Source organism: Drosophila grimshawi, unplaced genomic scaffold, assembly GCF_018153295.1.
Source record: "Drosophila grimshawi isolate 15287-2541.00 unplaced genomic scaffold, ASM1815329v1 contig_848, whole genome shotgun sequence".
NCBI classification, from domain to species: domain Eukaryota; kingdom Metazoa; phylum Arthropoda; class Insecta; order Diptera; family Drosophilidae; genus Drosophila; species Drosophila grimshawi.
This window is the reverse complement of record NW_025063692.1, coordinates 13108456-13252215: the sequence shown is the minus strand read 5'-3', so window position 1 is coordinate 13252215 and position 143760 is coordinate 13108456. Positions and strand designations below refer to the sequence as shown.

General features: G+C 39.3%; 13 protein-coding genes and 1 non-coding gene across 19 annotated transcripts; 6 read left to right on the top strand and 8 right to left on the bottom strand.

The window, feature by feature from the left end:
* Nucleotides 1-31358: 31358 nt before the first annotated feature.
* On the bottom strand, nt 31359-42530 carry LOC6565586 (homeobox protein B-H2). The gene is made up of 4 exons (XM_001992665.2): nt 41780-42530; nt 40448-40868; nt 33975-34212; nt 31359-32180 (listed from the first exon to the last, which is right to left on the bottom strand). Exons 1-4 carry the CDS (start codon nt 42398-42400, stop codon nt 31514-31516), a joined length of 1947 nt encoding a protein of 648 aa, XP_001992701.1. The 5' UTR covers nt 42401-42530; the 3' UTR covers nt 31359-31513.
* Nucleotides 42531-55475: 12945 nt separating this feature from the next.
* LOC6565585 lies at nt 55476-57505 on the bottom strand. Of its 2 annotated transcripts, none has more exons than XM_001992664.3 (4): nt 57261-57505; nt 56493-57131; nt 56110-56405; nt 55476-55994 (listed from the first exon to the last, which is right to left on the bottom strand). In XM_001992664.3, the coding sequence occupies exons 2-4, from the start codon at nt 57068-57070 to the stop codon at nt 55855-55857; spliced, it is 1014 nt and encodes a 337-aa protein (XP_001992700.1). In that variant the 5' UTR covers nt 57071-57131; nt 57261-57505; the 3' UTR covers nt 55476-55854. The 2 variants fall into 2 exon arrangements, with proteins under 2 accessions (XP_001992700.1, XP_032594505.1); XM_032738614.2 differs by having other exon boundaries at nt 55489-55994; nt 57369-57446.
* A 682-nt stretch (nt 57506-58187) lies between these two features.
* LOC6565584 (transmembrane protein 68) lies at nt 58188-63383 on the top strand. The gene is made up of 4 exons (XM_001992663.2): nt 58188-58948; nt 59068-59206; nt 62131-62797; nt 62865-63383. Exons 1-4 carry the CDS (start codon nt 58903-58905, stop codon nt 63006-63008), a joined length of 996 nt encoding a protein of 331 aa, XP_001992699.1. The 5' UTR covers nt 58188-58902; the 3' UTR covers nt 63009-63383.
* Nucleotides 63384-64307: 924 nt separating this feature from the next.
* Nucleotides 64308-67578, bottom strand: LOC6565583 (mannosyl-oligosaccharide glucosidase GCS1). Its single transcript, XM_001992662.2, has 2 exons — nt 65747-67578; nt 64308-65674 (listed from the first exon to the last, which is right to left on the bottom strand). Exons 1-2 carry the CDS (start codon nt 67413-67415, stop codon nt 64755-64757), a joined length of 2589 nt encoding a protein of 862 aa, XP_001992698.1. The 5' UTR covers nt 67416-67578; the 3' UTR covers nt 64308-64754.
* A 224-nt stretch (nt 67579-67802) lies between these two features.
* LOC6565582 (INO80 complex subunit C) lies at nt 67803-68432 on the top strand. Its single transcript, XM_001992661.2, has 2 exons — nt 67803-68026; nt 68140-68432. Exons 1-2 carry the CDS (start codon nt 67882-67884, stop codon nt 68337-68339), a joined length of 345 nt encoding a protein of 114 aa, XP_001992697.1. The 5' UTR covers nt 67803-67881; the 3' UTR covers nt 68340-68432.
* Nucleotides 68433-68879: 447 nt separating this feature from the next.
* Nucleotides 68880-72743, bottom strand: LOC6565581 (kelch domain-containing protein 3). The gene is made up of 2 exons (XM_032738925.1): nt 72517-72743; nt 68880-71181 (listed from the first exon to the last, which is right to left on the bottom strand). The coding sequence occupies exon 2, from the start codon at nt 71148-71150 to the stop codon at nt 69822-69824; it is 1329 nt and encodes a 442-aa protein (XP_032594816.1). The 5' UTR covers nt 71151-71181; nt 72517-72743; the 3' UTR covers nt 68880-69821.
* Nucleotides 72744-78290: 5547 nt separating this feature from the next.
* Nucleotides 78291-80469, top strand: LOC6565580 (protein yippee-like). The gene is made up of 2 exons (XM_032738924.2): nt 78291-78685; nt 79270-80469. The coding sequence occupies exon 2, from the start codon at nt 79543-79545 to the stop codon at nt 79885-79887; it is 345 nt and encodes a 114-aa protein (XP_032594815.1). The 5' UTR covers nt 78291-78685; nt 79270-79542; the 3' UTR covers nt 79888-80469.
* A 2584-nt stretch (nt 80470-83053) lies between these two features.
* Nucleotides 83054-84075, bottom strand: LOC6565817. Its single transcript, XM_001992658.2, has 2 exons — nt 83934-84075; nt 83054-83876 (listed from the first exon to the last, which is right to left on the bottom strand). The coding sequence occupies exon 2, from the start codon at nt 83841-83843 to the stop codon at nt 83292-83294; it is 552 nt and encodes a 183-aa protein (XP_001992694.1). The 5' UTR covers nt 83844-83876; nt 83934-84075; the 3' UTR covers nt 83054-83291.
* Nucleotides 84076-85593: 1518 nt separating this feature from the next.
* On the bottom strand, nt 85594-86722 carry LOC6565816 (nucleoside diphosphate-linked moiety X motif 8). 2 transcript variants are annotated; one of them, XM_001992657.2, is made up of 2 exons: nt 86360-86722; nt 85594-86300 (listed from the first exon to the last, which is right to left on the bottom strand). In XM_001992657.2, exons 1-2 carry the CDS (start codon nt 86653-86655, stop codon nt 85754-85756), a joined length of 843 nt encoding a protein of 280 aa, XP_001992693.2. In that variant the 5' UTR covers nt 86656-86722; the 3' UTR covers nt 85594-85753. The 2 variants fall into 2 exon arrangements, with proteins under 2 accessions (XP_001992693.2, XP_032594616.1); XM_032738725.1 differs by having other exon boundaries at nt 85594-86308; nt 86360-86720.
* A 5509-nt stretch (nt 86723-92231) lies between these two features.
* On the bottom strand, nt 92232-115301 carry LOC6565815 (midnolin homolog). The gene is made up of 4 exons (XM_032738745.1): nt 114981-115301; nt 104992-105079; nt 93691-95802; nt 92232-93059 (listed from the first exon to the last, which is right to left on the bottom strand). Exons 1-4 carry the CDS (start codon nt 115160-115162, stop codon nt 92268-92270), a joined length of 3174 nt encoding a protein of 1057 aa, XP_032594636.1. The 5' UTR covers nt 115163-115301; the 3' UTR covers nt 92232-92267.
* Nucleotides 115302-116636: 1335 nt separating this feature from the next.
* Nucleotides 116637-117760, top strand: LOC6565814 (60S acidic ribosomal protein P2). 2 transcript variants are annotated; one of them, XR_004365288.2, is made up of 3 exons: nt 116637-116719; nt 116895-117331; nt 117561-117760. XR_004365288.2 is itself a non-coding variant. In XM_001992655.3 (2 exons), the coding sequence occupies exon 2, from the start codon at nt 116896-116898 to the stop codon at nt 117238-117240; it is 345 nt and encodes a 114-aa protein (XP_001992691.1). In that variant the 5' UTR covers nt 116637-116719; nt 116895; the 3' UTR covers nt 117241-117332. The 2 variants fall into 2 exon arrangements, 1 of the variants encoding a protein (XP_001992691.1); XM_001992655.3 differs by lacking the exon at nt 117561-117760 and having other exon boundaries at nt 116895-117332.
* LOC116805668 lies at nt 117389-117469 on the top strand. The gene has a single exon (XR_004365329.1). It is a non-coding gene; the product is annotated as a small nucleolar RNA Me28S-Am982 (small nucleolar RNA).
* Nucleotides 117761-118708: 948 nt separating the features above from the next.
* On the bottom strand, nt 118709-120469 carry LOC6565813 (putative ribosome-binding factor A, mitochondrial). The gene has a single exon (XM_001992654.3). It carries the CDS (start codon nt 120417-120419, stop codon nt 119187-119189), a length of 1233 nt encoding a protein of 410 aa, XP_001992690.1. The 5' UTR covers nt 120420-120469; the 3' UTR covers nt 118709-119186.
* A 5809-nt stretch (nt 120470-126278) lies between these two features.
* LOC6565812 (inositol hexakisphosphate and diphosphoinositol-pentakisphosphate kinase) lies at nt 126279-142944 on the top strand. Of its 3 annotated transcripts, none has more exons than XM_043216186.1 (14): nt 126279-126772; nt 127409-127841; nt 127911-128153; nt 128697-129195; nt 130128-130399; nt 130460-130628; nt 130712-130909; nt 131375-132395; nt 132515-132893; nt 138227-138469; nt 139702-140133; nt 140873-140951; nt 141025-141262; nt 141894-142944. In XM_043216186.1, the coding sequence occupies exons 1-14, from the start codon at nt 126392-126394 to the stop codon at nt 142818-142820; spliced, it is 5514 nt and encodes a 1837-aa protein (XP_043072121.1). In that variant the 5' UTR covers nt 126279-126391; the 3' UTR covers nt 142821-142944. The 3 variants fall into 3 exon arrangements, with proteins under 3 accessions (XP_043072121.1, XP_043072120.1, XP_043072119.1); XM_043216185.1 differs by having other exon boundaries at nt 136760-138469; XM_043216184.1 differs by having other exon boundaries at nt 130445-130628; nt 136760-138469.
* Nucleotides 142945-143760: the final 816 nt, after the last annotated feature.

Genomic DNA, 143760 nt, shown 5'->3' with positions numbered 1-143760 from the left:
TTACATTTAGAAAATTTGTGCTAACTTCAACAATCTTGATCAAATTAATACAAAATATTAAAGTGTTTTAAAGATTGTTGATAGAAGCTCATAAGCTACATTTTAAGATAATAACAGTATTGAGTTTTATTTTAAAGTTATTTGATTTTAGCTAATATAGTTGAACTTTAAGCCGATAAGTAGTATTAACAAAGTACACAGTATAAAAACAGCTTTATATTAACTAAGTTGCTGATTCTACCTTAATCCTATTTAACTTATCCGAAAACAGTCTTTCGCTTTGAGACTTTGGGATTCATGGAAGAAACTCTTTCTCAGGCCAGGGAGTTTCGACCTTGACCGTACTCTGACATTAAATGAAACGATATTCTTTATTGGTGTCGAACACTTTTGAGACTTTTGAGTAATCGAAACAGAAGGGAAAAAACATTGATAGGTACACATGTGTGTGTGTGTGTGTGTGTGTGTATCTCTAGTTGGTTATTCATTCAGTCATGTGTTCATTCAATTTCATTCGATTCATTCATTCATTGATTCAGACAAACGAATTAAACACAAAGTGCGCTCTCATTGTTTTTGTTGACCCACAGTTTTGTCACACACAGCTGACCTACGAATGGATCTGGCCGATGGGTGCCCAAGGCAATGGGGCCCACTTGGCTACTGTTCCAACTACTCTACTACCACCAAACCCCCCCCTCCGCGCCCACGTACATGCCATAATCCAAACACCTTCCGGCAGTTCTGTCGAACGCTTCGCACAAATTACAAATTATAATCACAGCCATAGACAAAGGGCAAAGGAGAAAGAGACATGCCATAAAAATCAAAAGAGACAGAAACTCACCACAGTCACTCTCAATGTTTCTATGTGTGCGTGTGTGTGTGTTGGGGAGGCGTGAGGAGGGGAGGAGGGTGAACTGCCGAAACAAACCAGTTGGCAGGCAAATCGAAAGACAACAACAACAACAACAACACAACAACTCTCTGCGCACGCATGTCACTTAACCCGAACTCTGCAGTTGTTCTTGTTGTTGTTCTTCTTGCTTTCGGATTGACATGTTGACGGAAGGGGCGGGGGGAGGGGTGCCAGGGTGGTGCTGTGTGCCGCTGTGAGCGCAGCTCGCTGTGGTTGTCGCTGACGCGACGTCTTCTTTGTCTGCTAAGCTGGCTCGTTTAAACTCCGCCTTTTATTTTCTAATTGATTTAAAGTGTGTTGACTTCCGCTGTCGATAATTTTGGTCCAGCCAGCGTGAGAGCAGCGGCGGCGCTGCTGCCTTCGATATCTCGCTTGCACTCACTCACGCTGACGCTTGGCCATCGTTGCCGCATGACAGACGCGTCGTCTCGCTCTGGCGCACGCATCAATCGCTAGCTGAACTTTCGCACCAATAAGCAGCCGCGACGGCAGCAATGTTGACGACTGCCAAAAAGCAAAAAAAAAACTCGCTTGGCTGCCTTTTTACAGCAAATTGTTAATTAATCTTTAAGGTGGCCACGGTACCCGCCACCCGCTTCACGCTCCCACTCGCCCATCGCCTTCGTCTCGCTCTCTCTCTCTCTTTCTCTCTCTCTCTCTCTCTCTCTCTGGCTCTATGTCTGTATCTTGCTCTCTGAATAACTTTATTTCTCTCTCTCTCTCTCTCTGTTTCGCTCTGCGTGGGTGGATGGTGTGCAAAGGAATTCGTTCGCCTGCTCTCCTTAGTGGGTGGTTGGGCTGCTTGCTGCCTTGCCATTACAATTTTGACACCTCACGCGTCTGGCGCTGACGTTGACGTTGGCGTTGGCGTTGACGTAGGCGTTGGCGTTGGCGTTGCTGTGCCTCAGCTTCTGCTTCTGCCTCAGCCCCTGCCTCTGTCTCAGCCTGTACAATTGCCTGCTAAAGCTAGCAGGATGTTAAGTAAAAAGCATTTTAAAAGTTATTTTATGGCATTTAATGCAGTTTTGGATACAGAAAAACTGTGCGTTTAGATACTTTGACTTGAAGTTTGTACAAACAGGAGAGACGGAGACAGAGACAGAGTGAGAGAGAAAGAGAGAGAGAGAGAGAGAGAGGGAGAGGAAGAGGAGATGGAGATGGAGATGGATACGTGTAGTCTGTCTCCTTCTGGCGAGGACTTAGCAGTTTCTCTCTGCTCTCTATGTGAGTTGGCGTACGTGTGTGTTTGTGTGTGTGTGTGTTTTTGTGTGTGAATGTGTGTGTGTGTGTGTATGTGTGTGAAAATGGCGTACGTAACGGAAACGCTTTTATACAATTAGATGAGAGTACGTGGCAAGGATTAAGCATCAGTTGCAGGCAGCCTGAAATTGTGACCGAAGCCTGACTAGCTCTTCTGGCCGATTAAGCGATTTAAAAGATATAGATGTTTATATATATGCATACTATATATATATATAGTACACTTCTCATCCGGTTGAATTGGCAAGCTTTGCGGCTCAAGCATGGCATTAAATACGCATTACCAAAGAGAATCTAATAGCTATAGCCGAGTGTCATATAAGGGAAAATATAATAATATCTTTGATGAAAGGGGAAAGTAAAATGATTGATTGATGCTCATCATATTCCTAAGAATTTATCAATCATAATTAGCAAAGACTAATTAGAAAATAATACGAACCATAAAGGTAGAATATCAAAAACATAACTGGAGAGACGTCATTTCATTTCACATCAAAGACTGTTTTCTGTCACATCAAAATGAAAATATTTAACAACAGTATTTTAAATGGCAGCAGAAATATCTTAAATTTAAATATACTTCTTTTAATACATGGTACATGGACTAGTTATAATTTCTTTTATATACATTGGTCTACCCATATCGAGGATATTACAATTTTGTAGCGAAGTTTGAAGTCAACGTCGCCGACCCCACAATATATATGCTTGATCAGCGTCACTAACACTTCTTCTGTCACCGAGAGGAAGACTTAAATTCCTAGGATCTTACCTCCTAACAGACATATCGGAACTCTCCGATACCCAACCTAGGAAGCTAGACATATTCATATAACATAACCTAACCATATGAGCTAAATTCCCTCACTTTTAGAATTTGTCATATATCTATGTTTTCTTGGACCATGATTTTTTCTCGTATGAAAAGATAACCAGACTAAATTCACAAAGTATGGGCTAAAAAGAAAATCCGTCATCGCACCCCTATACCATATTTCTGCCATGGGAACAAACGTTATAAAAGTTGCGGCATCGAGATCTCGATAGGCATTCATTCTGATGCACTGTAATTAGACAAATGTGGCATGTCCAGTTCGCAGTCAATCGTAAAACAGAAAACTTATAAGCCAAATTTGTTTAAAATTTCGAATATTTTGAACATATTGGCAAATTGAATACGGTTTACAAGAATATGTAATCCTCGGCAGGCTGAAGATTTTCTTGTTTATAAAATGTAACTAAATAAATTGGACTATTTTCAATCGAGCTCATAATTAAAATTATTCGGTAATTGGTCAAACTGGGTTGTTGGCAAACAAATGTTTCGTGCGGACGTTGTGAATAATAAAAAATCGATAACTAAAACACATTCTGGGGCCATAAAATTGCTTACAATATCAACAAACAAGCGATATCCATGCAATGGCCATGCAAAATGACCCATTACCATTAATTAGTTGCGTTTAAAACAGCAATGACAACACGAACAACAACAGCAACAACAACAACATCAACTAATGAAATGGCCACAACCGATAAAGCGATAAACAAACAACAACCACAACGACAACACTAAAGTTGTTGCGGCAGTGACAATTTAAGTGCAATTAATTTTTTTATATTTTTTTTTTATTTATTTTTTACAATTTTGTTCTTATTTGTTTTGTTTGCAACCAGGCAGCAACATGCAACAATCTGGTTCGGCCCGACTGTGGGCGTTGCAGCCTTGACAATTGTTGATGTTGTTGTTCTTGCTTTTTGGTGTGTGTGTTGCCAAATTGTTTGTTGACTTTTCGCCCCAGTTGCAACTGCAGCAGCTCAACGAGCTAAATAGCAGGGGTAACTTTCAACCTAAGTCCCCTCCTCCTCGCCCCACCCAACAAGCTCTTCGTCGAATAAATATAATGGCACTATTATTAAATATAATTTGCTGTCACGCCATGCCGCACACGTAATGTTGATTATATTTTAATTAATTTCTATACTTTAATGCCTTAATAATTTCATTTTCATTTGCAAAAAAAAAAAACAATAAAAAACAATAAAAAAAAACGTTGAACTGGCTCAGATAAACAGTTTCCTTAGCAAATACTTATTCGAATATTTGTGTTAATATCTTTGTATCTTTGTGGCAAAGAAACTAATGAAACTTCAATCAAATGAACACTTTTAACATAACACTGAGAAAAAGAAGTGCCATGAAATTAAGAAAATTGCCTAAACATGAAAATCACTCTGAAAATTCTTACAATTAGAACATTTGAAATAAAACACATTCTTTTAGAACAAGTACTTATTAAAGTGCCGAAAGCAGCAATGAAATTAGGCCGCTTAGCACGGAGAGAAGTCACTCAAGTTGCCTACAAATTGTAAGCTCTTTTAAATCAAACTTTTAGAATTTTATAAACTTTCTAAAATGTTTATAAATTATGGACTTACAAAAAATTACTTCCTGAATAATAAGGTGAGTTACCCTTGAAGCCAAAAGTATGGCGATTTTCTAAAATGCCGATTGTAGCCATTCACATTTTGTAGAATTATATGGTAGGTGGTGGAGGATTATGGACTTGGTACGGTTTCATGCCAATCAGTTGCAGCACATAACAGTTAGTTAAATACTGGAGTCCATAATTGGAAACGGAAATATGTTGATCAACACTTCACTTGGCCGCTTAAAGTGGCCTAGAAAAAAACCAAATTGAGTGCCGAAAATCGAAAAAAAATAAATAAAAAGAAAAACAATACCAAAAACGAAATGAAACCAAATACCCAAAAAAGCAAACAAAGTGCTGAGGGTCGATGGACGGACGGACGGGCGGACGGACGGAGGGACGTAATAACGTGTAACTGTAATTAAACGAGTCAGCGATACATGATTTTAACGCTTGTCGCGTAGCCTCAAAAGGACGATAGGAAAACGACAGGACTACGAGTGGACTACGAAACACCTGAGCCAAAAATAACAACAAAAACAAAATAAAATAAAATGAAAAGCAGGCAAGGTTCGCGTCGCTGACCGTTAACAGGTTTACATTACCCTGGAGCGCTCATTGCGCTAAGCGGCTTTTAAGGACTCGGCCTTAGACGCCAACATGGACAGGGACACGGACAGGGACAAGGCAAGGGACACGGACACGTTTGTGTTTACCTAGTCAGACTGCGGGCAAGGACAATGACGCCACAGAAAACACTTCGTGCACCACATGTGTGCAGCTCTATGACTGCTGCTGTTGCTGCTGCTGCTGCTGCTGCTGCTGCTGCTGCTGTGTCCTGTTGTGTCATGTCCTGACCAGTTTTGTTTTCATTGTGGCAAACATAAGTGACCAATTTTATGTGTCATTAAAATTGGACGCAGCCAGGACAAACACTCTGCTGCTGCTGTGGCTGCTGCTGCTGCACATAATTAAATTACACCTGTCCCTGTCCTATTCGCTGGCACCTTGCCCCTTGCACCCGCAAACCCCTTGCTTCGTGGCAAGCGCAACACAGTAGCAACGCTTAAAAGTTCATTAATGCTGCTGCGGCTGCGCAACTCAACAAACTCGGAGCGAGAGACAGAGAGCTGAGAGAGAGAGAGAGAGAGAGAGAGAGAGAGAGAGAGAGAGAGACAGAGCTGAGAGCGCTTACCGGAAATGATATCCCTAGTCACTGGTCTGGTCTCGGAAAGCCCTCTCACTCGATGTGGATATACACACACATGCAGACATGCATACATATGTAACTGCATATCTGATAATAATTAGCCCATGCTGCAACAACAAACATTTACAGTATACAGTAGCCGCGTTGCATGCCCCGAAGGCATACGCCGCACAGCGTCAGCAATTGCCATTGATAAAACATGAAAGCCGGGATCGAGATCGAGAAGTAGAAGTAGATGTAGAAGTAGAAGTAGATCGAACGGGTTAATGAGAAACACACACACACACAACATACACAAGCACACACACTTACACACATGCACTAACTACACCTACTCTGTCAAAGAGTTAAGCAACTTGTATTTAAAAAGGCTAGGCCAAAAATGATTTGATTCATTTCTGAAATGTGTAAATGCAGTTTGTTAATTGACTAGCAGCAGCTGATTGACTTATTTGTATCTGAATTCGAATTGGATATATAATAAATAAATAAATGAAGAAAATAAAACAGATTTACAAATTCAAAAGTATTTCATTTCCATTTTGCTTTCATCATTAAAATATAATAAATTATAATACAAAAAATCAAATTAATTAAATGTTAACAAATAAAACTGATTTTCTTTCTATTCCATTCTATTAGCTGCTTGTGACATTGGTATCAAATTACTAAAATTAGCTACAAACTTATGTTTTACAATTTTGATTGTGGAATCAGGCAATAAGAGAAAAATAACAAGTGTCTGCAATCAGTATGTGCTTATGCGAATGATCATTGCTTCAGATTTCCAGAAGAGTAATTCCCAAAAAAAAAAATGATAACGTTTAAAATAATGCCAATTCTTCTTTAAATAATAATAATTTTCTATTAATTTTCCAATTTTATTTAGGTAGTCCGTTTCGACTTAAAAAGAACTTGCATAAGATTTAATTCAATAAACTATTTTTATATATTCTTTTTTGCCCACCTTTTGCTTGGCTATGATACAAAAACCAAAAAAAAAGAAAGAGTTTTGTGGAGCGAACGGGAAATGTGTTCCGCTTAAAATTGATATGACTTGATTCGATTCGATTCGATTTGATTTGATTTCGTTTTATGGTCGGACTCTGGCTGTGGCTCAGGCTTTCAATTTAAAACCAATCTTGAGGCCCAGACCTAAACGCCGATCATTAAAGGATCATTAGTGCTCATAATCTGATTATAATGCGCTCAGTTTGGCTCTGTTTTAGCTCGTTTTTTTTCTTCATCATTCTGTTTATATTGACTCGTGTGTGTATGTGTGCTTTTTTTTATATTGTTCGTTTTATTTTGTTTTCATTTAGTTTAGTTTTCGTTTTATTAACAACTTTTACCTGACTTTGGTTTTCGGATGCTGGAAACAAAAGTCAAAGATACATATTTTTTATGACTTGGACGCCAATTAATGAAGCACATCCCGTTGGCTCTCGGATCGCGTGTCAGCGACAAATCTTCAAGCTATATCCGAAGGGGGGACAGGGGACAGGGGACAGGGGACAGGGGACAGGGGAGAGGGTTAGAGGGGATAGGGCGGGTGCTTGCAGTCACAGGCTGACCCCTGCGAATGGGCATGGGAATGCGTGGTTTCATTTTTGACTGTGGCTTTGGCGTTGGCTTTGGTCGGCGGGGTTGAGTTAATGTGCCGGAAATAGAATTATGAATACGTTGGCGTGCGTAATTTATGCCGTTCAAAATGGCTCGGTTCGACTTGAGACTTGAATCGAGTCGAGTCGCGTCGAGTCGACTCTTGGCTCGGCTAATTGGTGGCGGTGATTGTCGGATCGCCAAGGCTTTTAGATTTATCTATGGCCTAGCACTAAATAAACTGCGACTCTCCACGGATCCTGCATCCATATGTATGTGTGTGTGTGAGTGTGTGTGTGTGTGTGTGTGTGTGTGTGTGCTGCATACAGACACGGGGCGTTATAATTTACACTTGAGCTAAAATATTGATACTCGAAAAGCAATTTAGATAAGCCCGATCCGAAGGCTCCGGCGACGCACACTGGAAATTCCGCTTCACACCTACCAGCCAACCAACCGCAAGGTGTGAAAAGTTGTCCTTATGTGTATGTGTGTGTGTGTGTGTCCGAACTGTGCGTAATAGCCTCTAACTGTGTGTATGTGCGCGGCTAAGTGAGTGCACTCAGCAAAAAAGTGTATCATGTAGACAAGAAAACATTTTTGAAATTTGTGAAATAAACTTTTATAGATAGATAATCATTAATTAATAAAAAGTCATGTTAAAATCAGAAAAGTAGGTAAAGAAAATGTATACAGATATTTCCGAAATTTTATTTCCCCTTAAAGTTAGAACAATCTTAAATATCATGTATATATATAAATATATATATTTTTTTTTTATTAAGTCATTTTATATCTATACAGATAGTTCAGAAATATTTTACGCCTTAAGCGGATAAGCGATTTATTAATGAGAATTTTTCGAATTCTATGTCATATTTTTCTCTGAGTGTGTCAGGACGCACAGAGCCTCTGACTCAGGCTGGTTGGATGGCTGGCAGGCAGGCAGGCAAGCGGGCAGCTGTCACCTAGCCGAGTCTGCGCAAATAATAATGAAAAATAAAATAACAACAACAATGCCAACAACAACAAGCCGTGTTTCGTCTTGGCCTTGTTAGAGGAATTCAAGTGCTACCAGCTGTCAACAAATGGTAAGCTGGCGTCGCTGCCACGCCTCCACGCCTCGTTGCTGCACTCGTTGTGGCATTAATGAGTGCGATAACATCAAAAGGCTAGACATGATTTGTCAGACATATACGCGGCTAAGAGTTCAGCAACAGCAGCGGCAGCGGCAGCGGCAGCAGCAGTGGCAGTGGCAGCAACTCATCAAGTGCAACAGCTCTCACACCCGAAAGGAAGTCGCTGCTGCCAAATTGTGAAGCGTATAATTAACGTTCATTTATTTTCAAATTAACATTCGATCAACGTGCAACACATTCTGAATCGGGAGCAACAAAAACAGCAGCAGGAGCAGGAGAGGGAGAGGCAGTTGTAGCAGGAACCGTAGGCGGAGGCGGAGGCGGAGGCGGAGACGGTAATCATTAGCAAGTGTTGCCTAGCTTCTAATTTTGCAGCCGTCTATTTTACGCCGTTTTCAGCTGATATTTTCTTTAACAAACGTTCAATTTCCCATTGCAGACTGTACTTGCTGATGTTGATGCCGATGATGATTACAGAAATCAAACAAGTGACAATTTATGAAAGTAGCCAAGAAATGGCTATGTATAATATACCCCGACAAATTACTGATCAAATTTCATTAAGATCGGATAAGAATCACTGATTTTGTTAACCAAAACATATTTTCATTTTCATTTTATTGAACTAACTTATAGCAGCAGACCTACTATGTATTTGAAAGATTTTAAATTCAGGGTATCTCTTAGTCGAGCTACGCCGACTATAGCATTCTATCTTGTCATTTGTAGAAACCGAGTAACTTATTTACTGTCTATATGTAAGGCTAGCTAAGACTATATACATATAAAGAAGGAGACACTTCTAAGTCAAAAGTGAACGAATAATTATTAGTCTAACTCTGGGTGTTAATTTTTCTTATTGAAAATAACCAATACATTTTTACTTTGTAACATTTACAGCATGCTGCTACCGCTCCTTATTTAACCTAAAGTTGAACCTAATATTTCACTTATTGGAAATCGACTGATTTCATTCCATGAAAAGCAGAAGTTTTTACAATCAGTTGAATATGTAATATTTCGAAAATCATTGAAGTCATTGAGTGACTTTTCCACACAAATAAATGCAGAATATCCCAACATCAGTAGAATATATCTGTTCATGAATCATACGCAATCATAGTGTTTTTGCCCGAATTCTGCGCACATTTTCCAGCATTGTGGGAATTGCTTCTTGTAATTTAAATGTTTGTGGATATCAAGACTTCTGCTCAATACTCAACTCACCCACTTTTACGTCCAACTAAAGTCAGAAGTAGCTTGGATACATCGATCAGACTTATATTTAAGTTCCAAAATGAGCTTCTCAGAAGCAGCATAGTCGACTTTAGCCGCAGCTTAACTAATGGTTAACTAGTTGATGGCAAATTGAGTGCCACTTCAGTTAACTTTTAAGAGGCACTCGCCCTACGCACTCCTGCTCAACCCCCGCGGTTGTTTAAACTGACAGCTGACTAATGACAAAGTTGTTGTGTGTCCTGTGAACAAAGCATGAAAAAAATTCAGTCGAGCACCCCGAAAACTTGACCGTGCTTAAAAACAAAGTTGCGACGGTTTCAGCCTCAGTTCTATACCCCTTACCCAAGCCAATGTAAGCGAGGCAATTACACTAGAACAGGGGGCATGTAACACACTTCAAAAAACTGTATCATAGTCAAGAATATTCATAGCGATCAGGCTTAAAAATGGAGCGCTTGACATATTATAAATATATTTTATGTGAATCATCTCTATTCTTTGCTGAGCATATGAGAACGAATGCCGATCCCTTGGCATACAGAGTATCTGTTAATCTGGCACTACCGACTGAACATTTTGTTGCTGTTGTTGTTTTTCGCTGTTGCCCAAGTGCATTTCACGGACGGCAAAAAAAAAGTGGCGCTAAAGAAGGAAGGACAAAAAAAATGCAAAATGTTTTTAATGCGAACACTTTTAACACTAATGGTGCCGGAATATTTAATTTGGAAAAGCCAAACGCAAGTGCCGGAGTTTGCGGGTGCCGGTGCGGGTGCGGGTGCGGGTGTTGGCCAAAAAGTACCGTTGAAAAGCAACGGCCCGAAAGCACATTAAGAGCAACAGCAACAGCAACAGAAACTGACTGGCAGGTGGATGGGACAAGAGCAACAACAACAAACCGGGCAAAAGTACACCGCAAAACATGTCAAATGTGAACACAGCCAACGCACCCCCAAATCCCCATGCCTTCTTCTAACACATTCTCTCTCTCTCTCTCTCACACACACTCTCTCTCGCTCACTCACTCACTCTCATATCTTGTGGCACTTATCCGACACGCAGTTTGCCTGTTGGCAGCACTTTTGAGCCGGAGATGTTGGCGTAAATTTGTTAATTTGGCACCGATGACAACCAAAGCAAAAGCAGGAGAGCAACCAACCAACCAACCAACCAACCAACCACCCACCCACTCAGTAAGCACCACCCAACCACGTTCCAGCAACAGGCAATAGTCGCACTTACATGCCTCCCCCACAGGCATAGCAAGGAGTGAAGCGTGGTGTTGGTTTAAGGGGGAATTAGAGGGCTGCAGGTTTGGGTTTATTTTTTTATTTATTTTTTTTTGTAGCTTGGTGTTGTTGTTGTTGTTGCTGTAGTTGTTGTTGTGCGCGTTGGTGTTGCGAGTTAAAATTGTTTTAATGCTGAGGCAAATTTATGCAAATTGCGCTCTTTTTGCATATTTAAAAAGCGAATACACGAGCACTTTGCCAAAGTAATTTGTTACATAATGGTGCTCCAGCTCCAGTTGCAGCATTGAGATGCTGTTGGCGAGCGGGAGACGGAGGTCAGAGGACAGGAGACAGCAGAGAGACAGGAAGCGAGCCGAGCGCCATGTTGGAAAAGTTTAATTTGCCATAAGTGCGAGCCATTTTGCAGCGTTTTCTGAACTTTTTAATGGAACCTACAAAAGCTGTCATCGCCAGCAAAACCGAAAGAAAGAAAACCCCCCAAAATGGCCAGCGTTGTATGTATGTATGTGTGTATGTGTGTGGTGCAGGCATGTCACAAAATTATGCAAATGCCGTTTGCCTGTTAAAATATGTTAATGCTCTTCGCTATCTCTTTCTCTCTGTCCCCCACTCTCTCTCTCTCTCTCACTCACTCTCTCTCTCTCTCCCGCTATGCTCACTTTTTATACAGTACTCAGTCAGTTTTCAGAATTTTGCTGCCTTTGATGCTTTCAGCATTTTAACAAATTAGAGCAGAGACACTGAACGAGCCACATGTGATTGAAACAAGGATTTAAGGCAGGAGTGCAGCACAAACAGCAATCAATTAATCAATTAATGTATGCCCACTTTACTCTTTACTCCTTAGCAAAAAGTACAAATGTTTCCAAAAATAACAAGTAGAAGATATTAACTTAGTAGATACTCAATGATGATTAAACGATTGACTTTCCAAAAACTGCAGCCATTCATTTAATTTGTAGTTGTAAAAATAGTGTAAATCTTGTGGAATGAATAAGTATTACTATTAAAAATTTGTCTTAAGTCTTAACAAAACAATGACAATGAAACATTTGTGATGAAACTTTACAATTATTCACTGAAGTTCGCCAAACTATAAGTTTGCAGGCATTATTTAGTCGGCCGCTGCTTATATTTCTCTATTTTTTGGCTTATATCAATTTATGAATAAAATATATTAGTTTCAGAAATAATACAATTCTATTAACAAGTTTGCTAAAACAAACATTACTATTTAAGTTTGATGCTGGCTTAAGAATGAATTGGCCTAAGCTACTTTGGTTCCAATTACTAACTAACCCAAAGGAAGCTTAAACATACAATTTTGCAGTTTTCTTGAATTCTACAGCTTTCAGGAGATACCATTGACAATAATAATTTCAAACAGATTTCTAAAGTCCATGAAAAATTACTTGAGGATACTGCTTATGCATAATCACATAAAGAGATTTTCATTTTGATTAAATCACTACTCAAAAAAATTTTAAAAAAACTCAAATTAAGATAAATATAATATTATTTAACAAGACTTATTCGCTGGCCAGTCAAAATGCAACTTTTTAAAACACCTACAGCGAGAAGGTGCAGAGATTTAGTAGATAGATAGATGGATGAATGGATGGATGGATAGATGAATGGTTGGATGGTTGGACGGGGTGTTGGCTATGGGGACACAGCAATAAATTGCCACGCCCCAGAGACAAAAGCATAAACAAAGGCATCATGAAAAATAATAATGTGAGCAAGATAGAGAGGCAGACAGAGAGACAGAGAGGGAGCCAGGCTTAAGAGAGGGGAAGGGGAATAAAAAGGGGGCCTAGACAAGCTCAATGCCAGCATTAAAAGCAACGGGCAACAAAACTTGTCAACCTCTAACGATAATTGAGTCATAAACTTTATCTAATGACAATTTATGCCATTGAAAACAAAACAGAGAAACGAACTGAAAATGCACTCGACACCGGAAAGATCGAGATTTATGTATATATATTCATATATATATATATATATATATGTATATATTCGTATGTACGAATACAAATAGGTATTTGTACATACATAAATTTTATTCTTGCGGTTTTAAATCATAATTTCAAAATGGATAACAATAAGAGTCATAAAAATGGTGTCTCATTAGCAATGCTGCCATTACTTACAACGAACCGAAACTGTTGCCGTTAGACTCGTAAGTCTCCCGACCTGGGGCTGGGCCTTTACGAGTGTTACGGCCTCCAGTCGTTATAATTTGTATGTGTCAATTAGAGAAACCGCAGCTTCAGACTTCAAACTCAACTCGGACTCGGATTGCTTTGTGCCTCTCTCCAAGCGTAAATTTCTTTGGTCAACAGAGTGAGTGAGAGAGAGAGAGAGAGAGAGTGAGAGACAGAGACAGAAACAGCAACAGAGAGAGAGAGAGAGAGGGCAACCCACACTAATTAACTTAAATTTCAATTAAAATGTCTTTTGTTATGTGATTTTTATGTGGCCGGGTTGCCCATTAGTTCATAGCCGTGGCGAACCGGAAACTTTTGTCACCCAAAAAATGCTAATGAATGCGCACGTCCGCTGTGCCCCTCTCTGCCTCTGTGCCGCTATGCCCCTGGGACCCTCTATACCGAAATGTCACCTACCTGGAAATCTATCTATCCACGCATACACAAACAATCAAATGGATAGTGGAGTGCTCGTTATATTCATTTGAATCCATTTCATTTGGGTGTCTCGTGTTTATTTGTTAATTTTTGGCCTTTTCTATTTTGTTTATTTTTTCTGTTTCTTTTTTTATTTTATGAAAATTTCTTCATTAGCACATAAATTAAGTTTAATTACATTTTAGTTGGCTTTATTAAAAATCATCTGGCTCAACGACAACTACAAACAAAAATGTTACAATGAAAATATAACAGTCGCAATTGAGTGCAAAATGGCGTCAGCAGCGGAAATGCGCCATGAAAAGTGGCGTTTTTCAAGTTATGGAAATTGTTCTGGAAATGGAAGGGGGTGCTATATATTTACTTTGTTCTTCAACTATGCACCGATATAGTTATGTAAATATACAGTTATAAATAGTTTATACTAACGCGAGTTGCTCGAGCTTATAAGCAAATTTATCTTCAACTATAACAAAATATTTTGTTTACTTACATAAAATGTAAATAATGCATAAGTTTGAATTTTCCAGATCATAAGTTGATCTTTCTTAAATACGTCTTTAATATTATTGGTAAGCAAAATTTAATATTTTAATTGAAGCTTGAAAGTCAATCGAATGAAAAATGTTGTACACTTTGTAGATCACTTTCCCCAGTTTGTTGAAAGATTGACTGAAATTGGGTACTAATAACATTTCTACCAATTCCTTATTATGCTTAATAAATGAATGTAGACTTCAAAATAATATATTAACTCCAGTCTATCAACATTTTTATAATTTCTAATCTCCAATCATTAACATTTTTTTGCCCGATTGAGTTTTTTTTTTTTTTTTGGCTTTTGCCAATCCTTGTAATACATTTTGCAGCACTTTACATTTTAGTTACTCGGATATTTTATATTCCACATTTTGTTTTATGTGCTACATTTCTGATTTTAACTTAGGTTTTCTTCTTAATTCTAAGGCAATTATTTTTAACTTTATTTTGAGTTTTCTGAATATATTTTTAAAATTTGTGGTCAATATTAAATAAGTACAAAAAATTGGATGATAAAGTCCATTTGGATAAACTGTTTTATATAAAAAGTTTTCTGAGCAAGCGCCATTGTTCCAATTACGAGTCGGTTAAAATATGGCTTATTGTTCAGATATGACCAAAAGCTGCTGAAAAAAAAGTTAAACAGGTGATTTTTTTTTAGGCGAGTACCTGTGAGAAAGACTCATAATAAAGATTGCCTTTGGATTAGTATAGCGAACAAAGTTAGGTACGTATTTATATACAAATATGTATAATGTAATGCTGGAGGCATTAAAAATGCATCTAGCTGCAATTACGCAGTAAGCACGTAAACACATTGACCATAACTCATTGTGCGCCTGGCAAGTGGCTATAAAATATGATAGCATTCCATTGTTATTGTTATAGTTGAGCGGCAATCTCTTAGAGTCGGTTGTAAAGCTGTTAATGGAGCATAATTACGTTGTGGTCCCTTGATGTTCTCACATATTATTTTATTATTTGCTCTGAACGAACAACATTAACCGCTCACTTAAAGTTTGGTTTGCGCTGTAACAAGTCGCGAATTACATGTCATTATGCGCTATACCCCAGTGATACTCTATCCACGTATGTGACACTCATTGCGTAATGGGGAACGCACCTGTGAACCCCTTTCTAATTATGCCCCATGACCGTTCTATCACTTCATTAATCACATACCATTAGCCTGGGTCGGGCCAATCGATTGTCAAATGCTCAGGCAAAAACCAAAAACAAAAAAAATAAAAAAAATCCACGAGTAAGAAAAACAATTATATTTATTTATTTTTATCGTTGCGTATTTATCTTAATTACTTTTTCTCTATTGAGTGGCTGTCCTTACAACTGTCACAGCTCTTGCCCCTGCCCCTGCCCCTACCACCATCTCCTACCCCTTCTCCTGTGTTGTACAATTCAATTTGGTTCGTCGGACAGCTGGAAAACGACAACAAATACACTAAAACAAAAACAAAGCCAGAGACGACAACGACAAAACAATTCAATCAACTGTGGCTTACTTGAAACGCTTGTTGTTGTTGCTGTTGATGTTGCTGTTGCTGTTGCGGCTGTGTTATCACCTATTGATATCCTTTTTAATGATACGAGCTGACCAAACCTTTTTCAAGCAGCTCAACAATTAGAGAAGCCTTCGATCCAACCGATTCAACCGATTGACTGACGGTTAGCCTCATTGTCGCGTCATCGTCATCGTCGTCGTCGTCGTCGTCGTCGTCGACTCGTATCAATTTACTCTGGGGCGGTGGCGGTAATAGAGACGGTAACAAGTCGGGGGCGTTGGCGCGGGTGGTGGTGCCGGGTAGGGCAGCACAAATATGTCATCAAAATGTGAACGAGATAAAGATAGAGAGATTGAGCGAAACAGAGAAAGAGAGAGAAAAAGAATGGTGTAGTTTTGATTCACCGCAAAACAAAATAATTCATCAATCATGCACACTTGACCGGACCGGACTGTGTCCGTTCGACTAACCAAATGCACACTGTACAGTGGGTTACATCGGTATGCCACCAGACTGGGATGAATGTGATGATGAATACTGCAATATATATATATATATATATATATATATATATATAAATAGGTCTATCATTCATTCTAAAATCAGTCCAAAGTTTTATCCATATCGCATTTATTTAAAAGAAGAGATTTTCAACAATTTCTATCGAAAGATATTTATATTTAATTTAATCAATCAGTATATCAATCGACATAACAAACAATATATCCTGTATCATTAATAAATATATAGATATTGCATTGACAATCCCTAATTTAACTTGCTTACTGGCATTTAGTTCCACAGTGCCACAATTGATTGTTCATCGATACTTAAGTTTAGTTAGGTATAGGTATCTATACCGTCCTATATATACACATATATATATATACATATATATATTTAGACTGTAGCTACTTCTCGTCTGGCATTCAGGCTGTGATGGGGGTAACATTAGAGAGCAGTCGTCGCATCCTTTGACCAATTTGATGGCTGGGCCGTGTGACAAATGATCATCAATCACATTGAGCGCAATGCGTGGGTCGAGTTTTAAGGTTTGTGTTTTGAGTTTTCAGGTATTGGTTGTTTGTTGTTGAGTGTTGATTGTTGAGTGTCCTCGAAAGTGCCACGCCCCACACTTAAATATGAGCTTGAATGGCTTTCGCACGCTTAACGACTGAGTAGTTTTAATCAATTTGAGACAGTGCCAAGTGCCAAGTGGCAAGTGACCAACTAGCCAAGTGGCCAAGTGGCCAAGTGAATGGCATGTTATGGAGTTTGGCTACACAGTGAGAAGCCGAGTGCTCTGCGTATTAATGCCAAATTGGCGAACGTTCAAAATGTAATCAATGCGGGAGATGCGTACAATGTAATTGAAACCGATCAACACTGTGCTCTGTGTGTGTGTGTGTGGTATGTGTGTGTGTGTGTCTGAGGAGAGGGGTTAACTGTGTGGAGTATGTGGAGCAGCAAAGGCACTGACAAGGCTTTTTGACCAAGTTAAGTGCTCATTAATGCGTAACACGGAGATTGGCTTCAAAAGCCATGCACCGAATGCCTTTAATTGTTATTAAATTACCACACCAGGCCCAAAGCCACTAAACTCAAAGCCCAAAGCCCGAGAGCCAAGTGCGTTCACATGAAGCAAATGTGAATGTGAATGCGAATGAATGTGAGTTGCAAAAAAAAGTATGAATAAAAAAAAAAACACCAAGAAAACCAAAATCAAAAAGTGCTTCAGAAGATTTAACACCCTTGCTCATATATATATATGTATAATAATATGATAATTTGAGCTCAGGCAGACGCTTGTCAACGACATCCAGTTAAAGACACTTCATAATCAATAAGTTTTTTCTAAGAGCTTAATATTTAAATATAATTACGGCCAATCTATCTTACTCTAGATGCTGACAGATTTGTCTATATCTTCATTTTTTCCTTATTAATCTTATTACTAACGTTCAACAATTTTTTATTTTAGTTTTTCTGGGTTTCCATAATTCTTGCAATAAATGTTACATTTGCTTCATATAAAACTCGATATTAGAACATTGAATATATTTACTATAATTACAATAAGCAGTGGTCAGATTCAACCGGATCAAATTAATATACACATTTGTAGCAATTCTGTCTACCGATGAAGAATCCGTAAGCATTTAACATTTCGTATATTAAATATTGCATATAAATTCTATAAATTATTTTTGTTAATTTTTTTGTATCAAATTACATATTTAGATTTCAGGCTTTACAGTTTCTGCATATATTAAATATGTCTAAGACGCATTTTACAACAAAATGCCAATAACTATCTTTGGTAGGGTATAAAAGAATATCGATCGAATTGAGGACTGGCTCGGACTGAGGCCTTTTGGACCACATGGGTGGCCTGAGAGCATTTTAATATATTTTGATATAAATATTATTTAGCGCTCTATTGTTGTTTGGCTTTCGCTTTAAAATGCGATGATGATTTTGCATATTTGCCAAGAGCACAGAGCCATTCAAAGAGTTTGCATAGCGAGAGGGCAGCCGTGAAGTTCATTCAACTGTTCAACTGTTCAACAGCTCAACTGTGGTCTGCCCCGGGGACAAGACGGGGTCGGTGTTGCTGCAGCACAGTAGCACAAATGGAACAACGACGGATAGAAAATCGAAATCCAAATTATTGACACTTGAGGTGAGACAAACGAAGGGCCAGATTCATAGTCAGAGCCAGAGGGCAGGGCAGAGTATAGGGCAGAGAGGATAGCAATGCCTGAACACTCAGCTGCTTGTATTCAACTCATTTTCGTGCCCAAGCTACCGAAAATTGTTCATTAATGAAACATAATTGATTTCATTCATTAATCATTAAGCGTCGCCCGATAGACGAGCATCGCGTTGAGAGTTGAGAGTTGGCTAACCGAACGCAGACTGCAAACTTCAAGAGCTGCAGACCCGGAGACCCGGAGACCCTGAGAGTGCGTGTTAGATACTTCCGCTCTCAGCTCGCAAAAGGGTTAAGCGATGACGCAGCTTACATACTACAAATGTATATATATATATATAAATTAATGTGTGGATTATTATACATACATATACTTGTATAGATTTGCCGTGCTATGAACTATGACTTTCACTTGACAAACACACACAGAGATACACGAGAAGCATCTGGTATGCTCAAATTACAGCCAGGCAGATCCAAGCATTCACATATATCATCTTCCTAAACAGTGCACATTATTTATGCCATAAGCTAACAAATATTTTATGTGAAAATATCTGTTGTCGTTGCTGAAATACTCTTTCAACTGTTAGTCCAACATAACGAAATAAATATCATTAAAAAAAATGAGAAAAGTATAATTTGTAAATTATGGCAAAAGAAGAAAGAGAAAAATTCTTTCATTCAGTAAGATGATGTAACAAAAGAATAATAAAACTATTTGAAATGTTGCGCAAAATTTAAGTTTAAATTAATACCATTTTTAATGCATGCCAAATTTTATTGAATCAAAGAAAATCATATTCGAATTTATTATTTTCGTATATTTAATTGTGCTTGTGTCACAAGGTTGATCAAGTAACTGGAATGCCCAACGCATGGCACATGCCCAAAAGGAGGGAACTTATTAATTTTGATTTAAAATGTGCGCAGGCGCAGCTCAAAGCACGCCGCAGTTCAAAATGACTCCACATGGTATATGGGCAATGTGACAAATTTATGAGACGGCGATCCCCAAGAAATCACTTGGCCTGTGTTGTGACAATGAAAACTTTTTCGGGGCTACAAAGGTATGGGTCTATTGAATTACCCGCACGAACACTGCCAGCAGTGCAACGGAGACCGAGAGAGAATGGGAGAGAGGGAGAGGGAGGCAGAAAGGGAGCAGCAGATGGTGAAGGAGACGCGGAGATGCGATAGCTTCAAGTTGAACTTCAGTTTCGGCTTTGGGGCCCTTTGTTGAAGTGTGTTTTGTGTTTTGGGTGTTAAATTTATGTTTGGCTTTTAGCTAAATTCAAATTCTATCGCTCAATTATGTTGAGATAAAAGGAAATTGCTGCGACATTAACACTTTCTTAATCTGATGTTCTGAATTTATATGCGGCCGAGGAATTTAAGGCGGCGTCTCCAACGCAACAACGCATCCCAAAGTCAAAGTCGTATTAATGCCACGCGCAGCTAGCGGGGCCGACAGATCTTAAAGGGTTCCAGAGCAGAACATAACCAACTTGAACTGAAACTGGCCTGAAATGAGCCCGAAAACCGAGCGCTGTTTATTTTAAAATTTATTACCAAAATTATCGACTAAACGATGCAAGCAAAAACAATCGATAAAAGTGAATTCTTTTAGCCGGCTCGAAGCAACGCTCGGAGGATGCGCTGAACTGGGACTGGCCCGTTGCCAGTTTAAAAGCCATTGCATTAAACGTCAAGAAAAACCTTTTAATTTGCTTGTAACAAAAATTTGTTATCTCCTAAACTGTGCCATAAAAAACGAGAACGCAAACGAGCCAGCGGCGAAGCTGAGCTCGAGCCCGAACCCGAACCCGGATCCATTTTAATATATCACAGGGAATGGGCATGAGAGACACACACACACACTGTGTGTGTGTTTATATATATATATATATATATATATATATTTATATATGTATATATTGGAAATAGGAATGGGAATTGGAATGAGTATGGAGTATCGAGGAGCAACAGTCGACATTCAGTCTGGGCACGTCTCAGGTCTCTTGATTCTCGACTCTCGAAACTCGACTCTCGGCTGGCTCTTAAAAGGTGTTGATGTTTAAGTTTAACATTGTTTCTCCTTATCGTTATAGTTTAGTGGCAGCAACAACAAAAGCGGTCCAAGCCCAAACGTTAAACCCAAAAAAAAAAAACAACAAAAAAATAAATAAAAATAAAAACAAACAAGAAACCAAAAAAAAAAATAAAAATTAACGAAAAGATCAACTTTAGCTTTGAGCCCGGCTAATTGATGCAACTTTTATGGCAGAGCCTAAAGAGCCGAGAGAAATTGTAGAGCTGGAGTGAGTATTTTTAGCTCACGTTTACAACTCGACGATAAGCATCGCAGCACTTGAGATAACACCACCAGCAACAACAACAACACAACAACAACCACAACAAGAACAACAACTAGCTGAAGTGGCTTGTTGGCATCTTGTGGAGTATTTGGAGCACTCGCGTACAACTTTTACATTATGCACTTTGAATACATCTTGTGCGATAAGCTCGACTCTTGTTCCTGTTAGTCCAAACCTTTGGTCTCCATTGCCCGCCTTCCCCCCTCCCCGCGCCACTCCGTTGACGGTTGTTGCTGGTTGTTGTCTCCGCTAAAATATATTCATCACAGCGCACAACTGATAGTCGCTGGCCGAGACGAGCAGCGCTTTAATGAATGACCAGTTCCAGTTCCAGTTCCAGTTAAAGTCTCTGTCCCAGTCTTGGTCCGAGTCCCGATCATCGGCTGAAGGTAGGTGTGCTAATTGATGTGCCATCTCATGGCCAGGGCCTGACGCACGTTGCACGTTGCACATCGTCGTACATCGGACGTCGGACGTCGGACGTCGGACATCGGACATCAGACGCCGAACGACCGGACGACCGGACATTGGACGTTGGCGCGTGGGCTTATCGCGCCCAAAGTTGGGGCGTCATAAAGTTGCACGTTGTCAACGCGCCAGCCTCCAGCCCATGGTTCCAGCTAAAGCTCCAGCCTCAACCGTCCACACATACGCACAGACAGACAGACACTCGTACGGACACTCAACGCACACACAACACACACACACAGACAATTTCTGGGCTGGCTAATGCATCAATTTGTGCGGCAACTATTTGATTTATGTGCTGTAAAAAGCGCCTGTGGAATCAAATACGGAATGCGGACATTCAAAGCAGGAAACAGAGCCTTTTAAAGCCATACCATTGGCAAACATTGTTTACACATGTTTGTATTTCACAATTTGCTTGTATTTGAACTATTATTTAAATATTATTTTGAAATCGGTTTATTTAATTTTAATTGAAAATCAAATTGAAAAATATTAATCTATGTTTTTTGCTAGCTACAATAAATCAATATATCTATATATATATATATATATATATATATATATAACTGAATTCTGATTACATACACAAATAAAATTTGTAAGTCTTAAAACTTTAATTGTAATCTCTGGGCTTTTTGTGGATTTTCTTAATGCATCCACGAAATGTTGCTCCAATTCTGCATTAAAATACCATCAGAAATCTTCAAAATGTTTCCTATTTTTGTTAATTTAGCTTTAAATATAACCTTTTATTTTTTAATTAAATTTGTTTCTTTTTGTATTTGTCTGTGTCGACTGATGTTGGGCAACATTAAACAAATAAATAAAGTGTATTCGCTTTTTTATGCGAATCATTTATACTTCAGCATAAAAATTAATTATACAATAATTAACTAAAACTTTGGTCTGTTACGGTTTGGGCTTTAAGTTAGAGAACAGTTGAACTGGCCATGAACCTGTTTTTAACCGGAGAATCACACAGAAATATATTCAAATTGCATAGCAATTTTAAAAAACCTGTACTAAGATCAACTTATGTAAGCAGTAGATGCATAAATATCTGATTAGATTATGCGAAATAATTAGTACTGATCACAAAAATACAATATAAGGTAATTATTCACTATCACCCTAACCACTTTGTAATCTACAAGATGTTAATTCGCCCCGAAATTGTCATTAGTTAGAGACTTTTAGGAGTCAAGATTACCATTAGTTCTAAGCTTACTTTGTTCTAGAATGTCAAAAAAAATATATAAATAAATAACTTAAGCTAATATTAATGCTTACTATTAAATGTAGGCAAAGCTTAAATGTGTGCACACAATGACTAAAAGACCTAATATGCTGTCATTATCAATGCCATTCATATCCTACACAATATTATTTCTATTTCCGTCTGTCTGTTCATTCAACTATTTATCTAAAAAGTATTTTTCTACATGTCAGTCTCGATTCGGTTGCCATACAAAAGACCACTTAAAATCGATGCCAATACGAATTTATATTAAAGGCACACTTATAAAATTATAGACAGAGATGGCGATGGCGATGGCGATCGAGAGAGAGCAGAGAGCAGAGAGGGGGTCTCAAATGGAAAACTAGATAAATGTTGTACAAATTGTTAACTGCTTTTTTATGTTAATCGTCGCATATGTTTATACATACTATAACAAGAGAAGAAAAAAAGTGACAAAATCAAAGCGCACGACAAACGCTGTTCAAAACGTTTGAAATTTGTTATGTCCCAAACGTGGTCAAACAAACTAAAAATAAATAATAAAAATAAATTATATAAAACAAAAAAAAACACAGATCGTCAGGTGAATTTGGATTTCAATTTTAATTTATTAAAATATAAAGCCATTTATCCAACTTTGGTTTAGTTCGATTCTATTTCGCATTGCTGAATTAGTCGAACAAAAAGCCTGAATTCGCACTCATCTGCCTCTCTGCCGCTGGCTCCCTTCCTCAGCCGCTGCCACTGCCGCTGCCACTGCCACTGCCACTGCCACTGCCACCGCCACTGCCACTGCCGCTGCCGCTGCCTGTGCGTTTGTGTTGGTATATCTGTGTTCAGGTCTGGCAAATGGCTTGCTAAGTGGTTTTAACACTTTTATAGCGTTAAGTTTTTAATTTTATTCGCTAATAAATAATTTAAGTCAATTTTCAACATATAAAAGATTGTGCGTTCATTAAATGTGGTGCCCTCCACGTTTTGTTTTCGACTCGAATTCTTTTTAATTCGATTTGATTTCATTTCACACAGATACACCGATACACAGATACAGACACACAAACGAACACACTCCACACAAACCATAGATATGAACAAGCATAGATCTGCTCATTCTTAGCAGGCTAAGTTGTTGTTGCTGTTGTTTCACAATTCATTCACTAAAAAAAACCACTCACGAGTGGTAATGTGAATTGGCGTTAATGGCTCGCATTCGAATACAAGTTATGGGGATCCAACAAATTTGACGACAGTCTTTGTTGTTTTGTTTAAAATGACATTTAAGTAATTATCTAATTAAGTTAACATTTTGCTTAAAGATAAGTGCTAAATTATTTATTTTCCAATTTCAATATATTTCTCCTCTCGTATATTTGTTTTTCCCGATACCTCTCCATCCACGTAAACTCTTTTTTATGGCATTTCATTCACCATTCTCTAACTCTGAGTATTACAAGCAGTCTTATGAAACTTGGCACAGGTGCTGGTTTTCAGCTTTTAGATCATGGTTGAAAACGAGTTTTTGCAGATCGAGTATATTAGTCTTGACCCTTTAGGTGGATTGCAATGAACCTCAAAATAGTGTGGCCAAGAGTATTTAATCTTCGGCATGCCGAGATTCATTTTATATTCGTTTTCGGTTTTTTTTTTAATGCATTTTTATGGAATTTGCTAAAACGCCACCTAAGATAAATATTGTTGCCGATTATCTTTTGTGCTGCTTTTATTTAAATTATGCTGTGATCCATAAGCTGTGTTGCCATAACTTTTGTTTCTGTGCTCGCTGGAAGTCGCATATTGATTTGCTAGGTGCTTTTGGTTAGCTCCAGTTTGACCGATCAGACAGAGCAAAACGAGTGCTCGACTGGCAGATATCCTGTATTCAGGTGTCAAGTGGCGACACTAAAGCGCATAAAGCCATTATAATAATCTTATATTATCTGAAAAAGCCACTTAAGCCATTTCATTTGTATTGGTTGGTCGTACAGGTTGTCATCATTTTTTTGGCTCTACTCCTTCTCTTTTACTCTTTCACTCTCTTAATATTGCTTAATCTCTCTTTCGTTGCACCGGGCAAAAAAAGTATTTTAAAAAATGAATTTTATCAAGGCCATGTAATCAAATCTCTATATGGATTCAAGTGTATGCAACAATTGCCTTAATTCGTTAGTAATTCGAGATGCTTACAAAGTTTCAGTTTGCTGAATGGCAGAGGAAGGATGCGGCGGGGTATCCGGCCCGCATTGCCGTGACACCCGCTCGACATTGCCAATGAAATGTACATCAAAATAATAATCAAAAGTAATTTGCAACAGCAGGAACAAACGAAAACGACAACGACAACGACAACGAGAACGACGGCACTTGAACCAAAATAGGCATTAGAGTCACATCCCCATCCCCATCCTCATCAACATCATCATCATCATCATAGGCCTCATTCCCATTCTAAAAGCCACATTCATATCCTGACAAGTGCTGACGGCGGGCGGGTTGCTCTGGTCACATAGCGTATGCTATACGCCGACGGGGTGCTCCTGGGGTGCTCCTGAGCGGCTGCTGCTGCCCCCCGACTGCTGCTCCTTCCACTTGGTTTACCGCGCACATCAACACCCTCGGCTAATTGATGACAAATCATTATGAGCCAGCCAAGCACTCGCACCCAAAGCCAATTTTGATGAATGGAAATGGAAATGAAAATGGATGTGGAAATGGAAATAGAAATTGGAATGGGAATGGGAATAGAAGTGAACATGTGGATGTTGCTCTGGCTATGGCGCTGTGAATGTGGATTGGCCAACTGACGTCGAAAATTTGTCTGACAACTGTCAAATTAGCAACCGAGCAAACGAGCAGCCAAACACAAAAGGAATTAAGGCCAAAAATTACATTCAAAATACAAAAGTGCCTGTTAAAATCGAGAGGACAAAACAGCAGCACGAGCCAAGGACGTCCTGGACGGTGCTTACAATATTCAAATTATTAACATGTTCAACTCGGATGCCCACGAGGGTTGCTTCATCTTTTCCCTGACTAAACTGACCTGAAAGATTTGTTGAATACTACGTAATAACCAATTTATACTTTAAAATACTTCACGAGTAATTCAGAATCATAATTTAGAAAATATATCAGGTGAGAAGCTAAATAAATTAAATATCTGCAATGCTGCATTAATAAATAAATTTAATGATTTAAAGAAAAAAAATTGAATCTTTACGTAAAAAATTATTGGAAATATGTTAAAAGGAGCTTGAATGTCATCATTTATAAATTATTTGAGCCATAAAACTGGCATTAAGTAATAAGAATGTTAATTACAAAACGACTGTGAGCAGTGCCCAAAGGTGTATTAAAAAGTATTTAAAAAACCGCTTTTGCTCTTGCATACTGAAAATTTGTACAAAAGGGCTGTAAAAGTGATTTAACATTTTATCTTATATGATATCAAAAATACGATCAGTGCAAATAATTACTTTAAAATATTTTTATTTATAATCATACAAAATAAAACTATTAATATAAGTATAAAAAGTCATAAAATGTATGATACTGAAACTCTACTAATTCAAATGTGTATTTAAACCAATGAAAGTATTGTGTGAACAGCTTCGAACAACCCTCGCTATTCATCCCCCGATGCTGATGCGGACGGGGAAGGGAACGGGGAAGGATTTCGTGTCAAAGAGACTGTGTGCCAGGCAGAATCGATGCTTTCATTGCCAACGCATCGCATCGCATCGGATCGCATCGCCTGCTGTTGCCATTTGGGCTGTGGCACAATTGAAAATTGGTTCAGCTCGAGAGTCGACCGAACCGAAGTCGGAGGCGACTTGAAGCTCGAGTAATTGGATCCCATGTGCAACTGTTTGTTTTATTTTTGTCCTGGGCCTTTTGTTTGGCCATTAACGAGTGCACAAATGCCTTGCCTTGCTGGATTTTGGGCACAAGCTATAGTTGCACTCGTCGGAGTAGTGAATGTGCCGCTGGCACCTCGCACAGCTTGCGGTCCATTTGCACACGCGGACAACACGGCGTTGAGGGGAACCTGGTCTGATGGAACCCTTGACAGCCCTCGATTGGTAAGTCATGTAGCCGTAGGCGCAGTTTAGTCACACTTCAGTTGCCGAGTCGCCAGTTGCCCGTCGACAGTTGCCAGTTGTCGCATTTGCCATCATAGTCACAGTCACAGTCACAGTCCGTTACAAAAGTCTTGCCACGTGCCGCAACAAACAAAAGGCTTGACTTTTGGCGCTCTCAACACAACGGCACACTCACTACCCAAGGGGGTAGACCACACACACTCTCACACACACATACACATACACACACACACACACACACACACATATACACGCACGAAGAGACACTTGACTAACGGCACTTGGCCCTGGCGCCCCTGAAAACCAAAGAGTATCGGCTTACCCAGCCTCGATGAGAACCTTTGGCATTGGCGTGTGCCTGGGCCAACGACTCCACCAAATGCCATATGGCATACACTATATGCCATACACTATATATGCCGTATGGCAGATGAACTCAAGCATTGGGGCTCTGATTGCGCTGCACAGTTAGAATTGATTGAAAATTGGTAAACCGCAAATGCAATTGCGAGGCGAATTGCAAATCGATGATGATGATGATGCCGAAACTGAATTTCTTTCGCTCTGCATCCCAAGCTGCACAGCAACAAAAATATTTATTTAATTAAATATATTATACAACAATATACATAAGAGTATACATTTATTTTATCTCATTTATGTTATACAATTCGATAAAATTTAAATATCATTTACATTACATTGAACAGACATTTATGAAATCGTTAAAAGCTAAAAAAAAAAATTACTAAAATAAAACAATTGGGATTTTTCTTTTACATATTTACTTATTTGTTTTTTTATTGTCTTTTTATTCAAGAATTATAATAAAATTGTAATAAAAACATTGCACTCACAATTTCATATCTCTTTGTTATTTGCCGCAAGCAATTCCTTAATGTGCTCATGGACCTGAATGTTAATTGCTCTTACGCTATCTGTCTCTGTTTCTCTCTCTCTCTCTCTCTCTCTCGCTCACTTCAAGTTATTTGGGCTTTTTTAAGAAGAAGTTTAGTCCTTTCAGTAACTCAATGTCTCACCTAGCAAGCGAACGATCTTAGATACACTTTGCAATTTTTCAAAATTGATAAGAGAGAGATGCTTTCGGTTGGTAAATCACGAATAATTATAGTCTCATGTTTTCACTTTTGTTCTCAATTTTTAATTTTTATTTTGCGCTTTGTATCGTTTTATGTACACACCAAAAGCTGTTACAAATTAATCCAAGCTTTTTTCTTTTTTTGCCGTGTAAACAAACGCATGCAAATTGGGCCGCAGGTTCAAAACCAGTAGCCGCCAAAAGCCGCTGTTGCTGTTATTGTTGCTGTTGCTGTTACTGTTGTTGTTGTTGTTGTCGTCGTTGTTGCTGTTGCTGCTGTGAGCCGCAGACGCAGTCAGTCTGAGTAATTTGCAGCGTTTAACTGGCGACGAGGGCCACCGGCAAATCGATTTCTGTAGCTGCTGGCGCCACAAAGCCATTTACAATAATTTAAAGGCAGCTATGTTTTTCTGTATGTATGCGAAGTAGGCGGCACAGCTACAACTGTGACTCAATATTGATTCAAAGTTAACCTTGTCGCAGCGCCCCGCAGCCCCCGTCGCAGCAAATGAACCCTTGACCTTCAGCTACATCAATTTCGCATGGCTTCCGCTTGCAGTTAGTGTTGAAATGTGGGGTTCGAGATGGGAGCAGAGAGAGTTGCTGCCTTCCGGCCATTGATGGCTTGAGGGATGCCTTTGGCCAGTTGTGTCATCTAATTTGATAAACACGCATTTAAGCGAGCACAAATTTATTGATAACGGAAACGGGAACAGGAACGGGAACGGGAACGGGAGCGGGAGCGTCCACAACTTGCGCCATTGTGCGCAACAAATTGTGTGTGTAATGAAAAGAAGCAGCAGGAACAGGAGCAGGAGCAGCAACGCTCCCAATTCACCTCCCTTCCCCCATTTCTTTTTTAGTGCTTAGTATGCAGTTGTTAGACGGCTCGTGTCCTGTGACAAATTAGCTTGACAAAGAAACGGCAGCAGCAGCAGCATCAGCATCAGCAACATAAAAAACGCACAGGAACTGAGAAGCATAACAAAAGTTGTCAATTAGCCAGGAAAAGATGCGACGACGCTGAACGCATTGCAGCAGCTTCCGGTGTGAAAGCATTTTGTCAGCTCGAACGCACACAAAGAATAAGTTCACAGCATTCACCGTCGTCTCTGGACACAAGATGGCCCACAATGGCTCACAAATTTTATGCGAAGATATACTACATAGTCAGTGCAGAGAGGAACCCAAGCAAATGAAATTATTTAGCTATCACAACTCGACTCGACTCTGCCGTTTGCCCATTCATTATGCTAATGCCAACTAAATATTCAATGAACTGTGATATGACAACTAAATTATGCACAAAGTTTCCAACTTGATGGCAATTACTGTGTCTCCAGCACAAAAAACGATGCCTAGCTATGATCATTTTTAGTTTCAATTGCTGGTGCGTGGTGTATTATTGTTCGAAATAATTCAAACGGGACAGATTTATGTATATTGATGGTAAAGTCCAATATAGGCTAGACTATAACATACTCTGCACCACTGTCCAAAATTATTGACAACCGACAATTTATTGAGAGATAAAATGTACAAAAAATTCACAAAATTATTGTTTGTTTTTTTTTTTAATGTGCATTTTCATTGTCTACTTAAACACACAAAGCCTTATTGAAATACTTTTTAGAATATTCTACGAAGAAGATTATGCGAAAGACAATTCAATGTGAGGAACATTTGTAAACCATTTATCTAAATAGGCACCGTTAAATGGATCTTATTTTTTATACAACTTTTCATCTGGCAAGAGCAAAGGAATAATTCTGTTGGAAAGGAATAATTCTGTCAAAAGTTAAATACGACATTTTATTTTTACTTCTTGCATTTTTCTGTGTTGGCTGATATTAGTCGATATTTAAAGAAATGAATAAAATGAATGAATAAAACTTGTTTACATTGACATTCTAATACATTTGAAGTGAGCTGTATTAATGTATTTATCTGACTGGTAACATTTACCCATCTTGCATGTGAGCACAATGGAAAAGATTGACAGTGATAGATAGTAATAGAATTAATATGTTTATTGACAATTAACGAAGTGGCATTTCAGATTCATTTGCAGGCTATTTAGCCATTTGAAATGTACGTAAATACATCCATAATAAATCAAGCCTTTAAACTAACACATTAACTGTCTTAATTAGTGGCAGAGCCTGCTGCATGCATGTACATATTACGCATGTATTCTCAATGATCTGGTGCTAAGCTGCGCTGCAGCTTGTGATCCGAGCTGATGGCTAACGAATTGTAATGTCTGTGAAAAGTTTCGCACGGTCGTGCGGCACTCATAAATTTATGAGTGCCACTCATAAAAATTCAAATCGCTGGCAAGAAAATAAAAACCGCAACAAATAATCAATTTGTTACAGAGGCGTTATGCATCGAACGACTGAACGACTCCCAGGACCAAGGATCACAGACCTAGTTCGTAAGTTCTACGCACAAAAAATCGAACCCTCTCTCACACAACACACTTGACAACAGCTTTGGAGGACGTCGCAAAGTTGCCAAGTTGCGTTTGCCACTTCACGCAGCAGCCAAAGTCAGTCGATTGAGTGGCATGAGCTATAAGTTATGAGTGCGTGTGTGTGTGTGTGTGTGTGTGCGTGTGTGTTTGTGAATTGACTCTAACTGTTTGGGGGTTGAGCGCGTTGAGAGGCAGCGCAAATTGCATTCGCTTAGCCGCAACCCCATAAATTAAGAGCCGAAGCATGCGGCTATGCAAATTGTGATTGTCATAAAAGTAGCGAAAAAATGGCAAGCGGCATGTAAACAGCCAAAACAAACAGCGGGGTAGATGCCACCGTATCCGTATCCGTAATTCGTATTTCGTATTTCGTATTCAAATCCAAAAATTCAAAGCAAAGTCCGTAATCACCCTTTTGCGAGGGTTGTTGCAAGTCAATTAGAAACGTTTCGGCGACGGCCACTCGAAGAGCTCACAGCGCCGTCTTAGCTGCGAATTGTGTGATTTGTGTGATTTAATTTTGCCGGCCGAGTTAAGAGCTGAGAACTTCAAGTTTGGTTTGGAGATTGGCAAATGTTAACAATTTGTAAGTGGCACAGTTTAAAGCACGTTGCGGCCAAAATGCAACAGTTCTTCAAGTGGCCCATTGATATACTGGAGCAGGCAGGCAGGCAGGCAGCAGCAAGGACTCGTGTGTCAGCTTGCATTAGGCTCAGCGCTCAACTTGAGGATGAGAAACCACTTGGCAAGCCACTCGCGCAACCACTCGACAGCCCCTCGGCAACACACAGTTGCAAAAACAAAAGATCTCGCACATTTTTTTTTATCGATTGCTCTTTTTCTTGTTCATATTGTTCTCTTTTATTTATTACAACACACACAATAGACGTCTTAAGACTAGGCACAAAAAACTTTTTCAAGACGAAAAATAAAAAAAAAAAAATTCATTCGGAAAAAAAAATAGCTGCTTACTATTTACAAAAAAACATTTACAAAAATTTACAAAAATTCATTAAGCTACATTTTTAAATAGTTATAGTTATGAAAAAAAAGATATATATATATTTATATATATATATATATATATATATATATAAGATATACATATGTATTGTATATTTGTTTAATGCGAGACATTTACGTGGGGCAACTAAAAATGTGTGCTTGGATGCCAGGAGAGTCATCTCAAAATCTTCTCAGTTCAGTCACTTTGTCCACACACTTTGTCCCGTCGTAATCGCCGTCTGAGATCCAGCTTAACGCACACAAGGCGCTCATACATCCAGCGCCAACTCCTCATCATCCTCATCATCAACATCCTCCTCCTCCTCACCCTCAGCCTCGTCCACCTCCACGCCGACAGTTGGAGTCTCACCGCGTTCCAGCGTTTTGGCCGCAACTGCTGTCAGTGGCAGTGATGGTGGTGGTTGTTGTTCTTGATGTGGTGTCGCCTCCTCTGTCGCATGCTCCCGTCTAGGCGGCGGACTACCTGGATTCAGTGGCGGACTTGGCGTCTGCAAGCGCTGTCGACTGCTGCTGCTGCGCTCGTAATCCGCTTCGCTGTTGGCGCTCTGGCTGGTCGCCGGTGAGCGTTCACGTGGTGGCAGCGACGGTGGCGCATAATAGCCGCCCAGCATGGGCGCTCCACCAGGCGGTGGCGGCATGCCCGGCAGACCCATGCCTGGCGGCATCCGGCTGGGGTACATATAGCTCGCTGGCAGCGCTGGCTTCTGCAACGCGGCGGCTGCGGCCGCTTGCCGATAATAAATATCAATCGCCGAGGGAGGTGCACCGTGTGGCGATTGGGCAGCGGCGGCTGCCGCATACGGCCAGGCGCTCAAGTAGGGCGTGGCACTGCCGTACAGACGCTGAAACGCCGCATAGTTGCCAGCCTCGGCAAGCAGCTCCAGGCCAACAGCCGTTTGGCGCTTCCATTTGGTTCTGTGCACGCAAAAAGGACGAAAATGAATAATAAAAAAAAGCCACTCGATTAGTTGCGTGTGAGAAACCGCGACGAATGCTAAAAAAGAAATAAAATACAATAATAATATAAGGAACTATGAGGAATTGATCTAAGCCAAACTAATCCGCAATGGCTGCCAACTATTGTTCGCTATTAATCATTGCTCAAAATATGCCGACTCATGCCGCTGACTGCGCGTGTCCTGGCCGCCTGCTGTGTGGCGCAGCCGAGACGACTGCCGCTCGACGCTCTTTGCTATTATTGCTGTTTATATTTCGCACTTAATTGTTTTGTCATTTATCTTGCAGTCCCAAACGCTCACACGCCCACCAAAGCGCTGTAGGAGTCAAACGGAAAAAGAGAGAGTCCAGGTTGCGGCCTAATTGGCAAAGGCACGCCTGTGCAATGGATGCGAGAGTATCTTTGGCAAATCCTTTAATTGCATCTAGGCGCCAGCCACATCCCAAAGAAAACAACAACCAAAAAAAAAAAGAAGAAATATGCGAAACCTCGACCCCGATCCCTACAACGATCCCGACCCCGATCGGAGCTGAGCTGCAATTTTCGCACATTCATCGCATGCAGCTGTGAACATTTTTCAAAATTGATGAAAATACTCTATGGCCACTAATCATATTGACTTGGATCTACTTTGCGGGTTTTCAACTTGCAAACACCAAATCTTTGTTGTTTATGTTAATATGTAGTTCAAAGCAAATCTACTCTCTCTCAATTTATTTTCATAAATATTCAATTTATAGTCGGCATAAATTTAACTCTAAACGTGACTCAAAACGACGTGTGGAATAAACATACACTCAGAAAAAAAAACCAGCCTTAACTATACAAAATCTAAAATGAAAATTGCCTTGTAAACTAGAAAGTTATTTCACATTTATAATTTAGAAATGATTTCTAAATATGAAAGAAAATGTTCTACAAATTAGTTGAGCAGAGCAGAACAGAGCATTCACTAGTCGTTATGCACCAACTACAACATGCGAACCGTTCTCAATATCCGGTCCAGTGAGCGGCCTGGAAGATGCCGACGACTCTGTGGAATGAGTTTGTGTCGCTGCTTGAGTTTCTTGGTCGAGTTGCTGCTGCTTGTGCTGCTGCTGCTGCTGTTGCTATTTTTAATGCCCGACCAAATGTGACAAGTCATTGGGCAACAATTAAAAAAAAAAATGGGAAAATAAAATAAAAAGCTATTAAACGTAATAAGGCAGCGGCTTTGTCAGCTATTTTTAAACAGCAGCAGCTACGACAGCAGCGGTCGCGGCAAATGCTATTAGAAATCGAAGCGATTGAATAGCGGATGACGCCGAGTAGTGCCCCTGATAGGAAGCTGGCGAGTAAACGATATACGAAAGACTTAGGCAACAAACTTGCGACTTGAGTGGTGCGCACACAAAAAAAAAAAGAAAAAAACCAAAAAAAAAAACAAAGTAAACAACTCATTTAATAAACAGCAAAAGCATTTTACGACTCTTGCGCAAAATGCAGCAAATTAAGCAATCAGCATAAAAACAAAACGCATAAACCGCGCCAGCGTTGATTCCGAACCGGTCTTTGGGCCATTGGCGGGAGGGAACGTTTGCGAAGATAGGCCATTAAACCGAATTTTATTGGAAAAGTGCGCGAAGAAATGGGCGGTTCCATAAAAGGCGCTGATTAGCAACACACAGTCAGTTCTACTAATCTCCAACCAATTCCCCCCACCCCATCTGCTTGTGGTAAATTAGGCACGCTTGAAAGAGACCGCAACTCACCTGCGATTCTGGTACCAGGTCTTCACCTGGCAATCACTCAGCTCCAGTTTATTGGCCAGCTCCATGCGATCCTGAACACTCAGATATTTCTGCCGCTCAAACGATTTTTCCAGGGTCTGCAGTTGATGATCCGTGAAGGCGGTGCGCGCCTTGCGCTGCTTCTTGCTCAGGCTCATACTCAAATGGGAGTCGCTGTTGCCATTCTTTAGGCTGTCCTCGCCGTCATCGTCCTTGCCACCTGTTGGGCCAAGAAAAGCAACAAATTAAAAATATATAAAACAATGTTTCAATTTCAATTCAGTAGTCAATCATTTCTCTTGCAATCCCTCACACGCCAAATTTCTAGAGCATTTTAGTTTATGGCATGAGCACATGCAACATGAGATAACAACAATACAAGAACAATAACAAACTTGCTTTCAAGTTTGTTATTTCGCCTGGTGGCATGCCATTGCTAATTTGCAATTAAACACTTTATGAGCACAAATTACAACAACAACAACAGCCATACTTAGCTCTTAGCATTGTTTTTTGTGTGGAACGTGTGAAGCGAAGCTCAACAAATCGCAAAACGAATTACTCAAAACTTAATTACTCAAAATTCTACTCGTATCTAATTTATGATTTAATTCGAGTCTTTGAGATCCACTCACGAAAACTAAGCCAAGAATGAACCGTTTGTCAACACGGCAAAAACGATCTTAGCCAACATCTTTCTTTATATATTAACTGCATTTTCAATGTAAAAGTTGTAAGCTTTATACATATGTATATGCCAACCGCATAAAACTATTTATAGCTGATGTTTTGTTAAAGATTTAAAAAAAAAATAGATATATATTTGAATATAAATTATTGAGTTTTAATTATGTTTGAATCGAATCTAAAAAAACGTTGTTTGTATTTCTTAGATATGTTGCCAGGTAATCAAATTTAGAGTCACCATTTTAAAAATATTGCTAAAATACATATAAATATTTTAAATATAACGATCGATTAATAGGATTACTAAAGTAGATATAAATATCACTTTAATCATTTAACTATTTATAGAATTGTAATTAATTGTTTTGTATATTCTTCATTTGGATATTTTACTGATTACAGGGCATCGTTTAGTCTACATACAGTTAGTATATTCCTACATTCATTCTTGTAAAGCAATCCTTCTTTACACATGTTCAGTTCCCCTTTCGCCTGCCATTTTGAATAAATTACAAATATCTTCATGCAAAATCTTACGAGGCTCCCATGTTTCTCTCCCTCTCTATCTCCCTCTCTCTCTCTCGTTCTCTTTCAGTCTCTCTACGACTCTCACTCTCTCTCTCTCCCTCTCTCTCTCCCTCTCTCTCTCTCTCTCTCTGTGCCAGAATGTTTTTCTTGACATTATTACTATTTGCTTTTGCCATTATCGGCCAGACAAACACTTGACCATTTGAACGAAACCGGCTGCCATCAACTGCATCTTTTCACGTCAATGCAATCCTCTTTGCCACAGGCGCTGTCTGCTGTCCGTGTCCGTTCACCGCTCCCTACGCCAATCTGTGTTGACTGTTGTCACAAATAAAAACCGAATTGGCAAGTATATTCTTCAGTCGAGTTTTGGCCCGACTCGAAGAAACTTTGTATTAGAATAGTCGACCCGAGGTTCACGTAAAATATAAGTCAAAATTTTCCTTGAATATTACTTATTTAACCTAAAATCGACTTAAAAATTGGTGCATTTATTATTGTGAACAAATTTGATTAAAATTCATAAAATTCAGTTGTCTCACTGAATTAACTTCATTTAATTCGTACAAATATCATACATGTTATCAAATACTTTCTATATTTAGTACATCTGATATATATTTTAAGTGTTATTTTATATACCTTTCGTACACCTATGTGCTGCTACAGGGTATATAAAACCAGTCAACAGCTGTTCCCTCTGCTGCTGCCGCTGTCGCTGCCGTTGTTGTTGCTGTTGTTGTTGCGACTTGCGCTAGTCAAAAGTCAGCCAGCAAAACATTTCCGCAATATCTCAAACTCTCTCATAACTATACCCATAGTCCTCTCCCCCGCCCTCGCACGTACCCTGCACTCTTTGCATTAGTAATTAAGTGCTTGTGGCTAAACTGTATTAAACATGCTTAAGTGTGCAGACAACAACAACAGTAACAACAACAACAGTAACAACAACAACGTCGGTGGCAACTTCCTTCTGTCTTACTGACTGCCTCACTGACTGACTGTGTTGGCCAAGTTTCTGTTGTTGTTGCTGCAGTTGCACTTGATGTTGCTGTTGCCTTCGTCTGCATTTAATTGCGCATGGCAGCAACTCATTTACAATTGGCCTTTTTGCATTTTAATTAAAGTAACAACAACAACAATAACAACAACAACAGCTGCATCAACAGCAAAAACAACAACAACATTATTGCTTTGGCTCAGCTTTCTTTAGTTTTTTGTTGCTAAACGTTTATCAGCATTTTGATAATGTGCGCGCTTAAATGCAGTCAGCAACAACAACGGCAACGAAAATGTTAATGCTACTATAATGCTTGCATAACGGTAACGCGACTGTATGCATTAACATATAAGTATGTATAACAATGCATTACGTCTAGGATTTTCTTCTTCGCTCTTCTTGCGCTACATTTCCGAAAAACAACAAAAATCGCAAAAGCAAACGAAAGACTTAGGCAACGAACTTGTTGCTAAGAATATGTATGTGTGTGTGTGCGAGTGTGTGTTTTTTGCACTTTGTACATGCAGTTCTAATTATTGTTGTTGTTGCTGCTGCTGCTGCTAATTTTAGGGCCCACACGCTTCGCTTGGAAGCCACATTGAAGTTTAAGAAACGAAACGAAACGCAACAAAATATTAATTTCAATCAGGTAAAAAAAAAAAAAAAGAGACGAAGCGAACGAAGTGGAATGTGAGGTGAGGCAAGGCAAGGCAAAGCAAGGCGAGGATAGGAGAGGGAAGTGTGAGTGTGAGCGAGTGTCTGCATGTCGTAGCGGATCAGCACACAGTTCATTTGACAGATGTAGACTCAGCTGAGTAGCGACTCGAATCAAGCTTAGGCTCAATTTCAAACGCGCTGCGCGACGGCGAGATTCGAGGCGCTCCTCGTCGTCGTCCTCATTGTCGTCTTTCTTCATCGCATCCTGATCGATCCTGGCAACTGTCGCTCGCACGCGTCTCAAGTGACACGCGAGTGTCACCAAAGCCCAAAGATGAGCAACAAATTTGAGTTATGAACAACAATAACAACAACAAGAACAACAACAACAACACGAAGCGCATTCTTATTCTTGCTTTTGGGCTTCGATTAAGCCGTTAAAAGCTACGTTCTTTTTTTTTTGCAGCGTTAAAAATATATATATATATAATAAAGGGAAAAATAATCTGAGTTTTTTTCTTTCGTTGGTTTTTCTTTTCTTCTTGGCTTTTTTGTTTTTTGACTGCCTCGAAATCGACGCTCGCAGCGTGGGCTAAAATCTCGCCTCAATGGTGAAAGAGAATCGATACCCAGCTGATTAAAAGAGTGTGTGTCTGCGTGTGCGTGTGCGTGTGTGTGGGCTGTATGATGTGTGCTGTTGTTATTATTGGTGTTGCTGTGGCCAACACATTTATGGATTTTAAATTTCATTCATTTGGCTTGTGTCTCAAATCAAAACAAAATTTGTTGAATTGACAGCAACGCGGGGCGCATTTCTCTCTCTCTCTCTCTCTCTCCCCCTGTCTCTCTCCCTGTCTATTTATAAATACACATATATTATATACATACATACATTTTATTTATAAATGTTTGTATATATGTTGTGTGTGTGTTGCTTTGATTAATTTTAATTGATTTTGGCACAAGTCTAACGAAATTAGAAATGTGCGTGAAATTGCTGAGGATTCACAAAATTTGTTGAGAATTTAATTTATCGAAACGAATTCTTAATTATTTTAAACTTTAAACTCTAACGATTATCGTATCTATAGATTGGCTATGCAACTTTCTATATAAATGCATATTTGAAAAAAAATAAAATAAATTAAAGTAAAACTGCTCAACAAAATGTTTATTACTGTATTACGCTAAACGGATAAATAATTTCGGCTTTCAGTTCTTCTACAATGTTGAAGAAATAAGTCTACAAAGCATGTAATACATCCAGAGAAATTGTTATTAGAACACTTAAAGTCCAAGCATTATAATTTTTAAGTCTTGTGGAATATTCAAACAAACAATAATACCATATGAATACAGTATTTGCGTAATGCCTCCAATACAAAAACCTTAAGGGAATTAAAATCCATGCAACTTTCAACTTAATTAAAAAACAATTAATATTTGTATTTAAACAAAATTGCAATTGATTGCCTCTCAATTATTATGCATAATTATATTCAAATACATTTTTTCTTTTATTCTCCACACAATTAAATAAAAATCTGACGATATGTTTGACATGAACTTAACTTCAATGCTGCTTACATAAACAAATTCATATGAAATACTGGCAAAATTGAATTTGGGGCTCTCAATTGGCCGATGCCGATAAGTATCCGGACACTAAAGTAAATTATACTATATTGCAATATAATATTACCAGCACTTGTCACTCGCAGTTTTAATCGCTGACTATTTAACTGTCTGTTGGTTATGCTCTCTCTCTCTCTCTCTCTCTCTCTCTCTCTCTCTCTCTCTCGCTCTCGCTCTCATTCTCTGGCGCATGCTCTTTCTCGCTGTCTGGGATTGGAGAAACAACCTTTAAGGTGTGGGCTGCTACAACAACACACACTACTCACAACAATCGCGAAATAATTTCCAACGTGGGTTTCGACTATTTTATAGTAATTTGTCATAATTTGCATAACGTTTAAAAGCGCTTAACAAATAAATAATAATAGTGAAAATGGAAATGGAAAAAAAAATCATACAGCAGCAGCAGCAGCAACAACAACCACAGACAAAACTTCAAATTGAAGCACTGCTAATAGTAGCAGCAATAACAATAACAACCACAGCATTAAAAGTCATTATAATCAATTAAATTGTTGCATGCGAAAATTTGACATGGGGCGGGGCACATGGTGACAGGGTGACTAGGCAGTAGATAAGGTAAGGGGATCGGTGGGGAAGCAGGGCACGGTCTATTTGGGGCGATCTCTCTCTAGTCAAGGGAACCAAGTTGAGCCACTAATATCGCATCGTATATAAATAGCAACAATGTACATACATACATACATACATACATACATACATACAACTCTGATATGTTGGCCGTGCTACTAATTGTGTCGCAAACATGCTCGAAAAATGGCCAAATTAATAAACACTTTGTAGTACTTTGTTGCTAACTCGCTGCCACCCTCAGATTGGTATAAAAATGTATGTATGTACATGTATATATATATATATATAGATATATATATATATATATATATATAGATATATATATATATATATATATATATATATTTAACACTCAAACTTCACTCAGTTTTCTGAGTGCATCTATCTGTCTGTCCGTCTATCTTTCTGTCACTGTTCACCTGGCTGAGCCTGCTGCCCTTCTTGTTGCTGCTACTATCGCTGTTTAGCTGCGACATGTCTGGCTTTTCCTATGAGCGTTTGGTTTGCTTTCTTGTTATGTTTTATATTTATTTTATATTTTCAGCTTTGGCCACAAACCACATTTCTTGTTGTTATTGTAATACAGTAGGTTTTATATTAAAACCTAACTGCGTGTGATGACAATTAGCACAGGCGCTAAACCGAAAGTGGGAGCAAAATTTCAACATAACAACAACAAAAATTTAGCTTACAATCAAAAAGTGCTATCACTCAATAAGTACCCTTGTATTCATTACATAAATTTTATGAATGGAATAGTTGTGGACTTAGAACGGCTATGCTAACTAAACTTCCAGATTGGCGAGGAAAAATCTTACTCAAGGCTTGCTAGAACTCATTCAAGTAATAAACAAATAAACATTAAAAACTGAACGAATTGCTAAAGAACTGATATACTTATCTAAATCCATAATTTCTTTATACGAACTTATTTAGTTTTAGTCGAAACCATGCATTGATCAAAATTAAATATTTGATTTTAAATACATTTTATACCACATAAATGCTGGACTTCAGCAATATAAATCTTGGTAGACTATCGAAGGCGTTCATCCAACTAAAGAGTTAACTTATTGTTGGCTTTTTAAAAACTAGGCCTGTCATTTCTAAGTTACAAGCTAAATTTTTAAATATTTGAAGTTTATACAATTTTTCTCCATTTCTTTAAGAGATTGCCTCTTAAGAAATATAAAGTATTTTTGATCTTTTATAAGGCAAAAAGATTTCTGAATGCTAGGTTGATATTCAATTTAGGTATATTTTTTCTTCTAAGTTGGGAAGACGGAGAGTGGAATGGAAAGAAAAAGGGAGAAATTGGATTCTCTCTTTGCTTCCATTGAGAACTTCAACTTACCGCAATCATCGCTGTCGCTGTCGTCAATTGTGCTCGCCTGATCCCCGCTGATGCTGCTCCCGGTGCCGCCCAGCAGCAATCCGCTTGTATTGCCGTTATTATTGCTGCTGCTGCTGTTGTTGTTATTGTTGTTGTTGTTGTTGTTGCCATTGCTGTTGCTACTCCCACTTATATTGTTGTTGTTGTTGTTGTTGCTGCTGCTGCTGTTGCCGCTCAGCGAATGCAGCACAAGCGGCGAACGCGAGCGCTCATCCTGGCTCTCGTTGTGGCCAGTAGCAGCGGTGCCAAGCGGCACATTGGCGCCATGACGATGCAACGCCTCGAGGCGTTCCCGCTCCAGTTGCAGCTGGTGATGATGCGGATGCGCATGCGGATGCGGATGCGGATGATGGGCAAGCGGATGTTGCGAATGTGGGAGTTGCTGCCAATTGGAGCGAAGGAAAAAAATACAAAATAAGTTGAAATATGTGTATAGGCAATCAGACAAATCAATTTAATGCTAAAACCTTGCCCATTGACATCCTTGGTCCGAGTTTCTCTCAGAAAGTCCAAAGGTGCCCTCAAATAAACTTCTATGTTTATCTATACACCAGAAAATATCTTAAAATATCAATAGCTATTCCTAGTTACTGCAAGATACCAGAATACCAAAAGAAATTAATGCCTACAGCCAAATCATATTAACAAGAAGATGGAAAGTAGCACCCATGAGAAAGTTATTTATATTTATTATATTTGATAGGCAATTTATTTTGCTTATTAAAAATGGCAATAGGAAATATATGTGAATTTATTCGAGCACGTGAATGATTCCATATCTTAGACAAAACAAAAACAAATTCGATTAATAGTTTAAACCTATTTTTACGGAATAATATAGACAAATAGAAATAGTCAACATCTTCTATGCCACAACTTGCATAAACTTTAGCAAGATTAATTTATATATGTCGTATTATTAACATGATAGTAATGGGTGTTATCAGATTGGTTGGAATACAAGCTGTACAAGCTACCAATCCAAGTCTTCCTTGGCTAAAGACACACTAACATCAAAAACTTATCATTGTTGATTTTTAATTCCGTTAAACGAAGCACTCAATATGATTAAAATAAAACATAAAATGAATATTTGTATGGTTCTAATTATGACTGGCACAAAACACATAATCGAGAAATCGAAATAAATTAATAATAATCTGTCGCTTATAAAAATGCCTCAGGTCAAAAACTGTGATTGTTCACTTTATTGTTAGCTCAAAGCAAATCATTAAATGTTAACGTGATTATTGTTAATACAGATTTTTCTCGACACAATTCCCCCTGGCTTACCGTAGTCCATGGGGCTGTTCCATGGCAATCCTTAGCCAGAGGTGGCGATCCTTCGCGACCGGCCTGCCGCCCAAACCGATGTAGATGGGCGTGTGGATGCTGCTGCTGCTGCTGTTGTTGCTGTTGCTGCTGCAGTACCGCATAGTGGCTGGGCGGAAAATGGGCAAGCAGTGGCGCCACATGATGGTATTGCTCCCGTTCCCTCTCTCGCTCGCGCTCCCTCTCCCGTTCACGCTCAAAGCGCAACAGCTGCTGCTGCTGTGCCAAATAATGCTGCAGAGCAGCCTGCTGCTGCTGTTGGTGTTGCTGCTGCTGTGTCTGTTGCTGTTGCTGCTGCTGCGTCTGTTGCTGTTGCTGCTGGTGCTGATGGTGTTGCAGCGGCGGCGGCGGTGCATAGCAATCTTCGGATGGACTCGCCGAGCTCCGTCCGGCGGCGGCGGCCATTGCCGCTGCGGCAGCGGCAGCAGCTGCCGCAGCAGCCGCAGCACTGCCAGCCAAAATATCGGTGATCATGAAACGGGAACGTGGCGTCTGCGTGGATGATGGCGATGGCGTAAGGGTACCCGGTGTGTCCCCAACGGCTGCCGTAGTTGTGGACATTTCCGGTGGCATTGTGGTCATGTATATGGTGGCACAGACTCCTCTCTTCACTCCACTTGCCTATCTCGCGCACTGAGCTCTCGGCCAAAGCCTTTCAAAGCCCCTTTGCCGACGGCACAAAATCAAAATAATCAAACAACAACAAGAACAACAACAAAAAAAAATATAGTTGGAAAATTTCACGAATAATTTGTGTCAATTTGTGCTTTGGAACTCGCGCGTCTTTCTGCGTATATCTTATTATGATTATTATTATTATTATTATTCGTTGTACTTGAAATGAACGGTTGCTTTTATTCGACAAGACGAAAGCAGACGCGATGAGACGCGATGAGACGAGACGAGCCGAGACGGGTCCAACAAAAGCCGTAAGACAACCGCTCGCCTTTGGCTTTCAACCGAAACTGAGCTAAGCCAAAGCGGGCAACTGCTGCTGCTGCTGTTTGTGCTGCTTGTGCTGCTTCTGGCTGTTAGCGGCCAAAACAAAAACAGTTGAAAGCGTGGGGAGAGGGATAGAAAGAGAGGGCGCGAGAGAGAGAGAGGACAGCAAGCAGCAGGCAGCAGGCAGCAAACAAACAAAAACAAACCAGTCGAGGGCTAAGCGGCGCACCTGTCGTCGTCCCGCTCACACACGCACACACATCCGCATGCCGCGTGCTCTGCTCTCGCTGTCGTGGTGAGTTTCGCTTATTGTGTTGTTGTTGCCAAGTATTGCCTACATTTATTGGTCGTAATTGGCAGCAATTGACATTCATTAGGTTTCAATCAACGCCAGCGCTCTCTCTCACTCTCTCTCTTTCTCTCTCTCCCAGCTGGGTATGGTGGTGCGAGTGTGGTGAGTTGAGTACCTTTGGCAATGGCCGCGACGCGACAGTCCACATAACGGTTAGTTGATGTGCCATAAAATGTTTATGGCAACTTGAATGTGGTCGCTGTTGTTAATCATTATTGTTGCTGCTAGCTGCTAATTGTACTTAAGCTACACACGCTCAATGTGTTTGCTATAAGAACTGGATATCAATCAAATATATGTACTATATGTGCAACTTTTTATGGCAACTGCCTGAACCCAACACTCAAAACTTAGCTTGCTGTTGCTGGGATGCTGCAACCCCATTGTGACCAGCAGAAGCAAGTACAATTCAGCATCTGTAAGCTCCGCCCCAATAAACTGGTTAACAGACACACACACACACGCACACACACAGGAGCACACATCAACTGAGAGACTTGTGAGCATATAGCGCGCCTGCTCTAACACTCTTACGACAGGCTCTCTCTTTTATCCGTGCGTGTGTGCGTCTGTGTGTGTGTGTGTGTTGGTGTCTTTTGTTATTTTTGCGCTTGTTAACACTTTTTGTTTGGCATTTAAACAGTAAATTGGCAGCAGTTAAATGATGCCCTCTCTCTTGCTCTCTCTCTTTCGCTCGCATGCTATTCCCCTCCCATTCTCTCTCACTCTCGCTATTAACACATACACATGCACATGTATGTATGTATGTAGTTGTAGTTGTAATTTGTATTTTGTAGTTTGTAGTTGTAGTTGTAGTTGTAGTAGTTGCTTAGTATCGATGTCAATTTGCTGCCTAATGTGCAAGTGAATGACTCTGGCTACATAATATGGTAGCAAAGGATGGAGCCAGCTGGGAGAGTAGAGTTTCCACCTACCCAGTGGGTAGCCCCCTTAACTGGTGCCGAGCCAGACGCTCGGGGCGGAGGCTGCTACTGCTGCTGCTGCTGCTGCTGTTGCTGCTGCTGTTGCTGTTGATTTTGTTGCTGCTGTTGTTGTTATTGCTGCTGCTGCTGCTGCTGCTGTTGTTTTGATGATGGAGTTTTCGCTTCAGGCAACTGCAGTTGTTGTATGTGTTTTTCTGTGTGTGTGTGTGAGTGTGTGTAGTTACTTTTAAAAATGGCTTCATTACAAATGACAGCAATTGACAATTGCTATTGTTGTTGTGGTTGTGGTTGTTGTTGTTTTTACTGCTCACGCTGCTGTTGCGGATTACATTTATTGTTGCTTTGCATATAAATGCGTATTTTTATATGTATATGTATATGTATATGTATATGTGTGCAGAAATGTCTGTTGAGTTATCCTTGTTGTATTGCATTTAAAATAAAAATTGTATTTTCTTTTAATATGAATTTGTTTTCTTTTTTAATTACTTTTTAGGTCATTTTGCTATTTGATATAAGCTTAAATTTTGGTATTAAAAGACATACATTTATGTGTCAATAGTTCTAAAATGTTCGAGCTAGCATCACTAATAACTTTAAATAAAGTAAAATTTATAATTTAAATTAAGGATTACATTTTTTTCTGATATCAAATTTTGTGATGCTATTTGAAATTTTTAACTTTGTCCAAGAAACCTCTCTGCTGCTTTGTACTTAATCATAAATTTAAAATAAGTATCAGAGTGGAGTTGTTGAGCTACGCGTCTTCGAGACATTTATTACTCTGCATTTTGAATAAAATTTTGAAATAAAAGAAATTAATTTAAATATGTATTACAATGTCAATTGATAATTCACATGGAGCCAGCAAAACACATTTATAAATTATAAAAAGAGGTCACCAAACAAGAAACAAAAATCATCCATCAATTCTATAGAGGCAGTCCTTTTTTTAGCTTACAAATATAATATATAATTCCAGCAATTTGACATAAAATTATATAATAATAAGAACAAGATGTCTACGAAATCAGACAGTGAGGCTATTATAATTCTTTCGAAGTTAAAAGAATTATCGAATTAATTACCGAATAGATTTAAAATATATAGCGAAAAGATTCATTGTTCAATTTTACTTTAGTTCAAGTAGGTTGCACATTCTGTAAACTCTTCGAGAATTATTTGAAATCCATTAAAAAACATCAGAAAATGATATTATTATTAAATAAGTTATTTAAAGTCCACTAAATTAAAATCGATTATAAGCAAAATCGCAAAACTGCATTAGTAATTTTAAGCCAAACATATACAAAAAAGTAATGTTCAATCTTAAATTAAAGAAAATTTCTTGATTATAATTATATTATTTGCTGGTGGCCTTTAATATTTGGAATTAAATTAAATGTAATATAACTTATAGTTATAGTTATAGTATACATGTACATACGTCGCTTTGCAAGCGTTTCTTCTTGTTGTTTTTATTCCAAGCTTAACTTTCACTGCCGCCATTTTGTCGTGTGACTCTCTCATCAACATCCAAAACAGTTCATCTTCTTTTGGAGCTGCTCACTTAATAACTGCTCAGCCCACAACGAGGAGACAAATACACAAAAAACACAGACGCAATGGTAGTTCATTAAAAATTAAAAACAAAAAAAAAGTGAGAAATTTTTCACACTCGCACCATGCTCAAATGATTTAAAAAGACATTAAAAGTGACACATGAGCGCCGAAGGCATGAGGGTGCGGGTGGTGGTGGTGGTGGATGTGCGACTGTTTGGCCACTGATTGCGTCGACTCATTAAAGTCGGCTACAGAAATGCACAACTGGCCATTAATGTGATGATGGCAGGCAGGGATTGATGCTCGGTTGGTTAGTTGCGTGTAAATTTTCACACTGTTGACCAAGTTATTTTAATTAGGTTTTTGCCACACTCAGACGACGCAGAGAAAATGAAAACCACCCAACAACTCCACAGCACAGCCACCCACAATTTGCCGTGGGGTGAGCGGAGGATGCAGGGTGGTATAACCCCCTCGGGGATGCGCTTAAGTGGCTGTGGGATGGGCATGGATAGGCTTTGAAGGTGTCGTAACTGCACTCAGCTCGCCTGATTCTCGATAAAAGCCAGCTCAATGCTGCGAGGCCATCGAGAATGGGGTAAGGGGCAAGGGCAAGGGCAAGGGCAAGGGATAGAGGAAGAGGAAATCAAAGGGAAACGCTCCAACACAAACAAATTAAAAAGCACTTAACAGACAGAGCGAGCAGCAGCAGATGAGAGGCGAGGCGAGGCGAGACAAGGAGAGGAGAGGCAAGGCGGGGCGGGGCGAAGGTTGGGCAGCGACTCCTGCTCCTGATAGGCGCCGATGCTGATGCCGCTTTGCCACTTTGCCGCTTTGCGTGAGCTGCCAGCAAGGCTGAAGATCATTTAGAGGCTCTGTCAACGCCGCGAGCGGCAATGCGGCGATCTGTGCCGCTGCTGCTGCTGCTACGCTGCTGCAGCCCCGAGCCCGTAAATTTGGAGACTTTGGGTTGGCGTGTGGCGTCAGTCAAAGCGAATTCAAATTGCCCAAGTTAACATCCTGTTTTCGACTTCGGTTTGGGGCCCTGTTGCTTAATTGAGGTTTAACACAACATTTACCGCTTTTTGCTAATCGCCTTGATGCCGCCGCCGACGACGCCATCGCCTGCAAAGTCAAGGTGTGGCTATCCAGTTTCGAAATTCACCCACAGCCTCTGCTTCAGATCTAGGTGGCCGTATCGAAAACAAAACAAACCAAACCATACCAAACGAAACCAAATGAAACCCTCCCTGAACGTGATTTCATTCATAAAAATCGCGCTCTGTGTTTTCCTGTTTTCTGTTTCAATTTCGGCTTTTGGGTTTTGTTTCTATTTCTGTTTCTGTTTTTGGATTCGGATTCGGATTCGGCTTAATAACAACACGTCATGTCATTTCATTTTCGGCCAGGGTCTTGGACAGTGTTTTACTCTATGCAACGTCCCCCTAAGCCATTCTTCTCATCCACAAATATATATCAACGACCCGGCCCCAGTCCATCCGACCCCGGTTCTCCACAATTCCGATACCCATTCACAAATGTTTATCACGCAATGTCGCGACTGCGTTTTTAACCGCGTACGCGGCTCTTTTCATCAGCATTCGTCGATTATTATTGTTATTGTTGTTGTTGGTGTTGTTGCTGATGCTGTTGCTGATGCTGTTGTTGTTGCTGTTAGAGTTCGTGTTGTTGCCGAATCTCATATTATATTTATATTTAATAATATTGACGTTTGACCCTCGTTAGAATCAAAACGTTCATCTAATGAAATTTATTAATGCCTTAACGAAAATTTGATTTCTTCTGCATTTTTTTTATATCCATTACAAATTTGAAATCGAAATATATATTTATTTGGTATGCCTGTATATCGAATCAATCAATTCATCGACAAGAGTATCTTGAAAAAATCTTGTTTGCAAAAGAAATTTGGCTTTTTTTGCATTAATTTGTCTTGCAAGTGGAAAAAAAAAATCAAAGTATTGGAAGCCGTTGCTTGAAGCAGTTTAAAAATTGCAGTTGAAAATACTAAACAAATAAAGGAAGCCACACGATGCAATCGAGCTGGGCAAAGACACCAGGACTCACACAAACAGCTGAAATCACAATTGATTGAATTAGTCAGAATAAGATGGAGAAGAAAATAGTCGTGAATTTTGAAAATTCTCCATACTTTTGGCGCCATGGGTAACTCAGCTTATTATTCTAAAAGTCTATTTCAAAAACGGAAAGTGTCTTTCTAAAAATCAGGGCTTTCCTGTCCTTAATTCCACGGTACATTTTTCTGAAGATTACAAAAAAAAAGTATGTGCGATTTTCGAAATTTCAAGGAATTTTTTTTGTTTTGTTTGTGTTTTGATTGTTAAAAGTTCCGCAAATATACGAGCCCACGAGACACCGACAGTGATTTTTGATTTTATCCAAGAATTGGGGTTGATGGAAGAACTAAATTCTCAGAAGGGGCACAAAAGATCGAATATATCGCAATGCATATGTAATAATTATTAATGGGAAATGTTGTTCTTAAGATTTTTAGCACTTGTCATATATTGTAATCAGAGATTGTATTAGTCGACCTGCTGACCTGACAGAAATGCGATTAAAATATGCATCTATGCTAATTAATGACATATTATGGAAAGCAAGCAAAACGTTTAAAATTTAAGTGCAAAATTATTGTAAACAATTGACCAACCGATTTACTAAGTGGATGCCATAAAACGTATGTTACAAAACAACATCAATTCCTACATTGAGTCCGAATTCAAATTCAAACGTTTTTCATTTCTTTACAAATTTGGTGAATTTATTTATGCGTGTGCGTTGGAAGCGATTCGACTATATCTTATCGCTAGTTATATATCACGATGACAAAACAAAGAGCGACCAACAAAGACCAAGACAAAATCATACAAACTTTAACAGCAATAACAAAAGCCAAAGCACACACGAACACAAACACAAACACACTCAAAGTTGTTCATTTCTTGTGGCTTTCTGCTGTCACTGGTCTCCTCTATCAGCCAAATGGGCCGAGACCAATGACAGCAACAACAATAACAATAGGAAGAGTAACAGGCGCTGAGTTGAAGACGATAAATGTGCCAAGTTTTATGCTAATTTTGGGCCTTATTTCTATGTATGTACATACATATGTGATGTGATGTGTAAAAGACCCGATAGATACAGATAGATAGATATATGGGATGCATAAAAACTGAACCGAATGATGCGACAAGCAAACAAATAGAAATCAAATTAAATCAATTTAAATATGGCATAAAATAAAAGTACAAAATCATGTATGTCTAAAAGGCGACAACAAATGCAAATTAGGAAGAGACTTGGTATACTTCAGTGATGAGCTCGAAACGAAGGTCCAGCAAAAAGTTGCCGGAATGGGCTGCTTCGCTAAAGGACTTTTAATACTGCCGTCTGCCTAGATACTTTTATTATAAAACACTGTAAAGAAAGTTTTGTATCTTGTTTTTTAAGTAATTTTCAATTTTAAGCTTACTAAAACTAGCTATTAAACATATTAAATCGATTGAAAAATAGGTTTCTGTTTTGCACATTCAAATTTAAAAAAAGTAATTATGTAAGTATATAAATAAGTAAGTATATAATAATAATGAAAGGCATGTCTTTAAGCTGTTGGTATCTTATTTATATTTATAAATATATACACCGTTATATATATATTTATGTTATTACTAATGCATATGAGCTAATATTTCAATATATTTTCTTTTAAGAGTAGACTGTATCCCCTTCCCCTCTGCCCATCCAGCTTGCTCTCTATCGGTGAGATAAGGCGAATTTATATGAAATTAATTGAGTTTATATTTATCGCCACACTAAACCGCCGCAATTGCCACATTCGCTGCACAATTTGTGATATTAATTTACAACTGGAGTCGAGTTTCGAGAACTGCACTTTAAATGCGCATAAAACGCGTCAAGCAGCGCTAATTATGTCCAAATGACAACGACAACAACGCAACTAAGCACCAATCTAAAGGAGACACACACACACACACACACACAAGACCACATAGGCACACACACGCAGAGACACACACAGTCCACCCCTTCACATGCCACCCACTAAAATGAGTTGATTGTCACATGCAACAGATAAGTTAAAAGTGCAACTCTCCTCTTGCCACAAAACAAGCTGCTGCATAAATCGCAGCACTCGCTCAAAATCTTATCGCAAGAACACATCAAAAGTCAAAGTTTTTGCTTAACAGCAACACGGCACCAGCAACAACAATAGCAACAACACCAGCAACAACAACAGCACCAACAAAAGCCTCCATTCGACAATATTTTTCATGCTAAAAGACTTTTAAGCTGTCAACGACGGCGCTCATAAAAATCGACCACCAAACTGGACAGCCGGACAACTTGGTAACTTTGCCAAGTTTGCCAAGTTGCCCAACTGCTGCCCAACAGCGTCAAACTGTCTGCCATTGTTTCATGCATTTAATGTGCCTCGGACGGAGCAGACTGACCGAACTCGTCCCAGACTACTAACCATGTCCAGATGTCCAAAGATCAGCGTCCAAAGTGGAGGAGTCCATTGTCCGACACAGTTGTGTCTAAGTTCTTTAACGCAAAATAAAATCCCAAATGCAATCTACAAATGTGAATTGTCAAAACACTGTGGACACTTAAATATATATGTACATATTGATCAACCCAACCCACAATTACAAATTTTTCATCAAAGCTCATAAGTAACATCAATAAAATCAGACAAAATAAATATAAAAGATTATGACACCATTCACACAACTAGAGAACTTGATTTGAAGCAGTTGGTGCACTTTATATAATAGTACATTTTTCTGAATAAATTATTGTACACAATAAATAATATCTACGCAGACCACTGGCGACTAATTTTTTTCTTCTTCTATTTTCCTATTTTGCATATTTTTTATATTTTCATTTTGTGAAGAGACTATAAGCTACCATAAATTGCATTTAAAAAAGTTTAGCAAAAAATAGATAGAAGTTCGAATCTAGTATTGACATCTGTGAGTTATCTTTATTTCTGCTAGTTTTTAGTTTAATTGCAAAAATATGCTTATTTATTCAGCTGCTGCTTTGTTTAGTTTCAACATTTCGTGCAGTGACTGCATTTATCGAAAGTTTTTCGGTTTCATTTCGATACTTGATAATGCTTTCAAATGAATAAATGAAAAACAAAAACAAGCAATTTACAAAACAACTGAATTTGCCTTTGTGCTTCATAGCTCTCTCAAAACCAATAAACATTTTATAACATTGTTTTGAATTTGCTGTGAAAAATATTGTTTTCAATGTTGCACCCAAAAAAATCCAACAGAAAGATTTTTCGAAACTTTATTGCAAAAGCCAAATAAAATAATGTCAGATAAAACGCAAATATCCCAGCTATATGGGCTCAGAAATAAAATCATTCTGATATTTAAAAAATCGTCCTGATAAATAACAAGATTTTTCTAGATTTTATTTAAAAAATATGTTTATTTTATACAGAAAATATTTTATAACGTAAAAAAGGCATACTCTTATTTATAGAAACAATTTCTTTCAGAAATTCAGAAAATAGTAATGAAATTTGCTCCCTCAACTGCGTTTGAGTAGAGTAGGTTTGCCTACTGCCCAATTTAAATGCTATTTATAAATTGGCTTGTCAAAAATGAGACTCTAAATCAAATCTAATTGACCAATCTTTAATTTTAAGTTGGGCTCTATTATTGCAAGTGAATGTGACAGAAACAGCTAAGTCAGATTTCAAATGCACAAGTCTTTCAGTGTTCATCACGAGATTTATATGATCTTGCTTGATGGAAAAACGGTTAAGATTGTATTGGAGTTGTGCTAAAAAGATGAGCCATCTTCCTGAAATCAACAATTACAGTAACATCAATCGATCATAAATGTGGTATAAGATTTTCGAAATATTGTCTTTAACCTGTGATTGTGATTGGATTCTTGTGAACGTTTATTCAACTGACATGAGCAATATTTTCTACGATCACTATTTCTACATTAGGATGCGTCATAATACATGTATGGATATAATTTATCATTTATTTCAATTATTTTCTAAATTGCACAGAATAAGCTTTTTTTGGAGTAGTATTTTTCTGTTGCCCATTTTATCTACCATTCTTCCTCTCTCCCAGTCTCCTCACAATTTTCCACTCAAGGATGTAACAAGTTGCCATCAACACGCGCCTATTGCAGAATGACTGCATGTGTGTGTGTGTGTGTGTGCGGACGGGAATGGGGATGGGGGTGGTGGGTGGTGGGTGGATATATGTGCGTGTAAAATATGTCGACAATTGCCAATGGCTGCTTGTAATTCCCAATCTATGAATAACAAATAGGCCCGTGCCAGGCAACCGGCGCCAGGCCCCCAAGCAAACTAAGGAATTTGATGACTGCAGAACAGTGTCGCATGGCAAGGGGTGGAAAAGGGCAAAGATGACTGTTGCTGCGAAATCAAATCATAATCTGAATTTTAAAGCAACCGAGATGGCAAGAATATTGTTGTTATTGGTTGTTGTTGAATAGGCAAATGCAATTTTCCAGCACGTTGTTACATGAAACGTTTGCCATCGCCTTGTTGTCATTGGGGCAGAGTTCATGATGAGTGTATGTGTGTGTTTCTGTATGTGTGTGTGTGAGGGGGGCGAAAAGGAAATGGCGTCGCCGTTCTTATGAGTATGCTACGAATCATTTGCTTGTTGCTGTGTGGGTGTAAATGAGATGGCATGCATTATGATATAGGACTTACGCTTTGACGCCTTTTGATTTGATTGTTGATATGACATCAGTGGCACGCCCCTCACACCTTTCCCCTCCCCTTCCCTCCTGCACACACCGTTGCAGTGTAGCAGTAGGAATCCCTCAGGCGTGTGCGCCATTTGTAATTCAAGTCAAAAGGCAGCAAAAATAGCAATGTTGTTGCGAAAGACTACAGGATTATAATTTCTTTTCCGTTTCAATGCATTTCATTTCCGTGCACAACGCACGAGCTAACACAGACACACACACACACACACACACATACACACATACATATATATATATATATATATATATATATATACAAATGGTAAGTCTGACGCACTTGTGTGCTTTGCATTTTTGACTCAATTATAATTTTTCATGCAAAAATGAGTGCCGAGTGGGGCAGTCAACATAAGTAACGATACTTGTAATCTGATTACATAACGTGATCAAATTAAAATGCATACAGTTATTCATATTAGATACGATAGACACCATCACACAAACCCACACACACACACACACACAACATCTGCCTCTCATGTGTGTGTAATTTCAAATGGAATCTCAATGAAATGCATGTTTTTGTATTTCCATCAATATCTGTACGATAAAATGTCATAAGTTGAAACAAGTAAGAATGCTCTAAGCGAGATTACTCAACGAAAAAATATCCTATTTAAATTTGAAGTAAACTTCAACTGCGAATATATATATATATATAATGGACATAAATTACAAATCAGCATCACAAGTCAATTCATTAATGTTAGGTTCATACATTCAGTCAGTGTTATATTTTGGTTTGCATTGTAAAACCCCCCAATCCCCACATCTTCAATGATGAATAAAGATTTCTCATTAATCAAAAGATGCAATTTTCTGCACGCACAAAAATTAGCAACAAGAAAAACATATTTTCAGGCTGCAAAATTTGAGGTTGAAAGACTCTAAAATTGTAAAGCATATTCTTAGGATGAACTATATAATCGAAAACTAGTATTATGTAAAAATATATTAACCAATCTACCAATTACAGAATATATATAAACATTAATTAAACAATGCCTCTTATAATCTAAGCCTTTATTATGAATGTGAATCTGTATACACTGGCAAATGAGCCAAGACATAGATATAGGGAAAACTATCCAATCAAGTTTAGTGACTGTACTACTCAAGAACATAAAATATTTGAAGGAGAGCATAGTTATATTAACTGCATCAAAAACAATCAATTCATTCCGCATTTTGCAGCGGATTATGGAACAATTCTTTTAATTGTAATATTAACAATGTTCGCTATTGCTTACGCTCTAAGATTAATTGAAGAAAATCAAATTCGTGAATTGGTTAAAACTGTGCAAAAATAAGATTCGCTTAGGAAAGGGAGAGTTGGCATCGTAATTCTGTCTGTTCCCGTTCCCCAACCCAATCCATATCCAATACCAATATCGGGCGATATTATAAGAAGCCTTCCCAATCAGTTTAAGAGTAGGAATAGATATAAGTACCTTGCCAGCATGCTATTGCTAGTCTTGTCTCTATAATTGTGATTCCTCATTCTCTGCGGTCCCTTAAGACCTCAACACAAAGCTGCCACCAGATCAAAAATACTACAACAACAATCGATAGGCCTCGAACCATACCCCAATGCTACAAAACTATCTTTTGCATATACTATTGAGACGAACAAAGATCGGCTTACAAACGCTGGCGGTGCTCCCATATGATTTATATATTTATTGCCGAGCGACTCATGTGTATTTAATTTCCAGTGGGGCAGCACTGGCATCGGTGTTTACACAACCTGGTCACTCAAAATTCGTTACTATATTTTCGCTTGAAACGAGTCAGCAACTTATAGCTGCGATTGCACTCTGAATGCAAGTCTAGAAAAGTCTTGAAAAATCATGCGCCAATTAAAATGATGAGTCAATGGATGCGGCAATGGATTGCGTAGAGACTCCCAATCAGTTGAATTCACTTCTAGGCAAGGCGATGATTCTCGCAGAGAAGCCTCTTCTTGTTGTGAATCGCGACGTGCTTTATTCCCACTCTTTAGTATGGGGTAGAAGTGTTTATAAATTATGATGGGCATCAGTAGAAAAAAAAAACAAAGATTTGCTTCAATAATATAGCGCGTTATACCGTCAAGCATCATGCGCCTGTTTAAAATTAGCTGATTTCGATTTTATAGACCTGATGAAATTCTAAACGCCGTCTTTCTTACTCAGACTTTTGTATACCAAAGAACACACTTATCTCTCCAACTAACTAAGATTTACTATATCCACACAACTACTAACAACATTGTCAACTTCAGACACATGACTCTAAATTCTGAAAGTCATTATCTGAGACCAACTTTCGCAAAATTAAGAAAAATTAAACTTAAATCAATCCTTAAGGAAAATTCATGAATGTGATAAAAAGGAATATTAAGTTAAATTAAATTAACTAAATGAATATCTAATTTAAAATAGTTAATGTTATATTGTTAATAACATCTTATAACCTTTTATGAAACTGATTATTCATTAGTGTCTTAAATAAAAAGCTTAGTTTTGTAGCACTGTGAAGGGAAAATATCAATATGAATATGTATAAATATAAACATAACAGATTATATATACATAATACGAAAAAATAGAATATAATTGGCATATGTACATCTATACATACATATATTTATATGCATTTGGCCACAATTTTTAGCTGAAAAACTCTAAAAATGTTTATTTTGTGATGCGCACAGTCACACGTCGACGTCTGGGTTAGCATATTGCCATTAAAACTTATTCGATGAGATGTTTCCCGAGATGTCCGCTTAGGCTCTGGCAAGGGCAACTGGTAGCTGTTTACATGTGACTCGCAACAACAGACTGCCAGATATTTGCACGAGATTTGCTAACGTATGCGAGGCCAACTTCAAAATATGGCCAAAATGCTAACAGTTAAATAAAGATAGTTCGGATTCCCAGTTAAGTGATCTCTCATTAATAAGACCATAAGTCCCAGTTGGACATCCGATTCTTAAATAAACAAACAATAATAACCACAATTTTCTTTTTCCTTTCTCTTTCTTTCGCTCAATAAAACACTTAAATCTACATTTGTCACAAGATTGGTTTGACAAAAAGGAAGAAAAAAAAACCATCATAGAACCATTTCGCGCTCATAAATTCAGGGAAAAATAAAATACGTCGGGGAATTTAATTTCGTTTGTATGCTAATCGAATTGCAAATGCTTCGATAAAAGTTAAAAAAAAGTTGTTTTTCTTGTTTTTGTGTTTTTTTGTTTGGGATTCGAATCTGAGGCCGAATTAAAACTAGCCGCAATTATAGTATGTTTAAACAATTTTGAAATTGAAATAACGATGAACAATTCGATGTGAATTGCAGCGCAACGCGAACATTCAAATGAAATTGTGGGCGCTTCCTTATTGTGTATGCGCTGTTATCACTATTTTGATCTGTGGATAAACTTCTGGCTTCGCGTCCGAGGTGATCAATTGCACCATGCGCTGCTGCAGCTCATCCTGGCTGGCCTGCGTGCCTGGCGGTATCATCCAGATAGTATCTAAAACAAAAAGAGATATATAGATTTAGAGATAGAAAGAGACAGAGACACAATTATGTTGTGGATTTTTTGTGAGTTATTAATTATGACTTTTAGCCAGCCCCGAAGCACTCACCGCCAAAGTACCAACCGTTGGGCGTGCACAGGCGCCACATAATCGCCGGCTGTGTGGGTATCAGATCAGCTAATATATCACATGTTTCACCCGGACGCAAGGACGGCGCACTGATCCGTTGCGTCTGAATTGGCGATGTTAAATAGCAGCCATTGGGCCAGCGTTCTGTGCCATCATTTTGTAATTGAAACGCCTGCTGCTGCGCATTCACGTGCTGCCCCTGGACAATCTTCATTGAGGGCAACGACTGCAGACTGCAAAAGTCCAAATAGCAACCGACGGCAGTTTGCAAGTTCCTGCAACACAAAATGCGAATTCATTCAACAGTTATAACAATGTCATGGTCAAAGAAGTGATGATGAATCGATTCGATTGTCGCTTACCAGTTGCTCATTTCCAAGTAGAAGCGAGCAGACTCGCGATTCATTTGATTGTTCATGAGGCTCTGGAACTGACTGATTAGATCCTCGTGATCTGTGGTGCCCATGCAACTGAACTGCTGCAGCAGCAGAGCGTCAATATCATAGTCATTTGTTGGAAGGGCCGGCCCCAATCCACCAAGCCCCTTAATTTGCGCCCCTTGTGATGATGTTGATGTGGATGTATATATAGATATAGGTGTGCTTGCAGTTGCTGATGCGGCTGCGGGTGCAAGTAGCGCTGAGACTGCAGATACAGCTGGCACGCCGGCTGCTGTGGACAGAACGAGGGACATTCCTGGCGGCGCTGGCAACGGTATCGCAATGTTGCTCGTGTCCATCATTGGATTTGTGGTTGTTGTCGTATTTGTTGTTGTCCCAAATAACGGTTCGCATTGCATACTGTCTTGCAACAGTTGTTGCATATGCTGCTGCTGCTGCTGCGTCTGTGGCTGTGGGTGATGCAGCTGCAGTTGCGGTCCCTGCTGCGTTGGAGTCGCCTCTGTTGTGCTTTGTGACTCGTAGTTCTCCTCAACGTCCATCGCTACAAATGCTTCGTATCTATTTCTATTTCTATATCGCTCTCAAGAATTCAAGTCCAATCTGTAAAGCCGAAAATGTGAAATGCGTTGTAAGCATATTGTTATTGTTATTGTTCTTGTTTCTCATCGCTGCAATGACAAGCAGACAGAGAGACAGACAGACAATGGAACACGACATGCGACGACGAACCTCTTCCGGCGACTCTCTCTGTGTGTGTTTGTGTTTGTTAAGTGTGTGTGTGTGTGTGTGTGTGTGTGTGTGATCCAGCACGGAGTTCGGTATGTCTGTGTGACGCACTCTACTTAGTTATTTATTTAACTGTCGCGTGCACATTTATACGCTTGGGTCCTCTGCACTTTTGATTTACATAAAAATAGACTAAAACGTTAAAAGGCAGCAGCAATGCAACAAAATATGCAGTGTTACCGCGCACTGGCTATCGAAAAAATACCAAAAATAATTCTAAATATATACTGACACAAGAATATGACAATTTAATTTTTCATTTTTGTTCGCTTGACTATGAAAGCTGCTATCCTTTCCTAAATATTAAATCATAAATCATTTTTGACTTGGTAAACCTTACCAAATGAGTACTAAGTGAGTGAGTATATCTTCGATAACACTTCGCAATGAGAGTCGATTCAATTCGATGGTTCGATAAGAATCTTTCCGTTAAAGTGAAATAGTCAATTCAAATATATGAATATATTTAAATGGCGAGATAACCACGATTTGTGATGCACTCTATTTTCAAAATCCAAGAAATGCATGTTAAAATTTCAACCCTCGAAACGAAACTTTGCTTTCAAGCAATGTTTTATTTGGTCCGAATTCGATGCAGCTGACTTACCCTTGCTCCAGTTCGTGCCCTTGCCTTGCTTTGTGTGCGCACTTGTAAAATTCTAAAATGTGAGAATCAAACACCAACACTATGGAAGATTGGGCAACATGTTTTGTTTGATATCGCAATTTGTGATCGGTATTGTTTTGAAATGCGATGATTGCCAGCTGGTCGTCATATCGATAGATCGCATTCGATATTTTGAGCCCCCACCACCACAATGAAAACAAATAACTCTCGTGCAATATATAAGAGCGCAGCGGCTAATATTATTAACAGAAAGAGTAGCTAGCAAAAAATACGGCTTTACCCCAAACACAATGTGGTAGACGCTGCTCGGCCCCAGTTGTCAACACAGCAAGCGGACGGACGAGCAGCACATCGAACGCCAATGCACATCAACGTTAACATTAACAGCAGCAACAATAACAATAACAACGTGAATATCAAAAGCAACAATAATAACAATGAAACAATAATTAAAATAAATGGTTTAATGTAAGTGCCTAACGAGCCCTAGCGAGTGTGCCCCACACCACCAGCACTACCATCAGCAACCTCCCTCTAACATTCACCTGACGCCATTGGAGCAGCAGTAATGAGTTGCCAGCGTATAAATCAACACAAAGGCCGAAATAACAAAAACAAGAAGAAGACCATCGTAAAGAACAAACATTCAAAAATCAAAACAAAACAAGAAGCGACGACGGCGACGACACACACAAAGACATCGAACCCGGTGAGAGAACTTCTGACTCAAAATTTTAGACAAATAAAGAAAGTAAGCTGCCAGTGGAAATTAGGCCAACACATTTGCAACGCCAAGCAAACGTTCGCCTACAGCAAACAGCAATCAACAAGCAACAACCAACAAGCAACAACAACAACAATAAAGACATAGAGAACGCCGCCTTATTCATGAAACCTTAGCCATAAGAAACAGCAAGCACCAGCAGCAACAACAACAACACCAAAAGTTACCTCAAAATGGATTTTCTGGCCAATTTCATCAAAAATCCGCAAACAATGTTGTGTAAGTGTTTAGTAGCTCATATTATTATTATCAGCAATCATTAGATACTTACATGCATTATCTATCTATGTATTGGTGTGTGTATATATATATTGTTTTTATTGATGTTTAACACATAGCCACTTACATCGATCTGGACTATTCGCTCTGGCTTTATCGCTTTCTAACGCCACTGATTGTCACATTCCTCCTGCCGCTCGTCTTCGTCGCTCTCATCTACATATCATTTTTGGTTCTCTTCATCTACAAGCTGCACAGGTAAGCGAGACCACAAAAACAGAAGAATAAAAGAAGCAAAACTGCTTACGCCAACAAATGCAAATATCGAAATACATATGCATATATATTTATATATATATATATATATATGTGTCTATATATATTTATATATAATATGTGCTGCGCTTGCATTTCTGCCATTGAACTCTCGCACGAATTTACCGCTTTGGCAACAAATTCTGCAAAACAAAAAAAGCAAGCAAAAACAAAAAACAAATCAACAAAAAAAGTACTTACTAATACCATGGCTTTTTATGAATAGACCGACTTGTCGATACCCTGTAGCCCTATCAAAATTTTTATGTTTATTAGAGTGCTTATCGCGAGACTGTGCGACTAGAAAATACTCTATGTTTCAACAAAAAAAAATTGTATAAAATTCGTTTCTTCAAAAATGTCTATCTAATTCACACCGATGATTATATATCCTATATATAAAATATATCATTTTCAACCGATCGTTACTTTGAAAGCTATATGTCATAGTAGTCCTATTTTTGATGATTTTTATATATAATAAAAATAAAGGATTTCCTCAGTGAAGGTTTTATCAGCTTTACTCAGCTAATTTATAGGGCTTTGCTCATGGTGGTCTCTTAAGTGGCTATATGCTATATGTATATATCTTACCTATCTTCCTATATGTACACACATTTTCGAAAGCGTGTAGGGTATACAAATAAGCAATAAAAAAAACGGCACTCGAGCACATTTGCACACACACTTGAACCTTTTCCCCCCTTGAGTCTGGTGCTGTGGCACTGGGGGCTGGTTCTGGTGCTGGGACATTTAAGCGAGTACTTGAAGATGACTTAGCATTTATTATTTAAGTTGAGTATATTATACAATGTATACAATTCTACAGTTCTTCAAGGGTGCCACTTTTTACATTGTGAGAACGCTTAAACCGGTTCTAAAAATTGCTAATTAACTAGATATTAGCCGAGGCCTTGAAGCAAATATTGATAGTGGATAGAACATATCATTAATGAGTCACACACAGCTAGTTATTATCTATATATCGAACAGCAAGTACTTAAACTGAAAACGAACGCATTCTCCATCAGTGCGTCATGCGAATATCAAATATAAGTGCACAAATCAGAACAAGACACGACATTATCATCGTCATTATTATTGTAGAAGCTGTTGTTGTTTCCTTTGTTGCTGTTTGTGTGATAACAAAGCTTTAGCTTATGATATTAGTTCCATTTCCCACATATGTATTAATGAATACACAAATACAAAATGCTTTTCAAATATATGTTAGCTATATATTTATGATAATAAAAAAAACAACTATATGCATTCAAGTCCGATTTCAGCCAAAGAGAGAGAAATAAGACGATGATCTGCCCAGAAGTTAGTTGTTAAACACATTCTAGGTTTTATTGCAAGTTTTCCCTTTAAAACAAACTCGTATTTACCTTAATAAAGGGTCAACAACTTTAATGAACCGCTGAGAACTACACAAATCTCAGCTAGCTGCCATTTTTCTCAATTGTGGCTTTATTGAAATTTTTTTGTTGATTTCATGAAAACTGCTATTTAACGCATATTATTATGTTGTTGCTCTTTGCTTTTATTGTGTTGTGTTGGCCAATGGGGGGCCAATATAAATGCCACGCCCACTCGAGACCAGTCCATTGCGGTCGTTCGTTAATGTGGCATCACACAACAGTTTGTTTGCCCTGCTTATCAGCGACCTGCCATGCAACAACAACAACAACAACAATAAAATATTGGCAGCTTTGGGGGTCGACAATGAACAGGTGCGGCTGGGCTGGCCATCGTCACAATGTACGCATATGAGAACTACATAAGTATATATATATATATATATATTTATATATATACTTCTATGTACATATACATATACATATGCATTTATTAATATTTTGTTCAAATTGTAGTCCATTGATTTATTGAGATTTTGATATTGCGAACGGAGCTCCGTAGCCCATATTAATGCTGATAACACCTGAGCCGATCCGCCACAAATGATGATGCTAATGCTGCAAAGAAAAAACAAAAGAAAAAGAAAACTAAATTTAAACATAATTATCAATTTAGCAATTAATTAGCGCCAATCGCAGTGCAAAAACAAAATTCCATTGATATTAACTGCATGCTATGTTTCTATCTACACCCATGTACACGCCAATATGTACACATGCCAACTGCTGATAACCTTGTTAACCGTATTAATCCTACGCAGCCAATCTTAATCCGCAAAGGGCTTCATTTTCTCCACATCTTATCAATTTCAACACAAAAACCGATAAATATAACAGCTAAAAATAACAACAACAACAAAATACTCTGTAAACCATTTGCATTATTAATTCTTATTTGATATTAGTTGCAGCAACTATCTTTGCCGATAGCTAGTACATATATCAGAGCCCTAAACGACCGGCTTACTATATCATATATAGCTGACACAGGCACAAAACTATTTACTTACCGATTTATCCAGACAAATATTACTAAATATGCTTTTCACATTCGAAAAGGAAATGATCAACATCGGACTATTGTTTCACATAGCTTTCATAGGAACAATCGGTCAGTAGTGAAAATTAGATTGATTGGATTAGATCTTCGGTGTGCTTCAAATAGTCTAAATTGTTGATGTGTTTAATTTTTATTTATTTGTTTTTTTTTTAATGTGTTTTTTTTTTCGAATTATAATTTGAATCTCGCAATTGTAGTTGAGTGACTTTCCCCACAAACCTGTCAAATTTGGGATTTTCATGCATTTCCTATGAAACAATAACAATAATCCGTGTTCAATTAGAAACCACATTGATAATATCAAATCATCTCTCTATCCCTGTCTCTCTCTCGCTCTCTCTCCCTCTATCTTTCTCACTCTCCATCTGTATCTGTGGAATTTGCAGGCAGGTTATTATGCGAGCGGTGCAAACGGATCGAAACTTTTGGCGCGTCGGCCGCAAGATTGTGGCTGCAATTTGGGATGCACACGCGCGCATTTATCATGGATATGAGGTGATCGGTCTGGAGAATGTGCCGCAGGAGGGACCAGCGCTGATTGTCTACTACCATGGGGCGATACCCATTGATATGTACTATCTAAATTCACGGATGTTGCTGCAGCGCGAGCGTCTCATCTACACGATTGGCGATCGATTTCTGTTCAAGCTGCCTGGCTGGGGCACCATTTCCGAGGCGTTCCATGTCAGTCCCGGCACGGTGCAGTCGTGTGTGAGCATATTGCGCGATGGCAATCTGTTGGCCATCTCACCGGGTGGCGTCTATGAGGCACAGTTCGGTGATCATTATTATGAGCTGTTGTGGCGCAATCGTGTCGGTTTCGCCAAAGTGGCCCAGGAGGCCAAGGTGGCGATAATACCATGCTTTACACAGAATTTGCGCGAAGGCTTTCGCCAGGTGGGCATCTTTCGCACGTTCTTCATGCGTTTGTATAACAAACTGCGCATACCCGTCTATCCCATTTACGGCGGATTTCCGGTCAAGTTTCGCACATATCTGGGCAAGCCCATACCCTATGATGAGAACTTGACGCCGCAAGAGCTGCAAGTTAAGGTGAGCTCCTCTCTCTCTCTTTTTTTGCCTTTTTCGATTCATATTAATTATGTTTGTATTTGTGTAGGTGGCCACCGCCATTGAGGATCTTATTAATCGGCATCAGCGTCTGCCTGGTAGCATACTTTTGGCGCTATTGGATCGCCTGCCAGCATTTAAACGTCATCGCAAGAATTCAGTTTGCAGCCCCGTCAAGGATAAAGCGGACTGAGGCGCTGCAGCCAGGCTGGCAAGCAGGCAGGCATATTACCAATAAATAAAAAAAAACATCTCTGGAATTTGATAATAAGAAGAACTGTGTTAATTGGACTAATAACTAAAGCAAATATCAAATCCGTGGGCATTGAACATTGAACATGATCATCGATCGATCATCGATTGTATGCCATAAGACTTCGTTCCATGTGTACTTCATTATAATTAATATTATGTAATGTCTAAATTAATGTCGTAACTATTACTACTAATACTACTACTACACTACGTCTACGTCCTCCGTCTAGTTGTAACGTGAGTGTATCCAATTCGTTCGTTTAAGTGACAACAGTGACAACTAGTGCAATAAACCGCCTTGTATAGCTCGTAACATCTTTTGGATAAATACTTAGAATAGATAATTCATACCGAATATAGAATGCCTTGTTAGCCATAAGCCATAGCCAATGTGGACACGAACAAATTCATTTCAATTTGTAGCATTTTATTTAATGGTTGCATTTCGTTTCGATTTTTTTTTATTATTTTTTATTTTTCTATCGTAGTTTTATAAACATACATAAAACACATTTAGGCATAAACATCTAATTGCTTTAAACTCTAATTTTATATAGGAGAATGGTTTGTGTGCGTGATTAAACTAGTTTTTTGTCCTTTTTATTCTTTCTTTTTGTTTTTCTTTATTGTATAAATGTGAAACGAACATTTTATGTTTCAAATTTCTCGTACATGACAATTTTATTATAAGCCAACTAAACTAAAATTTAATTTGTAATTAAAACAAACAAAAACCAGCAATATAAAAACAATAACAAGCTGTATGCTTTTCTTGAATCGAAGATTGCAGTTGGTATTCGCCCCTCCTACAGAATCTTTTACTATTCTGATTGAAATAATGATTATCGTATTATTTAAAAAAATAATAATAATAATAATAAATAAGGAGAACATTCAGCGACAATTTTGTTCTAGTATTATTAAAAGTTCTTTGAAAAATATCACTTTTATGTTAAAACCACATTAAAATTAAATTGTGCAAATCTTTAAGGCTTGCCAGAGGCAAATAAACGCGCAAAGAAACCCGATATTCAAAGAGAGAAAGAGAGAGAGAGAGAGAGATGGAAGTAAAAGTGATATTAACTTGATCTACGAAGCCACATTACAAATTGATGTGTTCTATAACATATTCTATGTGTTAAATCCATACGCACAACATTAATATATCCATTGACCTTAATTGCAGAGTTTACATTTAAGAACACTACAAATGAGTGCAACATTATTATAATTATTATTTTTGTTTCTTTTTGTTTGTCTACATTTACATGCAGTGTTTTTATTATGTAATTATCAAAATCATCTATTAACGCTATTTTATGTAATTTGTCAGAAATCGTCAATTAATCGTTAACATTTTTGTACAGTTTACTTTAGGAGCAGACAGAGCGATTTTGTCCTTCGTGATACATAGAACATTTACTTGTACACCCATACATAGAGCCTATATATATAACTATATATAGTGCGTACTACAATTTTAGATCTTTGGAAAGAAGCACTTGGCTAGGGCTAAACAAAAATCGCAGTGCATGCGGAATATGCTCGAATGTTTCTTTTCTTTTTATATAATTTATTTTATTTTTTTTTAAGTATTTCTTTGATTTGTTTTTGTTTTTGTTTTTATGTGAGATTATCACAGGAGGAACTCTCAGCGATCGTGGAGTGAACGATCTTTAGACGTTTAGAACTGCTCGGCCATGAGGAGGACGACCAGACCGCTCCAGCCGGTGAAGGGACTGCAACCTTTGCCCTCGCCGGTCTTATCATCGTACTGCTCCCAAATGTAGCCGGTGCGCTTATATTGCCGATAGATGTTCTTCACCAGATTGTCGCGCAGCTCACCATAGATTTGGCGCGCCGTTTGCGCAAAGGGACCCTCGATTTTGCCATAGTGGCGCAGCGCCTTAACGGCCAAATAGTTGATATTTATCCAGATGGGACCACGCCAATATGGCGGATCGTGTTCCGTATTCCGTTTCATGTACATCGGTGAGTTCTTGGCCAGCGAGCGCAGTCCATAGTTTGTCCACAGCATCTCCGGATCGCGCAGATCCTGCAGCATGCGACCCAAATATGGCGAATCATGCTCCAGCTGCTCCAGCAGCAACGGAAACAGACTCACATAGCCAAACATGGAGTCCACAAACTTATAATCCGGTTGCTTTAACACGTAACGCTGTTTCTCCGGCGCCGGCAAAGATGATGATGATGTGGAGGAGGATTGCGATCGCTTGCCAGCTGTGCGCTGTGTTGATAGCGGGGGCGGTGTCTGTTTCAGGGCAACGGCATCTGTGTGAAGGCCCCAATCCGCATAGTGTTCGCTAAACGGATCCAAATGCAAACGATTGAGCAGCCCATTGTCCGTCAGATAGGAGGCCGTCTCATAATACTTGACATCATCCTTGCCGAGCAGCGATGACAGCTCGGCCATAACGCTGGCAGCGAGCGCAATCCAGCAACGCAGATCGACATGACGCTCCAGCGGCGTCGGATGCGAGGCACGCGGATAATCGTCCAGGCCCGAGGACAAACTCTTTGGATTCAGTTCACGTACCGTGCTCGCATTGCGTCCGCGCCACAGATACGTGCCCAACACCTCACCTGCGGATTGACAATGTATCAGAAAGAGAGAAAAAGAGAGATGAAGATTATGCAAGAGAGACAATGACTTACCTCGCTGTGTGGTATTGTACCAGGTGAACCAGGCCTGGAGACGGGGATAGAGTCGCTCCAGGGTGGCGAAGCGACCCTTCTGCGCCAACTGTTGCTTGTGATGGTTAAGCAGTTTCCGGAGCGTTAGGAAAAACGTTGGCGGATTCGCGTTGCTATTGCGCTGAATGACAAACTCATCGGGGACCTTGGCAAGCGCCTCGACGCCAAGGATTTGTTCGCGCGGTATCCAACCCTCGATGTTGAGCAGATCGAACCAATGACAGATGATGTCCAGCTCAATGTCCACGTCCCAGGCGCTAATCAATAGACCATGGAAGCCCTCGTCCCACAGGAAGCCGCGTGGAAAGAAGCTACGCGATGGCACCGCCGTATACAGTGGCGCCTTCCAATATGGCACCGGATTCTGGGTGTGCACCGACTGCACCCGACTCGCCCCATAGAAATAACCGATGCCACCAATCATATTGCTGAAGGCATTCCGGGCAAATCGTATCTCATCGGCGGCATAACCCTTGGCGGCCAATTGGAACGTGTCCTCAAAACGTTTCTCAAACGCGCCAATCTTCTCCAGCAGCGAGTCGGTGTAGGCGCGTCCCGTTGGCGGCTTCGGTATGGATTCGCCCAGCGCAAAACCGGACGTGGACTGATACGTAATGTCCAGCGTGAAATCCACCTCGGCGGTAATCTGTATGGCAATCAAATTGGGCTCCGGATTCGTTGAGGGTAAACCATTCTGGGAGATTATCTCGCCGGGTAGACCAATAAATCGTTGTCCCTGCTTGCTGGTGAAGGCGCGAAAATGCGCAAAGATCGTATCCTTGAGCTTGGCCAGCGATGGCGCCACTGTACTCAAATACGATTTGTGCAGAATCCTTCCCTTTGCCGGATGGAAACGCACCTGAAACTCGCCAAGTCCTTGACTCTCGCCGTAGACGCCCGGCTCCGGGCTCTTCTCGTCCGAGACGTACTTGATGTGCCCGTTGGTGCGCTCATCCAATGCCACATACCAGATCAGCGATATACTGCGATCCCAGGCCCGTGTCGTATTCCGCACCGAGATGCGGGCGGTCCAATCGCCGCCAAACTGTTTATCGCCGTTATATTTGACAAAGGAGGTCTTCACCTCAAATGGCATATCCTGTATGTCCTGCACCCCAAAACTGCGACCATCATGATGCGTCCAACCGTAGCCATCCAGTTTGTCGCTCTGCTCGCACCAGTGCCGAATGCCGGCGCCATTTGGCCCCAGATTGCTCGGCGTATACCACATCAAGCCCATGACCAGTGAGTGCGGATCACGAGTCTTCAGACCGAAATACGTTTGCGGCCGATATGTGCCCCAATAGCGTTCCGGATCATCCAATCCGGTCAGCAACACCATCTTCTGATTATCCAGGGGCGTATTGACGCGTGTCTCCAAATAGCCCAGATAGCCAAAGTAGCTGGCAATGGCCAGGCACACACACCCAACCAGCGTCTTCCACTTGTCCAGCATCAGGCTCGAGGACAGATTCCAATTCAAGTTGCTCCTGTTGCTGCTCGAGCTGCGCTGCTTGCTTTTTGCACTTGCTGCTGCTGCTGCGGCTGCTGCTGCTGCAGTTGCAGCTGGCGTTTCGTTTTGATTCGTTTTGGGCGTATTATTGTTGCTGCCGCCTGCATTGCGCGCCATCCTTGCCAGCTTGTAACTTATAACACAATTTTATTTTTGACTCCTTTTTTACTTTGTGTACACACACATACACACACGTACACGTACACGTACACGTACACAATACGTTATTCGTTTTCAACACTGACTGGCAGTTGGAGTTGTGCAGTTCCGCTCTAGTTCCACACTAGTTCATTTGCATGGCTTGTCATTTATAAATGTTTTAAATGTTTGTCGTATGAAAAACGGAAACATTTAAAAATTGGTTGAAAATTTCAGCAATTAGCCGAAATGTTACATACATCTCGATTGGCTTATGAGCTCGAGTTATGGTGAGCTATCTGAAAAAAAAGAACTATAATATTCAGGTGGCGTGGCATGCATCGATAATCGATTTATCGATAGTGCGTTGTATGACAGCTGTTTGCTGTACACACAAATTTTTGTTTACAAACAAAAAAAAAAAAAAGGAGAGGAAAGCTACACGATGGATTCACCGACGCCGTCGCAGCCCAAGCCGAAACGTTCGTTTAAGAGTCCTTTTGCGTTTCCAAGAAACTGCGTCTATCGACCGCTCCGTCAAATTCACAACACGGAGCGCAATCAAAAATTGCCAGCAGATCAACCCACATGTGAGTAACACAGACAGACAGATTGTCCCTGGGCGCGGACAAGTTCAATAAACATGTATTGTTATAATTGTGTTTTTTTTTTCGTTTTGCTGTTTCTGCTTCACTTGGCACAGACTTCACGCTGAATGCGCCGCCCTCGCTGCTGCCGGCCAAGAAATACTCGGACATCAGTGGCCTGCCCGCACCCTACGTCGATCCGCACTCGAAGCTGCGCTACGCCAATGCCGAGGAATATAGCAATATGCAGCACATGCCCTCGGACATCATCAATGGCTACTTAACCCTGCGAGGCTACACAAGTGCCGTTGGCTAGCAACAAGAGTCCCAGCTCTAAACAAGCAGCACGTCAACAATAATAAAATAAGTTTATTTTAGTGTTTACGATTAAATTATGCTGTAAAATGAATGATGAATTTGATTTGTTTAACTATAATTCAATTTGAATCATTTCTAAGCATTTTGTGTAATTAAATATTGTTGAAAATATGTAAAAGATCAATACAACATTCCGATTACTAATGTTAATAACAGAAAATATCGATACCGCGCTCAACACCTTACATACATACATTTTCTTAATCTAACCGCCAAACCTAGTGCATCACTTTTTGCCGTTTTAAAAACCCAACAAATATAATATAAATATTCGATTATTTTGCGCATGAAATACAATTTCTGACTTAAGATCGATTTTTTAAAATGTGTAAATCATTTTTTGTGTGAATTTTACTGCTAATTGGAGCAAAATGTAACTTTTGCCTGGAGTTAAGCTTGAATTTCCCCAATAAAGGGTAAATATACACGGAATTGTATAAAAAGCTTACTTGAAATAGCATAAAAACAGTAGAAGAAAGTCATAATAAATGTGTATTATTTAAGTTAAGTGACGGCAGCAAATTATAATTAAACCACTGGTTGAGAAAATAAACTTAAAAAACTGTGTTTATTGGCGAGATATATATAATAAATATATATTTATCCTAAATGTGCGTATTTTAATGTGACTTCTTTCGGTAACATTATTTGCATTTTGAATGCAAGCAATGAAGAAAAGTTGCAAAGTTTATATGCCGAATAATTTCAATAATAATAATATACGAATTTTATTTAAGATTATAATGTATAAACATTTTACAAACTAGAGCTAGGTCATTATGTATTTGTAAATATATATATATATATGTTCAAGCGAGTTTCTGAAACTGCATTTGTTAATTACGAGATTTGTTTCAATGTTGTTGTTGTCGTTTTATGTGCGTGTGTGTGTGTGTTTGTATATGTATATATGTATGTGTGTGTGTGTGTGAAAATTGTTCTTGTCATTCGAATAATTCGAGCGCTCGTGGAAGAGATCGACAGGATGCAATTGCTCGACTACTAGGACTAGTGCAATCCGCTTCCAGCAGGCATATTTGTGTTAAAAGCGCATTATTTTTAATCTAAGTTTCCGAATAAAAAACCCTTGCAGCACATCGGTATATGTATATAGATATATATTCCTGTTTTTTTTATCATCATCAGCAGCTGGACTCCGTTCTGCAAGGGTATACAATCTTCGGCGTGCCTTTCTTTCTTGTATTTCGTTTTCTCTGATTTTTTGTCTTCATTAGCTGCCAGGATGAGAATGGGGAGGATCCCAGGCACCGGGGGAATCGATCAGCCCCATTCGCATACATTTCTTTTTTGTTTGTTTGTTTCGTTTTGTTTATCCATTTCGCTTAATTAGTTTAAGTTGTAGTTTTGGGCGTGGCAGCAGCGGCAGCAGCAGTGGCAGCAACAGTAAGAACAATAAATGCTAGCCAGCCTGATTGATGGGCCGTGTAATACTGTTCGGCTGTGTCAGCATATTTAGATCGGCATGGAAGCTGCGCGGCAAACCGGATATGTCCAATTGATGCTTCAGCACCACCATTGTCGCCAGCGTCTTCAGCGTGGGCTCAAAGTCCAGCACATGCAGATCGCTGTAGTCAATCAGTGTTGTAATTGCCGCCGCTGCTGCAGCGGCTGATGTGGCTGCTGCTGCAGCTGCTGCAGCTCCTCCTCCTGCACCTCCACCACCTGCTCCTGCTCCTGCGGCTGCTGCTGCTGCTCCTCCTCCACCAGGTCCTGCTGCTGGCAACGGTTGCGTTGGCAACGCCGACTCATTGGCCCGCGACACGTTGAGAGATGTGAGCGCTGTGGCGCAACGTGGACTGGTGCCGCCAAAGAGGAACATTCGAGTGCCCTTCACAATGGCACATTGGCGGCGCCGCGCCGTTGGCGCCTGGCCATTGGCACGCACAAGATTCCAGAGTTTGGTGCGCGGATCGAATGTGTACAGATCATTAAAGTGCTGATCGAGCAGGCCATTATAGCCGCCAAACACAAAGATCAATTTGTTATGGACGAACATGCTGTGACTGCGTCGACCCACTGGCACCTTGCCAGCGGTGAATGGACGATGCCAGACCTTTGTCTTCATGTCCAGATAGACGATCTCATGGCAGTAGGTCTCCTCCTGGCTGTGGTAGGGACTATGCTTATCGCCACGCCCCCCAAAGATGTACATGCGTTCGCCCTCGTAGGCGACGGCCGCATGAAAGTCCCGATAAGTTGGCGGCACACCAAACGTTTGCACGTAGCGCCACTCCATTGTCTCCAGATTGAGGGCGTGCACATCGCTGCTGAACTCATTGATCTCATCGACAAATCCACCAAAGATATACATGCAATTGCCGATGACGCACGCCGAATGACCATCCCGGGCACCGGGCAGACAGCCGCCGACCGGCGGACGTGTCCAGTGTGCCGTCTTTGGATCGAAGCAGTAGAGCACGTTGCACAGATGCTCATCGTTGCGTCCGCCCCAAATGTAGATGCGATCCTTGTAGGCGACGACTGTGTGACCGTAGCGCTGAAATGGCACCTGCGGATACTTGAGCGGATCGCCAGCGTTGTCGCACTGCTGTGGCACCAGTGTCCAACGCATCGAGTGCACATTGAGCACATGCACATCGATCTGTTCGTTGAACCGATAATCGTCGCCGGTGCAATAGCCGCCAAAGCTATAGATGAACTCACCGACTCCGACAGCCGCATGATTCACACGCTGTGGTCCACCATCCAGATGTACTGTCCACAGCATCCTGTTCCTTCCTCCTTTTCCAGCTTTCTGGCTGCAAAGTGTACACAAATAAATCTAAATTTCGGATTCAACTCAAACAACAACATAATATTGCAATATTCTATCAACAGTTAACTTAAATAGTTTATATCTGCGATCGCTTCAAATTAATCAACGCTGTCATTTTACACAATTTACCTTAATGTGTTAACTGGCAAATAATTGTATAATTTCTTTTTTAATCGTTGCTTGCCAATATCACGAAATAAATACATATTTATTTATTGAAGCCTTCATTTATTTACTTTTTATTTTTATTAATATAATTAACATGTTTCTATTATATTTTTCAGCTGTGTTCTAAATGAAAACTATTTGAAAAGTTTTTGAATAATTTTGAATATTGAATTTGGAAAACCCAACGAATATTGAAAACATATAAATGCAATGTGCAAGTATGTGTGAGAGAGAGAGAGAAAGAGATAGATAGGAGAGAGGGATATATATACTAGCCAAAGATATCCGCTTCGTTGATGGTAACAGAAAACAGCCTTTTGCGATCCGTATCTGTCTCTCTCCCTCTCTTTCTCTCTCTGTCTCGTCCAAAAAGGTTGAAATATTGGGAAATATAATGGAATGTCATGTGCACAAAAATGCACAAAAAAGGCATATATTGTTAACAAAATGTCAAAACTTATTATTTGATTTATGAACAATATATTTTAAAATAAAAAAAGTGAAGCAAATGCATATTTATTAAATATATCTTTTTTCAGGATATTTAAAATAGATAATTAAGCAGCGTATTTTTATTTATTTTATCTAATTCCCCACCCACAACTAGTGTTGGTAATACTGGCAACAACATTGTTACATTCCACGTTTGATTCAGTCAAACACATTTTGTTTTATGTGCATTTTGCTTAAGCCCTTATTGCTCTGCTGTGCTCAGCGTATTAAACAGCTGTTTGTTTGGCAACACAAAGCGATATTCATGGAACGAGTTTTTCAATTTTAAAGGTCTCATTTTTGTGTTTAACACTGAGGTACGTATATAACTGTCAATATTGAATTGAGAAGCACTTGCAGCAGTAGCGGACATATGGTTGCAGACGAAGAAAAAGAAGAAGATGCAGCAGCGGATAAAGAGGACTGCGATTACTTTCCACAGAGAGGTGATGATATTTTACTGTCCTTTTTATCTTGCGTTTCACTTTTCTTCTCCTGAGTAATTTTTTGAGAGTGTTGTGCAATGGTGTTTTGGCCATATCGTACAAAAGATGTACATATGTGATATATACGTGTGCACATACAGATACATATACGTAAATATTTATTATCTGGTTAGGGGGGACCTTGGGGTTTTTGCCCACTTATTTACGCTTACCTCACACGAAGACAATTGCACTGAGACAGCGCCGCCTGCTGCCAACTGATTTGGGAGTTGCACACAAATCGAAATAGAGTCAAATTTTTGCTGCTGCCACAGTTCAGTTGACTTGCGCCAGTATCTCTTTCTCCTTGTTTTCTTGTTTGTTTTTGTCCGTACGGCGCGTGGTATTTGCAATGCGTATTCTGTATGTTTTTCTTTTTTGTGTAGTAGCAATTTCAGTCGGGTAATTTATAGCTACCTATCGATACTATCGAAACGTACGTGTCAATCGATATATTTATCGTGGGTGTCCGTGTGTGTGTGACCAAAGTAACAAATAAATACTGAGAATCTGCTGCACTTCCCCACAAAAACACAAACACATCAGCGACCCCAACAGCAAAAAAAAAAAACGCAAAATGAGCAAACGCAAACAAATATTGTATTCGGTTCAATAAATTGATAGAAACATTAATAATGCAAATGTGTTGCATTAGAAGCGTACAAACGGTGTGAAGAGCCACAATTGTCAGTGTCATTTACTTAGTAGTGGGTCGTTGTTGCTTCAATTTGCTTGTGTGTGTGTGTGTGTGTGTGTGCCAGTGTGTGTGTGTGTTTGTGTGGGTGTATTTGTATATCGCACAAAAAACAACACACACATAAGAAAACTGCAACAGCAACTGCAACAGAATCGTAAGTTGTCATTAGTTTTTGGCAAATGTTTGTTTCTTTCCTTGTGTTATTCATAAGAGCTAGAAAATGTGTGTAATATATGTATATGTATATAAATATGTATATATAGGTAATACATGTACATATCAGCAAAGTACATTTGTAAGTACATCGCTACTTACGTCCATAATACATGCATATGTATGCATATATTTCATTGACTTTAGCTTTGTCTTAGCCTCTCTTCCTTACACACATTCACACAGACACACACACACACAACAATAACAACGCAGTTAGCTGCGTATGCAAAAAAAAACAAAAAAAAACACCAAACCCACATAGATTTTTTTCACTTATTGTATTTTGTGTCCCCGTATGTACGTATATGTGTGTATATGCATTTGTATTTGTGTATAGATTGTGGATTGTATGTGTGTGTGTGTGTCGCTGCTGCTGCTGCTTAACAAATTGCGTCTTTTAGCAACTCCAAAGCGCGATAAACATTGGCAAGTGCGAGTGAGAGACGGCGTCATTAAAGTTCATTCATCTGATCTCTCTCTTTCGCGGTCTTTTTCTCTCTGTGCCCCCCGCTAGTGCTTCTGCTTCTCAGCTGTTCTCTGTTCAACTGCACAACACACATACATATATATCTATATCTTATGGCCCGTTAGAGAGGAGCAAGCAAGGATTTAATTTCGCTTTCTGGTTTTGTTGTTTGTTTGTTGTGCTTTTGGTATACACACACACACAACAACAGAGAGCAGCTGTATTGCGCATGTGTGTGTCGCGTGCGTTGGCAACGCCACCACACAACAGACACACAGCTGTTTCTGCGCTGTATTTTTGTTTACGCTTTCTCCCTATCTCTCTCTATCTGGCTCGCCCTCACCCACTGGCCCCGCTGCTTGACTGGCTAGCATTCGACAGTCGACTGCGACGCTGGCGTCGCAACGCAATAATTTTGTGTTGTTATTTTCTTTTGCCGTCTGATAAGATTATATTATTTTGGTTTCATCAGCTGTTGGTCGTTTTTTTCTGGTTTATTTTGAATCACTTCATTGCAGCAGCATTATTTATCTGCGACTTTACCAACACTGCTCATATTTAAACTGCTAATCATAATTCTATTTGTTGCCGATTCTGCTTTGGACCACACACACACGCACACAAGTAAACATATAAACAGTAATTTACAGAGCGTTGCCATTGACGGTAATGACCCCAACTAAAAGCAACAACAAGTGCTGGTGTGCGTGTGGCTGTGTGCGTGCCTGTGTGATGTGTGGGTTCTTTTCTTGTTGTTATTGTTGTCCCCATTGGATTTCCCTCTTTGTTTGCATGACAAAAAAAAAAATAAACTAGAAAAAAGACGTAAAAGTTCTATTGACTTTTTAAGGCGCAGCGGGTAGACGAATAACAACAACAGTAAGAAATTTGTGGCGAGGGGGCATAATTGCGTGTTTTTGTATATAACTGTAAATGCGATGCGTATGGTCAATTAAATAAGAACATGCTGATTCCGATTCCGTGGCTGATGGGGGGTGGGTTAGACATTGGAAGAAGCAGAGGCCCACTCACCTCGCCGTCAAGAAAACCAACACACAGCAGCCCAGGCAGCCATTATACAGCAGCACTGAGAACCGACAACGAGACGCGTTCTTACCGTTACACAGCACATTGCCTTTTGTCACACAGTGCAGAGGGAAAGTATTTGTATGTATGCATTTTTTAATGCAAACTGTCTCTTGCGCTTACAAATTTCTACCAATTAGATAATTCCCCGATATAATAAATTGGGTAAAACTATAGATAAATGTTGCTAGAGTTACGAGCTCACAATATGTGTTGATCAGAGCTGTGATCTCGTGAAAATCTAACAAAAGACAATTTATTTCTTGATTTGTAAATCAAATGTTGGTCAGCAAAAAAAATAAAACAAAATAAAAAAAAGATCGGCTGTTCTGACTGATTTTTTTTTGCTCACACTGTATGCGTACTGCTCTCTCTCACTGTCACCGCCACCTCACTCGCGGCTGTTCTTGTTCTTATTCCTGTTCGCTTTCTTGTTGTTGTTGCTGCTGTGCTATACATATGCCCACACTTAGCAGTAAGAACAACAGCCAGCAACGGACAACAAGACAAGAAGAAAAACAGCAATAACAAGAATATTGGGTTAACATTTCTAACGGTAATTGGGTGCGCAATGCATATTGAATTTTTGCATTTTACCTTGAATTGCATTTGCACACGCACACACACATACATAAACAGCATTAGAGGCATACGCATTGTTATTGTGATTGTAAATTATCTAGTAAATTGCCTGAAGTACATAAAGTACACGTGTGTGTGTGTCTGTGTGTTTAGTACTTGACAGCATTCTCAGTGCTGCTTGATTTTGCTTTCTTGATTGCATGTAATATGCGTATGCATTTAACAGTGTGTGTGTGTTTGCGTGCTTGTTGGTGTTGTTTTATTTTATACAATTTTTGCAATTGGTGGCGCTGCTTGTTGCAGCGCAGTCGCCACTGCCACCTGTATGCCACACACTGCTGTTGCTGCCTTTTCGTTACTTCTTTGTCCGCTGCTAAAAAAAAACGTCAGCGAGAGCCGAACTGCGGCGCCGCCGTCGCTGCCTCTGCCGTCAGTTGCCAACGGCGCAGCAGCAGCAGCAGTGACGACGACGCTGCCCGTCAGTCGCTCGTTACATTTCGCATAGCGCGCTTTGGTTTTTGATTGCAAAATAAAAGTGAAGTGGCAAAGCAAAAAGCCAGCCAATATACTATAATAACAACAACAATAACAGCAGCAGCAGCAGCGCTAAACTTAATAGAAATCAAAACCGTAAACGCTTTTGGGTGCCAAAGAACTTTCAGCTTCCTTTTCTTATTCACAGTTGGTTCACTGAACTCGCGAATTTATTTTGTTTTGTTGTTTTCTCTCTTTTTGCTGCTCTTCTTCGTTTTTGGTGATTTCTGTTTGTGTGTGTGTTGTGTGTGTGCGTGTTTAATTATTATTATTAATATTATTATATGTGTTGCTTATTTAATTAACTAATTATCCAAGTGATTATTTTGTTGTTTGATTTGCATTGGCGCCAAAAAAGTTGTCAACATGTTTTGTTAATTTCGCAAGCTAATTAATATTGAGACGCAACGTTTAAGCAAGCCGCCCCGCCCCGCCCCGTGGCTCGCCACTCTCCACTGATTCAACTCTTTGTTGTCTGGTCCCTCAAATGCAGCAGCAGCCAACCCTGGCCAAGTGCATTTCCCTGTTGCTTCTTTGTTCACGCTGCCACTCGCCCCATCCCCATTGGCGTTCCCTTACCCGGACGCTCCTGTTTCTTTGTTTCAGTCGTCAGCAGCCAATTTGCATTGGAGATTGAACAGACGACGACGACGACGCTAATGTTGTTTGTCTGTTTGTCGATTTCTGGGCAATCCCACAAGGGCGCTAATTATTAACAACGTAATGTACATCAAATATGTATGTATGTATGATGTATGATGTTTGGGTTAACGGCAATTTTTTCTTAAACGAAGATTCGTTTGAGATTTCGATCTCGATTTTGCTTTGAAAATCCAATTTCTGTCTTTAAATCCACATGTAACATTTTCATTTGGATTTTGAAACAATTAGATTTGTTGTGAGGAGCTCGCAATATATTTGTCCAATGCATTTTCAGCTAATACAAAATAACATCTTCCAGAGTAGTTGTAAAGTGTGAACTTTATTTGACCCTGTTATTTATGTGCTAATTCGCTTTAACAAAGTTAATTAGTTGTCATCACAAATCACTTAAGAGACGAGTTACATTTTGTTGTTGTTTTTTTTTCTTTTCGACTGGATAAATGCAAAATTTTGAATCTTAGGATGATTGTAATTAAAAAATGATTAATTTACTCAGTTTACAAATGATATATACGAATTGCAAGGACTTTCAAGACTTTTAAATTGATTTATTTACAAACAGTTTGAGTTGTCATTAAAGAAATTCATTTATGGATAACAAAGCGAGTATTATTTACGTGAATAGCAATTTGAGTGTATGAGTGTGTGAATGCAACTCCATTCACTGTAGTTAAATCATTACTATAAAACGATCCGTTTCAATGAATCAATTACTCGTTGAATGGGCGAATTGAAGTTAATATTCATCCTCTCAATTTTCTCACTTATGCTACAATATGTCACACAAACATATGTCGTATATATACATATATATGTATACATCGATATGTAACTGTATGAATACCCAAAACCTATCCTCAATTATCTACTAACGATAGCACAGAAATGGCCAATGAATCAGCTTTTGGAAGCCAGCTGTTAATTGGAAAAGTTACGTTTGCTTCTTTCAGTGTTGTTGCCGATTAATTGAATTTCTTTTTAAATACGAAACTTTCGTTCTCTATCTATTTGAGAATGTTAGATAACGATTTGAATTATTTCTGAGCTTTTCAATCGCATTAATAATTTCCAATATTCAATTTGTACAAATAATTGAAAGGGAGTTAAAAATAAATTGTTGACAAATGTTTTGTTTTGTATTTCATTGTCACAAAAGCAACTAAAATTGTCAACACTGTTTTGGAGTGTTTGTTCTTCTGTCTCGCTCGCACGCGCAGCGATAATGCCATAAATCATTTAGTTGCCAAGAATGATAATGCTGCCAATGCTGCACATCATCATCACTATCATCATCATTATTATTATTTTTGTTATTATTATTGATTGGTAGCGAGTGAGAGTGAGAGTAATGTCGGGTTAATACTCACCCAACATATTCATCCAGCTCACGTTTTACCCTTTTCCTTGTTTGCCTTGCCTATTGCGGACCATGGCAATGTGGTTCTCGTTGTTGGTTGACTGAAATATGTATGGCGTTGCCAAATGGAAATCAATAATGCAAATGTAATTGTGCTCTCTTTCTCTTTCTCTCTCTCTCTCCCTCTTTCGCTCTCGCTTCGCCTTTGTTTTGGCTTTTGCATAACAGTTGCTGCTATTTGTTGTTGTTGTTGTTGCTGTCGCATTTTATATTGGCTACAACAAAAGAAAGAGAAAACAAGAACAAAAATATAACTACACACTGCACATGCATTAATAATCATTTGCCTTTGTCTTTTATCTTTGTGCGGGAAATCTGATATACTCCTCCTCGTGTATATATTCAAAAGGGAGCAGAGAGCAGACAGACAGACAGAAAGACAGAAAAGCCAAGAACGGCAACGCAGCAATTAGATTGAGGTCGATACCGTTCTGGCCCACGACGACACTTGGCAGACGTCGCTGGACATAATCGTTCAATGACAGCAGCCACAATCGCTGCCTCTGCCGCCGCGGCGTCGTCGTCGTCGTCGTTGTTGTCGTCATCGTCGCCGTCCGCCGCAAGGAACGTAACGTGCAGTTAACGCCCAGCAGCAAAAACAGCGCCGTAGTCGAAACCGGAGTCAGAGTCACAGTCGAAATCGAAGTCAAAGTCGAAGTTGGGTTGTCCTCTTTGCACCCGGTGAGTACAAGGACAAATACTGTTTTTGACCCGAGTCTGTTGACCTTTTAATAGTTGGCGACGACAACAACAGCTTAACGCCAAGGATCAGAAAGCACCTAGAACACACCGCATATTACATTTACTCTTTACAGTTGTGTCTTTCACGTAGATTACATACCCGGATTGCTGGCCGGAGTTCAATTTCATTATACATTTTTTATAAAATCCCAATCGATTGTTCCTTTTGGTAGATAGATAGTTATGATATAGTAACTAATGACCTTCGTCCGCAGGTCTTGGTGAATCGAAATATGGCTGATGCCATAAGTCATAATTTGACCGCTTCTTCCTATGTATATTTACTATATGTGATTTACTGCTCCGATCATTGATTCATCATTCAATGCATGACTTTTAGGTTAGGTTTTATTTTCAAGAACTGCAAACTTTCAAAATAATTTCGACTTATTTAAGAGACGACCAAAAAAAAAGTTTTACTTCAAAAATTGTTGAAAAAAATGACAGGATTTATATATTTCAATATTTGTATATTTAATATGCTTTAGTCACTCAACTAAATACATATTTATATATATTTGCAGCGGGTCAATTCACAGCCAGTAAGAAGTGTACTTCTCTGTGAGTGAGAGAGAAAGAGAGAGAGATACGGACCGAGAGAGAGAGAGAGAGACGTTGAGTTTCAAACAACCAGCTAAAAAAGCCAAGCCAAACCACACGCCCAACGTAAACCGCAATACGTCAGCAACTGGAATATTAACTGCAACATTAACAGTTGCAGTGTAACAGTAACATTAACATTAACATTAACAGTTCGAGTTGTGCATAGCAACAACAACAACTAGCAAGCAAGAACAATGGTCAAAACCTTTCAAGCCTATTTACCGTCCACAAATCGGACCTACTCATGTGTTCATTGCCGGGCGCATCTCGCCTCACACGACGAGCTCATCTCGAAGTCGTTCCAGGGCAGCCAGGGGCCGGCCTATCTATTCAATTCGGTGGTGAATGTCGCCTGCGGCCAAACGGAGGAGCGTGTCCTGCTCACCGGCTTGCATGCGGTCGCCGATATATATTGCGAGTGCTGCAAGACGCCGCTTGGCTGGAAATATGAGCATGCGTACGAGTCCAGTCAGAAGTACAAGGAGGGCAAGTTTATTATTGAGTTGGCGCACATGATCAAGGAGAATGGATGGGACTGAACGATGGTGGCGTGTGGCACGTGAGCAGAAGTGGCATGTGGTGGCGCGGCAGGCTGGCAAGGATAACAGTTAACAGCGGAAGCAGCAGCAGCAGCAGCAGTAGCAGCAGCAGCAACAACATTGACAGTTGATTGGCGTGGAGTGCAGCAAAGTGCAAGAAATGGCTTTTGGAGCAAGCGAGTGCAAGCGAGAAGGCAACACACAGCAGACAGCAGGCGAGCGCCAGCGATCGAGCAAGCGAGCGAGCGAGCAAGAAAGAGACAGAGAGAGAGAGAGAGAGAGTCGAGTCGAATCAGAATCAGAATCGAAGTCGGAGTCAAGTTGAGAGTTCGAGAGTTTTAGGGTACCACAACATATATATGCTATTATATAGTACATAACTCGTCGTATCTTATAGAACACAACAAACACACACACACAGACACACACATGGAGACAGCAAGCACATCATTACATCTACATCTACATCTACACAGACCCACACACACATACACACATACAGCTCCTGATGGGCTTGGAGAGATCTCTGCGCTGGCAGCAGCAGCAATTTGAACTGATGCCATCTATATATATCCTGGCCTAGGCGCATAGACTTTTATTGTTGTAGATTTCGTTTCCTTTTTTTTTCTATTTTTTGTTTGGCTTTTAAAAATGTCTATTAAATTATTTAAATTAGCTGCTTGAAAGTGCTTGGCATATATTTGAAATACTTATTTGTATATATATATATATATTATATATATATATATACTACTTACTTACTTACATATTGTACGCGTGCATGTTTAAATGCATTACTCTCATTGTTGTCTCAATTCGACTGTTTTGCAGTTTTGAGTTTTTTGTGCAACATTTTTCTTTTTTGTTGCCAACCAACACAAAAAAAAAACGTGCACTGCCAATAAACGAGAAAAATGTTTTCAAAAAGAAAATGCGACAAACAACAGCATGCAAATTAAAATGAACACTTTCATATACATACAAAAACACACACACACACACACACATGTACACACACACAAACACAAATTTTCAATGTACTAGTTATTTAATAAAATATTTAAAAAATAATTATTTAATGCAATTTAGCTTGATAAACTGCATAAGCTATGTATTTGAAAAAAAAAACACAAAGCAAAAACAAAAAGCGCAAGGAAATGCAAAAAAAAAAAACAAAACAAGAAAAGAATTCAAATATACAATAGCAACTTAATAACCATTGCAGCAAGCATTAAAAAAAATTAAACAGAAACAGCAAATTGTGAATGCCAATAAATTAAAAAAAATAATTAAATAAATAATAAGAAGCAACATTAAAATAAAATGCAAGCAACGTGAAGAGTAGAAAGAACAAACGCTAGGTGGCGCCACATCAACTTATAACGGTTTAAATCTAAGTTTTGTATTAATTAGTTTAAAACTATATATGTTCTCCTGTAATATTAGGGTGCCGCGAGCAGAGCAGATTATAGATGGGGTGGTAGGGGCATGAACAAATTCATGAAAAATGCAAAGCAAATTTATATTAATATTTGTGAACGAAAGAAATAATATAAAATACACTCGCAATTTGCGTATAAATGTTGTCGCTAAAAAATAATCGTATATTGAATATATAATTGAAACAAACATGAGAGCAAACAAACACAAAAACAATCTTAAATCAAAGAAATGCTCGAGGAGCAGAGGAAATTTTTTAAAATAACGAGTACATAAACGAAAATATGCAAAATAACTGCCAAGAACTATTCGAGTTAATGATGTTCTCTAAGTAGTCATAACTATATGTATATATATATATATATATATATACATATGTATGTATATATATATGTATATATAAATATGCTATATATATATATAAAAGTATATTTTGTGGTAGCATTAAAAACAAACGAATAACGTTATCGCATTGCATTGAAGCGATGATAAACAAAATCAAACAATAAATGAAAATCTCTTCAACAAATTTGCCTCAAAAAAACAAAATCAACAATTAGTTTTTATTTAAATTACTGTGCTGGTTGCATTACTTAATGTTTATCGTCAACAAAATAAAATGAAAAACAAAATAAATAAAAAATTAACAACAAAAACTAAATTTCATTTCAACAAAATAAACACTCATCGATATTAATTAAAAATAGAAAACTATATTCTATATAAGAAACAATTAGTTTGATTTCAGTTAACATAGAAACTTCCCAGAAAATCACAAATGATAACAATTTACAATAAGGTGTTTATTATTATTAATTGAAAACAAAAACAAATTAGCTACATTTTTGAATGCGTTTGCGAATATGAACAATAATTATGTATTTAAAAAAGTATAACCTGAACCAAAGCTTTTAATGGAGATGTGCTACATTATTAAACATTCATATTTATTCCCTTCCAATGCTAAAAGCTAAGCTGATCAGAGAACCCAAATTGAATTCGTTATTAATTAAAGCTACGAGCTAAATGCGATTTTGTAATATTTTCAAACAGCGATTTTGACAACTCTTTCTGCAAATAGTCACATGTTAGTCACTAGATGGAATCAATCAACCCAAAAAACAAAAACACCTTCAGCCACAAGTTCAAGTTCAAAGAACATAATAATGCATACATTATTCTATTGTACTTATAAGAATTATTCAATATTACATCTACGAAGTTCAAAAGATTAATTGAACTTGCAACTTAACAGAAACTCACACGATGTGTTTATTTATTTACATGCTAAACGTGATATGGCAACTTGCAAAATATATTGATGTAAAACATACATAAGAGATTATACATACACAACAAGAACAACAACAACAAACAATAATTCATTGTAGCTGATTTTAGTTGATATGATGGATATTTATGTATAACATACATAAATTGAGCCACCTCAATGTGTATATCTTGATGTGTGATGATCTCATCAAGATAGATCCGTTTTGATATATACATTGAACGCAAGGAAACTGAACAATGTGAACAAATATGATCTGCATATATTTATATACAGATGACGTATATTTGGCATATAATTGGTTCAGTTTTCTCTAAATAGTATTTGCATGGGGTGCATGAGTTTCAAGCCAAAATTTCCGACTGTCCGTCTGTCTGTCTTGGCAAACTAGTCACTCAGGACTCAATGTACATATATTCTGAATGATTAATGAAGTACATTTAAATTTAATATTTAATGCTCGCAATGAAATTGCCATGAAATTTAATCTAAGACAAATGTCCGAGTAAATTGGTGTCAAATGAGCGCAGAGCTCAACATGCTGGTGTAAGTGTTGTAGGTGTATAAATATCTATATATATATCTATATCTATACATATATCTATATCTGGATAATGTTACTGTGCAAGAGCATTCCATTCAATTCAATTCGTTGTATTAGCAGGTGGATGGCTTACTTCCACTTGTTCTGTGAGTAATCCCATTTGGAGGAGAGTCCAGTAATTGGCTCGATTTGCAGGTGTATAATGCGACGTAGTTGCGCCTGGCGGCGCTCCTCTTGGAACGTCTCCGGATATTCATCATATCCGGCCGAATTGATTATCAAAGCGATGAGAATTGCAATCGCCGTCGACCACAGACCGATGCCAACGGCCAGCTTCCACTCGGGCGTGAAATGCTGAAACTCGGCATATGTCTGACAGAAACTGTGACGATATAGCAACTTCTTATCTGGCAGCGTTAGCTTCTTCCAATCGCCCAGCTCTTTTTCGCGCAGTGCACAGATCGCAGAGTCCACCACGCGATAGCGAATTGCCGGAAATGGAAAGTCGGCACAATCAATATAACAGGGCGTGCCATTGATGCCATAACCAACCAACTCACGTCCGCCGCCCATGGCTCGAGTGGCGTCGTGATGGGTAAAGCGGCGCGATATAGTCGAGACCCGATCAGTCCCTCTTCCCGCACCCGGCAGACGCACGCCGGCGAAACGTAACAAGTTCATCCTGCCGTAGAAGTGGGTGGCTTTGTCTGTTGGCTGTGATTGTTGTGTTTTTGAAAATGGGAATGGGAAAATGTTGGGCTGTTGGTTTACCTGAATCTAGGTCGTCGTCCTCGTCGTCGACGTCGTCCCACAATTTGTTAGCAATTTGCTGAATCTTTTTTTTTTTCGTATTTTGGTTTCTTTTTGTTTGTTTCGAATTTATGCCTGTGTTTTAGATGCAGGCATATAATTCTTACTGACTGTCGTTTTTTATATTTTATTCGGACAGCTAGCCAGGGTTGTCGGCTCTCGCACACAGCATGCGTTTGTGTATTGAATCAAGGTTGGCGATGAAGGGCAGAGGCAAAGGCCCGTCAACAAAGTCGGCAAGTGTCGACGAACAAAATAAAAAATGCCAGAAACTAAACCAATAAGAATGAAAACCGTATTTGTACACAAGCCAAACATTTTTGAAAGAGCGGCAAGAAAGCCAAAAGACCCAATGATCAACTGAATTAAAGTCAAAACTAAAAGAAGTTTAGAAAATGCGTACTATTTTTTTAATAAACATTTTTCCATGAATGTAGATTTCAAATATATATCCATATATAAATCTACCATTGGTACCAAAAGTGGAAATTGTAAAAATATTCGTTTTTTTGTGCTTAAATTGAGTAAAACATATAGTTTTATATATGTACATGTAGGACTGATTATGTCCTGTTTATTATTAATATAATAGTTATAAATATATTACAGTGAAGTATGAGTATTTAATTTACAGCGTTATGTTCGACTTTATAAAACAACGACTTATTTACAACTTTACAACATTTGCGACCATCTCGGGACTTTGACGACTTCTTATTGACGATCTTAACGCTGCGCCTCACGAACTCGTCTCGCGCTCTGCGCGCGTTCTTCTACGACTCTTCTTATACGACTCAGGTTTATGCTGCTGTTGGACCTGTTAACCAGCGCTGCCACCCAACAGCACTGTAATCCCACAGTAACAACTTGTTACATACATAATAATGGAATGCAACACAGAATTCTTTTCAAACGATTCTACATATCACAAAATCAATCACATATTTTTCTCTGTGGATTATATTTTGCATACACTAAGTTAAATCCTACAACTCTATTGTAATTATATATGTATGTCTAATTTGTAGAATTGTCATTTAATTTTCTCATTTTGATTTGACAGCCTAGTTTTTATTTACTTGTCATTAAATGTCACAGAAATTTCAGATTAGAAAAAAATCCAAAACTTAAATCGAACCTAATCAACCCGAATATGTTTGTAATGTTAATTATTTACAAGCAAAGGAAACAGTATATAAAATTTGACAAACTTGAGAGCATTAATCTTATTAAATAAGATAATAATTAACAAAAGAAAATAACTGAATTAAAAATACTGTACACATTAATAAATTAAATAAAATGTAGTGTAATTAAATAAAATTTTAAATTTTAAGGAAACTTTAGATATCAATCTATATGCAAAATATAATAACAATAAATTATATTTACAATATAAACTGAAAGTGAAAGTAATAAAACAATGAAATCAAATGTATAAGCAAACCAATCGCCAATGTAGTATTATGTGGAAAGTATCTTAACTAAAGAAATGTTTTATGTCTTTGTGACTAGTTGTATGTACGACCTTGATAAGCAATTGTGGATTAATATATCAAATACAGGATGTTGGAGTTTGAATTGAATTTGAATTTCAAGTGACAAAAAGATGAACTAAAAATATGGTCAACAAATATTTTATTATCGTAACCTCTGCATTTCTGCATCAATTGTAACTTTTATGTACATATATATATAACAAAATTAATATCAGGTTTAACCCGAGTATTTCTGCAGTTATGAAGGCACACATATGGTATGATGCAGTCAGATTTGACTGGTCAATGGTTAGTTGATTTGTGATGATGCGCTGCTGGTGGGGGCAGCCTATATGGACGTATGAAATTCATTTTCGTTTTCAGAGTGTCGGGCATCAGGGTACCGGGCAGCAGGCAACGCAGAAACCAGTATGTTAAATAGCCGGTTATGCCCCAGATACGGAGCTGATCTACCACAAAGGTAGGTCCGCTGTAGCCACTGCGGAATTGGGTGTGGCGGGCAACTGTTGGCCTTATTAGGGTGTTGAGCGGTATACTGAAGGCCTCCTCCACCTCATCCAAGTTCAGTTTTAGTTGGGTGACATGAAAATCGGGCACTAAGCCCACAACAGGCACAATGCTGGCGGTGCGTGGCAAATGAAGCGCACTGGCCTCGCCCCAAATTTGAATGCGTTCTCGTGGCAGACCAATTTCTTCCTCCGTTTCCCGCAGTGCGCATTCCTCAAAGCTGGCGTCACTTTCATCTCGCTTACCGCCCGGAAATGATATTTGCAAACTGTGGCTACGCAAGTGGCGGGATCGTCGTGTGTACAGCAACGAAATTTCATTGCTGTTGAACTTGATAATTCAAATTATTTGCGGCTTTTAAAGGGCTCTCGTTCTACTTACCTATGTTGCTCCAGGCATAGCGCTATCAGCACGGCGGCTGAGTTCTTTTCGTTCCTGTTAGGAGTCAGGGATTTGGGACGCGGAAAGGCGGGCACATTTCGTAGTTGCTCCATGCAGCGCTGACGTTGCTCTTCTGTCAGCAGCAAAGAGAAATCATCCTCTGTCAAAACAGTGGAATCTGTTACAGCGGCACTGCTGTGTCTGTCTCTGCTTTGTCGGCACATCAGCTGCTGCATACGGCAAATTGGTGACCAAAGTATACGCTCTCTTCTCAAACATATTTTGGTGAAAGTCATATTTGAAGTTATTAATAACTCGAGCAAACAGTTCGAATATGTGTTGAACCTTGAACTGTTATTTTCCGAAGATCAGCTGTTTTTACTATCGCGTGGGAAGCTAGCAGTTATATAAATGTATCGATATTTGTATCGATGTTCGTGCGATGTATTCAACAGAGTTGCCAATTATCGAGAAATATAAAAAGTATAGAAAAATAAATTTAAAAATTATTGCAATGAATTATTAAAATTCAATTCGTCAATATGTGTGTCATTTTAGCCATATAATATTTGTCTGCCTATAAGGCTCTATTGGAATCGGTGAAACCGATTAACAGTATTCATTTTAGCACATATGCATTGCCAATACAAAACCATATTTTTTGAAAATAATTTTATGAAATTTTTGAAAATAGGATAGATATCCGGATATGGTCTATTTGTTGATTTGTATTCCCAAACTAAAAAGGGACAGACTTGTCCGATAAAAGGACAAGACGTCAACTGTTGTATACGCAGTTATATACAATGGGTAAATCAACTTTTTAGAGCGTTTTCTCGTGAAGAGGACACATTCGGACCCATAAAGTCTATATATATTCTTGATCAACATCACTAGCCGAGTCGATCTGTCTGCTGTCGGTTTCGTTATTCCTCAGTTTTTGCTGCAGGCTGTAAAGTTTTCCTAATCAGTCTCATCATCAATCTCCTAAAATTTTAAAACAAAATTATCAACATTCGCATAAGCGAAATTTTTGTTAAGGCTTGGTGAATGAATACTCGTCAAAGAGTTTAAATTGGAGGTCACACCCTCTGGAGGACTGGGAATCCGACAACACATTCATAAATCCCGAAAAGTAAATCGATTTATTTATGAAGGTTGGCTTTTCTTAAAGATCGACCAATATATTTGTGGATCACGCCAACCCACGTAGCCTCCAGAAACTTATATCGGGCACAGTTTTATAGAATATAGAAAATAGATTACCACTAATGGTAATCGTAGTTTTTTCTTAGCCAGTTTCCAAATTTCTTATGGTTGAACCACGCACCCCCCACCCACACAAAGAACTCGTCCCAAATGTGTTTCAAATTAATACATATTTATTGATGAATACTTTTACTTTTGCATAATTTACTTTTTGTCTATGCTATTTGCCATTCTACATAAGAAGCTTTTACATGCAATCAATTGAATTAGCTTTTCTTGCAATGCTCGTCGTGTATTCGTCATTTATTTATTTTATATTATTTTTTTATGTTTTTTTTAATACACACAACAATTAAAATGAAATGTTCGTGACATTATTTTGCCAATCTTTACTTAAATATTCGTTAAATGATGCAGCTAATTGGTTTGGTATGTATGGTGTACAACTCACACACACATGCAGAGAGACGGTGTATATATGTCAGTATGTGTGTGTGTGTGTGTGTGCATGAGAAATGTGTGCAAATGTAAGCACCCTGTGGCCAGCAAAGATAATAAGTGGGTTAGGCGCAATCATCGTATTTCATTATGTACACAATTCCATCTATAAATCAATTTGGCTAAATTATAGCATATGATTTGGATTTCAGCATTAGTTTAAGAGAGTGCTGATTTACAAATCGGATCAGTCAGATCGCTTAAAATAGTGTGCTACGTAAATTGGAGCGAAATGGAATTGAGCACATGATGTGCATATGCAAGATACAGATACAGATACAGATACAGTCCATATGGACAGTGATGTGATCATCAATACATCGATTTTTGTTCGCATTGTGTATTTTTGTATTGCATTCGAGTCTGCAGCGAGTTTAAGTGCGAGCTTGCAAAGAATCGACATTATTGTTCTTTAGCTACTTCTTATTTGAATAAGCTTACACTAACAAAATATTTCTTCATATATATATCATCTCTCTTATCGCAGCCAATTGCTGCATTGAACGATACACACGCATCATTGCCAGCTTGTTTAATATAGAACATGTGCACTTGTTATATACATACATATGTATATTAAGTTTGCATAATAACATTTTGCTGGGTTCCCCTATTGAAGGGGAACCCCCACTTAAAACTAGAACCGATATAATGCATTAAACATTATTGAATTGTATTTTTTTTTGGTTTTCGGTTTCCTTTTTTTTTTTTTTTTGTTCTTGGGCTAAACGTCATATTTTCGATTTTGCACGATTGCAAAATTGTTGTGGGTAGACTGAAAAAAAAGTGTATTTTTTTCTCATTCATTTCGCGAAAGCTTGGCCAAGTTGCTTGTTCACGACATACTAGAATTGAGCTAATAATTTAGTTTGACATTGGTTTACTTTGTATATACTTATGACATGTTTCAACTTAACTTAACTTCAACGAAAATCTTAAGATCTCAATTCAAAAAATAATCGTTTTTTTTTTGTGTTCAATAAATTTCAACTATTAATAACCAATGCAGAAAATTTAATCTAAGTTAATTTGGTTTAATTCTTATTTTGTTTTCAGCAAATGTTGCTCATATGTCTTGCGTTTTTATTTTTGAGTTTTTTTTTTCTGCAAAAATTGAGAAATTGTGATTGGTGTGTAAATATTTGAACTATATAGTATATAATAAATCTCATCGTTTGTTTGTTTTTTTTTTTGTACTTTGTTAGAAATTCACGCAGATATGCTGAAATTGTCCAACCGAGTTCTTGCTGCCTCACAATACAAAACCATTCCATTTAACGAAGTACCAATCATCCCAATACCATGTCCATGTCCTAGCCCCTAACCTTAGCCATACTACTTAATTCCAGCCATATTCTTCTATCCAGTCCCACAAACTATGCATCTGTGCCATGCAACAAGCTTAGCCAAGTCACTCATACATATTCTCATACCTAATTGTCGTTTACCTGGCCTGCCTGCCTGCCTGCCACTTTACTAAACTTTGAAAATTTGTTACTGATTATTTGTATTATGCTTATCCACCTAAAACTTAGTTGTACATATTAAATTAATTTATGTCGTCAAATGAAAGAACATAAATAATGCCTTAGCATTTGTATAAATTGCACATGATTTTGAGTTACTAAGTTCATAAATATATATTTTGGACAATACAATATACATTTATCATATATAGACATGCCTAGTTATATTTTGCTAGTAAAACTGTTTGATTGATTCCAGTTTTTCTTAGTGTGAGTGTGTGTGTGTGTGTGTGTGTATTCTGCAATTCATATTTATATATACATATATATATTATATATATGGTTCCCCATATATACACAATATTACTTTTGCAATTGGCACATAATTACTAACAAAGTCGAATTAATAATATGAAAATTGTTTGGTATTTTTGTTGTTTTTGTTGTTGTTTTCGTATTGTTTTCGCACATGATGCAAACAGCGAGCGAATTTGCGACAGCAAGTTAACATACTGTTAACATACAGTTAACATAGCCGATCGCTAAATTATGTTTAGCGGAAATTCAAATGAAAAATGAAAAAAAAAAATACTGAAATGAAATGAAAAATAAAAGTCGGCTTGTTGAACTAAACCATTAACTAAGTATTTATTGAAATAAAATAATGATAATTGCAATTATGTTCATTTCATAAAGTTGATTAAGACAAAAATATAACTCCACAGATAATAAACTTTTGCTACAAACTAATTGCATTACGATTTCTTATACAAACTACATTTGTTGTAAGTAGTAATTCTTCATGTTTTGTGTAATTGTGTGATCGAAACGAAAAATAAAATATGATTCAAGTTATAATTTAGCTGTTGCACTCGGCATTTTAATTTTAACAAACGCAAATTCGACAAAACAGAAATAGTGTTTTGAAATCTTAAAAATTATTTAATAGCGTAATTCATTTATTCTTGAAATCATCGTATTTCTTTTTCAGCCTAATTTCAGCTTGATAAAAAAAAAAAAAAATGAAAAGATTAATATATATATATATTTATAATAATAATTGTAATAATATTAATAAAGAAACACAATGTTGGTGATTATTTGCATACTTGTAATTATAATAATATGTAATAATAATAGTAATAATAATGATAATTATAATAATAATGATGACAGAACGTTGCGCAATCCAAGCACAAACAAAATGACGATTTTCTATTAAGGCAAATTAGGTTTCCAGCGCCCAACTAAAGGCGCTGCTAAAAGGCAACGCGAGCATTGCCCCAAAAAGTTAACATAACATAAAGCTGCTTAAGTCGCATATGCAACGCGATTCACTTGTGTGTGTGTGTAGGTGTGTGTGTGTGTATATATGTAAAATTGAATTGTACGTTTTTATAATTAGTAATATTATTTTTTTTCCTTTTCTTTTTTGTTGTAGTTCATAGCGCTAGGCATTGTTTGTTGGCTTACATCAAAGTTACCATTTGAAGATTTCTTTTGCTTTACCATTTTACATTTTAAGCTTAATTTAAACATTTTAACTAAATGAATTATACATAAATGATTTTGGGGACGTGGGATGGGGGATTGGGGGATTGGTGGTATAGCTGATAATGACAATTAATAAAGACGATGATCATGTTGATGTTAAGTATCTTAAAATTAATTTAACAGCTCAACGACTTTTTCTCTGTTGTTGTTTCAAACACTTTCGAGTTAGAGGAGTGAGGGGGCGGGGTGGTGTGGGGTGGGGATTATTCGTGACGCTGCCACATTGTAAACAAATTTAAACAAATTAGAAAAAAAAAACGGAATTTTGCATCTATATGTGTACAGTGTCTCACAGCTCAAAAGACCCAATGTCTAGCAAAAAATTTAACTGCTTGCCATAAACTAATTATCCAACATCAGGAAAATAAGGGAAAATCCAAAGCTATCGGCTCCAAAACTGACTCAACAGGTGCAGGATGAAATGGGGAAAAAGTGCAGTGTGGAAACTGTGCGCCGGGTTCTGCGCAACCATGACTTTAATGCCCGAGTACCACGGAAAAGCCCTTTATAAGCGCAAAACATAAAGGGACTAGGATGACATTCGTCAAAATCCACTTGGACAAGGATTTGGGGTTCTGGAACACACTCATATTTGAAGATGAGCCCAAATTCAACATTTTTGGCTTAGACGGACGGAATTATGTGTGGCGACTGCCCAATACTGAGCTGAGTCCCAAGATCCGATCTCAAGAATGCTCTGCTGGATGAGTGGAGCAAAATCAGTCCAGAAACGACCCGGAAGCTGGTATCTTCCATGAATAATAGGTTAGGGGAAGTTATTAGGGCTAAAGGATATCATAATAAGTATTAACATCCTTATTTAAGTTTTTATACGCCTAATATGTTACTTTTCTAAGACTGTCGAAATAAGATTTGACCTGTATTTTGGATAAGATTTCAGTTTTGGACTAATTTTAGTTAATTAATTAATATTTTAATAAAAACTAAAGTTAATTTTTCAAACGTCATATAACATGAAACAAATTGGCATTTAAACATTTTGCGATCGTTTCTTTGTTTAAACCTTATAGCACTTTAAAATTTTTGCTAGACACTGGGTCTTTCGAGCTGGGAGACACTGTATATGTATATGCGTATTTGTTTTGGTTGCTGTTCTTTTACTTGTTTCTTGCAACTGTTAACTAATAAATGCAACAAAGGGTAAACAGTTATAGTTGCACCTAAGCGGCCGTATCCACCTCCTCGACTATGTGGTTAGGTGAGACCTCATTCGGCGGTGCTGTGGCTGCAGCTGCAGCAGCAGCAGCTGCTGTTGTTGTTGTGGTTGTGGTTGTGCTGCTGCTGTTGTTGCTGCTGCTGCTGCTGTTTGGCGTTGTGTTGGCGGCCTGAAGGGGTGCTGAAGGGGTGGCCACCATTGCGCTGCCTACGGGGCTGCTGTACTGTGATGACTGTGGCACCACCGCCTCAACGGTGGAGCTCGATGTCGAGGAGGTCGAGGTGGAGTTGGAGGTGGAGGTGCTGGAGGTCGACGTTGCCAGTGTTGCAGAGTTCACTGTACCGTTGTACGGCGAACTCTTCAGTTTGCGTGCCTCACGCTTCTGCTTGCGCTGCTGCATGACCAGTCGCAGCTGATCCAGTTTGGATTTTGTCTTCAGATTGGTCTGCTCCACAACGCACTTTTGGCACATGTGTTCCCGCTTCGGCTGACCACCATCCTCGGCGCTGCTTGCACGGTAGCGGCACATGCAGCCGCCGCTGCCACTGCCGCCACTGATGACATCCGAGTTGCCACCACCAAGCGTATTGGCAGCCGTAGTGCTGGACGCATCGGTGCAGCAGCCAACCAGTGTGGATGGCTTGCCATTGCCAGCGGTTGCGCCTCCCTTGGCCAGGTAATGACCTTTGCATTCGCCATAGGCGCAGCTGCCGCTAGACAAACTTGCCGCTGCCACTGCCTGTTGCTGCTGCGCGCGGCTGTTGCACTTGGCACAGTTATGATGTTTCGTCGAGTACTGCAACAGAAAGAGATCACGAGAATTTGTCAATTAAATGGCGGACACAAAACAAATGATGCCACAAATGGCCAGGGCAGGGTTAGGTTAGGTTGGGGCGGTTGTCGGCGGGAGTGGGCAAAGCGTGGGCACGCTCCCCTCTCCTCCTATCCACTTGGGGCTCTGCTGCAGTCCGTCCCTATGAAAACTGGCTAACCAAGACTGTGGTCCCATCCTGTGGCTTGGATGAACTCTGGAAGCAGAGAAGACGTAGTCTCTGCGCCTGCCCAACATTTCCGCAGCGCAGTTTCCCTCCCTCCAGTGAGGTGGGCAGTCTCGTAAAGAGATCCTGGCAGTTTGGCTGTCTGAGCAGATGCTGATTGTTTTCCCCGACTTCCTGGGTTGATGGCAGATAAAGAGCTTCCTTGATCGCAGATGCCTTCACTTGAAAGACACCACAATGAACAGGTTTAAGACCAGTTGCTCGAGGAGATCCCCCCATTTGTACGAGGAAACCTATTCGTATTGTGTAGACCTATTCAGTCCGGGTGATCCATTTGGGCATTCCTCCCTGGTTGGAATTATCTTGTGAACGTTTCCCAGAACTCAGAAAGAGACAGAGAGAGAAGCAGAGGCAGATACAGATACTCACAATTTTACTACGCACGCCATGGTGCAAGCCACCAGGTGGTGGTGCAGCTGCTGCTCCAGGATTTGCAGCTGCTGTGATGGCTGCGTGACCGTTGCTGTTGCTAGTGCTGCTGCTGGAAGAGGTTGTGGAACTTGAGGATGTGGAGGCGCCGCCACTGGTGGGTGCCTCAAAGCTGATGCGTGCGGCGCGGCTGTATTGAGGCGTGGCACTCAACAGATCGTTCAGTATGTGAATTACTGTCGAAATGTCACGCTTTGGCCGTCCAAAGCGATCCTGCAGCGCCGGATTGAGTGTGCCCGAAAATGTGCCCGAGTAGATGCCCTTGCCGTGATTCTTCATCGACTCAATCACAGCGCCGGAGCCACTTTTGCGTGGTGTTTCCTCACCGCCGGCGAGACCAGCACCGGCACCAACACCGATGCTCCCGCCACCGGCCAAATCGATCTTGTTGGTGAACACCTCTTTGGAGAGCTTTCGCAACGTTTGGGTCAAATTGCGCGATGCCTCCGCCAGTGTCCGGGTATCCGAAACGGCCAATCCTGCGGCGGATTCCAGCTCAGTGCTGACACTGCTACTGTTGCTTGCAACCATTTTTGTTGTTGTTGTGGTTGCTGCTGTTGCTGTTGCCATCGTTGTTGTGGTTGTCCCACTTTTTGGGGCTGCCAACTGGGGCTTGAGCGCAGCTGCTGCTGCTGCAGCCGCAGCAGCCGCAACTGCATGATGATAGTGATGATGGTGATGGTGGTGGTGATGGTGGTGCCGATGCTTCGACCGTGATATAGCAATCGTATTATTTACCGTCTTGTGCAGGGCACTGTCGCCGCCGCCAACGCACCCAGAAATAGTTGAAGCACGGCCAATGTTGCTGCTGCCAGCTGTTGGAGCAACTAGTGCTGCTGGTTGTGGGTCAACTGGTGGAGGCGGTAGTGTTGCTGTTGCAACGGTTTTTGTTGTCGGTGCTGGATTGGTTGTGGGCAGGCGCTTGCACAGGCACGAAGTGAGCTTGGCGGCTATCGGATCCTGCTGACAGCCACCGCTGGTGCAGCTGATGGAACTTGAGCTATGGGAGGAACTGGTGGTGGAATTGATTGAACTGGTGCCGGCACCGTGAATCGAGGTAGAGCCGCAATTGGCATTGTTCGACGAGCCGTGGGCAACATGTATGCTCTTAATGGTCGTTGTTTTAATGGGGCTCGAAACGAGATTCGAAAGCGATTTAATTGGCGACTGCTCCAGTTGTGGTTTCGACTGTGGCACTGCGACTGCATCTGCAACTGTTGCTGTTGCCGTCGCGGTTGCTGTTGCAGTTGCAGTTGCCGTTGTTGCTGCAGTCGCCGTTGCTGTTGCTGGTGCACTGAGTGGTGCCTGATTTAGTGCAATGCTCTTCACAATATTCTGGAGACTCTCGTAGTCGTGCTTGCTGAGAAATGAGCTTAGATCGGAGCTTTTAATTGACTGCTGTCCATGCCCCGAACTGCCTTCCGCTGTTTGTGCAGTGCTCAGGATGCGACTTCCAGCTCCAGCTCCACCACCACCACCGCCACCACCACTGCTGGAACGCTGCTCCATGTCGAGGAGCTTGCGTGTGCTGCTATTGCCAGCGCTGCCAGCGGCCACTGCCGAGGCGTTGTGGTGATGATGATGGTGATGGTGGTGGTGACTGTGACTGTGGTGCAGACTCGGATGCTGATGGCTGTGCACGTGTCCGTTGCCAATGCGACCACTTGCCGCTCGCTGGCTGCTGGAGCGTGTGCGCGGCGTATGCGACAAATGGTTGCTGCTACTGCTGCTGGAGTTGTTGTTGGAGGCAGCACCACTGCAACTGGAGGAGGACGACGACGACGTCGACGAGGAGGAGGAGGAGCTACTGCTGCTGGAAGCGGAAGACGAGCTGCTGCCACTGGTCGCTGGCGGCAGGGCAGCCGTCGCAGCAGCGCTAGCAGCGGTGCCACCAGCTGGATTAACAGTGCTCAACTGCAGCTGAATGAGCATCATGTGGTCGCCCAGTCGCATGCTCAGATTGAGTGGCGTCTTGCCGCTGAGGAAGTCATTAACCTGCGAGTCGTTAAGCGATTCCAGCGCCTGCATCACTGTATTCTCCGGACGCTGTGCCTGCAATCAGACATAAATATATATATATTCCAGATTAGTATATTTAGCTGAATACTGTAACTGCACTCGATTACTTGTTGGTTAGATCCACATTACAGATCAACGATGTGTTTTAATATATTTCGTCACTTTTTTCTTGAAGTTTAAAATATAATACAGGGCCAACACCGAGTTAAAATTGTGGATTTGAATATGGAGTTTTTCATTATCGATATTTTTTTTTTTTTTTTTTTATCTGTAAAGTGGGCTTTATACAGCAAGATATGATTTTTTTTTTGGCCACGGGGAATTTCAGTGGCATTTCAGTGCGATCGGGCGGCAATTCAAATAGCCAGCATAATCAGCAACGAATATCGAATATCGAATACTCAGACTTAAATGTAATCTACTATTAACAACATCATATTAATTATAACTATTATATTGCTGATAAAAGGGCCATGTGTATGTATGCTAACTCAATCAACCAACCAACAATTAGCAGAATTTAACAAACGATCGATTAGAAAATTCCTCAACTTCGATATACGAAATACGTGCAAGGAGTCCAATTAGAAGCTACTTGAACAACGGGATGGAATGAGAGTATCAGAGAGAAAATGAAAGAGCAAGAGAGAGAGATAGAGGGAGAGATAGAGAAAGAGGCAGAGATAGAGAAAGAGGGAGAGAGAGACAGAGGGAGAGAGAGATACACTGGTGAGCCCAGGGATCTGTACCTCTATTCAAAGTCGTATTATTTTGTTGACTGTGGCTGTGATCGTTAACCACTATGCGCGAATTATAAATCGCAAATTTACAATTTATGGGCGCTTTCCTTAGTATGATTACTTAGTAGTGTTTTGATCTTTGCACAAAAAAGTTTATTAAAAAAAAAAAAATATTGCGACAATTGTTCAATTTGGTTTTTTGCCCGCTTGCTGAACAAAGAAAGAAAAAACAAAACCAGCGACAACAACAAATAAGAAAAAAGTCGCCGCACTACGCACACCCTGACAAAGATTAACTTTATTTGGGAACAACAATGTTTTCTACATACTAAAAACAAAACAAAGAGACTTAGAATCATAATATCACATTGGGTTCGTAGTTCGGGCTCGATATATATATATATACAGTATATTAGAAAAACTATGATTAATCTTTAAAAAATGCAACTGCGTTTTAATGTGAATTACACTTAAACAGAATTCATTATTTATTTGAATTAATCAAACTAAACACACAAAATGAATAAAAATTGATTTAAATTTAAAAAAAAGAAAGAAATATTCATAAGACTGTATTAGCCTTCGTAAGGGTATAGGTATGAAAGCATTATTCAGTCGATGTCAACTCGATTTGTTATTTGAAGGTCTGGGTTAATTAATCGTTGCCAAGTCTCAAACAAAAACGCACATTAATACATACATATATATATATATATATATATATAAAAGATCGACTGCATGCACGCATGCATACACACATACACACACACATATATATATATATATATATTTATATATATATATATATTTGATCATTATTACCTGCTGCTGGCTGACACAGGCAGTGAGTGAGAGTGAGTGAGGAGCGTTAAGCAACAGTTATGCAACTTCTTTAACGGGGCTGCATAGCAACTACAAACTACAAATTTTGCGTATTTTTTATTTTTATTATATTTCTTCTCATTTTTATTTTATGTATCTCTTCTTTGACTAACTCTTCGAGGCCTATTGACTGGCCTTGGTATGGTTAAAGCTTGGTTTCACTTGTTGTTGTTGTTGTAAAATGTACCAAGGTCAGCTGACGTCGTCGTTGCGATTTGTCGCCAGCGCAGCTTACGTCATGCAGCAGCAGCAGCTTCGTCGTCAGCAATCAGCCGTCAAATTGTAAATTCAAAAATGTAAGCTCAACAACAATAACAAAAAGATGACAGGTGGCCAATTCGGTTATTTAAGAGCTTTGCTCCACTGTATTTCAAAAGCTTTCGGCTTACGGCTCTCTCTCCCTCTCTCTGTCTCTCCCTTCTCCCCACATACTTACTTTATTTCTTTCTCTCTCTCTAACGATTTATGTTGCACTCCCTTAATTTTTACTATTGCTACGACACAATTTGTGATATGCATGCATGTCTGGGTCTATCTGTCTATCTAGGCGAGCAATGCAAAAAAAAAAAAGTGCATTATAAACAAGAAGAATAAAGAAACTAAGAAACTTAGAAAACAACAACTTAGAGATAGAGACGGACACGGCTATATTTAAATTAAACTAGAATAATATCATCTGCAAAGTGCAGATGTTTGTTTCATTGTATCTATTAAATGGTTGTTTTTTGTTTTCTTCAATCATAGACATTATTTCTATGTTGCTATTTATGTGTATTTAGCAAAACGTTTAATTAACATCGTTGATTGGCCTCGTTGCTGTGCCTTACAGTTGGCAAGTCATTGGACTTTGCACGTGCTCAAACAAAGTCAATTAGCATTGCTAGAACTGGACACAAAGCCACCACACTAACAAAGCACTTCGTCCACATGCATGTGTGTGTGTGTGTGTGTGCGTATGTGTGTTTTTGAGTGTTCATTCTGGGAACAAAGCTAAATTAATTTGTTAGTTTTTCTCCATTAGAATGCGAATGTGTGATCAGCATGTGTGTGCGTGGCGTGTGTTTGCTGACCATGAAAATATTTTTATTGCGTAGCTTTCAAAAACGATGTGCACCTACACATGTACCTACCACCCACCACCCGCCTCAGCTGTTCAGCGATCGTCACATGTATAAAACAAATAACTTGTGCCACACATCGCAGCGCTTAACTGATAAGAATTCCAATCCAACCAACGTCTGCGAACAACCCACCTCCGCCCGCCACATTTTTACCAGGCGACCACCCACTCCACTCTAAAGTGCATGTAAAAAATAATAAACGAATAGTTAACAACAAAAAGTACAAGAATAAACCAACGACTGATTCCACTATCAACATTTCACACATTCTTCAATTTTTGTACAGTTTGCAGACATGTTCAACAACATACTGTACGTTTAACAGTTGTAAAGTATGTTCAAAAACAAAACAAAAATGTTACTGTAAAAGTGTGGCCGAATTACATATTTCATTATTAGACAGATTAGTTTATTGATGCTGATCAAGTATATATATATATATATATATATATATATATATATATGGGATGAGGTCACACTTGACGACATTTTCGTAATGCCTTCTGCAAGGGTATGTCTTCTATGATTAAGCAATAACACAAAATATAACAAAGGCTGGCGGCTGGCGCCATCGTTCGCGACGAGTGGCTTCGTTTGTTTGCCTGCGCTGCGCTGGCGCTATGTTATCTAAGCAACAGCAGCAGCTGCGTTGACGTCGCTGCCTACTGCTTTTTTGCACTTGTTCAAGTACAGTTTGACAGGCATTAGCCGGCAAATGCCAGCAGCAGCTACATAACCGGTTTGTCTTACGAATCAACCAATTGCCATCGGTCGCTGTAGGTATAATAAAAACAACAAAAACAATGCCCAAGCCGAGAGTATGCGCTAGCAGATACCCCGTAATAGCTAAACGTTCTACACAGAGTAACTCATTTTCCGACCAATTGTTGTTCAACTGGTTGCATGCTAAATCAGTTGATAATACTTTATTCATTTGCTCTTTTACTCGCTGCTTTGTTGTGTTCATTTTTAACAACTGCCAAAATGTCTTATTTCAGCAGATTGACGCGAGCAAAGCAAGGCTTAAACAACAAAAACAAAAACAAGAAAAAAAGTTATAGTTAAGAGAGCCCGACTTGGACGTTTCTTATCTGATCTTAAGTTGATCAATAATAGTCAATGTCTTGGAATAGCGTTTGTTCACACGGACTGACACAGTTAGATGACATAGCTACATCGACTCCCTATCACATATATATATATATATATATATATATACTTTTTGGACTTGGAGATGCTTCCTTCTGCTTGTTACATACTTTGGCATACGACCATTATACCCTTTTTACCCAGTTTTAATGGGTGCGTGTATAATTACATTGGTATACTAGAGAATTGTTTAGAATTTAAGCGATTCATCCCTTGAACGGAATTCACAGAGAAGGGGAACTTTTTTCAACACAAAAAAGATAAAACCGGCTTTTGTAAATTGCATAAGCAACAATAGCGCCGCATGAATGTTCCTCCATGACAATCTATACGTTCCATCATATTGCGATAATTAATAATGCACTAGCTCTAAAACTGTGGTAGACATGGACTTTTCGATTTTGATCCGAGCTTTGAAACAGCAGCAATCTAGTGTCGAAATATAGTGACTCGTTCTAATATTGTGGACTACATGTATTGATTTAATCTGTTTGTAACTCGAATTCCAATCTTAATCCATTACCTGACTCATGAACTGAACGAGTTCTTATTCTGAGTCGATTTGAAGTCTCTAGCTGGAAGGAGCTGTAGGAGCAAAGGATTTCAAAAGATATCCGGACTAAATTCCCTAGTTATGAGTGTTATTATTATTGAAAAAAACATTTTGTTTTGTAATTTATATTATATATTTGCCTTTGTCATTAATTTCATTGATAACATCCGACTTTAAAGGTGTACTTTAATTTCAGAGGTGCGATATTGATAATACCAATAAATTTACCGCATAGTATATAAGTACAAAAATATATTTTGCAAAGTTAGAAAGTCCAAACAAAGCAACATAATTTTTTCACTGATTGACGATTAAAGTACAGGCTTCAAAACAGGGTATCTGTTGATCAAGTTCTCAGAGACTATAAGAGACTTTGTTGACTCTTTCTTTATTCGAATTTTAAATGTCTACATATGTATATACATATTTTGTTTTCCTTTCGCCAAAATTACAAAGGACACATAATTTTGATTGGATGACTGCATCGTTTTTGTGTTTTTGGCTCTTTATGGCTCTATATGTTGTTAACTGCTGCTTTTGTTTGAGCAGCTATTCTTTCATTTATCATCATCATCATCATCATCAAGTGCACCATTATCGTCATAATTAACATTATAAAATTTGGGCCTTTGTCTGCACGAAGTGGTCTTCTTCTTAGGGCTTCTTCTCTTGTATTCTGTATGGCTGGTTTGACAAAGTGCAATAAAAAACCATTTTTATAAATCTATGCAATCGTCCCGCACAGAGGCACAGAAACACAGAAATACAGAATAAAATATAAATTGCGCACACAACAGAAAAGCAGCATCTGGCCGCAAAATTCAATTCAGCGAAAGTGAAAGCAAAAGTAATTAATTTGACTTGCGATGCGCCATCGCATCATTTAAATGATATTAATTATGCATACCATGCCCCAATCTCCCAATACCCCCCAATCCGGGGGACGCTGTGATCCACCTTACAGTCGGTCATGGTGCATGACTCACTCAACGAAGACGAAAATGAAGACAACGCCCACCTACCTACCCAAAACAACCCATCACAAAAGAAAAACAAGACAAAACACTCTGATGCGATATATCTTTTGGTATATCAGAGTATAACAGGGGAGAGAACACATCTGACAAAAGACCACCTGCTCATATTTAAATAGATTTAATAATATATGTATCTATGATGGCACACAGTCCGTTGTTAAGCATTTCTGTTCATAACAGGCGAACATTAACATTTCAGTCCAGTCATGGATAACATTCTATACATTCAACATTCGTAAAGTATGCCGCGAATGTTAGAAGTTCGACACGAGTATTTTGTGTGTCTTTTCGAATTTTGAATCGACTGCAACGATATACTTCAAGAGGGCAATGTGTAAATTAAAAATACGGTTGAATCGAAATCGAAATGATATCAAAACAAGGGCAAGACGAGAGGAGGGGAAGCAAGAGAACTGCAATAGGTGATGCAAAGTTAACAATCAACAACAATCAATTTGCAAGTTGTGCCACAACTCTTCAAAATGCATTTAATGCAGTTGATGTGCTCATTGTGATTGACAACCACAATCCAATATTCATTCAATATTTGCATTCAATATGTCCAATCGGTTCGAAAGACAAAGATTTTTTTTTATATATCTGACCCACTGACTTGAACATTATGACAAATTTCGACAGCTTGTGTTGCATTTGCAGATTTTTCCTTTTTTTTGTTTATATTTTGTACATATTTTGTCTTAAGTTAAGTTAAGAGTGACACACGAAATGTTTTTGCAGACAAAATTGGAACAATGTGCCAATATTGTGGCAGACTAAAAAATTATATGTATTAAAAATACACTCTGTTTTATAGGTACTATATCCGGAATTTTAGATAACTACCTGACATCTGCAGTGTCATTTTCTCTGTAATCTTGCTAGTTTTCTATTTATTTATTTTGTTCTTGATGACGCTTCAAATATTATTATTTAAATAAAACAATCCATTAACCCATTAAAACCCTGTAAGACCAAAAACCAGCGATTATTTATTTGTTTATTTTTTTTAATATTTAACATTTAAACTCTCCGATTTTAAAAGCGTTTATACCCAAGTAGCTGCACACTGCTGAGTGACCCACAGCGGTCACCTTGTCCCGCATCATTACTCATTTAATTCATAAATCAAGTCAACCCATCAGTGATGGGGATGGTAATGGGAGGCTGCTCTCGTTGGGTGGAATTGAGCACTGCACACTGAAATCGTCACCTGTCCAAACGTTCACTAATTAGGAGCAAGCAATGCATTCACATTCCATGACTCAATCCGAACTGATCAAAATAAGGCAGTCGCCAAAAAAGTGAACGCTTCAATGAAATTAAGTGGCAAGTGGGGAGAATAATATCTACACACATCGCTGGCGAACAGAAAGTATAACGGATGCTGAACCTGAATCTCATTTTTCAGTCATTCACAGATTCGGCTGCCAATTTTGAAAACATACACTCCACAAATGATACCATTCCTAGTCGTAACTTTCCACCCTCGGGCTCTACACCTAAGGCAAGAGAAGAAATCGTTGGGGGTATGATAATTATGAAGTTAACATAAACTTACGATTTTTCTTTGCGACATTTCGTTAATCTCTTAAGAAGTTCCTAGTTTAATTATCTAATTCAAAATGGGTATTGCTAGCGTAAATCTTTTTTGTTGCCGTTTCCGATTTTGGATGCTTCGAAATGAGTTTGTTGTTGCCGAGCTAAACGAACAGCCATCAGATACTGATTGAACTGAAGCGTAAATAAATATATAATAAAAACACTTTTAAGTTAGGTGCTTGCGAGAGGTTCTGCCATCTTTTTTTTTTTGCATTTTTTTACTTGAAAATATTTCAGATAAATATAAAAGAAAAAACTGCCTGTTAAATACTTTTGCACAACTTGAATATATTTTTTGTATATAATGTAAATACAATGACAGAGTCACAGTTGAAGACAGTCGCCAGTCACTGTTGGCATTGATGTTGTTAATATCGTTTCCAAAGTTATTTGGCAGTAATTAAATTTTAATTTATTTTCATATTTATTTTAATACAAACACTTTTTTCTCATTTTCTGTTTGTTGTTTGCTTTTAGGTCTTATTGTGACATCGGAGAAACCGGTTAGCGGTCAGTTCACAGATTCAACGCCATTTAACGCAGTTCAACGATTCGAACTTAAAATGCAGGCCGATATATAAATTATATATATAATATAATATATATTTATATATGTATGTACAATTTACATAAATGAATTATTTAAATACGCTGTACCCATTGGGTAAGATGGGGTTTATGAAGTTCGACTCCATAGTGCATATAGATATTCCTTATCAGCATTAATAGGCGAGTCAATATATGTAAATCTGTGCTCCTCTTTCAGAATTGGATAGAGCGTTTTCTAAACGTTTCTCTTAGTTCTCAAATGTAAATTTTCTACCTGTGGACTATACCTATAATTGAGATAAACGATAGGCACAGGGTATCTTCTAGTCGTATATTGTCCATTAGTTTAATTATTGTTTATTTTTAGGTTGAATTTTTGTTCAACATTTTTGGGCAACATTTTTGTACAAATATTGAAATGAAGTGGCTTCATTTGTTGCTTGACATGAAAATCAATTGTTGATTCTATCAATCGACTGATTCACACACGTCTCCCCAGCCTCCTCTGCTCGCATGTCCTCCTCCCACCACTTCTCAGCCGAGCTTTAATGAGAAAGTATTGCTCGACTCAAAATTCAGACGCCGAGCAACAAAAAATCGCCAACGCCATCAAAATCCAAAGGTCAAGCTGACATTTTCAGCAAAGATATTACGCATCGGAGCTAATTAATAGTCACTTTGAATTTCATATTACTCATGCGGCTAACAATTTCAATCGTTAGGTTTCTGCCAATTGAGTGTAAGTATATATATTCTTGATCCGCATCACTATTCGAGTCCACATACCTTCTATGTCAACTAGTCTCTCAGTTATAAAACTGATATAAAGCTATCTGCATGAAACTTGGAATATATTCTCCCTGAACCCACTAAAAATGGGTAAAAAGGATATTACAGTTTTGTGCAAATGTATGTAACAGGCGGAGGCATCTCCGACCCCATGAAGTATACATATATGTATGTTGTTCATCATGGTCAACAGCCGAGTCGATATAGCCATAACCATTTGTCTGTATGAACGCCCAGATCTCAAAGACAATAAGGGCTAGAGACTTCAAATTTGGAATATAGGTTTTGCTGGCGCAGATCAATTTTGCTTTATTTGATCGATAACTGAATCCGTTTCTCGATTATTGATACATTTACATTTCCGATAGCAATAAATGCTACAATTTTAAAGGCAGACTCTTCTAATTTATATAGAATATACACTTATTTGAAAAGTGAGGCATTCTAAAATAAAATAATATTTAAAGTACAATTATAATTCCATTTACTTGTCATAATTTATTGGTGAAAGCAAAATAAAAATGAAATCATTTTTAATATTTAAATTTCTTTACGTTGCAGAAGAAGTGCTTAAGACGGGATTATATTTTAATGTGTTTTCTTTTTTTAAAATTCATATCGCAAAGACAAATACAGGATATAACAGGATAACAGGATATAACTTTGCTGTTTTTTCTTCTTCATTTTTTTTTTTTGTGTATTGATTTATTGATAATATGGAATTACTAATATCCTGTTCATTTAAAGATTCGAATCTAACGCATTTATAAGCAACTGTAGCCTAGTTTTTAGTTATAACTTACCAACAAGCCAGTTTCTACATTTGGTATTAGAATGATCTTAGAGCCGTCCATTAAGTTGTGATCTCTGAGGCTTCCATCCTGAAGTTCTCTGCAATGACAAAATGAGCAAGACGATAAAAGAAAGCAATAATATAAGGAGAATGCCACTGCCACAGTTTCATTGATTATTTGAAATTTATTGTATGCATCCCCAAAATAAATTCATACATATTTTGTTGTAGTTTTTATGTATAGTTTTCATTTAATCTACATGATTTTTTCCCCTCCGAAATGACTGCCCGAGGAACCATTGAATAGATATAGATTTTTTTCTTCTATTTTTAGCGTTTATTGCGTACATATTTGAACTGAAATTCGAATCGACTGTTTGCAGAACACCGTTCGATTATTGTTATTGCTTTTTTAACAAAAACAACAACAGTACTTGAGAAGGTACAAAGGCTTACAGTCATCGAACGTCACATTATTTATATACATGTATATATATAAAAAATGTCAGTACATATAGCCTTAAATATATGTGTATGTGTTTTTTTTTTGTTTTTTGTTTATTTAAATGGAATATATAAAAAGATAATAAAATTCGAGACGTGTATTAGTAAGTTATGACAGCTGGTTCCCTAATTGTGCCATTTTGTCACCAAATTTTACGGCTGACTTTGCTGTTTCGTTGCCTTTTTAACACTTTTGCATGTGTGCTTTTTATTTTAATTACAGCAACACAAAAAAAAAACGATTAAGAATGCTGTAGACGAGTGAGTTCGACTACGATATACCCAGCTGTTAGATATATTCTAGTAAATATGTTCTGTAAGCATGCGTAAAAAAAGGTTAAAGCCCCGCATACACAGTTGCGAAAAAAGAATAAAATAAATAAAAAATACAAGACAATGACTTCGATTTGCATGAGACTTGTGCAGGTGAAATAAAAATACAAAATAAGTAAAATAAAAAAAAAAACAGGAGCTGCAACACACAATCAGGGGCATTATCGTTTTATGATTATCCAAAGCAGATCACCGATAAGTGTGCTTGGAGCAATAATGCCAATTTCCATAAATCAGTTCGCTGAATATTAAATTTAAAATACATTTAAGCTGTAAATATTAACAGGCAGGAATACAGCAAGAAATTAAAATCTGCCACGATCGTTCGATCTGATCGAGATAATTAAAAGCTGATATTTCGTGCTACATACATGTATATCATTTGCGACGAACTCGATAAGTTCAAAAGTTACCTAAATATTATATTTTTAAAGAACTTTCCTAGAAATATCTGTTATACCACTATCTGAAGACCCGCTAGATACTATCTATTTTTAAGAACTGCTGAACTTATCTTGACATTTTCTTAAGTACTTATAAAGTAAAATATTGTTTTTGATAGCATATTTCAATGATGATTAATATTGCGGCTCCATCAGTTTATATGGCTAGTCCCTAATTATAATTCTATATCACAACTAACGAATTTTCGAGCAAATAACATATTGACAAATTTGCTAAGCACATAAGAACAGTTGCAGTCGCAGTCGCAGTCGCAGTCGAAGTCACAGTCGCAGTCACTGTCGCAGTCGTTTTAATTGAACAAGTTGACGCAGCAGCAGATTGCTGCCCATATTGCCGCGAGGGCGAATAAGAGCGAGATAGAGCGAGACAGAGGCCGAGTTGCGGCGAATTGCTGTCAATGAGGTAACACACAGTCAACAACAACAACAACAACGGCAAAAGGAACGAACGATAAATGACTGCATGCATGACTGATGAATTGATAAGATTTGCTTGGTGTTGCCGATGTTGCGGTTAAGCACGAACGAAAATAAAGAAAAAGAAAAAATACGAAGCATATTTGGGTCAGCACGAGGCGTGTCACGCTACAAACATCGCACGCACACGCACACACAGGCATAAATACATCGAAATTAACAGTATTAATGTTCAATCATTGCTGCTTACGTAAATTGCTTGCGGTAACATGCAACCATACATAGAAATATACATATTGCTGTACATACGTAGGTATGTATTTATATACCCGACCGGCAAAGCATGCCCACAGGCAGACAGACAGACGCACACACACACACGAACACAGATGAAGACAGAGAGAGAGAGAGAGAGAGAGAGAGAGAGGAGACAAGCGATAAGCAATTCACAATGCATAACGCGAAAGAAAGCGCTGTGGTGAATGCTCCTCTGGCATAGAAACATACACGCACAAACACTCAGTTACATGTGCGTGTGCACACATACAAACATACACATTCGGAGCAGCAGCAGCAGCAGGTGCCAAAACTCACCACACATGAGAGTCAGTCAGACAGCAGCAGCCGCAGCCGCCGCAGTCAGAGTTAAAGTTACTCAAGCTTTAAAGCATACACACACACACAACCACATATATTTATACATACATATATATATATATATATATATATATATATATATATATATATATATATATATATATATATATATATATATATATATATATATATATATATATATATATATATATATATATATATATATATATATATATATATATATTGAAGGTGTGGCGTCGCGTATGCCTATCTGTGTGTGTGTGCGCGAGTCGATTTTGTCTGCGGAGGTGTCTGCGTTAGCGTCGCTTCACTGCTTTAGCGCAATAGACAACAGACGACGATGGTGCTGCTGACGCTGATGCTTACGCCGACGTCTCTGGCAGGCAACGAAGGCCAAACGAAGCTGATGGCGAAGCCAAAGCCGTTGTCGGCGAATACCCAGATAGAGATAGAGAAAGAGACAGAGACAGATTTTTAGCTGGCAGACGCAGCAACCCCCCTTACCATATCCTCAACATGAGGCGGAATATTAAATTAACCTTGTTCACCAGTTGCTTTATAACTGTTAACAGTCAGCTGCTCTGCAGCAGCTCTGCTCTGCTCTCCTCAAACTGTACGCTTGCTAGGCGGCCAGACTCACACACAGCACATGGTCTGGCGCTCATACACACGCACACATACATATATACACATACACGTACATAGTTTGAGGTTATGCTGTCGATTGATCTATGTAACTCGCATTATGTTTCTGTCCCTTTCTTGCTTGATGGCTGTGCGTGAAGCAGCAATCCTCTTTTTCTTTGCATTTGTTTCTCTCCTCTTCTTGCATTGACTTTCTTTTGTAACTTGCTTAAAATGCAGCATTCAACACACACACGTATTTATGCGCATGTATGTGTGTGTGTTTGCGCATATGTATGTAATCCGAAACTCAAACCAAAAGCAAGACAACATCAAATTCCACCACCTTGCACACAAACAAACACACACACACACAAATATATATATATATATATAAAATGAAAGAAAAGAGACTGTGTTTGTGTGTGTGTGTTCGCTGCTCGCTACGTAAATTATCATGTGTATTATTTATTATGCTGTGTCCTGCATTCGCCTGCCTCTCCATATCTACACAGGATAGCTGCATAAGCAGAAGCAGCAAGAGCAAACCATCAGAAAATCTTACAGTTGTCGAGCAAAGACACAGTTGGAAACTGAAATTTCACCACCGTCATCGTCATCATTGTCGTCATCATCATCATTGTCGTCATCGTCGTCCAGTTGAACACTTGAAGAAATAAAGGAAGCAACCACCAAGTGTTGCCATATTGCCATGTTTCCATTTGAATCCAAACCCAAAAACCGGAAAAGTAGCGCACACAGCTCAACTCACGTGGCAGACAAGCAGACAAGACAAGCAAAAAAAACACAACAAAAAAATCATCCAAGAAATCCACTGACGTCTATAATGTGTGTGGCGCTAATACTGAGCAAATAACACGAGGGGCGAAGGGAAGGGAGTCTCAAGCCACTTGGACTGTCGAAGGCTGTACTGTACAGCAACTGTACAACAGCTGTAAAACTGTACATAATATGTACAGACATTACATATTACATTCCACACACTGTCGATTTACATTACAATTCACGCGACGGGAGTGAAAAGACAAACTCGCAGCGGGCACTGCCAAGGATTAAACAAACAAACTGTTGACGAGTCATTGAAAGATTCAAGACTCGAGATCTATATATATGATCTATGAACATATATATGAAAAAATAAATTTATCGATAATTTCAAAATATATTGCAAAATTCATAATATTAGAAAGATTTTATTTTCAAATTTTTGGAATTATTTTCAAATGAACTAAACTAATATTAATATTAAAATGAAAATATAGTAAAACAGCATATTAACCTCTCTCATATTGTTTATTTTTCACATTTGTTAAGTTGCTTTTGTTATTTGCAAATAAACTTAACATAAATAAAACTCAAACTCCTTTTTTCCTTTCAGCACTCACACATCCAATTTTTGTTAACTTGTATTCTAGCACCTTGTCGCCGTCGACAACACAAAACCAACCCAATCCCAAATAGACACTAAAAATGCACACGGGAAGTTTAAATTCGATTTATAATCTAGTTTCATTAATATTGCAAACACAAATCAACGAACACTAAGACAAAGACGGAGAAATCTGGTTTGATTTTGATGGTTTTGACTAAATTGATTTGTTTTGTTTTGCATTTTGCTTTCCGTTTTATTTCACATCGTTTTTTAATCGATTATTTAGTTGATCTTGATCAGGACTTAATAAAATAATAAATTAATTAACCCTTGACAAACAGCAGAATATTCCTCAAGCATTCCTTGTCCTATTGGAAAACTCTCAGTAAGTGAATTTCATCAACTTTATCCAATATTTTAAAGCACAGATGTCAATTTTGAATATTTATATATATGCAAGTGAAAGGTGAAATCGAATAATGATAAATGTCAGTTTTTTTTCTAACATTTTTATGCACATTTTTCTGTTTTCATGCGGGAATTTAATTTCTATTCGTTTCTTAATATTTAAATGAATAGTTATATTATTATTTATTGTGCTTTCAACTAAATATATAAATATATAGTAAATATAAAGATTAGTTCGTTCACAAATAAAACTTAAATAAATAGCACTCATTTAAACGTATAATTATATTTGAAAAAAAAATTCTACAACCCTTTAAATGTCTACATATTTTAATTGTTGGCTTGCCAAAAATATGATACAATACTTTTTGATGGTGCAACAAATTATTTCAGAGATACAGACAGACATACACAAATAAACACGGGTGAAGCAGATGCAGTTGCCAGAATGTAAATATTTTTGCACACATATCACACTCAGAAACGACCTCATGGTATTTACTATTGATATATATGCATATAGATGTATAATAGATACAGATGTTTACACACATGTACATTGTATAAATTTGAGCTAAGATAGATACACACACACACACACACGCCCCAGCACACACCATGAATAGTTGCCCCATTAGAATAGTTGCAAATGAGAACTCTGTGGCAATAATCTCCTGTGATTTATAACCATTCAATACCAAAAACTATAAAAAAGAATATAAACAACATAAAAGAATATGAAAAATGAAAATTTAATATTTTTCCTTTGCACTATTAGTATGCAACTCAAGTGATTTGATTTTTTTGTTTATCAATCGATCAACTTAAATGAAAATTTAGTCAAGTTCACACTGACATGCTTGAGCTATACTTAAAATATTCTGAGAAGTACTAAAAACAAATTAAAAATCTCTACTTTTCGCATTATGAAAATGCGCAATCGAATTGTGAAAATTGGTTTCTGTTTGCAAATGCATCTACACTATGTCAAGAAAATCTTTTGACAAACAACAAAAAACTGCACCTTATTATTTTATTCTTTATATTTTTCTACTAGTTAAACATTAAATTTAAAAAACCACAAAGAAATTGAAAACTGTGAATTTTTCCCTTTGTCAAAATACTTTCTTGATATAGTGTATTTTTGAATATGGTACATTCTTTGTACCCCCAAGGTGGAGCAACAGTAGGTCGGTGAAGTGATCATCCCAACATTAATTACCCCCCGCAAAAACCAAGAGACGCCTTCCCATCATCATCCTAAAGCAGGGAGAGGGTTTCGTTCTGTGAGAGAGCTGTGCAGCGTGGGAGAGCAAGTTTCACCAGTTTCCATCTTCATCTCCATTTCCATCTCCATCTCCATCTTCACCTTCATTTCCATCTCTATTGCAGGCGCTGCTTCAATCTCTGATTTGAAATTCAGTCTACAAAAGATTTTTAGGTTTTCAGTTTTCGTGTGGCTGCTTTTAATGACCGCAGCGTTGGTCGTGGCTTTGTGGGGGTGTGGGTGGGGAGGGGTTAATTGGGGGTGCGGTTAGGTAAGCTTTTAACTGGGGGTTGCAAGCATAACAAAAACCCACCCGCGATAAGTTGGTTTTCGTTAATTTCAGGCGAATAACAAAAAATAAAAACCATATGGTCAACTATTTGGAATTCTTGATACTATACATACAAACAGATATGCATGTGTGTATGTGTGTGTGTTCATGGTTGTGTGTGGGTGCAAACTAGGTTGACTAGCAGCAATGGGGATGATGACCAGGCCAAGTGCATTAGTCCAGCTACCTGGCCACCCAACCCACCCACCCATTCACACACACACACACACACACATACACGCAACCATCAAGAAGAATAAGAAGAAGCAGAAATAAAAGCAACCACCGTGGTGCAAAAGAGCTTTCTAAAAGGGTTGCATAGAAAATCGATGACAGACGGGAGTAAAAAAAAACAGCTGAAAAGCAGCCAAAGCCAAAGCCAAATGTGTGTATAAGGAGAGAGAGAGAGCTGACAGACAGAGAGAGAGAGAGAGAGAGAGAGAGAGAGAGACGGAAACGTTAAGAGCAAGATAGAAATGCATAGATAGATAGTTAGAGAGAGAAAAAGAGGGAGAGCTTTATATGGCTGCCTACACCGCTGGCCCCTTCCCGAAAAATCATCCCTTTCCCCACCCTTCACCCATCCACCACATCGACTGACTGCATAACAACCCAGCCACAAACAACACAAAGACAAATTAAACAAAGAAAAACAAAAAAAAAAACAACAACAAAGCTGAGGGCAGGCAACGATGGAGACGAAAGCAAAGCAAGCAATAAAAACAAAAGAAGAACAACGCCAGCAGCAGCAAACAACAATGAGAAATCACAGCAACGAAAAATAACAAACACCTCGGACACCGCCTACGCTACCCCTGCCTATATCTCCCTCCCGCAATTCAGCGACCACCTAACTAAAAAAAATGAAATAGAAAAATACAAATGAAAAAAAAAACAGCAGCTGCTAATACCGCTGCTTCTAATTTCAACACAACGAGATTCGAACGTTGGCAGCGCAGTCGCTTTTGCTTTTATCAACAAACTGACAGCAGCGCAGCAGACACCGGAAGGCGATTTTGCGAAAGGGCAAACATTGCAAGCAAATGCAAATAGTCAGAAGCAGCAGCAGCTCAGCACACAACACATGCACACCATGAAGAGAGCGCAAAACAGAGAGAACGAGAGAGATAAAGAGAGAGTGACGCACGAGATGTACTCTCTCAAGCAGGCAGGCAAAACACACAATTGCCGGCCGGCCCCACATCCGCAGAACCCAAAGGAAAGGCGCGCAAAGGGGATGGGGGGAGAGAAAACGGCGCTGTTCTGTCGATTCTGGGCGCTGACGTCGTTCTTGATATGCCAAAAGTGTATTTGCATTGAAAATGAAGGCGACGCTGGCGTTTAGCGTTGGCGTCGACAGCAACAGCAAAAACGTCGCAGCAGGGCGAAAAAAATGAACAATTAGACATAATAGATGAGGAAAGTGTTGAACTCCAAGATACCCTATTTTCGCTGGTACACATTGAATTTATGTGTGTGTGTGCCTTTTATTTAAAAAATGTATTTTTCATTTATATTTATATGCTACCGCTTTTAACTATTGCCCATTTATTTGCAAAAGTTGATAATACCCTCTTCAGATTTTGAAATGGTACAGGGAATTATGCGAATAATTCGAATTACATTACGATTACATAGCTGCAAATTGAGTGGGAAAGGCACGTTTCCGTGATACACACAAACACACACACACACATGCATAATTATTTGTATGTATGTGTCTGTTTCGTAAACTATTTCAAATTGTCAAGCACAAATATCGATAAATATCTCATCAACATCATCATCATCATCATGGGTGGTGGTTTTATCTGGAGGTGTCAATGCACCGCTGCTGTTAATCTCTCCATCTCTCTCCCTCTTTTCTTCGGGTCTTTGCACAAATATTTGCAATGTTTACAACAGTCAGCAACTGTTGGTAATTCAATTATGAAGCAAGTTGAATGCATGCATGCACCTAAATTTGTAGCTCTTGAATTTTCTTAGTACTCTATGGATTATATATACACATATATACTGCCAGATATATCCAGATATAATATTTGCACTCTCTCTCCTTAAAAATCAATATATATATTTCTATATATATGTTATCGATTCAATAATAAACGATGCAATGCCGATACACCTACAGGTGCAAATCGATAACTGCATTCATTTCAGACTTGCAAAAACATAATATCAAATCAAAAGCTTTGTTTTCAATTATATGTAAATTAGTTACGAATTGCTTACTTAATATGTAAATCTTGGAAGGAGTTAGGTTCAACTTGGTCTTATGGTGGATGGGCGAAAGGCTTTGCAAGTGGTGAAAATGGTGGTGGGTTCTCCATTAACAGGTGAGGGTGGGGGGATAAGGTTGTTTTTTTTTATGGCTTCTGCGGGTTAAACAACATCTGACATTTGGGTGGTCGTAGAACTTTGAGCAAACAAAGGAGAGCCCAGTTCAAGTCAACTCGGCAACCTAGCCAGCAACAACGAATCATCATCAACAACATCATCGGCGATAAGTGCAGCCAGCAACAATTTGTTATTGCAGCCAAGAACAAAGAGCAGCGCAGCAAGCAAAAGCGAGAAATTAAATCTTCACATGGCAAAGAGGAGAGAAAAGAAAACAATCACAATCGGCAACAAAGCAAAAGTTTTGCATGAATTGCATGGTTGTTGTTGTTGTTATAAAGTGGTAAGCGGCATACAACAGATGCAACAACTGAGCCAGCACAAAAGAGAGAGAGAGAGAGAAGCCGAAAAACTCAAACATTTCATATTTGTTCTCTTTTATTGTGTTTTTTAAGCATTGCTGCCCGATTTTGAGTTCGACTTAAAAAGTCAGCTACACTGTACCCAAAACAAAGATGTTAAAAAAATTACAAAAACAATAAACCACCTAAATTTGTTGATTTGATTCGCCCTCGAACCGATTTTGTCGATTTCCAATTTATTCATTGCAAATAATATAGGGTAACACTGGAGGGCATCCAAATCTTGTTAGCTGTTACATTTTATACAAATTAGGGAAGATCACCACAATACACATACACATACACGTACACACTCTCTCTCTCTCCAGCTCTCTCTTTCTCTTTACCTATCTGCCATACTCACCACACGTGAGCTCACCTTACAGCAAAGCATAACAAAGGCATACACACAAACGATCGGGCACGAAAAGCATTAAAACTAAACAAAGCTTAAATAATAAAACCAAAAATACGCAGACCGTAAAAGGGGCACGTTTCAATAGAACAATTATCACTAGCAAGATCTTTTTGAGAGCGAGAGAGAAACCTACGCACATAAATATATGTATGTGTGTGTGTATATAAATTAACACTTGTTGCTGGCAAAGCCCAACACCAACACTAATACCAATACGCCTTTGCGTCTACCGTTTCTTATTCTCCCTTGCCATTCGATTCGAGAGAAGCGAGAGCAAAAATGTTGCGTCATTGGTCATTATTTTGGAGGGGAGAGAAGCAGAGAGAGAGACAATTAGAAGATTACACACACACACACCCTTGAATAGTCTATGTCCGGCTAGAAGGGTATACAGGTATACACAAAGAAAGGTGAACAGATTTTCTGGTAATATATATACTTTTTTATGTTTCTTGTGGCTGATTTTTGTTTTTTTACTCACTTTTCGCGATGAAGCAAACAGATGCGATCCTTGGCCACTTTCAGTTTCTTGGCAATAATCTTTTTGAGACTCTCGACGCTGATGTGAGGCTCAACGCTGACGCCAAAGTTGCCGCCGGTTGTGGTACTGATATTAAGGTTAATCATCATATTATTGTTGCCACTTCCCATTCCAATTCCCATTCCCGTTTCGCTGGCAACTGTTGTGGAACTGTTACTGTTTATGTTACTGTTATTGTTAAGCAGCGCACTTGTGCTTGGATAACGTTGTTGTCTAACATGGCTGCTGCTGTTATTGTTGTTGTTGCTGTTATTGATGCTGCTGTTATTGTTGTTCTTGCTGCTGCTGCTGTTGTTGTTGTTGTTGGTATTAACATTGCTGCCACACCCAGCAGCAGCGGTGCCATTTGTTGCTGTTGCCTCATTTTCCGCCGTTGCGGCCTTTGCATTGGCCGTATTTCTTGTCGTCGATTTATCCATTTTTGCACTCACCACGCAACAAAAAACACTCAAACAAAAATCAGCTTCAACTTGCAGAGTATGCGTTCAAGACAGGCAAAAAAAAACACAAACAAAAAAAATCGCGTAACGGGAACGACAATCGGCTGCTTCAATCGATTTTCTATACACACCACACCTTATAGCACGCACTCACACACACAGACGCACGCACGCACAAAGAGCGACGTCAATGTTGAACGCGGCTGCGCTGCTTTGAAATTTTTGTCTATTGCTGCTGCTGACGACGAAGTTCACACACACACACAGCCACAGGCACAGAATCGAGTCGAAAACAGACAATGATGGAGACGTCGACGTCGTGCTGGTGGTGGAGGCGTGGGGGGCTGGAGGGGGAAGGAGGCGCGGCAAACAAACACAGTTACGTGTGATGCGAACGAGGCGAGCGACGCGTGGTTGGTTGGAAGGCTGGCGGCTCTTATTATTATTATTATTTTTCTTTTTACTGTGTGCTCGATTGCGAAACACCGTTTACAGTTTGAGATGTACTGCTTCTGCTGCGACTGCTTCTTCTTATAGACATGTATGCTCGTATGTATGTATATGTGGATGTATGTGTTTGTTATATGTGCTCTTCTTGGTTATGTTACGTAGCAGAGACTGTTGCTGATTTTACTACAGTTCGATTTCGTGTCGGTTTTTGTTTTTTGAGCGCGCACACGTGGAATATGTGCAAAAAGAATGTGTAATTAATTTACAGTTAAAGACGTTTGTCCGCTGTATTTGTACTTGTTACCACTCACTCAAACACACACACTTACACATTCGTTGTATTCGAAGAGTCAAATTGCAAGCGGCGGCGGTGGCCAACAATATAAAAGCCTATACACACGCACACACACACACACTCACACAGCAGGCGACAACGCACAGTTACAAATCTTAAATTCGCGCACCGAGCGTCACACGACCGCCTCGACCGGCTTTGGTTTTGCTTCTGACTTATCGATGACACATGTTCGCGCACACATTTTAATTTGAAACCGCGCGTTGTTATCGAAATCGGTTGGGCTTGGCGGCGAAGAAATGCAACTCTGGGAGCAAAGCGCCATCTACTTCAAACAGCAGTGTTGCACGCAACGCCAGCTGTCATCTCTGACAGCCGGAAGTAACTTTTGTGTGTCAAAGCAGAGCAGCGTTCTTTTCGTTTAAAGGTCTCTAAGGCGAAAGTTGTGTTTTTCTGTGCATTTCACGTTTCGTGTCAAGAACCAAAGACTTAAAGTAAGCAACAGCCACAAAAACTAAAACAAATTGCACACAAGCCAAATACGAAAAGATTCCGCACAAAACTAACTAAAAACCAAATGTGATGCCAACGATATAAACCGATTATAATTGAATCGAAAAATTAAAATTGTTTTTGTTTTAATTTTGTTTTGTTTTCTTTTGATTTTAGCATGCGTTACGTGGCTGCATATTTGTTGGCTGTCCTCGGCGGACAGGAGAGTCCCGCCAATGCCGATCTGGAGAAGATCCTCAGCTCGGTTGGCATCGAGGTCGACGCTGAGCGTTTGAGCCGCGTGATCAAGGAGCTGAAGGGCAAAAGCATCGATGACCTCATTAAGGAGGGACGCGAGAAACTCTCGTCGATGCCCGTTGGTGGCGGCGGCGCTGCTGCTGCTGCGACCGCTGCCCCAGCCGGTGCTGCTGCAGGCGGTGACAAGAAGGAAGCCAAGAAGGAGGAGAAGAAAGAGGAGTCCGAGTCGGAGGATGACGATATGGGCTTCGCTCTCTTTGAATAAATGCCTTCATCTCTTCTCCATCTCCGTCTCTTGTCCGCATATACGGTGCTAAATAACAGCAGCAGCAGCAGCATTAACAGCTACACTCGAGGTACTATAAATTAGTCCACACAATGTGTAGATCTGTTTGTTCTGTGTTAATTTGGCATTTGTGTGATGAACTAAACTTACACCATCTTTCGACTGAGCATAAACGTTGATGCTATACAAGTTTTCACTGATTCCAATTTGCCTTACAACACACAGCACGTACACATACACACTTGCAATTTTATCCGAATAATGTTAATGTTTGCATCTCTCTTTTCCCTCACTTGCAGGACAATCAGCTGAGGAAAAAAATAACATCGACTGCTTTACTTGCACAGTGGGCACATTGCTTAAAGTTGCCATTCAAAATTTTGTTTTATCCACCAACGGTCATCAAGATATACATAAAAAAAATTTGAAAAACGGTTAAATCAACGTTTATTTCTATGAAATAAAAATCTGCTGTGTTTATGCTTTATATGCGTCCATATATAATGTGAATTTTTTTTTTTTTGTTTTTACCAATTGGGGAAAAATGTATTTATTTTACTTAAAAAAGTTTCTCAAATATAATTCGCGCATTCGGTGCGAGTGTGGCGCCAAAATGTTGGGTTCAGAGAGAGTGGCAGTATTTGTTTTGTTTTAATTAAATGTGTTCCTATTAAAATAAAATGTTAATTTGGATCCACACGTGGAACTAATTCCAGGCTTGATTCCCATTGCAATGATTGACAGCACACGTCGCATAAGAAAAAACATTTTCATTTCTGTCTCTGTCTCACCAACTGTAGATAACTGGGAAGATGTCTGGAAAGATTCCGTTAGTTTTCGATTTCATCTTTTGAATTTTCAGCTCAGTTTTCGACAGAGCAGCATTCAAAATTATATTTAGTCAATCGCTTATTACAATATATTACAATTTGCACTTTTTTTTTAAATAGATGATTTGCTTTCGTTGTTTGCTTTTTATTAATATATGTATGTTAATCAATTCGTGTTTTTGTCTTCAACACACTCAAAACGAAATAAGACAAAACTAAAATTCACGTTTTGTACATGAATGTGCCTGTTTGCACACACACACACACACACATACGCAAATACACAAATTCAAATAATAAACATCGAAAATATTAAAACACAAATGAGCAAAAAGTAAAAGAGAGGAAGCAATTATCAAGATCTATGCGGCATTCTCTCTTTCCCACTTTATGTGTTTTTGCCAGATCTCTTCCCAGCAGCGAAAAGACCCCATTACGAATTCGATGCGTAATGTAATTGGAATACTATACGACGAAAAATGTGTAGTGGATTGAAATGAAAAAGAAAGGGACAGAAGAACAATAAATGTATGCAAACGTGGGAAATGTGTGCAGTTATGGGAAATAATTCAATATAAATATGCATAAGGACATGTTTATAAAGTAGATTTTATGAATAACGATATTCAACATTTTGGTCTGCTTTTATTACTTCTCTGCACATTTTTCGCAGCATTTCATAGATTGATAAAAACAATCAACTTGATTTGCATACCAAAGACTCATTAGAAACAAACTAATTTTACTGTACATATGACTTTAAAATGTAGTATTTACAAAAATTGCTAAGAAAGTTAGGATTCTTATTTTTAAATTTAGTGGGCTAACATTTTGTAACTAATACTTTTAATTTTAATTTTCGCCTGCTTGAAATTTGATTTCATTAACAGAAACAACCTGAAACGAATTGTTTCATATTTTTTTTATATAACTAATATTATGGAGAGTTGAATACCTCTCCTGATATATTATGTGTTGTCAGACTAATACTATTATTCAGAAAAATTGCGCACAATAATAAAAGATAAGAAAATAACATTTTAAATTTCGTTGAAACGAACTGTTTTCTAAATGTTGTTTATTGTTTGTGTTTTTTCAAGATGATGGTTTGCGGTAGTCGTGCAGACTGTCGTCCATGTGCTCCTCCAGAATGTAATCCTTCTGGGACAGCGGCTCCAGTTCATTGCTCTCGTTTGTATCTGCCCTCCAATCCGTCTCCGCCTGCTCATAGAGCTCCTCACGTCTATGCTTCTTGCGTTCCGGCGTCTGCTTCCGCTCGCGTCTCTTCACAAGGAACGCCTCAAACTTGATGGCATCGCGGGGATCGGATTGTGGACTGGGGTTGGGATGGGGTTGGGGATAGGCAAGTTTGTCGCAGTCGGTTGATGATTGTTCCTGATGTTGTTGCTGACGCTGCCAGGCGCTCTTCGACTTGCGCATCTTGGTGAGAATCTTATCCATGATCAGGTGATGATCCAGGCCAAGCACATCGTGCCGCATCGCCGGTGGCATCGCTGCGGCTCCAGTTGCTGCCGCAGTTTGCTCAGCGGCATTGCCATAGAATTCCTGTCGTACTGTTTGCGCCACATCAAAGGTTGTCACGTCTTGCTGCTGCCCCTCCTCCTGATCGGCCTCCTCCTGATCGGCCTCCTCCTGCTTGGGACTGTTCAAGTTAATGTTTCGCAAAATGGCTTCGATGCTGTTGCTGTTGCTGCCACTTTTGTCGCGCACGAATCGGAGGCGTGGCACCTCGCCCATCAGGCGCAGCTGGGAGAGCTCGTGCCTCAGCTGGCCAGTGCAGCGTTGCAGTTGCACTTCGAGTACCGCATCGCTCGCCACCTGCCCGGTGCCCAGCCAGTAGACATTGATGCAGGCAAAATCCGATGAGATCTTGACGCGCGACACCTGCAGACTGCGTCCCAGTACCGATTCCGCCGCCTGCCCCGTCGCCAGCAGATCGGTGATCGATGTCATGAACAGTTTGTTCAGCACCGACATCCGTCGCGTATTCTGCTTGGAGCCGGCCGCATTCCTCTTGCCAAATTGCGATGACTGGAAGACAAGGCTTGGCGGCTGATAACTGCTGCTGCTGCTGCTGTTGTCAGCGCTGTTATCGGAGCTGGGATACCAGCGTTTCTTCGTTCCAGCCACGCGACTGCCGAAGAGCTTGCCCAGAATTCGGCTCTGGCGCGCTGCATTTGTGCTGCCGGCGCTGCTGCTTTTCGCTCTCGAACTGCTTTGGATGCCAGTGATTTGTGGTGATAAATGGTGTCCAAGCTGGACACACCAGCAAGCAGCACGTTGCTGCCACAGTTGGTTGCGCAACATTTGCAGTTTGTTTGGGTCTTCTTGATTTGATGATTTTTCAGCTTTTGTTTTGATTCCTACGAGAATCGATACTATCGGCAGCATTCAAAATTCCGTCTTGCCAATAATCGACTACCAAAATTTGACATATCGGCAATATTAAATGGATAGAAAACAGACTGAATTTTAAATTGGCACAGGGCAGTAAATACTTGATTTATAATTTAATTATCACAAATATATATATAATATAAAATATATGTTGCTGGCGTTTTTGTACATTGGTCTTTTAATATGTATCTGACAATTTATAGGACGTATGAAAACCATAGCAAACAGGCAAAATTTTAAATACTTAATTATCAAAAATATACAGTTCGCCATTTGCTGTATTATTGAATAACAAATAAATGTCATGCAGCTTTTGTATTTTTTCTTAAAGAGATTTGATTTAAGGGGAAACTATTCGATAAGGATTCGATGACAGAGCCACCAAAAGTTATGTTACCGGTTTTTGGTATTTTACAAAATTGTTTTGGTATTTTTATGTTCGCCCATGACGGTCGCACGAACGGAATCTTTCGTAATCCGGATTGTTGTTGTTGATATATAAATACAAACGCGCATCGAGCTGAAGCTGCTTGACTTGAGCCAAGGATAAACGAGCAGACACCTTTTTTTCTATCATACATTTTTTGTTGTAATACAAATGAAGTGAAATTATTATATTAAATATTAAATATAGTACGCGCGTTCCGCTCGCCGTAACTTGTGCTTGTGTGTGTGTGGGTGTGTGTGTGGGAGTGTGTGTACGTGTGTGTATGTGTGTGTGTGTGTCATAATGTAAAAATATTGTGGTCGCCTTTTGCTTTTGCATTCACCAAAACACAAATCAACACGAATCGCCAAACAAACTAATCCACGCAACAATCGAAACAATTCAGAACATGTCCTACACGGAGCTAGAATCGGGCTATCAGGATTTGCGTCAGTCTGCGCAGAGCAACGTCGGAGCCTCCCAGCAGCCGCAACAGCAGCAGCAACAACAGGACCAGCATCAGCATCATTCGCAGCAGCCGCTGGGGTCGCATTCGCATTCGCACCGCGTGGGTTTCTATCTGGGCCAAGATGGCAATGTACGCAGCAATATAAATTGTTTAAGCTATTACTAATATATAAACATATAAAACCATGCAATATCATTATCCTTCTTCTTCTTGCAACTACATACACATACATCATGCGTACTGTGCTTGAAAATCGATAGTTTCTTGTTGTTTCTCTGGTTGACCTTGACTTTGTCAAATTGTCGTTGCTGCGATTGACAACAGCTGACTGCGGAGTTGAACTGTTATTCACAGGGTGCCTCTGGTACGCTACACCTGCAAGCACCTCATGCATACACACATACACACTTGCATATATACATATGTATGTGTTTCGAGACATACTTTTCCAATCGACACTGGACACTGGAACACGAATGAATTTCCCCTCTGCGCTGCTTGCTGCTTTCTCTGTGTCCGTCTGTCTATCTGCCCTTATTGACAGGCGAATGTATGTTGTGACTGGGCACGGGGTGTTTCGAGCACTGGTGCTTCAATCTTCATTTAGTTTTGCTTAATTTATTTTATATTTATAATAAATTTCCAGCCCCAAATTTGGTTTAGCTTCGAGGATTCTGTTCTACCTACTTTTAGGCTACTATTTTCGAAAACGTTTTCATTTCTTTTTCATATTATTTTTTTTGTACTTATTTTTTACAATCAATTTTTGGCAATTCAAGGTTCAGTCTTAGTTGAATTTTTTTAGAACTATTCTCAAATGCGACTGTTTTTGGGGACACGCTCTGCTTGCTTCTTCTTCTGCTTCATCCTACATACACATATACAAGCAAATATATGTGTGCGTGTGTGAGTGTGTATGCAGTACAAATATGATCACTTTGTCTATAATTCATTTTGTGCCTAACAAATTCCCATATATCTACGCACACTTGTACGCGTATGCACACATACACTTACGCATACATGCATACAAATGCACATGTGAATACGCAGAGAAAGACGTGTTTGCACAGAATGGGCAACAGCTTTGATAGGCTTTCGGGCGGCAGTGGGAGAGGAAGAGACGGCAGTTACAATGAGAATCCGCGTCGCGCTTGGAGTCGGCGCAGACGTCGCATCCCAGCAGCAGAAGCAGCAGCAGCAGCGTCAGCAGCAGCAGTGGCAGCAACTTCATCGTCATCAGCTGCTTGCCCGCAGATACAGATTGATGCTGCCTTGGGTGGCGTTGGCAGCGACGTCAACTCGCGTCGCTGTCTGACGCACGTCAGCTCAACGCCAAACTTGGGTGGTGCGTGCATCTCTCTCCCTCTGTGTGTGTGTGTGTTAGTATAAGCCGTTAGCTAATTCTTTCGTCCTCGTTGTCTCTCTTTCTCTTTCTCGTTCTCTTACCTGCAGAAACAGGCGCAAATGACGCAGTGGAGCCGCGTTCTTCATCATTTTCTTATGCGGTGAACAATTTTATTTTTATTATTATTATTTATTGCATTGCGTTTCTTTGCTACTTGGTCTGCCTGCGCTTTTTTTTAACGCTCATTATCGTAAGCATTTTGCCCATTATTTTTTATCAAGAAAGTGTTTTGACATTGGGAAAAGTACTTTATACTTAATAATATTCGCTAATTTCAGTATACTATTTTCTGAGAAAGTCAATTTTTCCGTTTTTCCCAATCTGGTGATTATAATATTTATTTTATTATTATTTATTTTATTTTTTATTAATGCAAAAATGATCAGAATTTGCCAAAATAAAGGAAAACGCGCATCTTTAACGGGATGGATTTCAAAATCATAAACATCAAACAAAACACTTTCTTGACATTCCACAGAATGTATAATTTTCAAAGCTGCTCTTTCACTTAGTTGCGAGAAACGAATAGTAGAAAAATAAGAAAAAGTCAAACCAAGATAAGTCAATAATAAAGTATTTTTTTTTTTGGCAAGGCAAATAAACAAAGATGAATTTTTTCCTGTGGCAAAACACTTTCTTGACGTAGTGTTTGCACAAATGTACATATGTTCGTCAGTCCGTCTGTTTTTCTGTTCGTCTGTTTGTCTGTTAGTCTGTTTCGAGCCGCTCGGTCAGTCACATCGGATGACTATGTTTGTATATATGTACCTGGCATAGGAATGACCAATAATCATTGCTTAAATATACTACATTATAACGTCGGTGAAATTAACATAATGCTATTAATTGAATATGAAAGTCATCTGAACATTTTCGATAGGTATCCGAATCAAAGTCTGTCGCAACAAGTTTGATTGTGCTTCCAACATTTTTCTATTTAAATTTATTCCGAATTTCCGCAAGGGTATGCAGTCTTCGGTGTGCATTTCATATATCCGATCTTTATTGTTGTCTTATTTAATAATTACTTTTGCATTTGTTTGCTCATTTCACGGAAAGACTAATTAATTTGTTGGCACACACATATATATATCTATCTATCTATATATATACATATATATATATATGTATATATCGATGCTTAATTATCTCATTCTATTTGTTTCGCTGTTCATTTGGATTGTTCTGTGGACCATTTGCACTCTTTAGTCGGTTGCCGAATTGTCGTCGGTCGACTTGTGACTTGTGACCTGCTCCGATGGTTCCACATCTTATTTCGGGCTTAGCGGTAAGCGTCTCTGTGTCGCTGTCTGTGTCTGTGTGTGTGTTTTTTCCTACTTTATTTACTCAATTTCTCTGCGCATCCTTCTTGGTTTGCAGCAGCAGCTGGCAGTGAAAAAACATTGCATACTTTCGAGCGGCGCGCATAATTTTAGTCGCCTTTGGTTGTCTTGGCACCGTTGGAGTGAATTTGTAATACAAATTGAAGGTTTTTCCAATAACTTAAGCCAGTGATTGAATTACGTTTAATGGTCCATGCTACCATATATTTGATTTGCGCATTTAATATCCGTTGCAGCCAGAGACTAATCTGGGAATATCCTTGTTGGCAAGGCTGCATACACCATACACACTCAAATTTTGTTCAATTATTATTATTATTACCTGCATTTTCAATGCAAAAAGAAAGAAAAAGTTCCACAAAATACCGGTAGTCGTTTACTTTTCGTACCAGAATCGGAATTGGAACCTAAATTCGAATCGGTTTAGTATAATTTGTTTGAATTGTGGTTTTACTCTCCAGGATTTGGATGATTCTGTGCACCGACTTGTGATTAATGAATGTTTCAATTGTTTTGCCACTGCTTGATTATAATTTGTATTATCATGCGTGTTTACATATTTATTTATTTTTACTTTTTTAATTAAATTTATCTAATATAAACTGATTATATGTGTTAAATTGGTGTGACAGGAGAAAAATATTTAACTGAAGGCTGCTTCAAGCATGAAATTCATTTTATTAGTGTACTCCGAATCAGTTTGAATTGTGACGCTATTTATTATTATTATTATTACTATTATTATTGGGGTACCTGCACTGCTCGATCTATTGTGCTCCCTTCCTTAGCCTATAGCTCCCAAGGGCCTCTATGTCTTTGAGGGCCTCTATGCCTTTGAAACTCATAACATGCATCCCAAGGATGCTGCATCTTCTTCTAGTTAAGGCGACACACTCTGCTAGGATGTATATTGAGGGTTCTTCCTCGCTTTAAAGAAAACCCGCATAGTTCGCTACTATAAATACCTAAATTAATTAGGTGACTTCTAAGCCATTTAATTGAGCATCGCATCGCATTCTACTCGGACACTGAGTCTTTACTGCACTCCTTTCATTTTATTCATTAGTCATTCATTCACCAAATGCTGTTGTTTGTTTTGATTTTTATTTAATTTGGCATAAATTGATTTTCATTAAGATAAGAAACCGATAAGCCAAATTCATTTAGCCTCAGAATGATTACTCAGAGAGAGAGAGACTCTCTAGTTTGAATGCAGCCATGCTTAAATACAAATACAAATACAAAAACAAATATTATGCATATTTGAGTTGAATTTAAAGCGAATATAAATATTTACACACTGGTTTTGGTGTCGTTGTCGTCGTCGTTGTTGCTGTCAACAAAGATAACGTATTTAAACAATTACACACTGAGAAAGCAATAACAGCGACAAGGGCAAGAGCAATATGAGAAAACACAGAGCAGAGCAGAGCAGAGCAGACTCATTGTGTTTATGTAGATTAAATTTGGATCAGCACATTTTCCGATCGCTGAAAACAACACCAGTGACTTAATATATCTATCTCTGTCTCTGTCTCTATCTCTCTTTGTTATATATAATTTGTAAATAATCTTGATCAGTATAAACAGCCGAATCAATATTGTTTAAGATATGGCTGCCAATTCGATTTGTATCGTACAGGGTATCTTCATGTCTAGCTCATTTGTCTAGAGCCGCCTCACATGTTTATCTCTCATGGTTCCGGAGTAGGGATGAGAGCGTGTCTACATTTCCTCCAGTTGTTTATTGTATCAAATTGATGTATACTGAAATTCAAATCACACGCTGTTATAATAAATAAATTGCGCTCAGATGATAATGATATCCATAGAATAAATATGGTTTATTTAACTTATGTACGATATATATATATATAAATATAGTTTTCCTTGTATGAGTTTATCTTACTTTATGCGAACGTGCGCGTATTCTTTTGACTAATTTTAAACTATTCGAGCAGGCACGCAATGTGTATTTGCTACTAGGGTCGTGTCACGTGGCACAACAATGTGTTCCGCTCGAGTCTACAGAACAGAGCGTGTCTGATAGGCTGATAGCCATATTTGCAATAGTCACAGTCGCAGTCACAATCCAAGTGGTAACCGTGGAAAACTGCTCAGTTGATTGTCGCTACTCAAGTTGAAAGTTGGGAATTATGCATGCTGCGTGCTTTTAAAAGCAATATCAACAAATTGATCGTCGTCGAATACTAAAAAGCAACGGCAAGTGATTGCATGGAGTGGACATGGCTTAAGGACTGGTGGCGCCTCAAAAAGCTACGATCGCGTCATCAGCGCCATAGAAAGAAGTTGGAAGCAAATTCTTGTAGCGGCGTCACTTTGCCCACAAATCAGTTGCAAGATGCTGACGAGCACTCGACGCCGGATAGCGAGGAGCGCAGTTGCGACCCGGACACGCATAAGCGAGCCAGACGCCGCAACAGACGCAGTGGCATGCCACAACAGCAAATGACAAAGATGAAGGAGGGCGAGGATGGCAATGGCGAGTATGGGCCATTTAACGGTTGCGACTACGCTGATCATGATTATCAATGCGGCGTCAGCAACGACGACAACAACAGCGACGATTTTTGTTACTGCGACGAGTGCCTCAATGTAGGTGACGCTCATCGCTCATCGCCCATCGCTCATCCCCATCGTTCATCGCTCATCGCTTATTGCTTGTATATCGCTTATCTTGGCCAGGCCTAAATTAGACCTCGTTAATCAGTTGTGGGAACAGCAAATTGTTGTTTAGCCATCGCGCCAATTGAAACTACAAATATTCAGTTGCCATTTGCTTATTATCAGCCGGCTTATTGTGCGTTGGGCTATTCACCCGGTTCGTTGGCAGAGTATTGTCTAGTCGAGATCTCCTTTTTTACTGCCTAATATTGCTCCACTTTTGGCTTTCCCAGGCAAAGGAAATCACCTTCGATCTCATATAAATAATATGAAATATAATTGAATATTTGTTCGGCATTCCTGAGTTAGTTGATCTTTTTCAATCTTAATCAAATCTTTGCACAATTCCAAAAATATATAAAATATTTGGAACATGTAAGAATATAAATTTCTACTTGAAATCTCAAAATAAGAAAACGCATCAAGCAAATGATCAAGTTTGCTTAACAAAATTGTAATAAATTTTAATTTGTTTTCATTTTTTTTTGTTGTTACTATTAATGAAATTGGAGTGGCAAATAAACAAGTTCCTAATCGAAAGCATTTCCATTTGAATATAATTCAAAGGGCGACACGGACTTTGGGGACAGCAATGACGGAATGGATTCCGATACGAGCACCTCGTCAAGTACCAGCAAACAGGTCATTGTGGGCATCTGTGCGATGGCCAAGAAGACACAATCGAAGCCAATGAAGGAGATATTGACGCGGCTGGGAGAGTTTGAGTTCATTCGCCTGGTGACGTTTGAGGAGAATGTGATATTACGCGAACAAGTACAGAACTGGCCCATCTGCGATTGCCTTGTCTCTTTTCACTCCAAAGGCTTTCCGCTGGAGAAGGCGATCGAGTATGCGCAGCTCCGCAATCCGTTTGTCCTCAATAATCTGCATATGCAGTACGACATCCAGGACAGACGACGCGTCTATGCCATACTGGAGAAGGAGGGCATCGAAATACCGCGCTATGCTGTCCTCGATCGCGACTCACCCGATCCGAAGCGTAAGTGACGCCACTACCTTGTCCTTATCCTATAGAGAAACTTGTGCTTAACTCGCTACTTATTTTTAGATCATGAACTCATTGAGTCGGAGGATCATGTTGAGGTCAATGGTATTACGTTTAACAAGCCGTTTGTCGAGAAGCCCGTCTCGGCGGAGGATCACAACATCTATATCTACTATCCAACGTCTGCGGGCGGTGGCAGCCAGCGTTTATTTCGCAAAATTGGTAGCCGTAGTAGCGTTTACTCGCCGGAGTCGCGGGTGCGCAAAACGGGCTCCTTTATCTACGAGGACTTTATGCCCACCGATGGTATGCTTTCTATGCTCTCTATGCTCCCTGTCTATGCAATCAATACTGCTCTAGGTACTGCTCTCTAGCACGCTCCAGCCAATGCTGGTCTAGTCAATCAATCACACACGCATTCCAGCAACCAGTAACCAGTAACCAGTAACCACCACCACCCGTCCCGCTCCCTTTCCCCCAACCAACAAAATAAATAGCCAAATTATATATGTATTTAGGATGTTCCGAATTCAATCTCAGCGCAGCAATCTATGCTTGTCACGCCACTCCACGCCACGCCACGCCCCCATAACCACCAGCATTAACGCCCATTAACGCGCATACAATAAAAATTTAAAAAAAAAAAGTATGTAAAAAGTAAAAAGAAAGAAAGAAAAGTACATTTATATATAGCACAACATAATGTCATTGGCATTGTCTTGCGTCTCGCTCGCTCACCTGCAGCTTGGTAGATCGTTGCTCATTGCTATCATTGCCGATATCTAGTCCCCCAAGAAAAACTGGTCGCCAGTCGAACGCACTGAATCCAGCATTACCTTTACAACTTAGTGTACTTTTCAGGCACCGACGTCAAGGTCTACACCGTTGGTCCGGATTATGCCCATGCGGAGGCACGCAAGAGCCCGGCGCTCGATGGCAAAGTGGAGCGGGATAGCGAGGGCAAGGAGATACGCTATCCGGTTATACTTAATCACTCGGAGAAGTTAATATCGCGCAAGGTGTGCTTGGCCTTCAAGCAGACCGTCTGCGGCTTTGATCTGCTGCGAGCCAATGGCAAGAGCTACGTTTGCGATGTCAACGGATTTAGTTTTGTGAAGAACTCCAACAAATATTATGACGATTGCGCCAAAATTCTGGGCAACATGATACTGCGGGAACTCACGCCGACCCTCCACATACCCTGGTCGGTGCCATTCCAGCTGGACGATCCACCCATTGTGCCCACAACATTTGGCAAAATGATGGAGCTACGCTGCGTTGTGGCCATAATCAGGCATGGAGATCGCACGCCCAAGCAGAAGATGAAGGTCGAAGTGCGCCATCCGAAGTGAGTTCGAGTTTTATCAACTTACTGCTCACAATCCATTTATTCACACATCAATGATACTTTCTCTATGCAAAGCAATCCGAAGCGTTCCGAACCAAAAAATCGTCCTGAATTTTAGAAATACGCCGAGCGTAATTCAACTTTTTATTCAAAGAGTGTTTCTTTTGTTGCTTAGACGAATTAACATTAGCGTTTTATGATTGCAACACTGAGCTACTTGGTCTCTAAGCTAAACTCTAACATAAAAGCCGAGTCAGTAAATTTCATTACTTGTTTCTGAATTTTAGAGACAATTTCAGTTTGCATTTCGACTTTTTAGAAATGCATTTCTTAATGATGGAGAATATGTGATGAAACAAATCAAATGTCTCCGTCAGTGCATATATCTGAGTCGTCCACATCGGAGCATTGTCATTGGACTTATCGGTTGACAGATCGGTTGCTGGTTGACAAATTATTTTGATCATCACGAAATCCAAACCAAACTCATGGGAGTGCCTAGGATAGTTTTTCTATCAAATCTCAGAGAACGATTAAATGCGTACAATTTACAATTAAATTGGTATTGTTTTCGGCTTTTAGTTTCCGCCTCCGGCTTCCAGGTCACTATAAATGTTGATCTTAACTGCGTAAAAACCTCCATTTGACTTGCGACTGCCCAAATTGTTGCAGTTATGTTTTTGAACTATCAAATGTTGTTCACCATCTTATCTCTATTTTAAAATTGGTGCCTTTTTTTTCGAAATCGGAAGAGGAGCTATCAATAAATTAAGCTTCGAATTTATGTGTCACGTTTGATCGAAATCAATTTGATTTGATTGAAGCTGATCAAGAATATGTACTCTGGGCTCATGCATTTGTAATCGTCGGTTTGGTTGTGATAGGTTGGTAATCAGAAGATCATTTTTCATCGAATACGTTTCATTTTGCAGATTCTTTGAGATCTTTGAGAAATACGACGGCTACAAGCTGGGACACGTGAAGCTAAAGAGGCCCAAGCAGCTGCAAGAAATACTTGATATAGCCCGATTTCTGCTTAGCGAGATACACACAAAGGCGCATGCGGAGATTGAGGAGAAGGAGAGCAAGCTGGAGCAGCTAAAGAACGTTCTCGAAATGTATGGCCATTTTTCGGGGATTAATCGCAAGGTGCAAATGAAATACCAGCCCAAGGGACGTCCACGTGGCTCCAGCTCTGATGATGGTAGGTCCTTGTCATTTTTATTAACTAATCTAATCGCACGCTAAGTCCTAACAATTCCAGCCGAGACGCCCGCCGAACCCTCGCTGGTCCTCATCCTCAAATGGGGCGGCGAACTAACGCCAGCGGGTCGCATACAGGCCGAGGAGCTGGGACGCATTTTTCGCTGCATGTATCCGGGCGGACAGGGACGCTCCGACTATTCGGGCACACAAGGCTTGGGTCTACTGCGGTACGTACTAAAATTGTTCTTATTGTGTCCCCCTTCAACACTTCAATCTTAAGTGGTTTCCCCAATTCAAATCTAAATTGTAGTTTGCACTCAACGTTTCGTCACGACCTCAAGATCTATGCCTCGGATGAGGGGCGCGTTCAAATGACTGCCGCTGCCTTTGCCAAGGGACTGCTGGCACTGGAAGGCGAGCTGACGCCCATCCTGGTCCAAATGGTGAAGAGCGCCAATACAAACGGACTGCTCGACAACGATTGCGATTCAAGCAAATACCAAAACCTGTAAGTATCCATCATCGAACAAATATGCCGCAAATGACTGTTTAATAATTATATGATTGCTTTGTTCGATTTGATCAATAATTTCCGATTCGATAATTGACATATCATAAATACACTTCCGACTCAATTGTGCTCAATTGTTTCTTAATTTGTCGAATATCATTGTTGTCTGTGTTTAGACAGCTCAAAGCGCTGTAGAAGGCGCAAAAGAGTCTCAAAATTGGTCTAGAAATTACCGAACCGATAACTGGATAGCTTTTTTTTTGCTTTTTATATTTGTGTCGATCAAAGAACTATAGAAATTTAGCCTAGTTCTAGAATAGCAAACAGGAATCATTCAATTCCAATAGTGAATGTTATTTAAAAGTCGGATTGTTTTCAGGCTCCTCTTTGAGCCTGACCAGTCATCATTTTTGACATATTATGTAATTGAATGAAATAGTAATAAATTCTTAATCCAAACAGCGCCAAGGGTCGACTGCACGAGCTGATGCAAAACGATCGCGAGTTCACACAGGAGGATCGTGTCTTGATTAATCCGTGCAACAGCAAATCAATAACGCAGGCTTTGGACTTTGTCAAGAATCCGGTTGATTGTTGTCATCATGTGCATTTGCTGATACGCGAACTGCTACACATTATAAGCATTAAGAAGGACGATCCAAAGACAAAGGATGCGATACTGTACCATGGCGAGACATGGGATCTGATGCGCTGTCGCTGGGAGAAGATTGAGAAGGATTTTAGCACAAAGTCAAAGCTCTTCGATATCTCGAAAATACCCGATATTTATGATTGCATCAAATATGATTTACAGCACAATCAGCATACGCTGCAATACGATCAGGCCGAGGAGCTGTATATCTATGCGAAGAACCTGGCCGATATTGTAATACCTCAAGAATATGGTCTGACACCGCAGGAGAAGCTGGCCATTGGTCAGGGTATTTGCTCACCGCTGCTGCGCAAAATCAAGGGCGATCTGCAGCGCAACATTGACGAGATCGAGGATGAGTTCATGAACCGACTGAATCCGCACTACAGCCACGGCGTGGCCAGTCCGCAGAGGCATGTGCGGACCCGGCTCTACTTTACGAGCGAGTCGCATGTGCATTCGCTGCTGACGGTGCTCCGTTACGGCGGATTGCTGAATGTCGTCACCGACGAACAGTGGCGCCGTGCCATGGACTATATATCGATGGTAACGGAGCTGAACTATATGTCCCAGATTGTTATAATGCTGTACGAGGATCCGACCAAAGATCCAACATCGGAGGAGCGTTTCCATGTCGAGTTGCATTTCAGTCCGGGCGTCAATTGTTGCGTACAAAAGAATTTGCCACCTGGGCCCGGATTTCGGCCGCACTCACACGGCGACAACTCGTGCAACTCGAGTGTGCAGTCCAACGAGGAGTCGAATCCATCACGCATCGAGGAGGAGAACGACACCATTCCAAGCGAGGAGCAGCAGGGCAAGATGCGCAGCGTATGAACTGCTATATACTATATACACACATACATTACAATTATGCCAGACTTAAAGGCTTTAATCATATTTCCCTCTCTCTCTCTCTGTTGTTGTCTCTGTCTTGCGATAATATGTAGTGCCCGTTGTCGAATGCGCGGAATACAACTGGCAACTCATTTGGCTTTAATCGGCTGGACCTGCGCTCCAAGCAGTCCAAGTCGAAGCCCATCCCAATTGGGGCCCATCACACGGTCAGCGGTCACGAGGCGATGGATTTGGCGAAACGTCTAAACGAGGAGCTCGCCTCGCAGCAGCAGCAACAGCAGCAGCAGCTGCTGCTCCACAACCAGGGCAACCAGGGCCACCACCAGCACTACCAGCACCACCATCAGCATCAGCAGCAGCAACTGCGACCCATCAGTCCCGATATACGGGCCGGCAGTCCCGATTGTGAGCCGCGCTCGCGCAGCTACGAGCAGCGTGGATCGCCGTCGGCAAGTCGCGACAAGGAGGCGGGTATGTATGTATGTGTGTGTGTGTGTGTGTGTGTGTACGTGCGTGCGTGTATGTGCGTGCGTGCGTGTGTGTCTGGCTGTGTGTATGTGAGCGAAGAACGCCTGGCCGCAGTGTGACCAACAGCAAGCAGCATATAACTGCCTGGTCTCACTGGTCGGCATTGTTTACCATTTGAATTTTGATACATTTGTTGTTGACTGACTTGATTTCAATATTCGCTTTATCCTTTTATCGTTCTAATTTTGTACTTGTTCAACTTTTTACATACATTTGTTATTTTTCTCTTTCTTAATTGGCCTCTTTAACACAATCGACAAACAATTGGCTATCTCAACTAACTTGGCTATTTGTCTACTACGTTATTTCTGCTTAGTTGGTTGTCCAAAACTTATACGTTTATTATTATTATTATTTTGTTGTTGTTTTGCATGCCAATTGTATTCTATCTATTTCTCCTTCCCAAAACCAAATAAAAGATCCACAAGTCCAGGCAAATGCCAGCTGAAATAATGCTGATATGTAAGATATTTACTGACTAATTTTGCTCAATGCAATAATACAATTTGAATACTCTGTTCTCAAGAGGAGAAGCTTGCACTGTCATTTAGAGTCTTAGATAACTATATATATTTTATACATAATTGGTCAGTAAGCGTTGATCATCTTCAAGGGTTAAGATTGTGAATCAGGCTTTGTTGAAGAGAAATCTCCAAGAATTTTGAAATATCGTCGCAAAATGTGTATCGTATAGCATTGATGGGGACATATCCGATATTTTTTTATTTATTTTTTATATATGTATTCTTGATCAGCATAAGTCAAGTCAAAATAGCCATGTCCATCTCAGTTTTTAAGCTTTACGAAATTTGCCATTTATCCGCACATCAAAAACTTATCAAGTCGTCTGGATCGAACCACTATTTTAATAACGTATAAACATATATAGGTAAATATGTGAACAACTTGTATGTTGAGAGATGTTTTCAATAAATGCACAGACATCGCACTAGATTACTAGTATACGAGTATCATGTAGCTTCCATAGGAACAATCTGTCAATGTTTAGGTTGTTGTATGGAAAATATCACAAATATGTCGTCTAAGGGTATTTAATCTTCTGCATCCCAGAGATTATAATTCTTGTTAATTTTCTGCTATACTTTTATATATATATATTTTTTTTAAAAATATTTTTTTATTTATTTATTCTTCTAAGATATTAATCTTTTAATATAATTTTTGTCCTGGTTTAATTATTATGGTTGATGCTGCTCTGGAATGCTAAGCAACAATTTCCATATTCTTATATTTCTATCATAATATTTTTTTTCAAGCATCACAAACACAAAAAAGTAGAGCCTAACATTTTTGATTTTCATTTTTTCCACACGACAAAAACTATTGTTTATGAAGAAGAAACAAAAAATAATAAATAAATATATAAAGAAATTAAAAACCACACACACACACTCACACACACAAACTGTGTGTGGCTCCTGACAACAAATTGAGCTCTCTCTCTTTCTCTCCTCCGACTTAAGAGCGTGAGCGAGAGTGAGAGAGAGAGCTCAACGGACGGAGGTTGAAGCTGTTGGGGAAATAAATGAAAATCGATAGGCATCTGGCCGCGGAATCCCGTGTACTTGGCAATGCAGCTAAACTGAACTAAGCAATACTCATTCAATCTTAACCATGTACTTAGCACCCACTATCCACTACCCACCCAGGCAAAAAACCTATGAAGTATAGACGAATTCATATAGCGCCAACGATGATTATTATTAACAACTTAGCTGAGTGCCAGGAAGCGCTGTCAAGCCCATCATATATATATGTATATAATATATAATATATGATATATTATATTGCAAGCAGTTTCGACAAACTAGAGACAAAGAGAGCATAATAATACGATGTCACTCACTCTCTCTCTCTTCCCCCTCTCTCTCCCCTCTCTCTCTCTCCCTCTCTCTGTCTCTGAATGATAGACTCTGTCTTAAAGATGGTGCCAATTGCGACAACGCTGCTGGCATCCAACTGATGTTGGTTAATATGATCTCGTGTGGTTGTTCTCTCGCTCCTTCTCTCTCTCTCTCTCTCTCTCTATCCCTCTCTCTCTCTCTCTCTATCCCTCTCTCTCTTTCTCTTTCTATCTATGTTATTTTTTATATCATTTATTTACTTATTGCTGTCTCTGTCGACTATATACATAAATATGTCTCGTCTGTGTAGTTTCGTCTCTCTTTCTTTCTTGCTCTCCCTCTGTCTGTCTCTCTCTCTCTCTCTCTCTCTCTCTCTCTCTCTCTCTCTGTCTCTGTCTCTGTCTTTCTATCTAAATACATTTCTTTATTGCATGATACGATCAGATCTAAAGATTGTTTATTGAATAGTTTTTGTCTTGGTTCGTTCCAATACCAAGTGTGACATTCTCAAAAATGAATGTTCTTTGTTCGTTGTTATTCGTTATTGTTATTGTTGTTGTTGTTGTTGTTGTTTTCTTTGTTAATTGTGCGCGCAAATCCCAAGCAGACTAACCCTAACCAACTAACCAACTAACCCTAACCCCAAGCCTAACTCGACGACGCTAACTCTCAGAACTAACTGGACTCATTTTGACCAATTGCCTGCTGTTGTTCAACGCCATCGACGCTCTCTGCCTGCCCCATTATGCAAAGCAAAATATTATTCAATTTAGATATGTAAATAGTTATTATATATTAATATTAGTTTTTGGGAATTACAAAGAGGGTCCGTTTTTTCCGCATTGCTCTCGATATAACGCTTCTGCTCCTTCTCGAGTTCCGTTTTTGGCTTCAGTTGTTACTAACACTTGTTACCGTTGACCGTTCCAAATATTTATTGATTTATAAGTTACGACTTTATCGACAATATTGTGCAGATGACAATATTCGCTTTCCTATTTTGTTTCTGTTTGAATTTATATGAAATTTTTACCAGCTTTATCAAAAACGTATCCTATCCCGTCGCCTAAAATAAATTTATAAATATCAAATATAATTCACACATAGTTTAAGGCAGTTATATTTGAAATTAATTAAAGGATTAGAATATCAGTAGTGTTCCATTGCCGATTCTTCGTTTCTTTGTGAGACTCAATTCCGGTCTTTCAATGATTGATCAATCAAAGCTGACTATGACTAATAATATGACATAATAAATTTATGAAATTGCATATAAAATTCAGCATTCAAAATGATTTGACAAATGGACTTCGAATTCTTTAGCATAATGAATGATAGATGCCATTATTTGATATCAGACATTAAAGAGCAAAATCACTGATTTTCGGTGCTTTAAGTAATCCTAAGAATAACTCAAGTAGCTGAGAAATATGCATAGGGATAATAAGATAATAATAAACTTTAATTTCTGCAACACCAAGCAGACCCAAAGACTAGCAATATATATATATATATATATATAGATTAAAGATATAGTAAGCAGCAGCAGTCGTTTCGGTAAAGATATTTGTTATAAGCAGAGAGTTTTTTGCTTATTTTGCATTTGCAGGTGCGTTCAGCTTTCGGCATGCCGAAGATTAGTTTTCCTCTCTTGTTTTACTTGAAAACTTGTTTCGTTTTTGGTTTTGTTTTTTTTTTTTTTGGGTATTTTCGGCTAATTAGTTTTTCGTTTGTTTACTCTCGACCTACATACGTACGCACACTTATACACACACACACACACACACCACATACACACACACACACGTTCGCACACACACACACACACACACAATCTTCTTTGAACGGAAAACGAACATCGAACCAAATACAAATACAAATACAAATACAAATCCGAATCCAAACGATTTTCCCCCGCTTGCGACTCTTCTAATATTCAAATAGCGCCGTCGGCTAGCTTGGATGAGATCGCTAATGCTCGCATGGGCGTGGGCGTGGGCGTGGCCAGTGGAAGTAGCGGCAATCGGACCGCAATTCAAATACGCGTTACAGATAAATTGTCCTTCTTCAAGATCGATTCGTCGACCAATGAATTGCCGCTGTCGGACATCGATTTCTCATTGACGCCGGGCACGCCGCAGTGCCTCAATGTGAATGCCGGCAGTCGGACTCACAAGCGCCACAATCTGTTGCGGATGCGGCGAATGGTTAGCGGTGATGAGTCCGATTTTGAGGGAGTACAGCCGCAAATCTCAACGCTGGCCACAAACGAGCGGCCATTGAGCTGCAATTGCAACTGCAGCAGCAGCAACTCGTTTCCGCTCGCCTCGGCGCATGCCCACTCCAAGAGTCTTATGCAACTGGCCGGGAGCAGGGACAGTCAAGGTCAGGCCAGTGCTGCTGCTGTTGCTACTGCTACTGGTGCTGGTGCTGGTGCTACTGCTCGGAGCACAGCTTCTTCTGTTAGCTTCGAGTATGATTTCCAGGCATCGAGCTCGGCTCCAGCGGTGCTCTTAAGCGGCACATTTGGGCAGCAGCAGGCGTTGGGCGCTGGGCACAGCACCAGTTCACCGACAGCCTCCACATGGCGGCTGTGCATGGAGATGGACATAGACAGGGACAGGGAGAGGGAAACGAACGTTTCGCGTCATCGGCAATTGGAGCGCGGGCGGCGCAAGGTCAACAGCCATTCGTGTGGCCAACTGTCCATTTTGCTGGCAACGCCGCCCGCCTTGCCAGAGAATCCCTTTCGCTTTGGGGCAATGGGGCAAGTGCAAGCGGCGGCGACGGCGGCGCCGGCGGCAACCGCCGCATCAGTTGCATCAACTGGTGGCAATGCATTTGTCAGCTGCTTTGCGCCCATTGCCGAGCATGTAACGCCTTCGGCCACGCCCAGTCAGACGCCCATCGAGGAGCAGATGTTGTATAACATACCCAGCCTGCTGATCACAGCCACAGCCAGCGTGACAAGCAACCTAACCACTCCCACATCGATTACAGTGACCCCGACCATACCACTACCACCACCGCCACCCACTAAAACAGCAACAGCAACAGCAACTGCAACAACTTTAATAGAAACAGCAACAACTACAACTGCAACTGCAATAGCTTTGTTTAAGACCACAGCAACAATGTCTTCTAATCAAACTAATACTAACCAATTTAAACCAATCGATCCCTCCCCAATTGACGCACCAAAACAATACACCAACCACCAACACCACCACCAACACCACCACCACAACAAAAACAACAACAACAACACAAATACCATCATCAACATCAATACACACACAACAATTACCATAACACCACCAACAACAACAACAACAAAAACAACAACCATGGACAACAACAACATCATCACAACGTCCCCGTCTTGTTGTACCAATTGTACCATCGATACAGATAGCAACAATTCGGTCTCGGTATCAGCATCGGTATCATCAGTATCAGCCAATTCGTCCTCCACATCGTCGCGTCGCCAAAGACACAGTATTGCCGGCCAGATGTCCTATATGAAAATGTTGGGTTTCGGTGGTTTTAGCAAAAAGATGGCAACCAGCGCAAATAGCCTTTTCAGTACGGCAGTTATAAGCGGCAGCTCATCGGCGCCGAATCTACGCGATATGATACCGGTATCATCATCCGGTGAGTACACACAACTACACACATATCCACACACACTTGTATATATATATATATATACATACATACATACAGATCCAAAACCCCCACACACAAACAGTTAAGCTCTTAACATTCATACAAAAAACTGCATGAATCGCGACCTGTTGCCCCTCTACATAAGAAGTTATCCACAAATTACAATAAACAAATATAAAACATAGAAATATAGAATGCAACATTTTGCATATAACATTTTTTAAAATGAAACTTTAACATTCAAATTCCTTCTTCTTTTTTTAATAACATTAAGAACTAAATATTTTATCTCTTTAAATTGATTGAGATTATCTTCAAAACAGAAGCAAATCTCTTTTCAAGGACAGCCGAGCTATGTTTAAAAGTCTGCGCCTTAACACACATTTCATATTATCGCTTTCTATTTTTTATTTATTTTTTTTTTTTTTTGTATTTTAGACACCTTCTTCTTAGCTTACTTTAACAAAACAGGGCTGCCAGGTGTCTCAGGTTTGAGCAAAGCAGTTACTAGCTTATATTTTTGTTAGAAATCTAAATATAAAATGATTTTTTTTTTTGCTTAGTTTCTACTTGAATGATCGATTCAATGAAGAAGAAAGTAAAATAACAATATAAATTAAAAACAAAAGGAAAGTATTTAAAAATGTGATTTACCAAGCGTATTTCGAAATATATATGAAACTAAACAAAAACTCGATAAATATTTGTTGTGTACTAAATTCTATCTCAGTTGGGAGTTCTAATTGGAACACAAAATATATTAATGCATTTTCAAGCGACAAACTTTACAAATTTCCAAAATGTTCCTAATGTGGCTGCAAACCTATCTACAAATGTGAAATCACTGAATGTATTTTGCACAGTGCACCAAAAGAGAAAAGACCCGTGTTGTGGCATATGCAACGCACATACATACATACATACATACATACATACATACATACACATACATCAATCAATCAGTCAATCAATCAATCAATCAATCAATAATACACTCAAATCTAATTATATTGTAATTAAATATGGTTAACATGTCTTAATTCTGTGGCTCCTCTCTCTTTTATTTAACTCTCCATCCGCTTCCGGTTCCAATTCCATTTCCATCCAATCACTTTTTGAATACATAATGCCTGTATACTGTATAAAATCTGAACACCGAACGGATGTTAATCCAATTTTAATTGTTTAATTGGTTCAAATGTGTGCCCGGCGTTTAGGGTTCGGGGATGTGCCGCCGATACGACCACTGGAGACACTGCACAATGCACTGTCGCTGCGGAAACTGGACAGCTTTCTCCAGGATATGATAGCCCAGATCTCCAAGACGCCGACGGGTTCGCCGCCACGCGTTCTTGGTGGCGCCACAGCCGTTGCTACCAACGAGTCGATAGTCGTTGCACCAGCACCTGGAGTTGGTCAGGTCATATCGGTATCGGATATAACATCGAATTCAATGGCGGCGGATCCTGAGCAAAAAGATGCCCGTTTGACCAAGAGGCCTAACCAGAATGCAACTGGCGAGACCAGTGATTATTCTGGCATCAGCGAGTCCGATCCGAGTGGTGCTGCACGGTCATCAGAGCCCGACGAAGATGTCAACGATGTGGCAGTGCAACACGTGCAACAAATTGCAACAGCACAAATACAGCGTAAGTTCTCTAAACGTAAGCCATGGATTTCTTGGTGAATCTTGGAGCTCCTCATTGCTGTTGTCCCACTTATCTGATGATGGGCATTGGCTCATTGGAGACTCTCTTTACAAATTTTCATAAGCAAATTTTCTGTTTTTTTTTTCTTTTATTTTTTGTTTTGATTTTTTCAGAGGATTGAAACTATCGCATAATTTGTCACTTATTGTTTCAGTGATTTATCAATTACTGTATATATATATATATATATTTTTATAGAGATTTGATGTGCATTGTTGGAATCACTATAAATGAATAGAACATTACCATTATCACGTTTTATTTGCGATCTGGGCTCATATATATATATATACTCGTATATATATATATATATATATATACATATATGATATAAATTATATACACATGTGCATATGTGTGTGTTGCATGCACTTCCAATTGCCTAATTGCCTATCGCGTCGCACTCTTTGCTCTGGCTCTGACTCTGACTCTTCCTCTTCATTTTCCTTTTCCTTTTTATCGTTTGCCTTGCCTTGCTTTGCCTTGCCTTGCCTTGTCTTGACTAACGAATAGCTTCGGCTCGTCCTCTCACGCACTGAGGGCTTCTGACTCTTGCACATTCTCGCTCTCCCTCTCTCTCTCTCTCTCGCTCTTTCTCTCCCTCTTAATTCCGTTACACTGACAAAAATAAAACGCAAAAACTAACAACTTGAACAATTGAAACACAACCGCAACGAAGCCGGGCAACAACAGCAGCAGCCACAGGACATCGTATCTGTGGAGCACCAGGATGCTGCTCCCCTTCAGAATGTGAACAGGTGGGTGTGATCCTTCCCCTTCCCATTTCCGTTAACTGTAGTCCATTTACCAATCGCATATATCTTTTTGCAGCCCCTTGAGCACTGTGGAGATTGTGATGATGAATGAGCCAGATGTGTCGGATGAGCTGCACTCCTTTTTGCCCATGAACCAGGATACGCTACAGCTGGCCGACGGCAGCATCTATCTGAGTGTCTGCGATGAATTTGGACCGGGCAGCACATCCCTTACCCCAGTCAGTACTGGGCTGGACATCGACCTTGACCTGAGCATGGTGGCCAACAAGGGTTCCATGACGCTTTCCATAGATGTGAGTGATTGGGTGGCAATTGCAATTATACCTTCTCTTATTAAATCTATCCAATTAAATCTTAATTGTGATAAATACAAAATCAAGCCTGGTCAAAAGGATTTGACTATCCCTATATGACTAAAAATCTTATAGTTCAATATATATATATGTATCTTTTATATGGTTTCCCAAAGTTCATTAGGATAATGATAGAATCCGTACAAAAACAATTTCAACTATTTGCTCCCAGCGTTCTTAATTGGAAAACTAATATTTGCTCATAGTATGCGTAGTAGACTTTTATTAATAAATCTTCCATTGTAGAACAATGCTTGGTGTAATCTTTTTGCATAAACTAATAAATGGTGAAATTAATTCTTCAGAGTTAATCAGCCAACTTGCCTCTTTCCACCTCTTTCTCTTTGCGTCTATGCTATTCATCACACATTTTGTATTTTATGCTCAAATTTTAATGCATTTGTTTCCCCACATTTACCATATATACCAAGTTGCATCAGGATTGCTTTAAAACTGAAAGATTTTTGCTCTTATAATCAAATGGGGTTGAAATTCAACTTAGTTTTTTTTAAAAATATAAATTGAATTAATTTTTTATTGGTTAAACGTTAATGTATTTAAATTATTGCAGGGCTTTGAAGATGACGAGGAGGCCACACCGTCGACAGCAATGACGCCTTCACTGCCTGTCGATGTGGAGCCCAAATTGGAGATGTGCTACTGTTGTTCGGCGCATGCTGTCGCTCCGCCGGAGGTTGCCACCGATGATCCGAAGTATTGCTTTGCTCTGCCGGTGCACATAACGCAGGCCTCGCCGGAGCACACTCGTTCAAGCGTGCGGCGCACTCATGATCCCATCTCGCCGCGCATACAAAAACAAATCAGCATGTTTGAGGGGGCCGCCATCAGTCCGGAGGCGAATGGAGGCGCAATGCATGCCTCGATCAATTTGCCAGCGGTTGCGTATCAGTTGCGTCAGGATGCACGCCTGCGCAAGTTCGAGAACCTAACGCAGTCCACATCCACCTCGAACTTCCCATTTGAGAGCAACACGCTGAAGAGGGCACCGCTGGTCAGCACCAAGGATGACTATGCCAATGTCTCGCACACGCAGAGCTGCATCAATCTGAAGAGCAGCAGCGATGCTGACTCCAGGGCTGGCTCCTTGAGGCAACACACAACTGCAGCCAACTATAATCGGCCGCCCAACGCGCTATCGGTTTGCTATTCGCTGGACACAGATGCAACAATCTGTAGCACACCGACAGCAGGAGCATCAGGAACGGCAGCAGGAGCGGCAGTAGGAACAGCAGCAGGAGCAGGAGCAGGTGCAGCAGATGCGTCACCGCATCCGGGTGCACTGATTGTAAAGGAACGATTCATAGAGCCACCTATGCGTGGCATTGTCCGTGGCTATCACGACAAAACACAGTCAATGGACGCCGACTTTCTGTTCAACGAGTTTCTCCTGCTGCCGGCCATTCCGCCCAAAGTTAATGATGACCAGTCCAAGGAGCAGCCGTCGGAGAACGTCCAGATGCAAAATTATGAACTATAATCTATAACAATTGTTTTATTTCAATCTTCATCTATTTATCTCAAGTTGTAACTTGAATTGTTGTTGCATTCGCACTGTTGCTTAGCCCAAGTATACTAAAATTAAATCTATTTTTCTGTCCGTACACCTGTCTATGTAGAATCATTCAATTCAATTCCAGCCTAGTCGTCGCATGGATTACTTAAGTAACGATAATGATCGCGATGATATTAATGACGATATTGTGTTTGCTGATCATGGGGCGAGCCCAGCACTCAGTGAAAGTGAGACAAAGCGATTAGTAAGCGATTCGATTGCTGTCATTGACCGCATAGCCCAGACCCCAATATGGCTCTGCGAGGGAGTCGCCGCCGCGTGCGACAAGAGACATATATATAGAGAGAGAGAGAAAGAGAGAGAGAGAGAGAGCAGCAGTCAGAATGACTGAGAGGCGGCAGGCAGCCGGTTTTGCGACGTTTTCACTTGTCAGAGCCACATTTATGGTGTCTATTTGTAGACAGACGCATGCATTAACCTCGTTCACATTCGATTGCAAGTTTGAATTTGTATTCGTATTCTGAATTGCGTATGCAAGGCATGCTCTTTGCTGCCAGTCCACATCAACCACCTACTACTGATGAATGTGGCCCTCACTCCACACACACACAGATCCATACATACATACATATATATATATATATATATATATTGAAGTACGAATGTGAATGGGAGCACGAGATAAGTACTGAGTACTTCTTGCTTTCAACAACAGTCTGTAACTGCCTGTATCTGTAATATATTTGTATAATCGTTGCACACAGATAAATGATACATGCCATAGCCCCTAGGGCTGTACAGAATACTTACAAAATAATGCATAAGAAATGTATTGTTGTTTATTATTTGTTTTCATTCAAATGTGTTTCATTGACACGAATTCAATTCGGAATACAAATACAAA

Coding starts and splice junctions, on each gene's coding strand:
- LOC6565586 (XM_001992665.2), bottom strand. CDS start 42,400: ATGACCACAATGCCACCGGAAATGTCCACAACTACGGCAGCCGTTGGG. Junction 40,869..41,779: donor GAACAGCCCCATGGACTACG/GTAAGCCAGGGG, acceptor TCCAATTGGCAG/CAACTCCCACATTCGCAACA. Junction 34,213..40,447: donor CAGCGACAGCGATGATTGCG/GTAAGTTGAAGT, acceptor TTGGCCCAACAG/GTGGCAAGGACGATGACGGC.
- LOC6565585 (XM_001992664.3), bottom strand. CDS start 57,070: ATGGACGTTGAGGAGAACTACGAGTCACAAAGCACAACAGAGGCGACT. Junction 56,406..56,492: donor TACTTGGAAATGAGCAACTG/GTAAGCGACAAT, acceptor TTTGTGTTGCAG/GAACTTGCAAACTGCCGTCG. Junction 55,995..56,109: donor CAACGGTTGGTACTTTGGCG/GTGAGTGCTTCG, acceptor TTTTTGTTTTAG/ATACTATCTGGATGATACCG.
- LOC6565584 (XM_001992663.2), top strand. CDS start 58,903: ATGGATTTTCTGGCCAATTTCATCAAAAATCCGCAAACAATGTTGT. Junction 59,207..62,130: donor TTCATCTACAAGCTGCACAG/GTAAGCGAGACC, acceptor TGGAATTTGCAG/GCAGGTTATTATGCGAGCGG. Junction 62,798..62,864: donor CGCAAGAGCTGCAAGTTAAG/GTGAGCTCCTCT, acceptor GTATTTGTGTAG/GTGGCCACCGCCATTGAGGA.
- LOC6565583 (XM_001992662.2), bottom strand. CDS start 67,415: ATGGCGCGCAATGCAGGCGGCAGCAACAATAATACGCCCAAAACGAAT. Junction 65,675..65,746: donor GTACAATACCACACAGCGAG/GTAAGTCATTGT, acceptor GTCAATCCGCAG/GTGAGGTGTTGGGCACGTAT.
- LOC6565582 (XM_001992661.2), top strand. CDS start 67,882: ATGGATTCACCGACGCCGTCGCAGCCCAAGCCGAAACGTTCGTTTAAG. Junction 68,027..68,139: donor GCCAGCAGATCAACCCACAT/GTGAGTAACACA, acceptor CACTTGGCACAG/ACTTCACGCTGAATGCGCCG.
- LOC6565581 (XM_032738925.1), bottom strand. CDS start 71,150: ATGCTGTGGACAGTACATCTGGATGGTGGACCACAGCGTGTGAATCAT.
- LOC6565580 (XM_032738924.2), top strand. CDS start 79,543: ATGGTCAAAACCTTTCAAGCCTATTTACCGTCCACAAATCGGACCTAC.
- LOC6565817 (XM_001992658.2), bottom strand. CDS start 83,843: ATGAACTTGTTACGTTTCGCCGGCGTGCGTCTGCCGGGTGCGGGAAGA.
- LOC6565816 (XM_001992657.2), bottom strand. CDS start 86,655: ATGACTTTCACCAAAATATGTTTGAGAAGAGAGCGTATACTTTGGTCA. Junction 86,301..86,359: donor CTATGCCTGGAGCAACATAG/GTAAGTAGAACG, acceptor CAAGTTCAACAG/CAATGAAATTTCGTTGCTGT.
- LOC6565815 (XM_032738745.1), bottom strand. CDS start 115,162: ATGGGAATTGGAATGGGAAGTGGCAACAATAATATGATGATTAACCTT. Junction 105,080..114,980: donor TGTTTGCTTCATCGCGAAAA/GTGAGTAAAAAA, acceptor TTGTCATTGCAG/AGAACTTCAGGATGGAAGCC. Junction 95,803..104,991: donor ATGTAGAAACTGGCTTGTTG/GTAAGTTATAAC, acceptor GTCTGATTGCAG/GCACAGCGTCCGGAGAATAC.
- LOC6565814 (XM_001992655.3), top strand. CDS start 116,896: ATGCGTTACGTGGCTGCATATTTGTTGGCTGTCCTCGGCGGACAGGAG.
- LOC6565813 (XM_001992654.3), bottom strand. CDS start 120,419: ATGTTGCGCAACCAACTGTGGCAGCAACGTGCTGCTTGCTGGTGTGTC.
- LOC6565812 (XM_043216184.1), top strand. CDS start 126,392: ATGGAGTGGACATGGCTTAAGGACTGGTGGCGCCTCAAAAAGCTACGA. Junction 127,842..127,910: donor CGACTCACCCGATCCGAAGC/GTAAGTGACGCC, acceptor ACTTATTTTTAG/ATCATGAACTCATTGAGTCG. Junction 130,400..130,444: donor TGGCTCCAGCTCTGATGATG/GTAGGTCCTTGT, acceptor TCGCACGCTAAG/TCCTAACAATTCCAGCCGAG.